This window comes from Paramisgurnus dabryanus, chromosome 20 (genome assembly GCF_030506205.2).
Source record: "Paramisgurnus dabryanus chromosome 20, PD_genome_1.1, whole genome shotgun sequence".
Lineage (NCBI taxonomy): Eukaryota > Metazoa > Chordata > Actinopteri > Cypriniformes > Cobitidae > Paramisgurnus > Paramisgurnus dabryanus.
Genome location: NC_133356.1, coordinates 33,246,828 through 33,367,078, shown reverse-complemented (window position 1 = coordinate 33,367,078; position 120,251 = coordinate 33,246,828). Strand labels below are relative to the sequence as shown.

The following is a 120,251-nucleotide window of genomic DNA, read 5'->3' as shown; positions in this document are numbered from 1 at the left end:
TAATCAAGCCCAATGGATACTGAAAACCACTTTCGAAAAATCAAGTAAAGGTCTTATTTCCCAGAAACATTTTCTTGTCAAATCTTTTTACATCCTGATAGTGATGGGTCGTTCATGAACGATTTGGTCATTTTGAACGAATCTTTTGTATGTAACGAGTCCGTTCACATGTGACAACCCATTGGGATATGCTATCTGTACCGGAAAACGAAATTAATTAGTTAATCTCGAGTCTTCGGATCCTCTGAGTTGTTCGTTCCTTTCACACATGACAATATGTCAATATATACATTTCAGTCCCTTGTGCAGGTTTCAGAGCTTATGTGACTGTCAAGAAATAATAAAATAAGCATTTTTATTTTTCATAACTTGTTAGTAATGTCATAATTGCTTGCATAAGTGGTCATTCTGGGGGAATTTGTGAAATAACACATAATTCATATATAATAATATTCAAAAGAACAAAATGACTCGAAAAAAGATTCTTCATTTTGATGAACAAGATTCAAAGATACAAATCAGAAAAATTATCAAAAATTCCCATCACTACCTGATAGCATTCCCCAAGTAAAGCAGGCTTAGGAGAGAAAGGCAAGCCAAAGTGAAGGCAAAGCTTGCTTTTTGCTTGCTTTTGCTTGAAATTGCCTTACTTGCCTTACATTTCCAAGTGATCTGTCTTGTACATCCAAATAATTTTTACAATGTAATACCTTGCCTATTTAGAGTAAAAAAAATTGATATTTGGTGTAATGCAATGTGTTTATGCAGTTATAAGTTAAAAAACTGCCTTTTTGAGACCTGTGGATTCCTATGAAGCTCTTTGTTTGAAAAAAGTGTGCTCTGATTGGCCAGCTAAACAGTGCGTTGTGATTGGCCAAATACCTCAAGCGTGTGACAGAAAGGATATGCCCCTTACCAAAACACAGCGTCTGCACGACATAACAATGGTGGCAACAATACTACAGTGAGAATAATAGATCCTCCTTCTTTCACCTTCTTTCTTTGTGTATACATTTATGCAATCATTTTAAGAAGACTATAAGCCTTTACTTTTAGAAAGAATATCTCTTTGGGTTTGAGACTGCATTCTTTATGACTTTAATAGATCTTCTATATAAGAGGTGGTGCTGTGCAAGTTCATCATCTAAAGAAAGCAGAGACCAAATGATGCTGTCTACAGTCTTTGTTAAATACTCTTGTGTTCTTGCTGCCACTGTAAACTACTATTGTAATGCTGGTTAGCATTTTAAACCTTAATGTAAAATAAAACGGATCATAATCTCTCTTTTAGAGCGGTTCAAGGTTACATTAGCAAGCATGTTACAATGATAAGACAACTGTCTTATCATTTTCCTGAGGTTACTGTGGTCAGCCAGAGCGGATGGTGGTGCTGCATCCAGAGATGTGAAGCTATTAAATGTGAAGGCCACACATCAGTCGTGACCCTAGTACAGATCTATCTGCAAATATCTTGTTTACTGTTTGGTGCTATAGGTCCAAATGGGTGTGATGTCAGCCAAATAAGTCGTCACACTAGAAGCAATAAGAATGAGATAGACTTCTTTAATATTTTTCCCACTTAGCTGCCTCTCATCTGTCTAATCTCACAGCTCAGTTACTGTATTTATCTTCTGTTTCATTGCAGCAATTATGTCAATGTGTCAGAGGAGAACTGGTCCTCTCAGTTGAGTTTGGTTTCTCTCTCCAGTTTTGTTAGCTTGCTGACTGGAAAGATACTGCTATTATATTTATAGTTTGGGTTTTATACTGTACTGTATATGGTAATATTGCTTTAAATATAATTGTCCGACTACAATCATATATAGGGGCGCTTTCCCAGACAGGTCTTATCCCAGTCCCAGACTAAAATGCTTGTTTGAGGTGCCCAAATTGAATCTTGCACTGACACATCTTAACATCAGTGCCGTTTTGTCTCAAGATGCCCACCAGTATTGTTTCATTACTTTCAAGGTATGTTTGTAAAAACTACATCAATATCCAAATATAACTAAGGCTCAGTCCAGGATTAACCTAAACCCTGTCTGGGAAACCGCCCCATAGACACTTGTTTATCTTATATTTTGACTGTTTGTACTGACATTATGTGAAGCTGCTTTGCAACAGTGCAAAATTGAGAAATGCAATACAGAAATAAATTTGAATTGAAACAATATGTTTAAATGCTTTAGTTGCACATCCATTGTAGGTAACTGCATCTTTATGTGCTGTGGCCGCCATGCCCGAGCCAGTTCACAAGGGCTGTTTCTCAAGGTCAAGGAAAGATCCTCGGAAGCCAGAACTTCGAGGATGCTACGTCACTGACATCTGTCGAAGGACTGTTCCAAGGTCGAGGATCCTCGGAATTGCAACCAAGGACTGAGTCCTTCATTCGAAAAAATATCCCATATACAGGAAAAGATGCATATGTGTATCCTTCGTGCTCTCAAATCACCCACAGTCCTATGCGCGCAGTGCCGAAATCACACCTTTTTACTGATTTAATGACGTGCACTTGCTAGCCTGTTCCATTTACATGTCCTCCAAATTCTAAAGAGGAGCCTCGTCTAGCCTTTGAATGAAGTGACTTGGAAAGACCAGTCCTGCCAAGGAAGTATCCTTGACATTGAGAAACAGCCAAGCTGTTCGCCATGCCCAAGCCAGTTCACAAGAAGGCCGCCACACCTGAGCCAGATCACAAGATAGCTGCCACACCCTAAGTCTGATCACAAGATGGACACTGCACCAGCTCTCCTAGTGAACTTTAGGACCGGGCCGCTTGTGTCGAGTCTGAGAGATACTCCACTGGTGTCAGTAACCCAGTTCCAGTGGTCTCTAGTCCTTCTGTCCCAGTGCCTTCTGGTCTATTGTGTTTCCTTTGACAGCAGTGGCTTTGTGGTGTGTGTGGTCTGCCTTTTGTTTTTAACTTCCCACAGAGGTCAAACAGAGGACGAAGGGCTTGACATTAACACTCGCCAACCCGCCAAATGCGGGTAGATTTCGGCTGTGGTGGGTAAGACATCCCCCTAGCCACTTTGTAATAATAATTAATTATTATTTGTTACATTTATATAGCGCTTTTCTGCAGCACTCAAAGCGCTTTACATATGAATGGGGGAATCTCCTCAACCACCACCAATGTGCAGCATCCTTCTGGATGATGCAACTGCAGCCATATTGCACCAGAACGCCCACCACACACCAGCTTACTAGTGGAGAGGAGACCGAGTGATATAGCCAATTACAGAGGTGGGTTGTAACGAATTACATTTACTCCGTTACATTTACTTGAGTAATTTTTTTGGGAAACTAGTACTTTTAGAGTAAATTTAAAAATGGGTACTTTTTACTCTTACTCAAGTATATTTCTAGTGAAAAAACTGTACTTTTACTTCGCTACATTCGGTGGCGTTACTGCGCTACTGTCGCATAATTAATGAATATATATTTTTTAAGTTTATATGGCTTGTTCAAAAGTCTCGCGAGACGTTAGAGAGGCTGCGTGCGTTGCGAGAGGTGGCTACGTATCACCCTTTAGCACGCGTAGATGAAAGGAGATGACTGAAGCGGAGGATGACCTATAGAAATCTATTGGAGGCAGATTACGCGTGGCCTCAAGTTCGGTCTATGTTTACACTACAAAAGGTCAAAAAGAATAGTTTCATAATGCGATGCATGCTTTGTGCATCAAAACGAACTGACATCTCAACGTAAAGGAATTCAATCTCCAACCTGAAACAACACGGGTAAGTGTGTGTCACTGTTGGCCATTTGGAATATGGGCACTTTTACCTTATTATAATACTATGTCACACACTGTCCGAGTGTTTTTGTCATGTGCGCTCTTGTACAAGCAATGAAAATTAGTCTAACCTTACAAACAACACTCACATCTACACATTTCCATATAATTTCCCCACAAAGCTAAACAAATTGAACAGCATAATGTTACGTCTTGCATTAATAATATGGAAGAACCGGGGCAAAAGTAATACGGGACGAAAGTAACAAAGCGATTTTCTCAGAGGACTGATAACATTTGCATCCCAAACAGCATCTTTACCACCCTTGACAGAGCTGACAAATTTGCGTTATTTACTCACAGTTTTCCGCGTGTAGACCCAGTAAGGTGTTTTCAACCATAAGTAAATTCCAAAAGCGGTCATTGTTTTCTTATAACGCGTTGTGTTTCTCGTTTCATCAATCTACAGGTTATTTAGTGCTCTACACATCCTGAAGTTTGACTTCAAGAGTTTTTCAAAATAAAAGTAAATCGGGTTTAAATGTGAGGAGATCCTGTCGGGACGAAAGTAACACTTACTTTTGTCCCATTTACAGTATATTATTCTAATTTAATTTAATTTTCATAGTGTTTAAACTGTTGAATTTAAGTTTGTACTGTTGGATGCTTTTGAAACATTTGATAAAACTGACATTTAAAATGAAAATGTAATTTAATTATTTTTTACAAAGATAAATTACAAAATATGTTTGCAGTTACATATTAAAGAGGTCATAGTCATGTATAATTAATAAAAACAAGTGTAACACGAAAATCTATCTTTTTTTGTTGTGTTTAAAAAGTAACACTTCACCACACTTATGTTCAAAGTGAAATTATACTAGTCATTTTACATTTGTTCAAAATTCCACCTGGTATTAATAGACCACACCTGTGAGTTACTGACCACAGTAAAATATATCTCTGTCTGAAACATTATCTTTTAAAATTAAGTTTTTCAGAAAAATTGTACTTTCGCCCCTGCTCTCCCCTACACATAACCAGACACCCAGAGGCGGTCTTACCATAGAGGCATAGGTAGGCGGCCGCCTGGGGCCCCCCACCAGCGGTCAAATTAGGGGGGCCCCCAACCAACCTAATAAATAGCCTACATAAATAAATAAAACCCTTATCATCACGAACACTTCAAAAGCATTGTAAATTGTATTAATATTCTTAAGAAATACGTTGAAACTTTGAAATAGTAGTTAAAATGTCCAGTTCATGTTCTGTCACCAAACACTTACACCCCCTTCTTTCACAATGAAATGGACTAGTCCATTACGGTGCGTGCTGCGGCGCGAAAGATAAACACAAAGTGACACGGGGACTGGGAAAGTACATGAACAGAGACTTAAAGACAAATATAAACGCGAAAATGGGGCTTTGGTAAGTCAACCGGCTAGTAATAGCCCTACATTGATAAAATGTATTTTGTGGTGAAGTAAATAATGTTACTACAGAAAAAAAACTAATGTAACCCTACAGGGCTCCAGACTGCGAGTACATAGTCGCATTTTGCGAGTATTTTCCCTGCCTATGACTATTTTTTATTAAATGTCGCACTGGCTGGACTGTGAAATTTAAATACAATTATATTAATATAATGCGCAGGCGATTACGTCGACCCGCATTCAGTCACTCGTCCTGTTGTTGCCCGCTCCCCCGCCTTTCTATCAGCTCAGGTGCATATCACCTCTGCTCTCTAAACCCGTCTCTTTTGTCCACTTTCGACCGCTTCTGCCCTGATTGTTTTGAGGGGTGGTCTATGGAGACTGCGGGCGAGAGCCTCTGCTTTCGTTTTCGGGAGAAATGACGGGTTTAAAATAACGCGAACTAATATTATGTGATGTCAGAGTCCGGTGTTGTAATTAACGCTGCTGCACAGTGTTTTTTTATGTGTATGTAAGAGCTTTCTCTGATATTTCAGCGCAGTTGATGAAATAATCTCCCCACAACCTCCACACGCTCGCAAAATGACACTAATAAAAGAGGCGGAGATCAGCTGCTTTAGATTAATCAATGAAAGCCTAAAAATAGCGCTGTACACTGCGTATTCACGCTAGAAGTCAGAAAAACGTAATACATTGTGCTCAGTACCTTAGATTACAAGTCCTGGCCAAATTATATCTTCAGAGTGCATGGAGACATTTTGTGGTGATTACAGCACAAGAATGTGATTTCTTTACTCAAGTCTGTGTTAAAGTAGCCTAAAGCTTTTACAACAAAGTAATAAAATGTTGATTGTAAGTTTAATGGTTTACAATTAGGCAAATATATGTTAAAAATAATAAGTATGGTAAAGTAAAAAAAAAAAATTTATGTTGTTAAAGTATACAATTATTTGTATTTGTAATTAAATTGTTAATGCATTAAACTTGTTTGGACTTAGGTTTTAATGAATTATTAATGCATTAAACATGTTTGGACTTAGTTTTAGTGTTTATTTTTTGTTTTTACACCACCCAGTGACTGGTGCCACCAAATTGAGGCAAGTGCAACCTCTCTCAAATGTTAGTCTGGAGCCCTGCTGATGTTATGTTGGGGATGTTTTCGTCCACTATGGGGTGCTGTTGAGTCTTAATTTGGCCACAACTTTCAGCATATGGAATGATTTTTGGTGAAAAACCTTATGTTGACACATATTTTGGGAAAATGCTTTGAACATTTTTCAAAAACTCAACAATACACTGTGGTAAAATTCACAACCCTTTTGTTATGTTTGTGAAGAAAACATCAAAGAAAACATAGTTTTAATATAAAGTGATTGTAGACTGGATTTTTTTAAACCTTTTAACACAGTCTTGGGTATGTGGAAGATTAGTAACAACATTGGCTTTGATGCATTGCTAGTTTTTGTGCAGCATCAGATTTAAATTATTTCTCCCTCATTTACTGTTTGTGGCTGTTTTTGCCCCATTGACTTATTCTCTATTGGTTTGTGTAGTGCTTCACTTTGTGTGACTTCTGCTTTCCATCTTCATTTTGGAGTAAAAAATACCTTCGCCTAGGGCCCCCAATTTGCTAAATCCGCCACTGCAGACACCTTACTTAAGTGTAGAAAATACATACGAATCAAAACTGGATTTTATTTAATTCCTTCCTAAAGAATCTATATACTTATGAAAATAAAAGAATAAAGTATGTTTTTAAAGAAACATGTATTAATATATTATAATAAATGTAGAGTTGATTTGCAAAAACAATAGTTCCATTTGAAATTCTAAAATAAGCATTTTGTCAAGCTGCTTATGTTGAGTAATTGCACTTTAATGGCAATAAAAATAATCTATTCATATAAAAACATGATAATAAACAGACACACACATTCTTTTTTGTTTACTGTTAGCTTGTTTAAAGGCAGATGCTGCCAAGATTGTGTTGTGAACTTGAAAATAAAGACACAGTTAACTGTCAATTTTTTCGGAAGTAACTGAGTGCTTGAGTAGATTTTTCATCTAATAATTTTTTACTCTTACTCAAGTAAATAATTAGATTTGATACTTTAATTTTACTTGAGTACATTTTTTGTATAGGTACTTGTACTTTTACTTGAGTACAGATTTTGGGTACTCTACCCACCTCTGGATTAGTATGAGGAATGATTAGTAGAAAGACATCCTGGGATTTTAAATGACCACAGAGAGTCAGGACCTCAGTTTAACGTCTCATCCGAAAGACGGTGCTTTTTGACAGTATAGTGTCCCCTTCAGTATACTGGGGTGTTAGGACCCACACAGACCACAGGGTGAGCATCCCCTGCTGGTCTCACTAACACCTCTACCAGCAGCAACCTGGTTTTCCCAGGTGGTCTCCCATCCAAGGACTGGCAAGCTGTCTTGGGCTACAGGGTGATATGGCTGCGGGTAAATTGAACTTTGGCAGATTCAATATGATTTTTTATTGTAGTTTTCTTAAAAATGCAAAATTATAAATAATGTGAAATGCGACACTGGGAAACTACAACTCCCAGGGCACTTCCTGCACCCAGCGCAACATACAGTAGGGGTTATTTACCAGAGAGCTTGACTGCTGATGGATTTGCGAATGCACAGGACACAGCCTGAGCGCATAAACACACACTTCGGGAAAGATAAAACAATTGCATGGAAGTGATTGAAGAGATTTAAAGTGCGTGCACACTCTCTGGGCAAGAGCGGAGAGAAATTCATTGTGTATACCTGAATGTACTCGTCCTAGTTTTGTCTGAAATCAAGGGAAACCTGCCAGTGGAGAGGTTTGCGCATCATATTAATGTATATGATATGATCTATACTGATGTAGCCTATATACCAGCTAATAAATGTAGTCTTAATTTGGGTGGAAAGTCAATCTGCATCTAATCTAACTTAAATCAAATTAATTACTCAAATTAAAGTCATTATACCAAAGTCAAGTTTAATCATATAAAATATATTTTACCTGCAACAAAACTGTGGCCAGTCAAAATGCTGAGTGGCTAGTAACTTTGGAAAACAACTAGCCACTTTGGCTGGTGAGCAAAAAAGTTAATGTCAAGCCCTGCATGCAATATATGCCTTCCTGTTTTCTGCTCATTCACCCTTTGCTCATTCAGCACAAGCATCTATGCTGTCATGTAAGGGTATCGCTCGAAGGGCTTGAAGACAGCATGGGTGAATGACACAAAGGCAAAATGTCCTTCAGGATGCATCTGTGCTGTACACGGATGAAAGCATATGACACACATTAAAGCTGCTCTTTGAAAGTGACTCTTTTAAAAGCAGATGATAGCGGACAAGCTCATTTTGTCAAGATCAAACTGACATCTGAGAATATGTGATCTCCTGTATGAGAAAAATAAAGTCGGTTAGGCGAATGATGAAAGGAAAGGACTTCTACTGTAAATGTTGGAAAATTATTAAAGCTCACGTAACACACGCTATTTCTGCATTTTTGATGTTAATCTGGAGTACCTATAGAGTAGTATGACATCCTGTATATCTCCGAAAAGTCTTTAGTTTTATCAGATTTATAAAAGAAAGATTAGCATTACCGAATCTTTCCGATAATGTGCGAAAAAATGAAGAAGGAGGAGTTATACCGCGGGAGGAGCGAGTACGAGTCATGCAACACTGTACAACACTTAACTTATGATTCACTACATGTTCGTGTCATTTATATAATATGCACGCAACTATTTCCAACATAAGACAGAAGTCTTACTTACCGCGTGCAACTTTTCATGACCCGGTTGGGAAAATCCAGCGGATCAAACACACACGCAAAACTCCGCTGCTACCCCAGATAATAAACTATATCCATTGTTTTCATAAGGCTGGATTTCTTCTCCTTACATCCAAAAACACACTTCATCTTTTTTGCCATTGTTGAGTTTTGAAATTAAACAAAGCTGAGTGGCGTGATAAGCTGTTAGCAAGCTCTAGCGTCTCCCGCTGATTGACGGGTGGGCGGGGTTTTCCGGGGGAAGTGCCCATATAAAGAAGTGATACGTATAGAAAACCCCTGAAACGTCAGTTGGACCTGTAATCGAAAAAAACTTTCCGAAACTTGTACGAACCCTGGTAAAGTGCATTCAGCACAGAAATACTCTAACATGCCCAACTGCTTTTTTGACACTTTGCCTACGTTTAGCATGAGGAAACAACTCTATAACTGCGTTAATAAGTCAGAATGCTTGAAATACCATTGAACCCCCCCCCCTTTAAAATTGCTTTTACAGTACAGCACGTACAGTCAAAATCTATAAGAAAAAGAACTACAGAGAGATTTGTGAAAAATAAAGTGCAGATATTGAAACTTCAATATAAAATTCAATATAAATCAATAATGTAATGTTTAATCAGACAGATCTGTGTCTGTGTGGGTTGGCATATGTGGTTTACGGGGAATGATGAATAGTGTATAATGACATGTTATGCTATAAACATGGTTTACGGGAAGACAGGAAGTGTCCCCATAAACTGAACAGCTAAAAAACATATTAAATGGTAGTTTTTCACAGATTAAAGACTACCAACAGTTTTTTTGTGACATTTGGGTTAGGGACTCGGGTAGGTTAGGGGAATAGAATGTAGTTTGTACATTACAAAATGCAGTGTCTCTATTGTCCCTTTAAACCACATATGCTAACGTTTGTGTGTGTGTGTGCGCGCATGTGTGCGTGTGTGTGTGTGTGTGTGTGTGTGTGTGTGTGTGTGTGTATGAGGTGTGGCTTATGCATCTGCTTTGCAAACTAAGCAATCAGTCGTGCCGATGGTCGCGTACTTTTCCGTGAGCAGACGTCGTGATCAATGAACGTGTGATACTACGTAGGCTACGTGTGAAGATACGTACGTCCGGGCCAATTTTTTTTATTATAATTATATGTTAAAAGCTGTTACACTTTTAATGACAAATAAGTTAAAATAATCAGTTGACAAATATCTTACCCAAAGGCAAATTTATTTAATAGTATAGCAACACATGGCATAAACAGTACAATCTTACAGATTCTCTTCACGTATTAAGTCACATGATGTAAATGAAAAAATGCCTTGCATAAAATCAGTGTATGGCCTCTGTTATGTGTTGTCTATAAAGTATTTATTGTCCAATTTCTTTACATAATCCATTGTTTGGCACTGACAAAACAAGGTGGATCACAGCGCCACCTTGTGGCTATTCAAAGTCAATTTATTTGTGTAGCACCATTAAACACAACAATGTTCACCAATGTGCTGTTCGGCTTACACAATAAAATTAATATAAAAATAAAAACAGTAAAAAGAATAATTTAAACCATACATCATCATCATTTAAAAACAATAAGATATCTAGATTTAAAGTATATTTACCAAATAGAGGAAAAACTTCATACCTGAAAGACATCAAAGATGTACTTACTCATTGAAGAACAATAGGGTCCTTGCACCTCGGTGCTTGGCCCCTATTAACTTGATTCAGGGGAAAAATCATTTTGTTTATAGCCTTTGTGGTTTAAGGGTCATTAACAGACATACAAATACTTTAAAGTAGGCCTACCAAATCTTACCCAAACATTACAGTAGACCTACACAACAGAAATTTGATTACTGTACTATACGTTAAACTCACTTTGCACTCCTTTTAAATCATGATTGTCATACTTATTTGTACACATTTTTACTGTATTTTACAAAACAAAAAGGCACAGTCAATGTTCCCCAAATATGTTCCTGAAGGCACACCAAACACTACATATTTTCCAGCACTTCTAACCTCATCCCAATCAACTCATCACATCTTCAGAATAATATTAAATACATTTACACAATATTAAATAATATTAAATACGAAACAACCTTTTTTCTTTTTAGGTTTCTTCTGTTTTAGACCTACCTATTTCACTACCACCTTAACCATCTTCCACTTTATATGGAAATATTGTATATATCCAGCTTTGGGTAGATTACATAAGAATTGTAATCAGTTACTAATTACAAACTACATGCCAAAATTTGTAGTCAGTAACCTAATCTGTTAGATTACACATTTTGTGTTATGTAATATGAGTACTTTTTGATTACATCTACATTTGACCTATGTTTATTTGATATCACATATTTAAGTAGGATAGTATTGTACTATTTTGACACAGCACAAAGAGCAAGAAAATATATGCCAATTTTAAACAAGACATGTTTGTAAGTGCATTTGACATGTATGCAAAAATAAACAAACATCATATCAGCCATAAAATATGTATTTAGATCAGATTTCACCACAGTTAACACCGCGTTGCAAGCACAATTTGTTAGAAAACATCAATGATGGGAATGACTCAATGAAACTTTACAATGCTTTATATACAGTATGTGAAGATTAATAGAATACACATATATTTTAAAATGTAATGTAATTTAAATACAAGTTCTTGATTTTTGGGATCTGATTACATGTACTACCCTCTATATATATACATATACTGCTCAAAAAATTAAGAAAATCATCACAGCTTTACACCAAGTCAGATAACCTTCAGGAATATCAATCAACCCCGGTACGGAAGCACAAGTGATTGTAAAACTTTATACATATTTTGGTGCAAATAAAATTGAAAACAGATACATTGGACAGGCAACAGCAAGAGTGGTTTAGGGAGGACCATTCTCAGAGGGTCTCACAGACCTCTACGTGCTATGAAACATCGAGATTAAATCTTCAGATCTATTGTCAGATGTTATGCTGGTGCAGTGCAGAGACCTCCTGATACATAATGCACCTCATTTGGCCAGAGTCTGTAGGCAGTTTCTAGACGATGAAGGCATTGATGCCATTGACTGGCCTTCACATTCTCCAGACCCTAATCCAACTGAGAACCTCTGGGATCTCATGGATCTGAAGCCATCAAGTAGCACCATATAGACAGGAGCTCACTTATGGGCTGATCCAGGTCTAGGAGGAGATATGTGCCATCAGGAGAAATTCAGTAATTCCTGTCCTAAATATGTTTATGATTTTGGCTTTCACTGACTATTGTCACACTATTTTGTTTTCACAACATTAGGCAACATATTAAAGTGAAGAGTTTATCTATAGTCTATATAAACAAACAAACAAACAAACACATTTTTAGTGTCTACTAGTGGTTTTGCAGCCCTCAAAAGTGAATGAAAACTAAACCTTTTAAATAGTAGGCCTACATAGTTTGATATTCATTCTTAATGCATGAATGTTTTATTAAGCACTTGTTTGTTTGCATCTTTTCAAACGTGGTTTAATATCTCGAATTAAGAACTCAATAAGTAAAGATGATGATAGTATTTAATATCCGGACGTTCAACCGCACGTACGTTATCCGGACGTTCAACCGCACGTACGTTATCCGGACGCAAAGTAAAAAATTATCAATTTCAATACGTCCGCCCGCGACGCCCGCGCCAAATTTAGCGCAGCTCCGACACGTGACCGTGACGTCTGACGTCTCATATCTTACGTCTGACGCCTGAATACTATGGGATTTTAGCCAGACGGCAGGCGAGCGTATACACGTTTGTTCGCTTGTCTGTTAGCTTAGTGAGTTGCAAAACTTGCACAAATCACACCTCATAGTATGTGTGTGTGTGTGCGTGCGTGCGTGCGTGCGTGCGTGCGTGCGTGCGTGCGCGCGTGCGTGTGTGTGTTTGTGTGAAGTGATGTTCTTTTCCACACCTAAAATACATCAGCTGAATGGGTGAGGATTTGTTAGCATTGTACTGCCTGTACTGAGCGGTCACAGAGGCACCTGACCCAGTGTAAGAACACACTCCATTAAAAAAGCAAACAGTCTTTTAACAGACAACCTGAAGGTGTAACACTTAAGTATCTTTCCACTTTTTCTCAGCAGGGTACACTGACGCTGGATGTTTGCTCAGCCGTCACTGATAACAATGGTCTAAAGCAGAGGTCCCCAACCACCGGGTCGCGACCCAGTACTGGGTCGTGGACAAGTTGCCACCGGGTCGCAAGAACGTCCCGAAAAAATGTGTATAATAGCCACGTAATAGTTTAATCGGGTATTTTGTACTGTAAGAGCCGACTTCAAATAACATCAATCATTTCCACTTTTGAACAGAGCCGCGCTCTCTCTCTTTTTCTCCGCCTCTCTCTCTCTCTACCAGCGCATCAGCGATCACATTGCTGTCATTAGAGTTTGAGCATACAGTACTTCTAAAACACAATCGATCAAAGAATTGTGGAGGTATGACTTTATGAATCATTTGCAAATGTACGTCGCAATGATGTACATATGCAGAGACGTTCAAATGTGTGACAGCGCAAATGACTGAAAAGTAATTATTTTATTCTTCTTTAAAACAACTTCAGAATTATCCATCGATCGTAGCACCATGATCAAAATAAACTATTAAGCTAATAATATTTTAACGGCTACACTTTTAACGTAGGTTTGAAAGGAACCTATAAACTTGTCAATCATCATTAATCATGGTAAACGTGAGTCTCCGTGCCTCTGCGTCCAGCCGCAATTCTTCTGTTATCTCTCCACCTTCACTGCATTTTTCTTCTCTTCTGTTACTTGGAATTGGGTCTCGAGCCCGACCAAGATTCGAGCTGCCTTCGAGAACAGCAAGCCAAGTTCGTTTAGGTTCCTTTAATTATTAGGACTAAATGGGCAGGCAAACTAGTAAAAACAATGAAAGTAAAAAACAATACGCCAAAATATGGTTTATATTTTATAGAAAATATACTATAGCCTAAATAAAGCAATTATTAATTTTCCTAATGCATGGTTGTTATCCTTACTTCCGTTTAAAACGTAAATTTCGAAAAGGAGGATTTTCAGCACGTTTGAACAGCAACTCAGCGACCCCAGCCCCCCCCCCACCCCGCAATCTCACCCCCCGGTCCGCAAAATTTTTTAAAGCTGAAACCGGTCCGTGGTGAAAAAAAGGTTGGGGACCCCTGGTCTAAAGGACCTCTGTCACAAATGGAAAGGGGGCTATTAGAAACGCTTCTGTTGTTAAAGAATATACTGAATAGCTCACGCTATACATGTGGAACTTGACTTAACCTCACTTTGATTAAAACCCAATATTCTGTTTTTATCTTTTACATATATCAATTAATATAATGGTACAACTATACAGCCTTACACTCACTTTACTGTGTAATAAAGTATGATTAATTAGACACCTGTCATGTTTCATGCTAATTGGCTAAATGTCACAATCATTTTTAAAACAATGCATTTTTAAAGTAAATATTACTAATATACATAATACGTAACTTTCAAAAACACAAAACTTACTTTTTTGTATGTTTAAATAGATGCTGAAGCTAACAATGTAGATGTATTCATGGGCGGAAATCCCGGGGGGGTCGGGGGGGACAGGACCCCCCCTATCTGAGGGTTGTCCCCCCTAAATTATCATTAGAATATGTGTATTGAAAATAATTTAATGATTTATAATACTTAAACTAGTTGTGTAAGAAGTGAAACAATACAAATGCAAACGGAGCAACAACAAAAAAACGTTTTAAATATTTGGATTCCCCCTCCCTTGCCTCACAGTGGTTTGGTCCACTGCCCACGCCCCTTTTACCTCACCACCACACATTCCGGTGGTAGAGAAGTGTACGGAGCCGACGCGTTAATAAGCTATATACAATACAACGTTTCCCATCACTTATCAGTTTATCCTCATATGTTTTAAAACTGGACTATTTTGACATATAAACATGAACATATTTCGTTTTCTGAGAACAGAAGCAGATAAACGATCAAGAAAACATTTTTATGCATTCATGCAGAGGTGAGGCAGAGCTGAAAGTAACAAATTACATTTACTCACCTTGCTGTAACTGAGTTTTTTGTGTACTTTTACTTTGAGTAGTTTTTAAAATCTGTACTTTACTTTTACTTAAGTATGTTTAAAGTATTGTTGGTTACTTCGCTACATGTTAAACCATATCCGTTACTGAGTAAAAATAAATAAAAAAGTAAGGTGATAAAGACGCGCCACGGTCGGATGATTGATTGATGGGCGGGGGAACGCGCAAAAAGAACCATGGAGAGGGACGAGACAGGCGCAGGCTAATGCAGACCCTCAATTCAATTCTTACGAAAGAAACCCCTGGCCATTGACGCAAAGCGATTGTTTCATTCAGGTAGGGTTCATGCTCTTGAGTACGGAGTTTGAGAATTGCCGACCGTGTTTAACCGCTAATTTGCACGATGCATTTTTAATACATGCGCATTATCTTCCGAGGTCTAGCAGCTTCGCGTCAAGTCAAACAACTTGAGAACGTCCTCGAGAATGCGCAGATCATTAGACATTGCAGAGAGAGAGAGAGCGCGAGAGAGATAGATTGAAAGACATCAGGTACACAGGTCTGGGAGCTAATAAACGTGTAAAGGATGTATAGTGTATAGCCATGGCACTCATCTCATTATATGTTCATTTATGTATATAGTTTAATAACAATGTATGTTACCAGCAATACATCAATTACAACCTTCATATAATGATTGTATTTACTAGCTGCTGACCTCATATTATTTTTGCTTCAAAAGTGCATAACTCACCTGTAAAAATCATTAAATAATTCCATAAATGTTTCTTAGTTATAAAAAGCTTTTTATTTTATTAACATTTGTTATTGCACTTTAATTGTAGAGATGTTTACAATTAAAAACATAGTTTGAGATGTATATATCCTTCCTTTGTGAACTATACTAGAAACCTCTCCCCGCTGTAAAAAAGTAACTCTTAAAATTAAAATGACTTTTTACTTGAGTAGATTTTTAGACCAGTAACTTTACTTTTACTTAAGTAAAATATTATTAAAGTAACTTTACTTTTACTTAAGTAACATATTATTAAAGTAACTTTACTATTACTTAAGTAGAAAATTGTATTACTCTTTTCACCTCTGCATTCATATGTATTAAAATTAAATTTGCGTCCGTTCATAGAGAAAGAGAAACGTTTTCTATCTGTACCCATTTCCTTGCAAGTACAATTTTGCCTGTATTATTGGTGTCCCCTTCAAAAATTGTTCTTGAAAAATTTTATGTTTATTGTCCCCCCCAACATTTAGATGAGATTTTCGCCCCTGGATGTATTAGCAACATTTACAATTTTACAGCTTTTTATATAATGCAACGTAATGGACAGAAATAGTAACATTATAGCATTTAAAACATATTTTAATCTGCTAATTTAGTCCTACCCCTAAACCTAAAGAGTTTAAAATCATGTAATGTTGGGGAAAAAAGCATAACAGGTAGACAAGTGCAATCACAAATCATTTATTTATTGCGAAATACCAAAAGTAGTTAAAATGAAAATGTTCTGCAGCTGCGGTCCTCTCTGGAGTATATGATGAAATACATAGAAATATTATAGCTATTAATCCAGCAGAACGTACATTTCCAATTTCAAAATTAAATCAACTGAAATTAGGTCAATTTCGCAAACCTACGAGGTAGCAAGCAAGAGCTAATGAGGGTTTGATATCACTGCCGTAAAGCAATGTGTCATAAAGCTTCTCGAGGCGCAATATTTGAATTCAAACTCGAGATTTGGCATTTACAGTTGCTGATGAGAACTGGGATCAAGATTGCTGGATGAAGGATTGAATTTGGATCTGTTCCTCACAATCATATGAATTTTAAAGAGGTGGATTACAGCGAATGCATAAAATTATCATCTTTTGTAAATGTATGTTGTGTTTTGGTGTAAATGTTGTTGCATAGAAGAAAACGCTTTTTGTGTGTTATAGCAAACCAACTTAATATTGCAAAATGGTTAAATGATTACAGAAATGTTATTCATTTTTTAGGGGACATATCATGACAATCTGACTTTTTCCATGTGTACGTGCTATAATTTCGTCCCCAGTGTTCTATTAACCTAGAAAATGTTAAAAGGATGACCCAGCTTGGGTAAACCATTCTGTGCAAGCATGTGTAAAAATAGGTCATTAAAATTTGGCTCCCTTTGTGATGTCAGAAGGGGGTCATGTTATAATAATACTGCCACTTAATCTGCACTATCCAACCATTGCACTGCCATTTAGTGCGGAGATCAGCTCATTAGCATTTTAAAGGACACACCCAAAAAGAGCAAATTTTTGCTCACACATGCATAGTGGCAATTTTAACACGCTATAATAAATTATTATGATATTTTGAGCTAAAACTTTACATATGTACTGTACTCTGGGGACACCAAAGGTTAATTTGACATCTTAAAAAAGTGAAACATCCTCCATAAAGTGTAATCTTGTTTAATATTGTGTAATTTTCTGAAAGTCATGAACATTTCATTTGGTAAATGAATAAACTGTCTTAAATAAGTCAGAAAATATGACTAAAAACATGTCATTAATATGAGTAAGAAAACCAATGCCCGCATTTTTAATAATTATAAATAGAAATACATACAAAGATTTACACCTGTAAACTGTTAATACGTAAATAATTAATGTATAGTCCTGTCAACATGTCAATATTATACATTTCAGTGTGTATTAAAACTTAAGTGAATGTACAACCACACTTTAAGTAAAACAGAAACGTATTCTCATGAGATCATGTTAATAAACAGCTTATAAACTTTTAATTACATGATTCAGATTACCTATTTCTTATATATCCGTATATATATCAGGAGTAGGCAACGTCGGTCCTGGAGTGCCGATGTCCTGCAGATTTTCGTTCCAATCCTTGATAAAACCTCTTCTACCTGTAGTTTAAGGTGACTCTTTAGACCTTGATTAGTTATTTCAGGTGTGCTTGATTAGAGCTGGAGCTAAACTCTGCAGGACATCGGCACTTCAGGGTATATAAGAAATAGGTTTGTATTGAATGCATGAAGACGTCTGAAATGGGAAATGTTTAAAGGGTAACCGTTACAGACTTCTATGTTTATGACAAAAAAATAGTCTGGTAAGAGACTAATACATTACACAGTTCTGCTGGGCTAAAAAGAAAGATAATTTGATTTCCATTGAGCTGAATCCTGTTGGCAAGCTCAGACCCTGATGAAAGAAACGTCTGAACGGTTCAATAACATCTCAGACTGCAGTCTTATTCAGACATCTGATCTTATAAAGAACATTTAACAGCACTCAAAACAAACCGTACATTACAGACGACCTGAGCTATTTAACCAGAAAGTTGTCTGACCAGAAATATCGAGTTTAAAAAAGGATTGCTCATTCTATTTCAAAAAGTAGGTACAAGCACAACTAAATCAATGAGAAAGCCATTAGGATTAACAAACCTGCCGAATCTCGAAACCCTCTATTGACTCTAACAAATAAATAAAAGCACAACCCAGGTGAGGGACATTTACTCATGCATGTCTGAAATAAAATAAGCTTTTCAGTGTTTTTTTGACACTAATAAATATTCACAAAATGTCTGTATCAGTGGCGAAGCTACGGGTGGACCTGGCCGGGCCTGGGCCCGCCCACTTTGAGTTGTGGCCCACCCAATCAGAAGGCCATTTTCCAGAGAAATGTGTAAATAATTTAACAAAAATAAATACTAGTACTACGAATATACGTCTTATCACACTATAATTTCATATATGTAATACAATTAAAAATATAATTAAAATATAAAATTTAAGTGCAAGTTTGCATGTTCAGTCAGTTTCGCAGTTTTCTTTTACCCTATTGGTGCACACGCTTGTCAACATGAAACGTTGAATATGATTCGTCAGTCATTGTTAGTTCCGCCTACGCGCGATTGAACTGAATTTGAAAACAGCGAGTCGCAAATCATCAAGTTTAACAACCTTTCCACGATGACATCTGCTTATGCCTGTTTACTTTTGGAGACGGAGACTATTACATCACTCATGGAAATGTTGGATTACTGAGGACATCTTTTCAAACGTCAACAAAATGAAACGAGCACGTATTACGTTGATAATGACTTCATGCTGTGTTGAAAGACCTATAACGTTACGCTCATCGATGATAAATGCTCGTCTGAGAAATGTATTTCTGCTTTTCTTTGCGCGAAGGGACATTATGATCATATTGGACTTTGTTATTATGAACCAGAAGCCCCGTCTCAGACTACAGGACATGTAATGGTGAGTTTAGACATTTTCTTAATGTTTATAGTGGTGTCACAGTTTATAGTCAGGAGTATTACTCCAATCAACTATTTAGGGGGCTGTATGATTTAATGTTGTTGGAATATTTACACTTAAATGACAACACATGCAATTTTGTATTGCGCCATGTTGTTTGATGGCCATTGTCTCATTAAATAACAATCTTTCGAACGAGTTCTTTAGTAAAATCACTACCTGTTGAATCTGTCGTAGCCTATGACGCTTTCACGTAATGCATTTTGCTGAGGAGGAATGACTTATTGTTCGGATCTACGTTCACGCAACGTAAATAACGTAAAAACTAATTCCGTTACTAATTCAGTTTATATTGAGTTCTGTGTTTTCAAGTGGATTAATAATTTGGTAGGACACTGCTCATAGACTGTATAAAACAGGGCCCCCACCTGCCCATATACTGTAGACAAGCTGGTTGGTTATTTAAGTTGTTTTATAAATTTCCCTTTGAAACATTGTGCTGCCTGCATGGCATTAAGGTAACTTGGCTTAGTTAGCGTGCACCAAAGCTTTTAAACGCGGCAGAAAACGCCTGGAGGACGCCAAATGCCAGCTGTTTTTTTCAGCCAAGCGCTTTGGTTGCTGTGATACTTGAGCTGTGAGCCGGTTGGTTGTTGTGATATTAGTCCCGCCCTTTCACCCACTGTGATTGGACGGCTGTGTGAGAACTTACATTGACAAGCTGAGCTTTTCATCCAGAGTTGAATATTTTTAGACCACAGCGCGGAAAAAATGGACAGCTGCTGGCTGTTTTGAAAAAAGCCGCACTTACATTGGGAAAAAATATACGCCGGCCATGGGCGTTAACACTCCCAATTTATGTACATTCTATGCTTTGCCCACCCTGTTTTATAAAGGCCCACCCACTTGAACATTTCTGGCTTCGCCACTGGTCTGTATTGTAATTGTTTTTTGTATTACTGCATAGTATCCAGCAAAAATACAGAACTGATTGTTTTATCTTGTTTTAACTTTTAATAAAAGGAGAGTTTTGAAAAATCTAGCTTTTGGAAAGTTTATAATGGCATAAAAGTAGTCCATTCACTATATGAATAATACAACATGATGAATATTTACTGATGATCTTCTCCTCTGTTATTAGTTAAACCAGCATGTTGTGTTTGGTTCTGATGTACACAAACCTAAGGCATGTAATGAAACCAGGGTCGTGAAATGTTGGTGGGGTGAAAGGTGATGACAATTTGCTTAAGTTATGGCTTAATGGGATTGTTGTGATGTGATATTTATATAAATACTAAGTCTACATGCTCATGTATTATACTGTATAAGTATATGATATGGGTGGTGGGGGCCCACATCTATATTTATCGGGAGAACAGAATTCCCTATCTATGGTCCTGAATGAAACACATTAAGGGCCAGATTTACTAAACGGGGCAAATTTAACGTGAGAGTGCAACTTTAAAAAAAGCACTGATGGGAGTGGTAATATTTACATTTACATTTAGATATTTAGCAGACGCTTTTGTCCAAAGTGACTTAAAAAAGATTAGGAGACAGTAAAAGTGATGTTTCATAGGGAGGATTTAATGTACAAAAAAGTTTTGTATTTTTGAAAGTGGTGCATTATTACTGCATATTAACAGTAAGACCAGGCTGGACTAAATGGTTTCCAAAAATTTAAGGGACCAAAAATAGTTTTTCTATGACCTTTTAACAGTCTTCAGTCTTAAGAGTATGCTGTAACCGTGCTTTAATTGGAGGTTGACAAACCTTTTGCGATCCACAGACATTTGCGCTGCACTGTACTTAGGCTTGAAACTACTATGCTTGGCTTGTAATTAGTAAGGACTGCTCTAATTTTACAGCACTTTGTATAGTGACAATAATGAATCTTGAAACAATATAACATCACAGGTAAAATCACATGGGTTTGAAATAGGGATGCTTAACGATTAATTGCGATTAATCGTTAGCAGAATAAACGTTTTTGTTTACATCATATATGTGTGTGAACTGTGTATAAAAACTTTGTATAAATAAATGTACAAACATGCATGTATATGTTTTAGAAATGTTTACATGTGTATATACATTTGTATATTTATGTATAATTTATATTATATATAAATATAAATACTTAATATATAAAAAAAAATTCTTAAAATTATACATGAATGTGTTCATATTTATATATTTATACATATTTGTTATACACAGTTTACACACATATGTGATGTAAACAAAAACTTTTATTCTGCTAACGATTAATCGCAATTAATTGTTTAGCATCCCTAGTTTGAAACAACAAGAGGGTGATTGAATAACAAAAAAATGCATTTAATTTGATTGACACGGGTGAGCCTGAAAGGTCTGCATCACCTAAATCAACACAATTTGACTGTAAAGCGTTTGCTATCCATGCATTACACTCATGTGTGGGTTATGTTTGTAAAGTCAAGCGGTGTATGTGTGACTCAATTCTTTCCACTGGATTCTTTTCCTCTAATTACTCCTATTGAAGTAAGCTGAAAAATTAAATATCAGTCACGGCCGTGAACACATGATTCAGACTCAGCATTTAATTGCTTTACTTAGCCTTGTTCTTCTTGCTGTGCTTAATTGGTTGTCATGACAAACCTCACACGCAGCACTAAAGGAGGGAAATTAAAAAAGCCACCATGGCAAAGCAAGATTAGGATGCTGAGACGTGCCACATTGACCAACCAGTGCCACGGTCCTGATGATGTTTTTGTACACTTGAAATATTGTGTTTTGTATGTTTAAAGCAGCAGTAGCTGTGGTTGTGAACATTCATCACAGCCGGACCACCGGTTTTCTGTTACTAAGCCGTACATTATGAAACCAAACATCTGGATTTAAGTACATACTTATGTTCTCCAAGTTGTATTTAGAGGTCAACATTGAATCAAGATGACCCTTTATCTGCAATGATGGAAATTTAGTCCTGAAGTGCGATGGGTTGTCCTGGGATGCAGGGGCTAAAGCAAAAACACAAATATCCAAGCCCAAACTTGGACACATTGTTGAAAACATTGTTGAAATTACTAATAAGGTATATGCCATTGCCATTAACCTTTGACAGGCTCAAAAGTATGGGTTATTTGAAAGTTACTTTCTAAAATATGGGGCAAACACATGTAACATATATCCTTTTACTCTTATAAGTAAAAGTTGCTGCATGACCTTGTACAGTATGTCTGTCTGTCAACACTATTATTATGGAGCTCAAACAGAAACATGAATTTAAAAGATTGTAGCTCGATTCACTGAGAAGAAAAAAGCCCTTTGACCACACAAAGTTACTGATAAATATAAAACACAGCTGTTGTTGTTAAGATGTGCCATTAAACAGTGTGGTTGTTGAAAAGTGGAAATAAAAGTACAATAATACATTTTCTGGAGAAACATATTAATATATTCATGATTTACATTACATTTAGTGCAATAAAATAAATACACTAGACTCAGCCAGATACTTCATGTCTGCTTTGTTTGCTGTTGTTTTCATATCATATTATAACTAACACAGAATGGTATTGTTGGGACCTCCAATATCTTGTTTTATACTAATTTACCAATCAGTGTCGAATTGAAAGTCTCCTCTATAAACATCATAGAGAAAGAAAGAAAGATGGACAGCTATTTCAATGAAATAACCTCAAGAGAAATGAACGACACATGTGCTGCTAATGCAACCATTCCAGTTATAATTCAGAAAGTAACTTACAAAAAGAAAACCTACATGAAAGTGGAAAGCCATTATTTTTAATCTTACTTTAACAACACAGCAGTTTTAGTTTAATTAATGTGTGGCTTTTTATAAAACAATCATTATCCAACTAATCCTAAAAATTAATTGGATTTCATGCTATTCCTACTTCAATTGTTGTGCCCTTTATGTGTTGTAAGAGAGTGGAGAGGTTTTATGTGACCATAATATATTTTTACTGAAGGATTATTCATGTATATTAATATACAAATAATTTTTGTCCACAACATAATTTTAAATATTTAAGCATATGTTTTCAGATTAAAAGATATTTAAGATCATGAGAAATATTTTAATCAAGTGTTTCTAAACGTTTGAATGGTAATTTGATGGATGAAAAATCTTCTATTCTGTTTAGCAAGTGCTGATCCGTGATGTCACCACTTGTGCGTGGGGCCATCTGAGTCAATCTGAAAATCTCTACAGGACCGCAACAGACATGGACAGTATTTCAATTAAATGTATTTTAAATATGTATTTAATTACTTTAGTGTGTTTTGTAATTTGTATTTTGCAGGTATGGCAAAAATAAAATGTAGTTTGTAACAAAATAATTTGAGGGAGTGTATTTAGTGTCACGGTGGGTAAATACACTGCTCTCTCTGTGTCTCGTGTATGGTGTTTACTCACCTGTGATGTCATGTGCTCGTTATCCCGATTCCCTTCACCTGTGTTGATTGTCTCACTCCAGCTGCTCATCATTACAGACTCTCCATATAAACTCACTCTGCTCTCTGTTCCTCGTCAGATCCTCACTCTTTGTTTGGCCTCCGTGTCTCTTTGGATTGTTTGTACAGCGTGTGTGGATTGTTTTCGTGTCGTCTTCGTGTTGGATGTTCCGGTCTCTGTTCCAGGATTATATTCCACTTCAGACCTACACCACCAACGACCATCACAACCACCATCACCCGCTTTACCACCGTAGTCCTTCGAGCACCATTACCATCATCTGGACATTGTGTTTGTTTAAGTCCCTGTGTTTGTCTGCATCTTATAAATAAACCTGTGTTATTTTCCTGCATCTGCTTCCAGCGTGTTCTATCGTTACAGAAGGATCTGACCAGAAATGGAAGCAGCGGGAAATCACTCCCCATCTCCTCTCGAAGAGTTTCTCCAGCGGGCGGTTCAGAGGATGGACCGTCAGGACAAGGTTATAGAGGAGATGGGTCGAGCAGTCCAAGTAATGGTGACGAAGGTGTCCGAGCTGGCCCTACAACAACAACAACAACAACTACCGCCCACTGCGCCTCCCACACCCCCAGCTACATCTTCTTCACCAGAGGGCACCTCCCAGTCGGAGCCCAGACTTCCTATCCCCGACAAATATGCGGGTGAGCCGAATTTTTGCCGTACATTCTTATCTCACTGTTCTCTCCATTTTGCATTACAACCCAGAACTTTTTCCAACGAACAAACCAAGGTGGCATTCGTGCTTTCGCTGCTGACTGGGAAGGCTGCCCTCTGGGGGACGGCGGTGTGGGAGAACCGTGACGACTGCTGTTCTTCGTTCTCCGCCCTATCCGATGAGATGAAGAGGGTGTTTGATCGCTCCGTCGCCGGGAAGGAAGCCGCGAGACGCCTCTCAGAGCTCCGTCAGGAGGAGAGGACAGTCTCTGACTACGCGATCGAATTTCGCACCCTGGCGGCGGAGTGTAGGTGGAACGAAGAAGCGCAGTGGGATCATTTCCTGCATGGGCTGGCTGACCGCATCCAACAAGAAATTCATGTGGTGGATCTACCCACGTCCCTGAATGCTCTCGTCGACCTGGCCATAAGGGTCGACGCCCGACTCAGCCAAGCAGCACGCCGGAGAGCTACCACGCCGTTACCCGTAAGACTGGATCATCTCCAGACCAGCCACAGCGGTGCGGTCAGCCCCTCCAACGATCTCGAGCCCATGCAGGTGGGTCGAGCTCGGCTTTCCCGGGAGGAGAAGCTCCGGCGGAGGTCCCTTGGATTGTGCCTATACTGCGGTAAAGCCGGGCACCAGATCCATCAGTGCCCGGTAAAAGACCAAGCCCGATAGTAAATCTGAGGCTACTATCGGGCGGGATCTCCTCCATGAAGACCTCATCGACATCTACGCTCCTCCCGGTGAAACTACGGTGGTCCACTCATTCTCACGACTGTCACGCACTTTTGGATTCGGGAGCTGAGGGGAGTTTCATCGATCACGCCACTGCACGTAAGCTTCAGATACCACTCACACAGCTTACTCACCAGATTGCCCCGTTCGCACTTAATGGACACAAGCTTCCCACCATCACCCACATCACGGAACCTGTCTCCCTCATCACATCGGGCAATCACCACGAGAACATTTCATTCTACGTCACAGACTCCCCTCTCTCACCCATCGTTCTTGGACACACCTGGCTTCACCAACACAACCCGAAGATCGACTGGCGTCTTGGGACTGTTATCAGCTGGAGTGAGGGGTGTCACAAGTCTTGTCTTTTGTCTGCGTGTCTAACTGTTTCTGAGTCTGTGTTTCAGGGGGAAGCAGTGGATTTATCTAACGTGCCCGCAGAGTACCATGACCTGAAGGAGGTGTTTAGTAAGTCGCGGGCTGATTCTCTACCTCCTCACCGTCCCTATGACTGTGCTATAGAGTTACTTCCCGGTACTTTTCCGCCTAAAGGCAAGTTATACTCTTTATCTGTTCCTGAGATGAAGGCCATGGAGAAATACATTTCTGATTCTCTAGCAACGGGGTTCATTCGTCCTTCCTCTTCTCCAGCGGGGGCGGGGTTCTTTTTTGTGGGGAAGAAGGATGGATCCTTGCGACCTTGCATTGATTACCGAGGGTTGAACAACATTACGGTAAAGAATACGTATCCTTTGCCGTTAATGTCTTCAGCTTTCGAGAGGTTGCAAGGAGCATCCGTCTTCACTAAATTGGACTTACGTAATGCTTATCATTTGGTCCGCATCAGGGAGGGGGATGAATGGAAGACTGCTTTTAACACCCCTCGTGGCCATTTTGAGTACTGCGTCATGCCTTTCGGATTGACGAACTCGCCAGCGGTCTTCCAAGCACTCGTTAATGACGTGTTGCGAGACATGATAGTTCAGTTCATATATGTCTACCTGGATGACATATTGATTTTTTCGTCGTCTCTCCAGGAACATGTGCAACACGTACGACGAGTGCTTCTGCGGTTGCTAGAGAATGGGCTTTTTGTCAAGGCGGAAAAATGCGTTTTTCATGCACAGTCTGTTTCTTTTTTAGGGCACATCATTTCGACTGAGGGTGTCCGCATGGATCCTGATAAGGTTAAGGCTGTGGTGAATTGGCCATCCCCAGATTCTCGCAAGGCCCTGCAGAGATTTCTGGGGTTCGCCAATTTTTATAGGCGTTTCATTCGCAATTTCAGCCAACTAGCCGCTCCTCTGACTGCCTTGACCTCCCCTAGTACTGCATTCAGGTGGTCAGACGCAGCCGAGGCTGCGTTTGCCAAAATCAAGAGCTGCTTCGTTTCAGCTCCCATTCTCGTGTCCCCTGATCGCACACGCCAGTTCATAGTGGAGGTCGATGCATCAGAGGTGGGGGTAGGAGCAGTGCTTTCCCAGCGCACACCCTCAGACGGAAAGGTTCATCCCTGCGCGTTTTTGTCTCATCGGTTATCTCCGGCGGAAAGTAATTATGACATTGGTAACAGAGAGTTATTGGCAGTCAAACTGGCTTTGGAGGAATGGCGTCACTGGTTAGAAGGTTCGGGTGTACCTTTTATCGTTTGGACCGACCACAAGAACCTCGAATACATTAAAACTGCCAAAAGACTTAACTCCAGGCAGGCTCGGTGGGCTTTATTTTTCGGACGTTTCGATTTTACTCTTTCATACCGTCCGGGTTCCAAAAACATCAAACCCGATGCTTTGTCTCGACTTTTTGAGCGTTCCGATCGCACTTCTACTCCCGAGCGTATTTTACCGGAGACTCTATTCATCTCCGCGCTCACATGGGAGGTCGAATCGAAGGTTTTGACAGCCTTAGAAGGGGTAACGCCCCCGTCTCGTTGCCCACCGAACCGCTTATTTGTGCCGGAGAAGTTACGGTCCAACGTAATCCAGTGGGGTCATTGTTCCAAGGTAGCTTGTCATCCAGGGGTGAGTCGCACTAAGTTTTTAGTCAAACAACGATTCTGGTGGCCAGGTATGGCTCGTGACATTCACGATTTTGTTTTGGCTTGCTCGGTGTGTGCCACTGGTAAGACTTCGAATCGCCCTCCTGACGGGTTACTTTTACCGCTGCCAGTCCCTTCGAGACCCTGGTCCCACATTGCGCTAGATTTTATTACCGCCCTCCCACCCTCCCAGGGGAATACGGTGATTTTAACCGTAGTGGACCGGTTCTCGAAGGCGACTCATTTCATCCCCTTGCCCAAATTACCATCAGCCAAGGAGACAGCGGTTACTGTCGTAGACCACGTCTTCCGGTTACATGGCCTTCCGACAGACGTGGTCTCCGACAGGGGTCCCCAATTTGTGTCCAAATTTTGGAGAGAATTTTGTAAGTTGTTAGGAGCGACTGTTAGTCTGTCCTCCGGGTTTCATCCCCAGAGCAATGGTCAGACCGAGCGAGCCAACCAAGATGTTGAAAGAGTGTTACGATGTTTGGCCTCCAAGAATCCTTCGTCCTGGAGCCAACATCTCTCTATGGTGGAGTACGCACACAATTCGTTGCCAGTGTCATCTACGGGCCTATCTCCGTTTGAATGTAGTCTAGGTTACCAGCCACCTAATTTTCCCAGTATGGAATCCGAGATTGCGGTTCCCTCCGCTCACGCCTATGTCCAGAGGTGTCACCGCACCTGGACTAGAGCTCGTGAAGCTCTACTCCGGGTGGGGGCGCGCACCAAGGCTAAAGCCGATCGCCACCGGTCTAAGCCTCCCGTATACGTCGTCGGTCAAAAAGTGTGGCTTTCTACTCAGAACATTCCGATGCGTTCCGTCTCGAACAAACTTGCTCCCAAATTTATTGGCCCATTCGCTGTTGCCAAGATTATTAACCCGGTAACAGTTCGCCTTAACCTCCCTCCTGCGTACAGGAGAATTCATCCTGCGTTTCACATTTCTAAAATTAAACCAGTTTTTCGTTCACAACTTAACCCGCCAGTCCCGGTTCCCCCCCCCGCCTCGTCTCGTAGCAGGGGAACCCACCTATTCGGTGAATCGTATTCTGGACTCTAGGCGGAGGGGACGCGGATTTCAGTACTTGGTGGACTGGGAAGGTTACGGTCCGGAGGAGAGAAGTTGGGTACCTGCTCGGGACATACTGGATCACTCCCTTATTGATGATTACCATCAACAGGTACAGCAGGCTAGGAACGTCAGGTGACGTCCTAGGGGAGGGGGTACTGTCACGGTGGGTAAATACACTGCTCTCTCTGTGTCTCGTGTATGGTGTTTACTCACCTGTGATGTCATGTGCTCGTTATCCCGATTCCCTTCACCTGTGTTGATTGTCTCACTCCAGCTGCTCATCATTACAGACTCTCCATATAAACTCACTCTGCTCTCTGTTCCTCGTCAGATCCTCACTCTTTGTTTGGCCTCCGTGTCTCTTTGGATTGTTTGTACAGCGTGTGTGGATTGTTTTCGTGTCGTCTTCGTGTTGGATGTTCCGGTCTCTGTTCCAGGATTATATTCCACTTCAGACCTACACCACCAACGACCATCACAACCACCATCACCCGCTTTACCACCGTAGTCCTTCGAGCACCATTACCATCATCTGGACATTGTGTTTGTTTAAGTCCCTGTGTTTGTCTGCATCTTATAAATAAACCTGTGTTATTTTCCTGCATCTGCTTCCAGCGTGTTCTATCGTTACATTTAGAGTATTTCAAATACTTAAATACTTCAAAAATCACCATATGCTTATCACCATAATGACTTCCATATTTTCGGTCCGATGTTGGCAATGTCCAGATTAGATGCATGAAAATCATGTGACATCCTGTAGACTGAGTTTTGAACACAGGAGAAGAAGTGGCGCTACTTCTCTTAAAAAACGGCATTAAAGTGTTTTGTGAAAAATCTACACACACATATTGCACACTGAACAGCGTTATAGAGAAAATAATTGTGCCTTAGGAGATCAATGCACTCTGTTGATCATAAAAGGACATCATACCTACCTGTTATGAAACCTATGTTTGTCTGATCAGGGCCCGGTTCCCCGATAACGTTCACTCTTAGCGTGCTAAGAAGACTCAAAAAGATATATCTTACCAAAGTTGTTTATGTTCCTAAGTGTGTTCCCCGAAGTGTCTCTTAGGAAGCTTCTTAACACGCTGCCTCTAAGTTCGACGTACAATGGCGCTGTCCCAAGTGAAGGTGCTGAATTATTTGCGATCGATCACTCAGGGATCGATTTTCCACTTCACGCGAAAGTGCATTACGACGTTAAGAAAGACAACATGTTATATACAAATGGAACATTACTCAAATTATTCCAGTCACATTTATTTTAACATAGTTTAAGTTATCCGTAAAATATTGACTATTAATTAAATGATCAAATTGTCAGTAATACGGGTAGACGAACCGGGTATCCCTCGCTATTTATACACCCTCATTATCACGTTGTGCCACTTGTGCCGCTTCTTGACATGGGTTTTGACTTTTAAAAAATATGTAATACACTTTTATACGAATGTTAAGGTATTTAACAATCAAAATTGATTGGCAAGCAGCTGCAGTATTTCTGTTTAATGCGGTATTGCTTACAATTAATGTTTTCAATAAAAAGCAACCTAGTTAGATAAAGAATATGGTCTGAGAAGATCTAGCAGCTCCATAATGAGTTGTCTTGGAAGGTGATTTTTTTATTTAGCCATGTCAGGCAAAATGTCAAAAGGTTTAAGGGTTGACGAATAAAAAAATTGGCATGGACTAAACAGTTACGCACCCGGCCCCGGTGTTGTGTGGAAGTCTGTTCCCCCTATGTTTCCCTTTAGTGTAGTGTTTTTATAGCATTTTATCACATTATACATTATTTTATATACATTGAAAGTTTTAATGGCTACTGAGATGTATATGTGTGCATTTATGTAATGTATCTTGACTGTTCTTGATTGTAAGTCAATTATTTTTACAGTATGAATCATATTATATGTATAATATATATTTATTATGTTTGGAAACTTAACAGTTTTAAAACAAACAGTAGAGAAAAAAGAAAAGAAAAAGACAGGCTATATGTTAAAAGACATAAAACTGTCAAATATGAAATATTTAATAAATTGTATAATAGAATACATTATATTATTGCTTTTTAGTATAACCAATTGAAATCTTTCATCTTTCTAAATAAATTATAAATGTAACGTGATGAAAATGCTATAAACATAGAGGGAACAGACTTCAATGAGGAACAAACACCGGCGCCGTCTTTGATTCATTAGTTCTGATACCAAATAAAGTCAACTGCATAAATAGTCCTGTATCCATTGCAAACATATTTTATTATAAGTCTTAAAAATGTCCATAACATAAAATCATTGTCAGCATACCATAGTTTGACTTGTACTGCGCTGCGCTGATTTCTAAAGACTGCGGCGATAGCGTTTTGCGCAAAAAAACACGCTAAGAGAGAGCTTACGAATGGTCCAGACCAACCTTACGAAAGTGTGACTTACAGAAGATATACTTAGCGTACGAACGTTTTGGGAATCGTGCCATAGAGTTAAGAGAGAGGTTAAGGAATAGGTTAAGAACTACTTAGCGATAAGAAAGTTTTGGGGAACCGGGCCCATGTTGGTCTGTTGTAACTCCACTGAAATCTCCATGCTAAGCAAGTGTTCACAACATCCATCTGTTTTTAAATGTTTTTAAATGTATTACATATAATAAATATTGATATTCTGTCAGATTTTGTATAAAATAAGCATCAATCCTATTGTTTTTCAATAATTGCGCAGAAATATTATTGTGGGAGTATTTTTGTATTTTCAAAATACTAATTTTTCACATCAGTATTTTGTATTTTATTTTGTTACATTTCATTAGACAGTATTTGTAGTTTGTAACAAAATAGTTTTTGATGTATTTGTGCCCACCTCTGGACCTCAGCTTTTATGTAAGATCTCACAGGTGCAGGAGTTGTAAAGTACATATGAAATGTGTTCACACTATCCCTTTAACTGCCCAGGTTTCATATTCATAGCTGTGAATGATCAGAAATGTATATTTCTCAGCAAATAGTACATTATGACTACAGAAATCGATGATCTGAAAACATTAGCTTAGCTTTTCTACTTTTTTCAACCGTATGGTCAAGCACGTTTTTAAAAAAATTATTTAAAACAAACAAAAGTTTTTTTATTGCATCAAGTAACATAATTTTGTAAAGTTAGGGCTCTTACAGTGTGTCAAAAAATGTATTTGCAAAATTTCCTCCAAAACAGTTCACAATGATTTCTTTGTCTCTGACATCCATCTAAGAAGTAATGTTGTGAAAAGTGCTGTTGATTGACTGATATCTAGTGGATTTTTTGGCATAACATACCTCAAGCACATGGTAGAGAGAGATCAGTCGGTTTATACTCCTCTCAATAAAATACATTGACTAAAAATGTGCTCAACCATTTGGTTGAGAGGAACGTAAAGGGCTATGCACGCGGCTTTACAATGACCCATCAGACCCAAATTGTGTTGCTGTCAATTGGACGTTCCTGTATTGGTCTCTTTTGGCCTTTAATGCACGTAACAGAGGTACGAACAAACCCACATTTATGTGCCTGACAATGCTTGTGTTTCTCTCTCTCTCTCTCTCTCTCTCTCTCTCTCACACTCACACACACACACACACACACACACACACACACACACACACACACACAGAGAACAGAGCCCACATGTTTATTTTGGCAAAAGCTAACAATGTGTGACTTAATGAAACGGAAGAAATTATTTCACCAACAAAACTGCTTGTAATGACCTCACCTTGACGACTGTGATGTTTTGTATTGGTGGAGGACAGCAGCTAAGTGGCCAAATGGCACGCTCTCGGAAGTACTGATGCCTGCCATTACCTGTTTCTGGGTCATTTCTCTGAAGGGGGAAAGCAATGACCATACTGCATTTAGGCCATGATGTGTCCTCAGACGTGTTAGTAGCTATGGTGATGACCATAACATAGTAATGGGGAAAGGATTTCATCAGGTGAAAGTAATATTGTTTTTCAAAATAACATCCATCATATGTACCAATAACTCCTGTACTTCTGTGTGTTGTATTTTCGTAAAAAAATTATAATTTTTTGCGCATTGAATTACTGATACATTACAGAATTACTTAAAGAGTAACTAAACCCTAAACCAACTTTTTTTAGTTAATGATCTGTAAGAATGATGCTTTATTAGTGCTTTTCATTGATTTTAGTAATTTTTTTGACATTTGGATATAAAGTGTTTCAATACTACAATATATGGCGTAAAAACGTCTGATTGCTGCCCTCTTCAGGTTGAACGGTGGCTACTGCAGTTGAATTTTCCCATTGGATGTTGGGTCCAAAAAATGACTCGTGATGTAAGCAGGTTCAAGATCACCACGCCCTTGTTACGATCTCACTACACACTTGATACGAGCTTAGTTCGTCCCCTCTATCTTCGTTGGGATCTGCCCACTTTTCTTGCATTTTTCAAATATTGCCAGTGGGTGGAGTCAGGCTCTGACCAGGGGTTTAGTTACTCTTTAAGGAATTATATACTATTGAGTATGTTAAAACATTGTTATAATGCATATATTAAAGGTAGGTATTCAGTGAAGTCATATTATTTTTGCTTCAAAAGTGAATACATCACCTGTAAAACTCATTAACAATTCCATAAATGTTTCTTAGTTATAAAAAAGCTTTTTTTTTATGAACTTTTTGTTATTGCACTTTAAATGTAAAGATCCTCCACCTCTCCCAGGTGTAAAAAATTTACTTTTACTCTGAGTAAAGTTAAAATGACTTACTTTTTACTTTTACTTGAGTAGATTTTTAGACCAGTAACTTTACTTTTACTTAAGTAAAATATTATTATAACTACTTTTACTGAGGTAGAATATTTATTACTCTTTCCACCTCTGTTTGTTGCAAAAACCCCACCATTTGCTCAGCTTGGGGTGACGCTTCTCCTGATCTATTATCTCCGGATGTACTGGCTTTCATACTGCAACAGTTATGTTGGGGTTTTTTTTTGGCATATGGTTTGTTTTGGGGTTCTATTTTATTTTCTAGTCGCTGCTCTCCCCGCTCTGTCTATGCATGCACACGGATGGGTGTGTGGAATTTTTGCCCAGAACCATACTGCCAACACTAACCGTATGCATATCATTTAATAAATCTTCATTTGACAAAGTGTTCCTGACTGAACTCATTGTTCTAAGTGTTAGACTGTTACAATATTAAGTCAATTCCTCACAAAATTTCCTGTTATGATTTTAGTTTACACAGCTAATAGACCAGAAAATCATGGAAGTAGCATCCCAGCAAGCAAAAAACGAGACTGAAAGGACTGCAAACTATAGACGCAAAATAGTCCTGCTTTGAGAAACCTTGAAGAAAACTTGGAGATGTTATGATATTCCATAATGTAAGAAAATGTAAGAATGTTCTAAAGGTAAACGTATTGTCTCTTGGCTATGGTTAAACGTCTATTAGATTTTCACTGGCAGGGTAAAAGTTTTGGCTTGTTTTAGCCAAAATTGCTTGCTGGGATGGTAGCATCATTTGTGATATATAAAAAACATATATGAAGAGATATCTCTTCCGTACAGTAATATTTAGTGTATCATGTTTAATGTTTTTGCTGTCTTGGATATTTTGCTATGTATTGACTGTCACAACAACAAAGCACTGCTAACAGAAATCGCTATATGCATTTTCACGATTAAATAAGTGAATTGTCCTCTCACAATATTTGAAGTTTTGCCAAAATGTGTTTTATTTTTTATTTCCTGTCGCTCAGATGCATTTCGGTATTGTGGTTTTATTCTTTTGTGTTTCTGTTTTGTTGTGTGGGCCAATATAAATTATTTTGTAAATTTATTTGTATTGTGCTTTTCCAAGTTTCTAGGACAGCTTTACAAAAGGACACAATGTAGAATACACATAAAACAACAATTCAGAAAATGTTATATACCATAGATTCATTTATAGTCCAAGGCTGTCGTCGTCTTCTGTGTAAGGGCCGGTGTCATTTTCTATATGTGTTGGGTCATCTGACAAAGCCAGGATATGTTGTTAATTGTTCTTTTTGTGCATTTTGCCGGTAGACGAGATTTTGACGCCTGCACAGCTTTTGGTGTAAACACAGCATTAAGCTTTCAAATTGCTCTCGCGACACAGTAATGTCAATTGCCAATCGTTCTGTGCAGCGCCGCATAAAATTAGGAGAAACGTGGCCCCCTAGTGGTTCGAGGGGCACTGCACACACATATTATAAGAATGCTTAGACTTAAAATCCTGTTTGGTCATTAACGGCACATTCACACGGGGCGAAAGCGTTAATGCTTGACGGAAGGCTTGTCTGAAGCGTGGCCAACAGCCAATCACAGTGGCCGCAGCACATGCTCCGGTCTTCCATAAACGTAATTGACAGGCTCTGCCTAGGTTATTTGCATAAGGCAATCTGATTGGCTTATGCTCGCGTTGCCGCTTGAAAAGTTGAGAAATGTTCAACTTCTGCCGCGAGTAACGGCAGTGATGCGGCACTGACGGATCCACAATTCAGTTCGCCAACGCTTGACGTCACCCATTAAAAGTGAATGGGAGGCCCTTTCACAGTTTAGGTGCCAGGTGGGAATAAGCTTAACCCCCTTTTGTGGATTTTGCTTTTCCAGGAACTAATAAAAGTTCTAGTTGTGTGATCTTAAGAAGCATTTTGGGTTAGCGTAGAAGTTTTGTTAAATACATACTGTAGGAACGAAACCGTTTAGGGGTTTACAAGTGAGTAGCAATATTTTGTAATTGATACAGAATTTAATTAGTGACCTGTGTAAAGATGCTGAAATTTGGGTTATATGATCAAACATGCATGACCCGGTGAGAACTCTAGCAGCTGCGTTTTGCATTAATTGTAGCGTGGAGGCCGGACAACCACCCAGAATTACAATAATCTAATTTAGACATCATAAAGGCATGAACAAGCTTCTCTGTATCAGAGACAGATAATATGTTTCACAGCTTGTTTCTAAGGTGGAAGAAGGCTGTTTTTGTGACATGTGAGATATGATTTTCAAAAGAAAGAGTTCTGTCTAATATAATGTCCAAGTCTTTACTGTATTTGCAGAGTTGACATTACATCCTTTTATTTGCAAATTGAACTCTCCTTGGTCCTATAAGAAGTATCATTATCTTATCTGAATTTAAAAGTAGGAAGTTACTGGTCATGAAGTGCTTTATGTCTTGTACGCATTCAGCCAATTTGGATAGTTTAGAGGTTTCATCTGGTCTTGATGAGATATATGAGTATCGTCTGCATAGCAGTGGAAGCTAATCCAATGGATTTTAATAATATTTTCAAGGGCCAGCATGAGCATGTATAATGAAAATAGGAAAGGCCCTAATACAGATCCTTGTGGTAACCCATATTTTACTTAGATTAGCTTTGATGATTTCCCATTTATATAAGCCAGGGGTGCCCAACCCTGTTCCTGGAGGGCTACTGTCCTGCAGATTTTAGCTCCAACCCCAATCAAACACAGCTGAAGCAGCTAATCAAGGTGTTCAGGGATGCTTGATAATTACAGACAGGTGTGTTGGAGCTGGGTTGGAAGTGAAGTCTGCAGGACGGTAGCCCTGGGTTGGGCACCCATGATATTGTCTAAACAAAATGATAATCTGATCTGAAAACCATCAGATAGGTATGATCTGAAACATTCAAAATTCCAGTGTAAATTTCCAATCGGCCTTAAAGTATGGTATGGTCTATAACAGTGGTCACCAACAACCTGATTGCGATTGACCAGTCGATGTTTGAGACTTCCCCTGTAGATCCCGCAAGTAAGAGAAAAAATAAGTTGGTCCAGTCCCAGACCATCGGGATCACAGAGACAATTCCCAGCAGCCTGGCGACTAATTTGTCCTGCTGCCAGTCAGCCACTTTATTGCTTTTATGTACCAAAGTCATATTTTCCAATTTCAGCATTCAATAGAAATGTCATTAATCAGTTTCACTTCATTATGCATGCGAGCAGAGCATTCGGGTGTACAACTAGTGTGCAGTATTCTGGCCACATTGCGAATGTTAAGTTTTAATTTTGAGAAAGTATCTCACTGCTGGTGCATGTTTTCCCCTCATTTTGAAACACTGAAAGTGAAAACTATAAATATTATGAGTTTGAAAATTTGGATCAATGCATTTTATGTACAGTAATTCAAATATAATTAGCCTAAATAAAACGCCCCAAGTTGGAGGTTCAGTGACTGTCAAGAGTGTGTGTGGCAACGTTACCATTCAGCAACTTTATCTGTCTTTATCTGTTTACTATATCATTCATTCATATCTGCATCTATATTTGTTTAAATCTGCCTCCTCCTGGTCTGTGTAACCCTGACACACAATTGCACAGACGCAAGCTTTTCTACTATTTAAGACACATACGGTAGATTTGAAATCTGTTTTTAATTTCCTAGTTTGTAGTGTGAATTGGATTTTGCTTATTTCAGGAATTTGATTGTAAATCATTGGCCGATTTTTAACACAGCTGATTGTTTTGTCCAATATTTACCCAGCATGGGTTAAAAACAACCAATAATTTTTAGTGTGTTTGATCTTGACTGACTGCTTTTTGAGTATTTTTTAACCTACAATCAATAGAAAACTTAAACAACAGTCTGGTGAATAGCATATTTACATCAGGCAGACGGAAATGGATTCACATGCTTTCTGATCAAATTCATATTGATTTTCTTTCTGAGCTCCTCGTTTGTGGACTATTGAAATTGAAGGAGCACAGCTGCTGCCTTCATTTCAAACACACACACACACAAACACACACACAGGTCTAGCCATCACTCTGTGCTCCAGAAAACACACCCCTCCGTATCCATGGAAACCCTCCGATGCTGATCCTGTCTGACTGATGATCGACTTTAAAGGGTTGAAGGAGATGTGACATGCTGTGATGGGATATTGGGTAAATAAACTCAGACACACGGACACACACCGCTATAAGACCCAGAAAGCGAACAGCATATACATGAATTTCAGATGACGTCAACCGCGTATGTCACTCACTTCTTAAAATCATCTGCCGTTACTTGAGTACCTGATTCGGCAAGATCGATTTGTCAGTCTATGTGTTTCTGTACTTTGTTTTACATCAAAATATTCAATCATCAATCATAAACTTTGCATTATTTGAAAGCTAAAACACTCAAGATTCATGTTCTGAGCTTGTTTTTGCCATCAATACACTGGAGTGAAAAGGGTTAACTAAAATGCAGACAGACCGCATATTAATATAAATGTCGGTACTCACATACCTTGCCAAATGCTTCTGATCATTTCTGACATATCCAAAAAAAACTTCAGTGTACATTGCAACCTAAGGGTCCAGTCTTCAAAATGCATCCCACATTTTAATCCAAAACAACAAAAAATAGGGAAAAATCCCGCACGATCCTCATTTGTTTACATGCACGCTTACGATCATGTTTCACGATCACTGAAAATGCATCTCTTTCTGCTTCATTAAACTGTTCCGATAAATATTCCGCATTATTTTCTGTTTTGTCCAATCAGATAAGGTTTGAGAACTTAAAATGTCCTTGAAGCGCACATTGGGTAAGCGAGGTGTCATTTTGCGCACTTTCGCTTTTGTTTAGATGAAACCAAAATGAAGCCAGCCATTGCCTATCCAGCAAAGTTTTGATTGATGGCTCACAAAATGATTACAAGGATTCAACTTTCCTCAGTAAAATGTACTTCTGCGCAAATCTGCACTTACACATGCAGAGACATGCGAGCACACTCTGCACACCCGAATGTTTTGTTTTGGTAGCATAGCAGCCGGCTAGCCTCTCACAGAGCTGCTGAGAAACATCTCCAAAGGATAAATATAATCTCCATTGTGGATCATCGACTGCAGATGACTTTTTTTGTTTTGGGAGTGTTTTGGAAAAAGTGATTTGCACGATTGAGGTGCTGTATAAAAATGAAATTGTGTCGCAGAGTTGCACCGGACTGTCAAGCTGCGCTCGGATAAAGTAAGTTTGTATTGTTATGTTCATCATATATTTAAAAATTTTTCATGTTAGTTGTTTTTTATTATAAGAATAACAGTGGAGATGACTAAAACATGAGACACATGTGCTTGTTTTTCAATGACATGACATTTAAATCCATCATATTTATGGTTATATGAATCTGATTCATAGAAAATACAGACTAAAAACAAGAAAATAAGATATGTGGCGAAAATATGCTGTAAATCGTAGCAAGCTAGCTATAGACAGTACTCCGTATGTACTCAAGATGGCGGCTGGAATGCCGTATAAGGTCACATGACTGATAATCATGTATACACTGTTAACGATTTCCCTGTATTTTTACAGTACGGTACTGGCAGCACGGTTGCCAGTAAGTTACTGTATTTTGGTTCTACAGTACTGTACTGTAATCCAGTTTTACAGTACACAAACTAGTACCGTATAGTTACAAAGCAGTACTGTACTGTAATTTTACAATAATAGCCTATTTTTACAGTAATTTACTGTAATGTCTATATTGACCCATAAATACTATTTATTACTTATTACAGTTAATACAATAATGTATTATAGCTAGATATTTAGGTTTAAATCTATAGTTATTAATATAGTAAAAAAAATGCTATCATTGACATGACATTATGAATTAAAAGGCAATCCAAGCAATGTTTATATCAAAAATTTTATTAAAAAAACATGTAATTGAAACAATCATTTAAAACAAGATAAACAATAATAAACAAGTAAAATAAAATAAAATATTATAAAGTATAAACAAGTTTGGAGGCCCCTGCTGTAATATATTTAACTCTGGCAAATAGAACACTGGTCCATAGTTTGAAGTTTTCAGTTTAAAGTCCATCATTGACTAAAAGGTAACATTTCACTGTGGTAAAAAGAACACTGTTCCATAGTTTGAAGTTTTAAGTCCATCATCAACTAAAAGGTAACATTTAACTGTGGTAAAAAGAACACTGCCCATCATTTTAAATATTCTATTTGAATTTTATTGAACACTAAAAATAAATGCATTAAACTGTGGCAGACAGACACTGGCCTTTGGTTTGAAGTCGCACATTCAAACTCTATCAGGGACTGCATGAAGCTGTTCACATGGGGGTTAATGGCCACAGCTTTTCTCTGCACCAAGTTCCTTGTCTTTTTGCTTGCTCCTTGTGTGGATGTGCACTTTTTCCCATCTTTGGGATTAATTCTGTCCAGAAACCTGTTAGAAATATCATAAACATTAAGTCAACAAATATAAGATAGAAAAAGATTCTTAAAAAACACCTAAACTCAGCCCTGAATTTACCCCTATTCTGAAACCTTTTGCTCTTATTCTAATGTTCCACACCTAATTACATTAAAATACAGAAGATTCACTTACCTCTGAACAAACTCTTTCCTCAATGGACAGCATCCACATGGATCCTGTCATGATTGAATGTCCTGAACAGAAAGTACAATTGTTACTGATTTGGATACAATATTTTATTCTGTGTGGGTGTGTGTGGTCGTGTGACAGTGTTGCGTGTGGGAATTGTGTATGAGTGTATACATGGGTATTTAAAGAAACTGTAGTGGTAAAGTGTAAACTTACCGAACAATGTGCTTGGTGTGTGTCTGGTGTCACCCGTGTGCCTCCACATCTGCCTTAACTCCTGAAAAGTGCAAGGACACTCATGTAAACTACAAATAAAAAGTGATCAGCCACATTCCTGTGTACTTTTACATGTGACGTAAAAGCATTTAATATTGCAGTCGAAAAAATACATGACTAGTAACGTGTAACTGTACATCCTGTACTTGCCTGGTTCCTTTAAAGATGATCCATCTTACTCAATCCAGCTTACAAGCAATGGTAAGACTGTAAAAAATACAAATGTTACAAAATCTGTTAGCCATAGAAATAAGTAGACTTTTTTACAGTCTATGGTTATATATAAATGTGGTCAATACTTACAGAAAACATATAAACCACAGAGCAAAGTGGAGCAAACTGTAACGTTAGAGCTGTAAAAAAAAGATATGATGTGTTACTGGCTGACATTGAAAGCATTCTGTTTAATATGATGCATACCAGTGGCATAAGATTTTCAGAAAAGTAACTAAATAAGTCAAATGTAACTTTTGTCAGAATTGGGTTTTTATTAAATTATTATTCTAACATCTTGTCTACAGAAAATCTCTGAAAATATATTTAGTGAGGAAATAGCGATTTATAGTGACAAGGTAACAAGCCTGCCTCTTTAATGTTTCACCCGGACAGGCGGCGGTGTAACACACTATTTCACGCAAAGTTTTTTTTTTTACAAAGTTGCTCACTTTAAGGATTAACATGATCGCCGCAATTTGAGCAATCCTGTTGATGCCAGTGTCCTACACGATGTTATAATGGACTGTTTTACATCCAGAGATGAAGGATCAGATGACAGACGAGAAGAAGGTACCTGTCATGCTATTACGTAAATGCGGAGCCCATCCTCCTTTTGTGCATTGATTTGAGGTGTTTTGGAAACTTATATTGCATGTAATACATCTGAAGTGGTGTAAATAATATGCCATACAAAATGTATCGGACAACTTATTGGGCGTGTAAAACGCTTTAAAGAAAATATGCTTTGGTTTTGCTAATATACCGTAATGATAACAATAAGCGCGCAGCAATCATCTGATAATAAGATGAGCCCAGGTCTGAACGATATTTGGCCGCAGTTACAACTGCAATGCATATATCCAGTTAAATATGAGGTTTCTTGGTTTCACTTCTGTTGAGGAGTTGATTACTACGGTCTGTGTTGAATATTAAGTTTACGGCGTGTCGAGTCCTGTCTGTTTATGTTGATATTCTTATATCCAACTTTTCATATTTGAAAAAGACGCAAATACAGATTAATGTGAATATGAATATGAAACTGTGCTTTTTCACGTGCACAGCTAACGTTAATCTACGAGTCAGCCTTGCCAAACAGTCGAACTTAATACTTCTCTCTACCGCTAACTGAACAGATAAAACACCGAGATAAACGACCATATGCTGGGACCGCAAGACTGCGCTGGCGGGTGGTCTTTGTCCATTTTGTTAAAAATAGTTTCATTGTTACCACACTTTCAACAAATATAAACTCACCAAAACCGTCATAATTTAGTTAAAACAACCCTATATTCATTAATAAAGGTGTAAAGCGAGTTAAAGCAGCGGTAGGCATCTGTGTAATGTTAGCTTACTTTCTGAGGGAGATTAAAACTTTGTTGGCGACCATTTTCTCTCTCATTGCACGTTTAAAACAATATGACAAACTATTGACAAAATTCTTCTACTAAAAATTTAGTTTTCATGAAACAGAAAATATACCAAACTCACCGAACTGACAGAAATCAATCGTCCTCCTTCTTCAGCTGCAGCCAAGAGTTGTGCTCTCTCTCCCTCTGTGTGATTTGACTCGTGCGCACTTTCTCTGATTATTGCAAGTACACCTGGCACATTACAGCAATGGCTACAGCAAGGTTACATCAAGACCAAAATATACTGTAAAATTTTCCCGCTCAAACAAATTTACCCAGAATGCACTATGAACTGCAGTACTTTACTGTAATGTACACATACAGTATAGTACTGTGGATTTTTACAGTACAGTGCTGCTAAATCTACAGCGACATCTAACAGTGTAGTTCACATTTCAGAGGAATAACTGTGCATTCAGACCGCCACCGGCGAGAGCGTCAATAAAAGCTATGGCTGGCCTGGCAACGACGCTAAAGAAAAGGTGTAGTGGACGCTCTGACGCTCGAATGCATTCTCTGAACTCCTCTCAGGCGGAGGTTTCCGCCTTCCGATTGGTTGCCGGTGAACATTTCCGCCTTCCGATTGGTTCCCGCCGAACCGCGTCATATCTCATTACCATAAAGTTGAGCTGATTTCAACTCTCCTCGACGCTCACGCTGTACATGACGCGCCGCGCCCCTGCTCGCCTGAGCTCGCCGCCGGCTCTCATTGAAAATGAATGACTTCCGGCCACTTTGACGCTCTCGCCGGAAGCACAGTTAGTCAAAGATAAAAAGAAGCAGAAAATCATTCTAAATGCAAGGAAAATATCATGGTAAATGAAATAGGTTTAGGCTCTGTTTAGTGTTATTTATGTTGTTTTGTTGTAAAGGTAAAGGTAATCATTGTTTGCTTTGGTAAACATGGACTCAACACACTATTGTTTTGAAGACCCATATCAAAAATGCATTTTGCTGAATATGTGGTGAAGCAAGTCCATTAAATGATAGAAACAGTCATGAAGTTTTTTAATACTCTTATTTTATAATATGCATTGGAATCCTCCATGAAAACCAAGTTAAAGGCACTCTAAGCGAATCTGTGTGACATCCCTTCCTGTTGACGTTTGAACTGTTGTCAAACAAAACGAAGCGTAGCTTACTCCTCCCCTCCCCCTCCCTTCCGTGCTTTCTGAAAAAGTCATGAACACGCCCAATCCCAAATCCTTCTTGTCGTTTATTGGCTGGAACACTTTGTTATGTTTTGTGGTGGTAGGTTTGACCACTTTGTTTTTGATGCAGTTTGTGGAGCCTGGGCCATCTACAGAGACCGCGTTTTTTACAGTGTGTTCAGAGGACAGGCAGCTAGAAGATAGTGAGGAGATGTTTACTGTATGAAACAAAAAAATGTTTTATGGCCTAAAACAAGTGAATTCACTTAGAGCACCTTTAAATAAATGTAATTATTTGTGTACAGTCTACATGAGCATTATACTGTAAGTTAAGTGAACTGATGTAATATTTTTTTAGTAAAGAAGGTTGAGTAAAAATAATGACCTATTTCTGGTTTTTTGGACATGTCCTTTAGAGCAGTGGGTCCTAACGTTATTCCTGGAGGCCCACTGCCCTGCACATTTTGTATGTCTCTTTTATCTGACATACTCAGTTCAGTTCATGGAGATCCCTTCTAATGAGCTGATGATTTGAATCAGGTGTGTTAAATAAGGGAGACATACAAAACATGCAGGGCAGTGGGCCTCCAGGAATAACGTTAAGAACCCCTGCTTTAGAGACATCAGTGACATCGCAGCATGACTGGAAAAGTCTTTCCCCGCCATTAATAGAAAATGCTTTCCTGCCAATGACGCTTCCCTCATGAGTTTTTACTGCAACCTATTTTTCTGCTATTATCCACTAGGCGGCGCTCTTACCCAACTTATAAAACACTGAAGTATCCACTGATCCAAAAACATTAAAAACTTTTTTGATCATCGTTCTGAATCTGGGGCCGTATTCACAAAGCATTTTATCTTATCACTAAGAGTACTCCTAAATCGCACTAAAAGATTTTAGCTAGGAGTTTTCTCTTAAAAGTTATTCACAACGCCTTTCAGACCTACTTTTAGTAAGGAAAAATGATTACTCCTAAACTAAGAGTGAGTCTTCGTTGCTACGGATGACGTCAGTTCTCATGCACGAGCTGCCTCGCAATGACCACGGTGATTGGTTGTTAGATGACAGCTGTCATGCGGAACATAACACAGACGCACCAAATCATGGAATTACAATATTGAAATATGTCTGTGTCCTATACAAAATAATAATAGTAATGCCATCGAAATGCATATATAAAAGAAAAGTCGTAAATTTAATTAAATTAAATCAAGGTAGCCTAATACAAATGAAAACCGCCAATTGCCTAATAATAAAAAACGACATTGCATTAACACTTGCTTGATTAATGTACATCCTATTAGCCTAAATAGACTACTTAAAACAAGGAAATGTTGCCCATATTAAAGAAGCCTGCCTAATAACGTAATAAATAAATGATGGTGGATTATGAACTCGCCAAAACGAAAAAGAAAGCCCAAATGGATGCAGGATCAGTTACTGCTGCTGGCCCAGTTGGTGCTGGAAAAAAGACACGTAATAAAAGGGAAATTCGGCACTGAGATATCAAGCAAAACTAAGCGTGACACATGCGAGAAAGTGATGCGCGGGTCAATGTAGGCCCTACAAAACAACTGGCACCCGACCAACGTTTTCAACTAACCCGCCCGCTCCCTGGCCCGCATTTTTTTTTAAGTAGTAATTGTTTAATAGTTAATTGCCATCTTTATTTCAAACGACCCGACGGAACGCGACCCGAATATCATAAAAAATATTTTTGGATGACTCGTAACCGCGGGTGACCGCATGCATCCGCTCATTTCGGATCAACCCGCGCATCACTGGGGAGAAGATTTGTTGCAGATCAATGCAGCATTCCCGCTTATGTCGCGGACCCCGGACGAATGCGAGAGGCGGTGGTATGCATTACAATCGCAGTAGAGGGTTTAGATTGCAGCCTTTAAACAGACTAGCATGGCAACAGGTATGCCTATAATATTAAATATTTAATTTCATTATTGTTTCATGTAATTCTAAAAAACTTCCTGCTTGTCATGAATGTAATGAATTAAGAAACAAATGTCATAAACAATATGCTTACATTAAAGTGTGCTTTTAAGTGTTATGTGCAATGCTTTTGAGTTGGTGAAACTGTCCATGTAAAGGAGGATCAGCACCTAAGGCATTTTAAGATCCTTTGTGAATAGGTCTTAGTGAGTTAGGAGTCCTCTCGACTTCTTTTAAGCTGTCCCAGACTTAGGTGCTACTTTTAGGGCTAAAATGCTTCGTGAATTACTTTTAGTGAAAAAAATTAGGAGTCCTAAAGTTAGGAGTGACACGCCCATTATTTTTAGCAGTTGCTCCTAAATTCGGCAGTTATGAGCTACTTTTAGCCTTAAAATTCTTTGTGAATACGGCCCCTGGGGCCGTATTCACAAAGAATTTTAAGGCTAAAAGTAGCTCCTAACTGGCGAATTTAGGAGCAACTCCTAAAAATAATGGGCGTGTCACTCCTAAATTTAGGACTCCTAATTTTTTTCACTAAGAGTAATTCACAAAGCATTTTAGCCCTAAAAGTAGCACCTAAGTCTGGGACAGCTTAAAAGAAGTCGAGAGGACTCCTAACTCACTAAGACCTATTCACAAAAGATCTTAAAATGTCTTAGGTGCTGATCCTCCTTAACATGGACAGTTTCACCAACTCAAAAGCATTGCACATAGGCTACTTAAAAGCACACTTTAATGTAATCATATTGTTTATAACATTTGTTTCATAATTCATTCATGACAAGCAGGAAGTTTTTTAGAATTACATGAAACAATAATGATATTAAATATTAAATATTATAGGCATACCTGTTGCCATGCTAGTCTGTTTAAAGGCTGCAATCTCAACCCTCTACTGCGATTATAATGCATATACCACCGCCTCTCGCATTCGTCCGGGGTCCGCGACATAAGCGGGAATGCTGCATTGATCTGCAACAAATCCTCTCCCCAGTGATGCGCGGGTTGATCCGAAATGAGCGGATGCATGCGGCACCCGCGGTCACGAGTCATCCAAAATATTTTTTATGATATTCGGGTCGCGTTCGGTCGGGTTGTTTGAAATAAAGATGGCAATTAACTATTAAACAATTACTACTTGCAAAAAAAATGCTGGCCAGGGAGCGGGTCGGGTACACTATTTATTTTTTATTTTTTGCGGTCCGAGTTGCGAGCGGGTTAGTTGAAAACGTTGGTCGGGAGCCAGTTGTTTTGTACATTGACCCGCGCATCACTTTCTCGCATGTCTCACGCTTAGTTTTGCTTGATATCTCAGTGCCGAATTTCCCTTTTATTACGTTTCTTTTGTCCAGCACCAACTGGGCCAGTAGCAGTAACTGATCCTGCATCCATTTGGGCTTTCTTTTTCGTTTTGGCGAGTTTCACCATCATTTATTTATTACATTAGGCAGGCTTCTTTAATATGGGCAACATTTCCTTGCTTTAAGTAGTCTATTTAGGCTAATAGGATGTACATTAATCAAGCAAGTGTTCATGTAATGTCGTTTTATTATTAGGCAATTGGCGGTTTTCATTTGTATTAGGCTTGATTTAATTTAATTTAATTCACGACTTTTCTTTTATATGTGCATTTCGATGGCATTACTATAATTATTATTTTGTATAGGACACAGACATATTTCGATGTTGTAATTCCATGATTTGGTGCGTCTGTGTTATGTTCCGCGTGACAGCCCTGTCATCTAACAACCAATCACCGTGGTCATTGCGAGGCAGCTCGTGCATGAGAATTGACGTCATCCGTAGCAACGAAGACTCACTCTTAGTTTAGGAGTTATCATTTTTCCTTACTAAAAGTAGGTCTGAAAGGCGTTGTGAATAACTTTTAAGAGAAAACTCCTAGCTAAAATCTTTTAGTGCGATTTAGGAGTACTCTTAGTGATAAGATAAAATGCTTTGTGAATACGGCCCCTGATCTCTAACTTTTTACTCAACATTTTGTATTTTTGAAGAAACCTGAGAGGTGATAAAAAGAGAACAAATGTAGATTTGATGAAACTTTTTTGTTTTGTTTGTTTAAAAGCAAAGGGTCTGTTCTTTAATATGATATATTTATATGTTTATAGAAGACAATTTTCTGGAAGGCATTAAACGTTTGTGAAAATCATAAAAAAGATGGCAACAAAAAAAAAACGCTGGCGGGGAAATAATTAATCAACATGGAGGAAAAATATATCAATGTATTCCAGTATTAGGTCTCTCAATTTAAATGAGTAAGGAAATGTCAGACCACATATATCTATCCCGGAGGAGAGACTATGCTTTTGCATTCATCTGTGTGCCAAAACAAGAGCTTATGAATCACATGGAGATGTCCCTTGGCACGATAACATCAACAACCTGAAAAGTTATTGCTGTTATAAACCACTTCACCATGTTTACTCCTCTGACATCATGTCTGTCTGTATTTACACATTTGCATTAGATGAAAATAGAAAGCAGGAAAAACACAACTAATGTTTATTTGTCAGGTGGGATACCAGATAATACAAGTTTTCTTCATCCTTATTCTTATGTTATTGCTTTCTTGTGGTTGGTTTTTAATATTTAATAATGCTGTGAATATTTAAATATTCACAGCATTATTGTTTGGCCCCATCCTTGAGTCTGTGCTACATCTGTAGGGTTCAACTACTAAAATATATTTTTTGAAATCCTGCCTGTTGCTTTGCATGGACAAAATCATTGTCATTGGACAAACTGTATTCCACATACAAAACATTAAATAAGGTTTTAATGTATACCCAATGCTATCTCACATTTTTATGCACGTATTTTACCAGGTGGCTAATTTATTTAATTTGTAAGACCACATTTGTACATTTTTGAATGATTTGTCTTGATCCTGTGACGCTGGAGTTAGTGGCAGGTTTTTGCTATTGTGTTTTTTATGATAATCATGGGGCCAGATGTTCAAAAAGTTTAATATGGATAAAAATGATTCAGATTTGAAAATCCTATGTTTTGCTATCCAGGATCAGGTAAACCATCTCACTTTTGTCCTGGTTTTTCAAAGCAAAATTGAATTGCATCACCCTGATCCACACTTTTTCAGATGAGCAAATCTGGATTAAATGGGATCACATGTTAATGCTGACTATTAGCTGTAAGAAACAGCAGGTAGTTTGGTTTGTATGGGGTCACTAAGTGTTTTTACTTGAAGAGACAATAAAACAACACAACTTTCCCTTACTTTTTATTTGTTCTTCTGGCCCCAAAAAAAACAAATATAGATGCAAACACATTAAAATATTAATTTTAAGTCATAAAGAGGCTAAATATCCAGTAGTTTACATTTGTAGAAATGCCGATTGTTAAAACCTTTGACTGTTTGGTTTCTGATGATTGTGATTTTAATGAATACACTGCAAAAAATGACTTTCTTACTTAGTATTTTTGTCTTGTTTTCAGTAGAAATATCTAAAAATTCTTAAATTAAGATGCTTTTTCTTGACGAGCAAAATTACCTTAGTAAATAAGTCTAGTTTTAAGACAAATAATATACAATTTAAGTGAAATTGTCCTTAAAACAAGCAAAATGATCTGCCAATGGGGTGAGAAAAAAAATTGTGAAATAAGATTTCTTTTTTCTTAAACACTTAATTCAAGTAAAATTTTCTCACCCCATTTGCAGATATTTTTGCTTGTTTTAAGCAAAAATTCACTTAAATTGTATATTTTTTGTCTAAAAACTATAGTTTTTACATCTTGATTTAAGAATTTTTAGATATTTCTACTGAAAACAAGACAAAAATACTAAGCAAGAAAGTATTTTTTTTGCAGTGTATACTGTACAGTGCCAAATAAAGTTAAGGATTACTTTTGTTAAAATTAATGTTAAATATTTTGGTCTGCTATTGTCTGCTGTATGAGGGATTTATGGACTTTCTTTCTTGACTTTAAGGTTTAAATGGTTGCCCAAGGTTATACTTTGAATACTTTATTATTATGAGGATTAAACTGAACAAAATTTCAACAAACAAATGAATTTATAAATATTACATAATAGTAATGTTGTATTGTAGAGTGTAGGTTTATAAGTTTTAGTAACATTTTATTCGAAGTTTTATTACATTTTTGTTCCTAAAATCCACCTTTCTGATGGAATCAGAATAATCCTACTTTTTGGGATCAAGCAAATCCCAATCTTACTAAAATGTTCTTTTGAACAACATAAAGTGACCATTTGATCCAGATCAAAACCTAGATTGGATTTTGTGATCCAATCCAAATTCAGAATCCATTTATTTGTTTTGAAGAACCCATTATGAAATTTTGATCTAATCCACTAGCAGAAATCCAAATGAATTACTTTTGAACAACTGGCCTCATATGTTTATGCATGATTAACTTCACATGAATTAGCTAACTTTTAAAATATGTACAAATTCTCGTAAGATCAAGCTGGAATACCACATTGCTTTAAATAATGAATGGCTTGACAGTGGAACATAGAAATTTCTTTTAAAAGAGCAAATTACATTTGGTAATATCCAGTAATGTCACTATTGGAGAAATAAGAGAGAGAGAGAGAGATTAAGCAGAATCAGTGGAGAGAGAGGAAGCTCTTCAAGGTAATTATATTTAATTTTCTGCTATTAAACATCTTTAGAATGAACAGAGTACATTGCAGATATAAATACAGCACTGCCCTCTGCTGTACAGTACACTGTAGTTCATTTCCAGCATACTTCAAATACAGACTGACAGTACAGAGTTAAAAAAATAGAAATCGTGTAAGAAGAAATAAGAACAGAAGCTTAAAAACTAAAGGCTGAATGGGTTTACATAATGCCAAAATTAAGTGAGCAGTTTAAATACAGAATAACTCAAGAAGACATCCACATAGCCTAAAAGTACATACAGTATAGCACCCTCTATACAAATATTTAGATGTATTTTTGAGGTTTACTTAACCAGTACTTAAGAAAATCTCATTTTATCACATAATACACTTTTAATATTCTCAAATTATTTAAAAGCACATTCTCAATCAGAATTTCAGAAACTAGTTTCTACATTCATACTGTATGTGGGATAACATATGTTTGTGTTCTTTTTTGTATTTTGACAAATGATGACATATTCATTAAATAAAGAAAAGGATCATATAACAGCATGCTGTCTCTAAGCGCAGACAAAGTCCATGTCCTAAACACAGAGAAAAAACAATGATGAGTGCATTTTCTGGAAAAAGTCTAACAATTGGTATATTTTATGTTTTTCACACTTACTGTAGTTGGGATCTCAACTGGTTTCTTCTCAAATATGTGGGTCTCATTTACATAGTTACTGGGAAAATATCCAAGGACACCCATCTGGTCAACATAGCGTTCACCGTAAACCTACAAAGAAAGAAGCTGCCATGATTTCTATTTGTGTTGATCAACAAAGGAACCAAACATGCCATTCTAATGATATGTTTAAAGTATAAAATAAGAAATGTTTATGCAGACACGCACACTACCGAACCAGAAGACTCCAGATCCCTCTACTGGTTTGAGTTTAGAATACACATAGATCATCTGACCTCTTCTCAAGTTTATGTATCTGCAGTCTGAAGCTGTGTAGTCATCTAAAGCTTTGGCTACTGAAATCACATCTGCATTAAACACACAAATATATCTTAGAAACGTGACATTATAAACTATTACATTAAAACAATACCAAATCAAAACTATCAAATCATTGGTATCAAAATCATTTCAGAAATTAACATTTTTAAAAGAGTTTTGTTTGAGAGAAAACATGCACACATGAAACTCAACTGAATCATTTTAGTCACTGATATATAATCCTTCTGTTAACTAATCTCTTCTTTAAGCTGTTTATTATAACCAGAATGCTGCTTTCATACAGAATATATATAATATAATGTCTTCAGCATATTACTGTTCTACTTTGTAATTGTTTTGTCTGTGTGAATTTATCATAAATAGTGTGAACTTACATGAACAATCCATGTCTGCACAAACCTTTACTTTTGACAGTTTCTCCACTGGAAGAGCTTTTCCCATTTGACATCCAAAACCGCCAAAACAAATCAAAAGGAAAATCCGGCCACTTAATTTGTCCATTTTTGACTATAAAGGAAAACTTGCTTCTTACTTTTCCTCAGCAGCTGAGATGTTGACTGTGAGATGTTGAAGGAGTCCAGCTGCACATTCTAGCTTCAGTGGAAAACAAGACTTGTTTTGATTAACTCTGTTTCCTGACTCAAAAATACTCTCTTGATATAAATAAATAAAATCTTTCTAATATATAAAATTTAAAATACATTTTTAAAAAATCAGATACAGTATGTCTAAAATGTTAATTTCCTCATTGCGTAAAAATGGAAAACTTCATAAGCATCATCTTGCTGAATAGCAAACATACAGTGGGTAAGTTGTTCACTCATAAATAATGTTTTATTAAAACAATAAAAACCTTGCTGGGAAAGTAAGCAGATAAATAATGTCTGTCATGTCCTGAGGCCAGAGGGTGGTGCTATAACTAAAAATTGGCATGTTCGCATGTTCATGTAACCCACAGTTCAAATAGAACCATAAATAATATTAGTGATATAAATAATATATATAATAATATATAATATAATAAATAAATAGCAATAAATACATAAGTCATTTAGAAACAACACAATATATTAAAATATTTTGATTTTGTAAAGGTTTCAATTCTTTTAATGATGTTGAACCATCCCTTTAGTTTAATATCACTCTGCCCCTTTAAGACACTTTCACAGTTATGCACGAGCTGTTTTGTTTTGTTTTGTTTTTTTAACATAAACGGCAGACGCTAACGGAAAATCGATAAGATACACACGGAATCCAGACACCTTAAACTAAACTTCAAAATTAAGCTTATTTAACACTTTTAATATTTTGTTCATCAAGAGTCATCCCTATAATATCTATGCGGTGGTTTTGAGGAGTGTTTTGAAGACGGTTTTGGTGAGTTTCACTGTGTTTTAATGTGTATTGAGTTCAATATATTACAGTGTAACAAGTTATCGGTGTACAATCTATGTGTATCAGCTTATGAATGTTTAATGTAAAAAAGGGAAAGTGTATGTAATATTAAGATTATTCCCTTACACTTTGAGAGTTTATTGATTTATTTGTGTTTTGAGAAACGGTTTTACAAGTTTGTTGATGTTACCATGGTGACAGTCAGTAGCGAGAGGAATCGCAATCCTCCGTTATCAGTGTTAAACATGAGAATAAGCAGTTGTTACTGTTGAGATAATTTATTTTATTTATTTATTTGACATTTTCTTTATGGCCTGCTGTGCAGGCCAGGTTTTTTTCCCCTACACGGAAAATTTTGTGGACAGCTCGACGACAGATCGGACTTTTGGATAATCAGCGTATTGCGAGACAGCATACGAACGAACAGATACTTCAACTGGATACCAGATGGCGAGCCAACCCAAGGATCTCTAACCTGCAAGAACTGAAACACCACACTTTGATCGCTTATACGGTTTGACCTGAAAAAAGTGAACCACTGAGCTATATTCTTTTGATCACATAGGATATTGACTTTTGAACACATCGAATTGGACTCTGAAATTGCAACACAATAATTTAGATTTATTGAATAGAGAAATTTGTGAATAGGTGAATGCATGAATGTAAATTGGTTGATGTATTGTATTTTTTTCCATTTATGTTTTTCTGTTAAAGTGAGACTCCTTACATTTTACCTGCAAAAAAAAAAGAGTTAGACCCTCTAAAGTGAAACAATCACACTAACATAAGCACACTAAAATACTTACCTGTTCCCATAAAGAAAGAAGAGTTAACTCAAAAGAAAACTAGAAACAAATAGCTTAAAAATAGTTAAAGCAACTGTTCTAAAAGAGCTGATTAAAATTTAATAGACCGGTCTAAGAACAAAACTAACCAGAATAAACCCATACTTAAACCAGTTAAATCCATTTAAACTTATTTAAATAAGAAAAGATTAAATATAAAGGATTTAAAATTATTTATTATACATATCGTACTGTAAATATTTATTGATTATTTATTGACATACATCTTTTACTATAAATATTTATTGATTATTTATTGATCTACATTGATTATTTATTGACACATCTTTTACTGTAAATATTTATTGATTATTTATTGATCTACATTTTGTGGGGTAAATATTTATCAATATATTTATTGAATCATTTATATTGATACATTTATTTAATTATTCTATTTATCTTACTAACTTACCTATTCCATTTTTATTTCTGTTCAGTAAACTGCCAATTAATTTATATAAGTTTTCATGTCTCATGTGTCTTTTCTAATACAACATACACCACTCAACGAACCTAGATTTGGTCCAGTAGCATAGTTATTACGATTGCAGTGACATAAGTGCTACATTCAGGTTAGGACTCTTATCAGTCATGTGAAGTTTGGGGCAGACTGAAAACTGCATGCTTGAATGAGAACAATTTCCTGTTTCGTACATTGATAACATCTAATCTGTTAATTTAATGTGCCAATTAGATCAATTAAGAATGGGGAAAATACAGTGTTAAATTTTTTTAGCGGGTTTAACGCACCCAATTAAGTTTTTTGTGTGCTGAAATGCATGCTCAACATGTCAAGGCTTCAGATCAGGGCCGGATCTAGATATTTGGAGGCCCTAGACAAAATTTATGTTGGAGGCCCCTTACACCTCTCTAATTTTTAGAATAATGTGATAAAGTGTTTTTTTTACCCTATAAGAAATCATTTTAGCACTACAGTAATTAAACATGTTATCCCCATTTATTTTTCTGTTTTATCAAGTTAAGAAATTGATTAAATTTATGTTAAACTTTTGCAAAACCACATGTGCAGGTCAAATTTGTTGTTGTTGTGGATGCAGTAATTTATTTGAAACACCACCTTTTGGGAAAACACAGGATAACAGTTTTGTTTCTCCAAAGTGTAAAATTAAAAAGACAACACTACATTGCAAAAACCCTAACTGTAAAAAATTACAGATGAACATCTCCTAGAAAACTTTTATTATTTTTAATCATGGGTATGAAGAGGAATTCCCCTCTTACTGAATCAAAGTATACAGTATAAAGTTATCTATAAGACTATGGATATATTCATATGTATTTCAACATCTTTTTATACCTTAAAAATCCATACAAATCAGCTGCCGCTGGAATTAAACAGACAAACTACTAAGCAGAGCAATTTAATATATATATATATATATATATATATATATATATATATATATATATATATATATATATATATATATATATTTTCAATAAATATACATCATGTTTTCATGATTTGAAAACCAAAATAAAGTATAGAGGACTTACAAGATATACAAACAGTTTACTTTAGGTAATGCCAGTTTTGTTTGCTGTTTAAATACAAACATTTTTTAATTGACTATTTTGAGTCAGCAGCGCTCACATTTGATCTGTCCTGAAATGACATTGATACACAGACAAAGCTAAGTTTATTTTTAAAATCCATTATTTTAAAATACCTGCATCATGTGCCGAACTGTTTTTGCATGCCGCTTTTGCTAAGCAGGAGACAAAGGACATGATAGCCGCTTTCAGCGTCACTCAAAGTCGGTCAGCTGCAGAGATTTGAATGTTGTTCATCTAGGCTTCTTTACGAACCCACCTTAAAAGTTTATTTGTTGCTGTCAGTAGTGACTGACAGACTAGCGCAAATGGATTTAGCAGTTATGGAGGCCCCCCTCCAAGCTTGAGGCCCTAGGCCTTTGCCTACTCTGCCTATAGGTAGCGCCGGCCCTGCTTCAGATAGCGCCCAAATGCTATATGAGTTTATGCTTGAATGGACATATTCAACAAAAATGATCCAAAAAGTAAAGTGATTATAAGATTAATAACCAACAGTAGAATAGTTGGAGAGCAAAATGTCTGATCATATTGCCTACTGTAACAACCTCCACAAATTAGACTAGGACTACTTGCTTTGTAAACCTTACCCCAACCTTAGGCTACACATGTTTATCAACAAACTCAACCCGTTTTCACAAGGTTACTGCATTGTAATGATCAAATTAAGAATAAATAACCCTTACACTAATGTAAAGTTCAAAAATGTTTATTACAGACATCTTTTGTGACAAGGTTCCACTTTGACAGTGAACAGTGGTGCATTGAAAACAGGATATTTCCCCCTTCGGAGGGCACTTCAAAGTGAAAACCATCATGGCGGCCATTTTGAAGGGTGAAGTGCTTAAAACTGGCCACTTCAAAAATTACGAATTTCGAAGGGTACAACTCATTGTCACTTCGCTCCCCTATATTCTTTGCGCAAATATGTTCTTATAAATAAATATCTTGATATCTAAACAAATTCTTAGCCTAATAAAATGGAAAAAAAATTATGAATTGCTTATAACGTTACAAATAAAATATGAAAGTAAGTCACCTCCATTGGTCATGGTGTCACCAAAGTTAGCTCAAAACAAACTAAAGTAAAGAAACACTGCAAGTCTGTGCATATATGCATTCATTTATAGAGAGATGATTAAATACAGAGAAAGTTACTGCCTGGTACATCCAGAAAGATGAGGCCATCTAAGCAAAAATGTATTATTAATGTATTAAAAATGTATATTATTTATCAAAGGGCATATAAGGATATAAATTGTAAACATTTCTAGCCTATATGAAATGCCAATTGTCATCATTTCCTACCAAATACCATCCATGAGCAGTTTGCTCATCCCAAACTTTTGATAATTTATTTGTACAGTACTTATTTTACTTACTTCATATTGTAATAATAATCAAAATTATTTTATTTATGATCAGGCCTTAAAATATGATTTATGTGTTTTTTTTATGTGATGGTGGCACCAGCCAAAACCATGCATGTACTCTCAGAGCATGGTGCGAATGAATCGTGCCAGGGTTCATAACAAAACACAGTTGTGTTTTTAAAATACTACATTTTACTACAAGCAAAACTGAGTGTTGTTTAACCCAGCATGGCTTCAGTTGTGTCTGTGCTACATAGGCATAACCAATTTTATGCAAATCGAACAAAAGTTGTAGGAGTTTAAAAAAGTTTTTTTCCCCAGAAATTAAAAATATCTGATTATTTATATGATGGATATTAAAACAGAGTTATATGCTTTGTTTGGTGCAAGCCACGGATTCCATTGATGTTAATGGACAGTTTAAACAAATGTAATCACTTTAGCGGCACCGTGTGGGCGATAGAGGCAATGACTTTGTGACGTAGGCTGATGGGGTGCTACAGTCATCTCTGCTTTACCGTTTGGTCTGCACGGTCAGATTTAGGGCAGAAAAAAATATTAATGATAATAAAATCCTAACAAAACAACAAATGAATTCCTGTAGGGTCCTATAGAGTTATCGAATCATCGGTGCGAGGGGACCAAAAACATTCGTATTCGTAGAGATGTATTTTGATTCCTCTGATTGCATAGGGGTGGCGCTGTTGTTGTCACTCTTACTAAACTTTAGTTTTATTTGCTGCCACACTTTAAACGATTTTAAATGCTTAACTGACACACTTCAAATGAATAAAAAATATATCAGCAGTGAACATAATAGATTCAGTAAAATGAAAAACAAGAAAGATATACCAACTACAATCAACTACATTTAGAGAAAGGTTTAACTGTTTTGTGTTTTAAAGAATAGAACAATACAATACAATATAATAAAAACATACAATATTTATTTATTTATTTATTTATTTACTTTTCTTTATTATTTAGTTTATTTATTTAGTTTTATTTATTTAATACTTTATTACTTACAAATGTATAGTTGATTATTGGGACTTACATAATGAAACTGATGTAATACAAGCGCAATTTGCTGCTTCTGTGATGTAGTCACACATTACATGGGGATTGCAATAGATTCGACAGGCCGTTTCTCAATCCGAAGGCTGCAGCCTACGCAGGACTCATACAGTATATGCTCCTGCATACGTCATCAAGCCTGTTTTTTCTCAAGTTAACTGAGCATTACATTCGCAAGTCATATTACGCTTTACGATTAACTAAGATTAATAGTCAACTTTATAATCGCTAATAATTTTAAATAATTAGTATTGATGACGTATGGAGCCTACATATGCGACCTCCGCTGCTGCAGGCTTCGAATTGAGAAACTTTGACATTCTTTAAATCATACACCATTTACATACGACGCACGATCTTAATTTTTAAGATCTTATAATTTCTTACCTGAAATTTACTTTAATGTTTATGATAATTATTGATTTTTTTGTTGTTGTTGCGGTTATTCTCATTTTGCGGTCAGAGAGCGTCTAAATAATTTTAATAATAATAATAATATAAACAGACATTTTAATTTAACAACACTTAAAATTTAGGCAAGATGTTAACAAAATCTGTGAGCCTTTTGGGCTGATGTCATTGCTTGAAAGTTTGCGTGGCGCACTTCCGCCAACTCAAACCGGAAGTTGTGTTGTTTTGTTTTCGAGCGGGTTGGGGGGGTTGAGCCCTGCCGGCTCGAGCTTGTCTCTCAGTATGTATATATAATGATCGAACGAATGCGATAGTGATATAAACATACTTTAGTTTATAAGAAAGTTTTTTTTTATTGAAGGGTTAAACAGGGATGGACACGCGTGTGTCGGATCTGTTTGGGTCCAGCTCTCAGGGGGCAGGAGGGCTCGCCGGTAGAAAAGCCTCAAAACATGGTAAAAAGTGTAAAAACCGTTCAGGTCGACATCCTAAAGGCAGCAATAATCCACCGTATCTACCTCCAGAGGTGAGAGACAAACAGATAAAACTTTAATGTCTGTTCAGTTTCTTATGTAAGGTTACTGACTGCTCGTGTTTATTTTTATACACACATCGACTGTATCCTCGGTTACGGTCATTCAATATGAGCACCTATATATAAAGCACAATGTCTTTTATGGCACTTCAGTAGTCTTAAAAAGTGACAGATGGTTTACAAAAGTAACTTAGTTTTTAGTTTATATATCATGTCAGCTTGATGTGTGTCAGGCTTTTTTACAGCAGTATGTTACATTAAGAGCAAAAGGAAAACAGTAATGAAGGCCAAAACATTTCTTAATGTACAGGAAAGTCTCTTTTTTTAAAGTTATTTAAGTTAAACATGTATAGATTGTAAATATGTAGTTTAAACAGATGTCCTAGTAAATGTAAATATTGTAAATATTAGAAACATGAATGGTTTGCAGATGATATATATTTTAAGTCAGTAAGCAGTATCAAGTTAAACAGCTCTGTTTGTCTTGTCTGACTTTATTTCACTTAATTCAATAAAACATTGATTTCAAATGACTGATTTTTAAATGACCCATCAGATTCATTGTCTTTAAACCGGTTTAACTCCGCCTTTCATACAGTACTGATGTAGACTGGACTGAAGTTTTTGTGTTTGTCAATACTGAACTGTGAAGCTTTTGAGCTCTAATCTCTCTCTCTCTCTCTCTCTCTCTCTCTCTCTCTCTCTCTCTCTCTCTCTCTCTCTCTCTCTCTCTCTCTCTCTCTCTCTCTCTCTCTCTCTCTCTCTCTCTCTCTCTCTCTCTCTCTCTCTCTCTCTCTTTTTTTTGTTTCAGTCTGAAGAGGGAAACATTGAATACAAGGTAAAACTCACTACAGGCAGACATCTGCATAAATCATTTTGCGTATAAAAGCATTGTTTATTCGGCCATTAATGTTAAATGATAACTTCATATTCTTTATCATTATACAGTTTTTCAACACTTATTACAAGCATTTAAGCTAGGGATGCTAAACAATTAATCGCGATTAATCGTTAGCAGAATAAAAGTTTTAGTTTACATCACATATGTGTGTAAACTGTGTATAATAAATATGTATATATATAAATATGAACACATTCATGTATAATTTTAAGATTTTTTTTTATATATTAAGTATTTATATTTATATATAATATAAATTATACATAAATATACAAATGTATATACACATGTAAACATTTCTAAAACATATACATGCATGTGTGTACATTTATTTATACAAATTTATTATACACAGTTCACACACATATATGATGTAAACAAAAACGTTTATTCTGCTAACGATTAATCGCGATTAATTGTTTAGCATCCCTAATTTAAGCATAGGCTTTTAAATTCAAGGGTTTGTAACATTTTACTTATTTCATGACAATTGATAACTTTAAACTCTTAACTGGCGCAGGCCTTTTTGCATCTAATCTAGGATTTGTTTTAAAGAAGACACTTTAAAGTTTTTCACGAAGTGAAATAAAAAAATGTTTTAGCAGTTTACATTTGTTGTAATAAATAAAAATAATGCAATCAAGTATATATTTTATACATAAAATCCTAAAAATGAAAATGTAAAAAACTTAATGCCAGAAATGCTTTAAAATTTAAGCCAGAAGTCTCAAGTAGTTGTGATCCAAATTCCAAGTAAAAAATCACAAAAAAATTAAGATTTGTGTCACATTTTTAGTCATTTTACCAACAACGGCAACTAGGTGTCAATGGTTTGCTGCATACTCTTGTCACAAATTAATAAATTACTTTCACTGCATTATCATTACTGCTAAAAGGTTTAAAATGTTGAAAACTTAATTCTTAGAGCTTTGTCAAGCTTGTTTAGGTTAAGAATAGAGTATTAATACTATACATATGCAAAAACAAATTGGGTCCACCTCTGGCCTCTTGACGTTTTAGAAACTGACTCTTGCTATGTCATAGTTTTCCCAAAATGGTGGTGAAATATGAAAACTACTCTCTTAGAGCGTTCATTTATAGTTTGTCATGATTAGATAAGAATTCACATGCAAAACACTGAAGTAAACGTAGGCGTCCCGCTAGCGGGACAGTGAGATTTACAGGATATACTTTTTTTTTTTTTTTAGGCACACTCTTTTCATAAATGAATCAATTACTCTCCCTACATTATTTATTTTATAAAACAGTTGAAATATTTATTCTGTACCTTTCTAATGATATTGGGGCGGTTTCCAGGACAGGGATTAGACTAGTCCTAGACTAAAATAAATTTAAGAGCTGTCCAAACTGAAAAACAACTTGCACTGACATATCTTAAAATACACCAGTGCTCTTTGTTTTTCCTCAAAATGCACACAAGTAATGTTTTAGTGAGGCATGTTTGTTCAAACTAGTTATATTTCCTAATTAAACTAAGGCCTTGTCCTGGTTTAAGCTAATCTCTGTTCCGGGAAACCACCCCATATAGTTTGTTGTGATAGATTAAAATTTACATGCAAAATATTGAAGAAAACTCAGGTGTGCCGCTCAAGAGACAGCACAAGTTTGAATATAGTAAAATGTACAACATAAAAATAGGATCAAATATATAATACTCTACAGATAAAAGCATACATTTGTAAAACATTTGATACACATATAGACTATCCAGAGATCATCATCATTGACCGGCTGATGTAAGAGCTCGGCCACACCTCTGTTAATGTACATGGCTATAAATAAACAACAACCTGTTTAGCCAGCACTTAACCAACTTACACATTGAACAAACATCACAGACAATTTGTCAATTAAACTGAACAGTGGTGCCTTTAATGGACATAGACTCATCACATGAACACTCCCATCATTAGAGCATTAAACCTGTTAATAATACTGATGACCACTTAACATAGTCACTTAACATAGCCCCTTTATTGTTTTATGTTTTGGACTTAGCTAAAGCTGGTGAACCCTACACAGTATCGTTTTGAGCATCTGGCCACACAGATGAAGTGGAGATTACAGGAAGGTAAAGGAGAAGCTGTCTATCAGATCGGTGTAGAGGACAATGGCCTGCTGGTGGGTCTGTCAGAGGAAGATATGAAAGCCTCGCTTAAAACACTCCGCAAGATGGCTGACAAGTATGAACATTAACACGCCATTCATTGTGCATACAAATATCAACATGATGTATCCTATAAATATTAGTCAAGTGTTTCTATATTATGGTTATATTTAATTTAGACAGAACAAGAATGTAAATCATCTTAAATGAGGATAATGAGAACAATCTTTAAATTGAAAGGTCAAGATGCTCTAAAGTAATGTGGGCAGTTCAGTAGATGATATGTTAGTCTATTGCTGCTCTTAATGTTTTATGCATGTTAAGTGTTTTTGTCAGGTCAGGATTGTGTTCATTTGTTTGTGTTGTCTGTGATGTGTTCAGGGTGGGTGCTGACATCACAGTCCTCAGAGAGAGGGAGGTCGATTATGACTCGGACGAGACGCATAAAATAGCTGAAGTCCTTGTAAGAAAAGTACCTGATGATCAGCAGGTAAACATGACACGCACAATGTGATGCCCTCCGAAACATTTTCGAGATGGATTTAAATCCGATTGCTCAAACCACAAGGTGGTCTGGAAAGAAGATGGGATTAATATCCATTTAGCCAAGATGCATTTTATGTGGATGATTGAAAATGGAAAAGTTTTAGCAAATCCGATAACTATCTTAACTAGGGATGCACCGAATCCTATTCGCATCCTTATTCCATTAACACAGTAAAACACATTAATAAAGTAAACAACGTCCACAGCAGTGTATTGTTCATTTAATTTAATTTTGACTGTAAAAAAAGGATAGGCAACATTATGCCAGGATGACAAGTGGAAAAAAATATTTTGACAATTACCATAAGCCTATGCATAATGAAAGCAAGTTCACGTACGCGAAATGTGAACCGCCCCTAAGGCTCACCGAAAGAAAAAGCTTATCTCCACGTCAGCACCCGATGTATGTAATCAACGGCCTCGTGACCTCGACCGGCGTAGTGCAAGCCTAGGGTTCGGTTCGGTGGAAAAAAAATCTAGGATTCGGCTGAACCCAGACCCCGTCAAAAAGCCCAGTATTCGGCTGAATCCGAATGCTGGATTCGGTGCATTCCTAATCTAAATGCATGAGGTGACCAGGTGTAAAAAATGTTATTTGTGTCATACTCATTTATTGCATTGTCTGAATGTGTGTTATGCACTGCAGTAAAAGATCTGGTGTTTCTTTTAGCATATGCAGCATTTATTACTTTTACCATAGTAAAAGGCTGGTGTAAAAATGTCTTAAATGTAGAAGCTGTATAAAGTATTTTCCAGTTTTGTGAACTGAACTGACTTGACACCTTTTATTTGATCCATCTACAGTTTTTGGACCTGCGGGTAGCTGTGCTGGGTAATGTGGACTCGGGTAAATCCACTCTTCTCGGTGTACTTACACAAGGAGAGCTGGATAATGGCAGAGGCCGAGCACGCCTTAACCTCTTCAGACACCTTCACGAAATCCAGACGGGAAGAACCTCTAGTATCAGCATTGAGATTCTGGGCTTTGACAGCAAAGGAGAGGTGAGGTTTATATCCTTTTAAGGTTATTTAAATGATAATAAAATACTTCTTTACGAAAGGCTCAAGAAAATAAACAAACGCAGATTCAAAATAAATCAATAGCTTAACAAGAATATCTTGATCTAATTTCACATGTATGTTCACTTTTATGTAGGGCTGCATGATCAATCGAAAATGTATTGTTATTGTAATAACAGTATATGCGATATGGATATCGCTGAGAGTTTTAATAACTTACATTTATTTTATGTGTCTAAGTAAGTCTTATACTGTTATACTAATGGCTAGACCACCTAGCGGCTCAAAGCAGACGAGCGAGGAAAACTACATTGATGAACTTAACATAAAAAACTGTCTAAAAAGTTGTTTTTCGCCTGAATTAGGTTTAATTGCATCAGAAGAATGTTTTTCCTGTTTATTTCACTATGATAATTGCATATCTAAATGATAAAAAGCTAATAAAGAAAACTCATTCCTCTAAGGAAATGATACATCGAAGAAAAAAAATGTTATAGCGGCATTCAACAGTAGAATAACATATTGCAGTACAGCAGTGATGAACGACGTGATTAAACTTTTGGTGTCTGACCTCACCACAGGTTGTGAACTACAGCGAGTCCCGAACGGCGGAGGAGATCTGCGAGAGCGCCTCAAAAATGATCACCTTCATTGACCTGGCAGGCCACCACAAATATCTGAAGACCACCATCTTCGGCTTAACCAGCTACTGTCCAGACTTTGCCATGCTTGTCGTCAGTGCTAACACTGGTATCGGTAAGCACTGGTGGCGTGTTTGAGATTGTTTATACAGTTAAATGGTCATTTGCCTGCTTTCTTTAAGCCGTTTCTCTTTAGGATATACAGTAGAGAGCCAGTGAATAAACCTGATAGAGTTCAATTCGGTTGGTTTGTTATTGTTATGGTACAGTAAATCAGCTGTCCTCTCGGCTAATAATATATGATCTTATGTAAGTCTTAGACACCACCCACTGTTTTATGTCATCCACACCCTGAAATATCACAGGACTCGGGTCAGCGATCAGGTCTGGAATGAAACCTAAGCTATGTCTGATTCTGTCTGAGCTCTACAGCAAAACCACAGCCTGTGATCAGACACAACTGTCATTTGATCAATGCTCATTTGTTGGATCAAATGTAGAGATTACTGGATACACTGTGAGGATAAACGCATCCTCCAAATGTGAATATGTTAAATTCTCCTATTTGCGCCTAACATACAGAAAGCTATTAATCAGCCTGTAGCTTAAATACCATCAGGGCTTTATGTGCTATTGTGCAGCAGGTCATCTCAAACAGTAAACCTGGTTAGAGCTCCCAGTAAACCATATCATTTTTATTACCAGCACAATTTAGTTATAATGATATATATTTCTTGCTTAACATTTGAGATTGCATCTACACCACTGTCCATCTTTGTTGTGTTCTTGTAACATTCACCCGAGTGCCATTATGTGTTTTGGTTGGGGGAAGAAGTGTGCCAGAAATAGAAGATATAGATATAGAGTGGCTCACACACATCTTTAAAAGAGGAACACGATGCCCCGATGCCAAAACTTTGACACCAGCTTAACATGAGGTCTGCTTGACTTGTAGTTTTTCCATACGCAAATCCATGCAAACACAGACCTAGCCGATCCACCAATCATTAACCTCAAATAATGGATGGACTTTAGACAGAGACTTCACTTTATGTCTCATCGTGTGTGACGTCTGGATGTGACCCGAGCTGCTCATTTTCATACCGTGAATGTGTGAATCAGCTGATGTGGGAGGGGTATATGTGAGGTTTAGAAACGAATGTCAACACTGTGAAACTCAACACCTGACCTGCTAATGTTCATCACACACTTACATAACCCTGGCCCAGAACTTGATTGGAGTTTTATCTTACTTAAAATTGTAATATACTGTCACTGGCTATTATTTACATGCACAATTTTGTCAATCCGACTGAATGTAATACCATTGAAGGCTAGGACAATATAGTTTACATGGGTGATTCTCACGAAAACTTGTGAAATGTAAAAATTGCTTAAATTTACTTTTTTCCCACCAGACATTGAAAAACAAAGTCTGGAGTAAATGGGAACATTAATTTAAACACTTTTACTTATCATTTAACACGTTTTGTAACATAATTTAAAAAATTAGTCCTAAAAAATCTCATTACCGCAACAGTCAGAAAACATCAACTGACATATTTTATAAAATGACATGACAAACCTGAAAGAACATAATTTGGAGATTCTGCACATGCATTTAAAATCAAAGTATTATGCTTCTATTAATTAAATTAACATTTAATAAGCATCTGTTGCGGTAATGATAATCAAAATGTCGTGTAAGCATTCTGACAAGACAATATTTCAAATTAACTGTAAAAAAAAATGATCTTACCTGGTAGCCATCTTGAAGTAACTGGTCCATGTGCTTGGTCACTCAAAATCAAACTTTATTAAAATTCTGTATGTGTGCTTAAACTGTTCTCAAAAAGTGTTGCGGAGGATGAGAACATCAGGCATGGACACATCATTTTCCTAATTTTTCTTCATTATTATTATACATGAATATTCAGTAAATATTTTTTCTGTCATCTAAAGTAGTCTAGCAAAACATCCATTTATTTTTTTTCTTAATATTTTTGTGTTGATTTGATTAAATTACAACATAACACATGTTCAAACACAGCCGGACACATTGCGGTAATGAGAATTTCAGCAGAAAACGAGATAAAATTGACAAATTATAAATTCTTATGTTGAAATCACACATTGTGCAAGGTAGAACACAGTATTGTGTTAATTCTGATGCTTTTTAATATTACTATATTACACATTTTATAGCTAAAATCATTAGTGCCGTGGTGTTTCAATGGTTTCGTGAGAATCACCCACATGCACCCTAAACACTGCAATCTGATTAAAATGTACATTCTATATAATCCCAATCAAACGTCTGTTTTAGAATACATGCTTCGAAGGTCACAGCCTTTGAATTGGGACACAGCTTTTGGCTCCTAGATTTTCTCTCTTTTCGCTTTTGTTAGGGAGTTGTTGAGTAGTTTTTCCCTCTTTTCCTAGCGGGTACGACAAGAGAGCACTTGGGTCTGGCCATGGCGTTGAAGGTGCCCATTTTCATTGTCATCAGTAAAGTGGACCTGTGCACTAAGAGCACGGTTGAGCGTACAGTCCGGCAGCTAGAACGCATCCTCAAACAGCCCGGATGCAACAAGGTGCCCATGCTGGTGTCTACTACAGATGACGCCGTCACTGCCGCCCAAAAGTTCGCACAGTCGCCCAGGTACACACCTTATACTCCTAACGCTACACTTAAAACAAGCCAAAGTGAACGTTTCGATAACAAAAGATCAGAAGAGAGAAAATAGCAACTGATGTGTTTTGACTGATGTGTTTGACTTTACAGCATCACACCGATCTTTACTCTGTCCTGTGTATCGGGTGAGAGTCTGGATTTATTGAAGGTCTTCTTTAACATCCTACCTCCATTGAGCAACAGCAAGGAACAAGAAGAACTCATGCAGCAGCTCACTGAGTTTCAGGTACAGTTTTTCATGCCAATCCATCCAAACCACTTTCATCTGAAGAACACAAGATGATTTATTCTGAAAACATACAAGATTAGTTCTCACCCAAACAAGTTGGATATGCTTGACGTGGTCCCTGTATACTTTCATTGAACAGATTCTGTGTTCTGTGAGTCATACGGGTTTGAAATGACAACAAGGATGTGTACATTTTTATTACTGCTTTAATGTGCATTTTGTGACCCTTCAGATTGATGAGATCTATACAGTTCCAGATGTTGGGACAGTAGTCGGTGGAACTCTTTACAGGTCTGTCCTCCTCTACCATAGTAACGGTGTTCAAAACCAGTTGTCATTGGTGTTTAATCGCTCCGTTTCCATACAGTGGGATCTGCCGGGAGGGCGAGCAGCTGGTGGTGGGACCCACCGATGATGGCAAGTTTCGGGAGTTGACGGTGTGCAGCATTCAGAGGAATCGCTCTGGATGTCGAGTGCTCAGGGCTGGCCAGGCAGCTACATTGGCATTGGGGGATTTCGAGCGTTCTCTGTTACGAAAGGTTAGGATTGACTAACGAACTAGCACTTGCATCTAAAGATGATTCTGAATACTATTGAATGACTTATTTACATCACCCTCTCTGAAGATACTTTATGGGTAAATGGGTCACTTTTTGGTTGGTGTCTTTTGCAGGGTATGGTGATGGTTAGTCCAGAGATGAACCCCACTATCTGCTGGCAGTTTGAGGCAGAAATCATTTTACTGTTTCATGCTAAAACCTTCCATAAGGGCTTCCAGGTGACCGTCCACGTGGGCAACATTAGACAGACGGCTACAGTTGAGGCTTTACAAGGAAAAGTGAGTTTTTAATCTATTCGTCTTTTTCAATAGATAGGGAACTGCATACAGATTAGATTTCTGTAACGAATCTTGTTTTCAGGATGAGCTCCGGACAGGTGAGAAAGCTGTGGTACGATTCAAGTTCATCAAACACCCAGAGTACTTGAAGGTGGGCGCCAAGCTGCTTTTCAGAGAGGGAGTTACCAAAGGCATCGGACAGGTCACTAAGCTACAGCCGGCGTCCGAGTACCAGCACAGCTCTTGATGCAAACAAATGCAAAATCCCTGCAGTCATCCACTGATCTATCTTTCTCCTCATCCTTCACTGTTCATTCTTGTTTTCCCTCTTCCATTTATTTTCACTTTTTCAAGCCTTTTAAGTCTTGAGATTTCATCAGTGTGTTGGTCCTCTTAAGTCTAAACACAGTTTTAAATCATAACTGATGACCTTGCACACATATGTCTTTTAAATGTGATTCTCTTAACTCCAAATGAGCAGTTTTTAACATCCAAACACTGTCCGATAAAAAAGCTTGTTTGTGGGCAACATTTTAAAGACGGTAGTCCTTAAGCATTCATTATTTAGTAACCAAAGGAAAGGACAGATGTGAATATAGCAAAGCTGCCAAAGACACTGAATGTTTTGGTAGTAGTTTTTATAGTTTATAGCTGATGTCAATGAAGAATTATTTATTGTCAAGGCAGCTAGTCAACAGAGTTTTATATCTCCACCTTACTTGCAAACTCTGCTCTACCAAATCTCCACATTGCCTTTTATTGCAAGTCGGTGATAATGGGCAATAATGTTAATATGAACGTACTGTCTTACCACCAAGTGTTCTTTCACCGTTGCTTCTGGGACAGAATGTAGTATGGTTTACTCAAGTGCTTTAGTAGCTCAGGAATGACTGATGTAGTTCTTATAACCAGTTAACTAGTCAACTCCAGATTTTGGAGTAGTAGTAGTAGTAGATTGCACAAACCTTCAGGATACTTTCTTTTATTCAAACATGCATACCTGTTATGCAAAGAAATCGTTTATATTTCTACGCTGTTGATTTCGTTTCGGGCTTTAAGCGTTTCTTTTCTTGGCTCACTGGTTTTAGATCGTTCGAGTGACTATTGCAGAGACTGAATTTTGAGTTTGTTTTATTGCACCACAAAGTTTCAGATTTATTTAAGAGTTGATTTGGTGCTAACACTGTTAGATTTAAACCTTTTAAAGTGTAGATGTTGAAAGAGTTTTGTTTAGCTAGTTCTTGCTTAAAACCGTCTTATTACCACTGCATGGTTGTTTATATCAAAGTCTCATTATTGAATAGCATATCAAGACACTTTGTGCCTGTGTGAGTGTGTAATATTCACTTTTCTGAAGTTTCTGAAATATCACTGTTTTGTCTTTCCTGTGCAATTTTAAAGAAAAGAAAAAACGATGTATTTGACATTGAATATATAAGAGACAACTGATTCTGTTTTAATTCAATTCCAATGATTTTTTTCTTATGCATTTTTCAATGCCTGTTACTTTTCTGGTTGCTAGATGTTTCTTCAAAAATATTTTTTTAATATTTTAGCCTTTTCTGGTAAATTTATGTACGTTTGTTTGTATATTATGGTGTACAAAATTAAAATCTTTATTATATTCACGATTGATGAATTCATGTTTCATTAGCTTGTATACCTGATTGTTTCACACGGTCTTGGAATGGATGTAAACTGTGAAATATTGTAAGACATGGCAATCTTAAACAAAAAAATCCAGATGGATTAACTTTTGCCATACCATACTAGTGAAAAAAATAATGGAAATAATTTTCGGTAAGATATTGATAAACCTAGTCCTTAAATAAAGGAGGTTTTATATTAGTTTGTTTAAAGTTCATTGCTGTTAATAAGTCCTTTTATAAACAATTTTGCTAATAATAGATCATTACTAATCAATTCCGAAATATATGACTGACCATTAGCATAATCTTATGATTTTGGTCATTAAATCTTCATTGCACTCCGTGAAATGTGCGAGTTGCTTTAAATTGAGTTTCAGGAAGTGATATTTATATCTATCATCTATGAGAAACAGTTTGCATCTGTCAACAACACTCACAACAGTATATCTGCTTACTACTGAAGACTCAAACACTCATCATTTTACATCATGACATTTCTCAGTAAATATATAAAAGTTTAAAAATGTACATTGCTATTGATGTCCTTGGATAAACCAAACAAGTATCCGTTTATCCACTAGGAGAAATGGGAATATGTATCGAGCTAAATGCTGAAAACATAAAGTTCTTGCATTTGATCTGTAGTTCAACATTTTGTTTTTCTAAATGTCATTCATGGTTATTGCTAGCATACATTTAAAATACATTGCTGTGTTTCTTCATGTTGTATATTCTGCCCTCTAGTGAAATGATATGAACAATGCATTGAAGGCGTACAATTTTAGCCTGATTTGAACAAACCTCTTTACTTTATGAAACATTTTATTACAGATATTACAGTATTTCATTAACAACTGCAGGAATATGTTTAATATCTCAGCACTTTTTGTCTTCTCAGGATTTATCATTTATTTCTGGTGCCTTTAAAAGGACTTTACAATTCTACTATGAAAGACAGCTAAATCCTTAATTAATATTTGCCAACATATTTTCCTTTTGAATGTTGATTACTAAACTAATAGCAGCGCCTTATGTTAAAATACTTACCCAAATCATAGTTCATTACTGGATGAGCCACAATTTTATGATTGACAAGTGAGTGTGGTATGAATAATGGTCATAATTGTGTTTTTGACCAGCCTTCTTAATTCCAGATAGATGACGTTATATCAAGTTATCAATTTTCTTTTTTCAGCACATGGACATTTAGGAAAAGTGCTCATGTGACTCATCTGTTAGAACTTGATTAAATGAAATGCAGCATTAAAACTTCATGTGTGATTTATTCTGATCAGTGAATTCAGGATGAATGTTAAGCAAATGATTATTTTCATATAGTTACAAAATTTGCACAAATAAAACATGTTTTTCACAATGACAGTGGGCTGGGTCTGTCATATACACCCATACATACAACAACGTGATGTCATGATCAAATGATGCACTTAAAGAATAATTTAATGAAATATACACATTCCAATAACCTCATTTTAACTACTTGACCACTTTACGCAGCTCAGCCAAAACAAAGATGGCCAAAGTGAGGAGCGCCACGGATCCAGACTGATGTGTGGCCGCCAGCGATGTGGGAACATAACACAACAGTGTAGTGATGCCAAGGACCACCTGACAACAAATTACATGACCACCGTTACCTCAGTGAAGATCTAGATTGCATTAGCTAGTGACAAACTGACTTTCTGGCGTATAGTAGTTTAACCTTTGTATACTTTTTACTTTTAGCTGCCTAAAAAAAACAAAAGCTCCAGTGGATTAATACATCTTTTGAAATGAAATGATATAGGTGTATACACTGCTTAACTGACAAGCAAACCAAATTTTTTCAAGTAACTGCCACACTAATGTGTTTCTGGTTAATAAGTTAAAACTATTAGCATCTGGAATGACATGCAGGTGAGTAAATGACGAGAGAATTTTCATGTTTGCGTGATCATACAATAACTACAAGGGCTGTATTGTTTTATGTCAAAATATTTATGTAAAAATGCTTTTTACCTGTGTGTAGGCCATGGCAGTGAGACATCCGATGGCAATCTTTGTCCTCCTGGGTAAATACATCCGTCTGGAGAAGAGGTAAAGTCCTGTGATGGCTGCCAATGATGAGATGCCCTGCAGAAACACAAAACACTATCAAATCTCTCTAACACACTAATGTATTTCAGAGGATGTGTACGGTTCTTACCAGACAACGGTGATCAAACTGGACTGTTGTGGGATTTTCAAACACATTTTTGATGGTTGGGGAGAAAGCCAACAGATCGTCAGGGATCCAGCGCTCGCCCATTTTTGGGAAGGAGTTATACACTAAACCTGCATCCAGTCCAGCCACAAACGCACCTGTAACCATAACACATTGATTTTCTTACTTCACATTCATATTGTTACACATTTTCTGTATTATATACAATAAGTTTGAATTGAATGATTTTATTTAAAATAACTTTTTTATTACACTTTTAAATGGGTTAATTATTTTGCATTGCAGGGCCTAATACAATTGCATTTAATAAAAAGTTTATTTCTACTTTCCATTCACTGAACCTGATCCCTTTTCATCTGCTTTGATAGCTAGACATATCAGCATTATTGTGTTTTTCTCGAACACAGAAAGTGAAGACTTGATGTTTATTGATGCTATTTGGTTTTGATGTTGTATTTTTTTCTGTATGTTAATTTATTGTCTTTATAACTAAAGTAATACAAAATTCTTAAATTCATTTGATGAAATATACATTGTGACTGAAGACACCAAATGTAAACAAATGATCACACTTTCACATTTTAGATGAAGAGTAAACTCATTATAACTGTGATTGTAAGACAGATGTGAAGTATATCATAGTTTTTTATACCTGAGAGAGCTGTGAGGAAGACCAGAGCTCCGGTACCTTTAGCAAACCTCCTGAGCTGAAGCAAACTCCGGCTCTCTGGAAGCTGCAGAAGATAAGAAGATCTGTGTTAGGACATTAAGACATCATAAAACATCCTTACTCATAATAGACGAGTGATACCTTGTTAGGAGGCAGCAGGAGCGTAAGTCCTGTCCAGAGACTGGCACAATACAGCAGAAGAGCTGAACCCAGATGAGCTGACAGTCTGTACTGACTAACACGAGGGACGTCGTATGATTCTGGCTTTTCCTCCAGTCCACTCTTCACCATATACCAGCCGAGAAGACCCTAAACATGAGCTGATATTAGCTGATAGTCATTTAGCTAGTGACACATAAAGCGTGGGAACATAACTCCTCTAATCACGTGATGGACAGAGCAGAGTTACAAAAGAAAGAAATAACACAGCATTTAAATGTAATACTGTTGGTCTGCAATGATAACAATATCTTAAATGTTACTTGTCTTCAGCTGGATTTAATGGGATAGTTCGGCCAAAAATGATATTAAACCCATGATTTCCTCACCCCCAAGCTGTCCGAGTTGCATATGTCCATCGTTTTTCAGACAAACACATTTTCAGATATTTTAGAAAATGTTTTAGATCTTTCAGTTGATTAAATGTAATGTTACGAGGTCCACCCATAGTCCACGACCTTCAAGTCCAAAAAAAGTGCGTCCATCCTTCACAAATTAAATCCAAACAGCTCCAGGATGATAAACAAAGGTCTTCTGAGGGTAATCCGCGTGGTGTTGTTGTTGAAATATCCATATTTAAAACTTTATTAACGTAAATAACTACCTTCCGGTAGCGCCGCCATCTTAGTCGCGTCCGCATTCAGGATGAGACCTTACGCAGCCTACGGAGGCTACTCTGCTGCTGCTCTGTGCCCCCGCCCTCCGAATTTGTCATACGTCACTAAGAAAAGTGCGTACACTACGCTAATACTCTCTCATGAATACTGAGGAGTCTAGGATGGCGGCGCTACCGGAAGGTATTTATTTTCGTTAATAAAGTTTTAAATATGGATATTTCTACAACAACACCGCGCGGATTACCCTCAGAAGACCTTTGTTTATCCTCCTGGAGCTGTTTGGATTTATTTACACTAATTGAAAAGAACGTTCAAATCTATTTTTTTAAATGTTGTAATAAAAAAGCTGCTCTGCCAAACTGTTGCTATAAAATTAGAAGTACACGATTCTTTAGAAGATATGCGCTACAGCATTAGGATTTGTGCTTACTGATATGAAGTAGTCAAACCTCTTCATCAGAAGTGGGCATCTCAAAACTTTTGTCCATATAGTGTATGTCTACAGATGTATGACTAAACGGCATGCGATGCACTGAACACCTTACCTGAAACACGACGAAGCCACAAAGGCCCAAAACACGAGTTTTCATCGAGCGGTTGAAGTATCCTCTTCTCCAGAAATATACAGTAGGAAGAATGTATGCTAATCCCACCAGTCGACCCCACATACGATGACCCCACTCCATGTAGAAGATAAACTTAAACTCTGTCAGCGTCATGTCATGATTCATGCTGATAATAAGAGACATCAGATTGTAATAGCAAATTCGATGTAACCAAACACTGCATTACATCCTGTAGTTTAATAACATGTAGTTTATTTGAATTTTCTTTATTTAACCAAATAGTATATCTCTTTTTTAAGGGAGAAATTGTCTAAATGTGCCTACAACACAACTAATATAACAGAGATTACAATCCCACAGACAACTACATTTACAGTTAGTACTGCTACTGTAATATATACTGGCTGACTATGACTATGACAATTCAGTTCACATACAGTAGAGTATAAAGTGAGGAGAAATGTACTTACATTTTAAACTCTGGGAACTGTTTATATTTGGAGAACTCATCTTCCCATTCTGCTTGAGTGCGAGGTGGCTTCATCTCCTTTACTAAATGCCAATCAACCATAGAAAGTCCAGACTCTGTTAACCTAAGACGTGTTATGAGTTAGTCTGACTTGATTAAAACAACAGTAACAGCACATGTGCAGTATAAATCAACCCAATGAGTTAAAACATTGTTTCTTTGGTTTCTCTTTATGCTTAGTCATCATACAAATCAAATGTCGCGTATGAAATCTAATCTACAGTTTATTACAGGGCAAAGCAGTAGTTTTTATGGAAAAGCTATAATTATACAAAGCATTCTTAGCATCAAATTGTTTAAAGGGGACCTTTTTCTATGTTTAAGTGCTATAATTGGGTCCCCAATGCTTCTATCAACCTTGAAAATGTGAAAAATCAACCCAGTAACCTTGGTAAGTTTTGGGAAACCATTCACTGCAAGCAAGTGAAAAAATAGGTCATTGAAATTTGGCTCCCCTTGTGATGTCAGAAAAGGAGCTTATTATAATAATACTGCCCCTTAATCTGCACTATCCAACCACAGCACTGCCATTTAGCGCAGAGATCAGCTCATTTGCATTAAAAGGACACACCCAAAACGGCACATTTTTGCTCACACCTACATGTACAAAGTGGCAACTTGAACATGTTATAATAAATTATCTATATGGTGTTTTGAGCTAAAACTTCACATATGTACTCTGGGTACACCAAAGACTTATTTACATATTAAAAAAGTCTTGTGAAATGTCCCCTTTAAAGGTACAGTGTGTGATTTCTTAGAAGGATCTCTTGACAGAAATGCAAAATAATATACAAAACTATCATAAAATTAAACAAAATGATCAGAGGTGTATAAAGAGTTATGTTTTTAATCACCTTAGAATGAGACATTTTATCTACATACTGAGGGTCCCCTTAGATGGAATTCGCCATTTTGAGCCATTTGTTTCTACAAAAGCCCTTAATGGACAAACTTTTTTTACTAAGTTGTCTCCGAAGATGACACGCTTGTCCGGTGGCAGCTACTGTAGCTTCTCTATGCGTTTCAAAAGCGAGGGGTGAGCAGTGGACTGAGCCATTGGTTGCAATTCGCAACATCACCACTAGATGCAGCTAAAACTTACACACTGCACCTTTAAATAAGAAAGCATGTGTTCATTTTTTACCCATTGTTTTGTGTTATCCTATTTAACATATTATGTGTCATTTTGTGTTAAAATAAATAAAAGTGATAACACAAGATGTGTTGTTCCAATAATGATGGGACAACACATTTATGTGCCTTAAGTTCTAGAAACAAAATGCATTGTTTTAACACAACTGTTTTAAGAGTGTACCTAATAACTAGTCAATAATGAAAATTTGTGGTAATAAGCACTTATTAGTTAAAGAAGAACCTCACCAATAATTAGTCATGTTAAATTTTGCGCAGTAAATTATGCAATACAAAGCAAATGTTGTTTTTGTTTGTTTTTACCTAGTCACACCTCCCAGAATGACAGCGCCCAGAACCAAACCACTGCATCCCACTAACCAGCGGCCGACCACTCGATCTGTTCTTGCATTAGGGATTGATACAGTTGTTTTACTGATGTTTGCAGTTCCACCTTTGGTGACCACTGTGGTCTGTCCTCTCCTCAGCATCCATTGTGTCAAAGGGATTTGCTGTAAATATATTCATATTTAATATTCACTTATCCTCAGGAGCCATGGGGATTATATTTCTGTTGCCGTTTGGACCTTCAAAGACAAAGTACCCGACTTGTATATAAATCTCTGAGAACCAGACAATTTAAAAGATTTCAACTATAAACCTTATTTAATTAACATCAAATGTTTTCTTCTGTAAACTAATGCTTTAAAGTGAATAAACAATAAAGCATTTATTTTAAATGTCATTTATTTAATTGGGGTCTTTAACTGAATCCATGCTTATCATTTTAAATCTGCATATTTGAATGAATAAAATTAAAAATAAATTAATGAGCTGTTGGAAGATATGGCTAATATTAGATGCATTATAAAATTACTGTACTTATTCTGTTTAACATTTTAATTGTGTAAAATGTTTATAATATTTTATAATTTTGTTCTGCAATATATTTTAATGTAAGAATGAGTAGTTTAGGTCACATTTATTTAATAATATATTTATTTTTATATTCTCATTAGGACACAGACTCTGACGTCATACACTGACAAATATCACACAGCACTGACACTAATGAAAAACATATTTATTGCTACTTTAATCAACGGCATTAATATTCAAGCGTCTTACTTTAATTTTTGGAAAGCTCCTCCCTGCAGTATAACACCCGTTAGACAAGATCAGTCTGAGTGCAGGTAACATCGTGATCGTAACCTTTATAAGATAAAATGATGGTTAAACTCCTCATGCATCCACCATGATAACTTACATGAACACCACGCTCAACTCTGACCCATGACGTCACGCGTCACTGCGACCAATCACTGCGTTTACTTCCCACGTGCTTGTCCCTCCTGAGAGTTCATTGGATTACAGTGCGTTTGGTTCTCTGCTTTAGACCAATCAGAAGCGGGAAATCGGAAGCAGTGTGAGATTCGAAACTATGGTTCAATAGAATCGTTGGTTTTACAAAATGATTCACTTAAACAGAGCTTTCGATAAGCCGCACAAGGAACTAGTGATGGGAGAAATGAAGCTTTTCGAAGCTTCAAATCAATTGAACCAATTGCTTCGAAAAAAAGCAGATATGTCCAAAAATTTTACACTTTTTTTTACAAAATAATAGCAAGATTTGTATTAAAATATGTTTTAAAAATTATTGAACCTAATTAAGACATAGTTAAAAGTGTATTATGTGTTTTTAGTTTTATTTAGGGCAAACAAATCATTAAAACTAACTAGCATTTTAATTATGCACATTTTTGTCATTAAATCTGTCTATAAACAAAATGGCAATGTTATTAGTCAGAAGGATAGATGTTTTATGAACTTGCATAATAAAACGAGAAGGGTATTCCTGCACAACTGGAAGCTGCAGTTTTAGGACCCCAGTTCTATGACCGCAGTTCTATGACCCTACGTTTTTGTGACAGCGCCAACTACCGAACTGGATGAATAAAACTGACCCGAGTTCACCTAAACATATTAGACACTGCTCATGTGATCAACTCCCCCTAGTGGTGAACCATTGGATTTTCGAAACGTTTCGAAACAGTTATGACGTAATAAAGCCTCGTTTGCTAAAATCACGTGACTTGGGCCAGTTTAAAACACGCTCCGAACCACTGATTTGAAACAAATGATTCGTAAATGTTTCGAAGCCTCACGAAGCAGTGCTTCGAAAACGATTCACTACAAGGAAGACTTCCAATACGCATTTCATTCAGTTGTTAAATAGACATCTAATTTCAAAGAGTATTTAACGCCGTTGGAGTTTCTAATGCTATTTAGAATTTCCTTCTAAAATCATTGTGGGCTACAATATCCTGAAAACACTGTCCCAAACATCTTCAGGAAATGGAAATGTTTGCTTCGTATACAAGTGAGATTAATTGGAGTACAGTTTAGGGTTTCTTAATTGCTTTTAAATTATATTATCATTTTCAATGGAAACAAACTTTGGATGAGTCTGTTTATACGACATTTATAATAAAACTGACAAGATCGTAAAAATTTCGTTTGACACACGTTCCGAATCATCGACTCGAGCAAAAGATTCATTCTAGCAAAATATTCACAGATTCCTTGTAAAGCTGCGCAGAACGATCGACATATGACATCAAAGTGTTGCGAGAGTGTCTCGAATGCACATCTCTCGCGGTATTTTGATGTCATAGGCCGACCGGTCTGCCCAGCGCCAGATGAAGTCGCAAACAAGAGCGTTTCGAATCAGTCCAGTGTCTGTCTTCAGTCGATGGACGATTTCGCGTCTCAGCAAGGTAACACAACTTGAATAACTGACACGTTAATGATGAGCGATATCTGTTTCACATTGTGACTCACCAGCACACGAGCATATTTAATGTTATTAGTCATGTTTACCATGAACGCAGAGTTTAAGAAGTCGGTCTAGTATCGCGTTAACAAATAAACACGGTTGTCAGTTTGATATGATTGACAGTGGAATTAGTTGCTTGGTGGGGACTGTTGAATTATTCAAATTCATATTTTATTATAAAATATTAGTCTTTTCGTCCTATTCCGATATTCCATTAGATATATTTTGAATGACTTTCTTTATATGTAATGTAAGCTTCAAAGGGGGAAATGAATGGCTGCAATGTTCTATGATTCACACCGTTTTTTGTTTGTTTGTTTTGTTTTTCATTTCTTTAAGTTCTAGTGCAAGTTGAGAGTGTAAATGATCTTTTAGTGTGCTATGTTATTGACTCTATCTTTCTCTCTCTCAGATGTTGGATGGCTTCCTGATGGAGAGTTGTGTGGACTCGGTCGAGTCAGCCATAAATGCAGAAAGAGGAGGTACAGTTTAATGCACGTTCTTCAGTATCCTCGATATCAGAACGAGCAGTGGTACCCAAACTGAGGCGTGCGAGATGGTGCCAGGGGGTGGCAGTTTTATGACATTTTATAAAATACATTATCATACATTCTGTAAAATCAAAGCTAAAAAAAGCTTCTAACCAATAGCATAAAATTTTATAATTAAAAAAATCACATAACACACGCAGTTTTTGCTAAACTCATGTAGGAATACACTGAATGTTCAGCAACAGAAATTATTCTGCTGAAAATAACGAACAAGGCCAAATAAATTTTACAGAACAATGAGGTCTTTAATGGCGCAGTCGGATAGTAACCACCGCAGAGTGAAAAATAACAAATGCAAAAAACATGTTGGTGAAAACATTTTAAAGGGGCCATGTCACACGACTTTTTTTAAGACGTTAAGAGTACACATATGAAGCTCAAAATACCATATAGGTTATTATAGCATGTTAAAATTGACACTTTGTAGGTGCGAACAAAAATGTGCCGGTGTGGGTGTTATTTTAAAATGCAAATGAGCGGATGAAATTCAAACACTGCTTGCAATGATGGTGGTTTGTTGCGATAGGCTTTATGGCCAGCTGCACTCCTTCCTGAACTTCAGCCAGCTTCTTGTTTCCTGATGCCATTATTGGACAAACTGATTAATCCAGATGTGCCTGACCTCAGTGGTCACAAACAAACTGATTAATCCAGGTGTGCCTGACCTCAGTAGTCACAACAACAATAATCAGACACACCTGGATTAATCAGTTTGTCCAATAATGGCAGACAGGAAACAAGAAGCTGGCTGAAGTTCAGGAAGTAGTGCAGCTGGGCAAAAAGCCTATTGAAACTAAATTGTGCTGTGAATAATTTTCTCTCTCTCTTTCTCTCTGCACTAAATGGCTGCGCCGTGGTTGTATAGTGCAGATTAAGTGGCGGTATTATTAAAAGAAGATCTCCTTGTGACATCATAAGGAGAGCCAAATTTCAATGACCTAATTTTTCACGTGGTTGCAGAGAATGGTTTACCAAAACTAAGTTACTGGGTTGATCTTTTCATACTTTCTAGGTTGATAGAAGCACTGGGAACACAATTATAGCACGGAAAAAGTCAGATTTTCATGCCATGGCCCCTTTAAAGTGTCAGAAAAAAGACAAAAAAACATAAAGCACTACACGTTTTATTTATCATTTAAAATCAAGACATCCTGAACACCATGCAGCCTAAACGGGAAAGACACGGCGGCGCTGATCCTGAATTTCTGCTGAATGCACAAGCATGGAGAAAGGGAGACTTTAACTCTTCATCTTATGTCATAGATTGACATAGAGCATCAGCAGTATGTTATAAAAACTTCCTTAAATCAGTAAAGTCCTACAATGACAAACATGCTTATATTAAACAAGAAATAAAACCTTTATTAACAATAAGCTTTTTGTTAGACCACTTTGTTGAGTGCGTTTTTCTCTGTCATCTCCTGTCAATCTTTTTGCCGTCTTTCACTCTCTCTTTTTGCTAGCGCTTGACCGTGCACGCAGGTGCGCTTCCGCTGCTCAAAATACAGTGCTATATAAGCGTTTCTTAGGGCAGAGTAATGAATAGGTTATTTGCATTTTGCGCGGGAATAGGAGATCGGATTAATATCTGTTTAGCCAAGACTCATTTATGTGGTCGAATGTAAATGAAACAGTTTTAACAAGTCTGAACTATCTGATCAGAGAAGTGACCAGGTGTAAAAGGCCCTATAATGATTGCTGGAATGTAAAAAGAAAATTCATTGTTAAATAATGTAAAATAAATGTAGTAAAAGATGTAACTTTAATGGTGAGAAAATTGGCAAAATAATTTGAAAAAAACATTTATTAGGCCTTTGGCTGAGTTGTTCATTTTGTCAGGGAAACATTTTCTCTGCGTTCCCCAGTTTGAGAAGTGAACCACTGACTTAAAGCCACAATATTTAAGATTTTTGTAATAAATTATTCAAAAACTTCTTGCATTGTGTTATACATTTCATGAAATCGTGATTTTGCCTAACCCAATCATGCTATGTTATTTTTCCCATATCGCCCACCCCTACGCTATTGTCAGTTTCCGCTTGTAGAACTCTAGCACTCAGCAATTCATTTCGATGGCATGAAATAATGTGAGCAAACCGAGGGGCAACCTTCTGATCTCTCTGATGAAGCCAATACAGAAGTGACTTAAACTGCAATTCATCGACTGGCCACTAGAGTCTGGCTCCAAAAGGGAATCAATTCCTATAGACCACCAAGTTAAAAATGCACAACTTTACAGTAGAAAATAATATGTTTACAGCCTGGTACAAAAAGTGTTTTGGTCTGTATAGCTAATTTTGCCCTTCATGACAACTGTGAGGGGGTGAAATTGTTTTGTAACTCATCCGTTTAAATGATATTAAGCCTTAAAGTTCTGCATAACTAAGGGCGTGGCCACTTGAGTGACGGTTGAACAGCCACTGCTGTCACTAGAATCGAGCTAGGTAGGCGTGGTTTCAGAAACCAGCCACCTCAGCTTCACCCATGTCCCGCCTCTTTACCCATTTAAGTGATTCGCGGTGACGCGCGGCCAAGATTGCGACAGCAGGCGACGCCTACTTTAAGCTTCAAAAACGGTCTTCACAAACCAATAGGTGACGTCACGGACACTACGTCCATTTTTTTTTACTGTCTATGGATCAAACGTACAGGTAATAAAAAATGTATTCATTATCTCATCAGTGAAGTATACGTGTATTCCATACGTCTCTGGATGATGAAAACAACATCTCCCATCGCTCCACTCTCCTTCAAAACACCAATAACCTTTGCCTTTGTTTTAAAAAGCGACCTCTGGTGGCACAATCCTACACATTGTTCTTTGTGCGTATGTAACATGCTACTACATATTTTTGCTAGATATTAAATTATAAAATGTGTTCTTCTGGCATATAAAAATCACATCTGTATAGCCTATATCAGATGCATAGCACTTAATATATACTGTGAATCAGTACATGTTTATTGGATGGTTGTAGTTTTTAATGGAAAGATCATGTGTTTAATCTGCAGGTTCTGGACGTATTGAGCTCTGCTCTAACTTACTGGAGGGAGGAACAACGCCCAGCACAGGTCAGTACACACACACACACTGATACTTTATTATAACATTATCTGTGCAGTACTCTGGCATGAAAAAGTTTTTCATATAGAATTTAGTGAGAATGATACTAATAATTAGATCTTTTCTACCTTAACGTTTACAAGTGTAGACACAGTACAGAAGAGATGTACTGATACTACAATTATGAGCTTATAACAGTATCTAATTATTTTTTACAACATCTGCCAACACTAATAGTTAGGTGGTGTATTTTTTTAATGCTTTTTTATACATTTTGTTATATCTTTTGCGCACTGATGGAAATGGCCCCAAACTATGCATGTGCTCTGAGTGCATGGTCACGATGAACCAAACCTAATTTCATAAAAATGCCAATTGTATTTGTAAACTATTTTGGACAAAATTCAAAACAGCAGACAAAGTAACATTGGATTCCATAGTCCACACAGCCCAATATGGCTGAAGATTGAGTTTCATTTATAGTCTGATGTTTTCAGTTGTTTTGTTCTGCTTTCAGGTCTTTTGCAGATCGTCAAAGAGAATGTAAAGATTCCAGTTTATGTTATGATTCGACCCCGTGGCGGGGACTTCTTGTACTCAGACTGGGAGGTAGAGGTGATGAAGAAAGACATCGATCAGATGAAGAGACACGGGGCAGATGGGCTAGTATTTGGAGCGCTGACAGAAGATGGACGTGTGGACTCTGAGCTTTGCATGGAACTTCTGGGTAAAGTTTGTCTGCTTCTTTCTAAGACTAAATCTTTAACCAAGTCCTGAGGGTACTGAAGCAGGATTTCAGTAGCTGCTTGGCATTGTTCAGTTGTCCCTTAAATGGGGAGATATTTAACTCCTTATTAACAAGATGTTGAGTCAGTCTCAAGTGTCCCAAGAATGTCTCTGTGAAGTCTCAGCTCTAAATGCACCACTGATCATTTATTATACCATGCTTTAAATGCGGGAGCAAAACATGCTTTTTTGTCCCTGCGAACTTTCAGAGAAGTTCTGTTAGCATAGGTCTGAATCCTGCCAAGGAAGAAACCTTAGGCTGCATCTGAAATTGCATAATGTGACAGTAGGTACTGTATTAGGGTGTTTTCACATATAGTTCATTTTAAAAGAACCAAACCCAGTTCACTTAAAGTGAACCAGAAAGGAACTAGCCGAATGTGACCTCAGTCCTTTTGGTGTTCACATAGTGGACTCAAAAGAGGACCCAGTTCTTTTTTTAGTCCTCTTCGGTACTAAGGTGATCTCAGACCCTTTCTTGTTCACATCACAACTAACAACATAAGAACTTCTGTGCAGCAGTTGATTTTGATACAATGTCAAAACCACACGCGAAACAGACCGGGTTCTTATTGATTTCACTTATCAAAAAGAAATCGAACCACAAAAGAACCCAAAAGCAAACCGTACTCAGACCACCTCCAGACGTGGTCTGAGTTCGGTTCGCTTTTACATCCTTTTATAGTTGGGTCTAAGATCACTTGTTTTTTTCACATATACACCCTGAACTGCCCTGAGGGCTAGGTGTGAAAACACCCTTAGATGAAGTACCTACTCATGGACTGCTAAAACAGTAGGTACTATATAGTATGAATATGGATAGTATGAATGAATTCAGATGTACATCGTCCACCATGTTCACATCACGTGACATACGACATCATAACAACAAGTTAGTCGTTAACTGGAATGACATTAAACAAGCGCAGTTTAACCACAAGGGACAGCTGTATAATATATGGATTTGCATATGAATAGGGCAGCTTACTGCCTTTGGGCATTTTTTAATTAAACAACGCCCTTCTATTTTCTTTTTCATTTAATAACTCCTCTCCAAAGTGTACATCAAATGCCAGAAGTAGTAGGTAGAAGATGGTATGGCGTTAAATAAATAAAGAAAGAAGTTGTAGGTCATCCGGGTACTTTTCGCTCACTGTTTTGAATTTGGACATACTACTCACCTCGCCTACTGCCTTTCGCCTACTATATAGTTTGGAAGTAGGCGGTATCGGCCGTCTTACTATTTCTTTCTGTTTTGTTTCTGTCTGTATTGTTCTGAACTTTTTATGCTATTGAAACCTTATGATGAATTACTCATATTATATATGTCTTTTGTATTTTAAAGTGGAATAAAGTGTCTGCTAAATATTAATAAATGTAAGACAACATACAGACTAGACATATTAAACATATGTGGTTTTGCACATCTCAAATGTAAAATCAACAAGTTTTTTTTGTATGTCTACAGCGACTTCTCGACCTCTACCAGTTACATTTCACAGAGGTAAAGTGAATAAAATGTATCTTTTAATTGAATATCCTTAATATGTATGTATATTGTAAAGTACATTTTGATGCACTCTTTATTTTAAAGTCCCCCTGTGGTTAAAATCAAGATTGGGGCTCTTTTTTTTCCTGATGCATTATATGGAAAATATGAAGAGTTTGGTTCCAAAACGCGATAAACGCCATAAAAAATAATGAGTTACTGCCAAAATCAGTATTATATCAGGTCAGTATTTAAAAGTAAATTCTTAATTTTTTTTCAATTCAATTTTATTTATATAGCGCTTTTCACAATTGTTAATTGTTGCAAAGCAGCTTTACATGAGTAGATGTAGAGGAGAACATTGAAAATCAATAGATAGTATAAGAAGTAGAATATAGCGGCTAAGGATAAAAAACCGTGTAAGCGAGCATATTAATAATGTAACGTATACAGTAAAGTGCTAAGTTAAGCCAAAGTTGTCTGACTCTCCCTGGGACTAAAAAAAACCCCCTAGGAGAAAACCCAATGGGAAAAAATCCTAGAAGGACAAAAAACCCTAGGGAGAAATTAATATTTATATTTATAATACAACCCCAAAACAGAAAAAGTTGGGACACTGTAGAAATTGTAAGTAAAAAAGGAATGGAATAATTTACAAATCTCATAAACTTATATTTTATTCACAGTAGAATATAGATAACATATCAAATGTTGAAAGTAAGATATTTTGAAATGTCATGCCAAATATTGGCTCATTTTGGATTTCATGAGAGCTACACATTCCAAAAAAAGTTGGGACAGGTAGCAATAAGAGGCCAGAAAATGTAAATGTACATATAAGGAACAGTTGAAAGACCAATTTGCAACTTATTAGGTCAATTGGCAACATGACTGGGTATAAAAAGAGCCTCTCAGAGTGGCAGTGTCTCTAAGAGGTCAAGATGGGCAGAGAATCACCAATTCCCCAAATGCTGCAGCGAAAAATAGTTTTCTGAGTTTCTAAGAGAAAAATTGCAATGAGATTGAAGTTATCATCATCTACAGTGCATAATATCATTCAAAGATTCAGAGAATCGGGAACAATCTCTGTGCGTAAGGGTCAGGACCGGAAAACCATACTTGATGCCCGTGATCTTCGGGCTCTTAGACGGCACTGCATCACATACAGGAATGCTACTGTAATGGAAATCATAACATGGGCTCTGGAATACTTCCAGAAAACATTGTCAGTGAACACAATCCACCGTGTCATTCGCTGTTGCCAGCTAAAACTCTATAGGTCAAAAAAGAAGCCATATCTAAACATGATCCAGAAGCGCAGGCGTTTTCCCTGGGCGAGGCTCATTTAAAATGGACTTTGGCAAAGTGGAAAACTGTTCTGTGGTCCAACGAATCCAAATTTGAAGTTCTTTTTGAAAAACTGGGATGCCATTTCATCCGGACTAAAGAGGACAATGACAACCCAAGTTGTTATTAGCGCTCTTTTCAGAAGCCTGCATCTCTGATGGTTTGGGGTTGCATGAGCGTGTGTGGCATGGTCAGCTTACACATCTGGAAAGGCACCATCAATGCTGAAAGGTTTATCCAAGTTCTAGATACATATGATCCCATTCAGACGTCGTCTCTTTCAGGGAAGACCTTGCATTTTCCAACATGACAATGCCAGACCACATAGTGCATCAATTACAACATCAAGACTGCGTAGAAGAAGGATCTGAGTACTGAAATGGCCAGCCGGCTAGTCCAGATCTTTCACCCAAAGAAAACATTTGGTGCATCATAAAGAGGAAGATGCGACAAAGAAGACCTAAGACAGTTGAGCAACTAGAAGTCTGTATTAGACAAGAATAGGACAACATTCCTATTCCTAAACATTGGTCCTCCTCCAGTTGTTCCTTGTATGTACATTTAACTTTTCTGGCCTCTTATTGCTACCTGTCCCAACTTTTTTTGGAATGTGTAGCTCTCATGAAATCCAAAATGAGCCAATATTTGGCATGACATTTCAAAATATCTCACTTTCAACATTTGATACGTTATCTATATTCTACTGTGAATAAAATATAAGTTTATGATATTTGTAAATTATTCCATTCCTTTTTTACACACAATTTCTACAGTGTCCCAACTTTTTCTGTTTTGGGGTTGTATATAGACACGGTAGGGATAGGAAGCGTGTAAGACTAGACATATTAGATGCGCTGTGATGCATATTAAGACTAGACATATTAGATGCATATTAGATTTTACGCAAAATACAATAACCGCCGTGTTATTCTGTCATCTTTTCTCCCTTTTTTCCCAAAACGCAATAAACGCCACTCCTCCTTTTCTACAGAATGCAATAAATCCGCTCCACAAATTACAGCGCACCATTCACGCAATGTAAACAAACAATGGCGGTGCGTTGAGTACACAGAGTCCTAGTTTTCCTCATCTACTTTGTACTTCGTGATCAACAAACAAACAAAAACAAAATAATACTTTAATAGCAATGATAAACCTGTGGTGGTTTTTGTGACATGAAAGAAACGTAAGCCATCAACATCTAATAATTTACGCGAGAGGCACTCAGGAGACGGAAAAATGCCGGCTGCTTGTTCCCCCGACAGCATCAAGCTCTCTCGTGCTAATACATTGACCCCTCAGGGGATCTTATAAAAACTTTTATGTTACGCAAAGCCAACTTAAATTGAGCAGGACCAAACATTTTACAGCTGATCGCAGTCAAAAAAGTTCAGGAACGACTTCCCAAGTATAACGGCGCAGCAATGATAGTGTTCTTAATATGACAAAGAAAGTGTTTTGATTAATGACATTAATGTTTATTTTTTTAATCGGTGTGTACAACTGTTCAACTAAATGAATATAACATGGCAAAGATGAATGCATATTTATATATTGATTCAAATGATTTATAACAAGTTGTCATGGATTTATTGCATTTTGTGGAAAAAATAATCAGTTTTTATAATAAATCTTTGAAAATCAAATTATGGATTAGAATTTTTTTATGTTTTTATAAGCTAAAGATGCTATGTGAAAGTTTGTAACAGAAAACAGTGGTTTTCATCTTGTCACTTTCTTGGTACAGAAAACACATTTTTACCCAAATTAGTCAAAATGGATTTATTGCGTTTTGGAACAAAACTCTTCATGTTGTTCCTTACTTGCTGACGATACCAAATTTAACCAGACATTTTCTGCTTTAGCATTTTACTTTTTCAGACAATACAGCCCCTCCAGAAATGGATTTAAGTTTCAAATATTCTGTTTTGTTTTGTTTTAAACAGAAAGGGTTCTGATTAAATGTATCATTAAGGAGTAGATCAGCAGAATTGAAATCAGAACCAGCATCTGCAAATTTTTCAACCTTACATAAAAAATGTAAATATCCTGAAATGTAATCATATTGTACTTTCTGTCTTTCATTACAGCATTTGATATGGTCCATGATCCAGTGGTTGCCCTGGAAGCGCTGGTCTCTCTGGGCTTTGAGAGGATTCTGACCAGTGGTTGTGACAGCTCTGCACTGGAAGGTTTACCTGTCATTAAACGACTAGTGGAACAGGTAAGACACTCGCTCTTAGAAGATCAGATGAAATTATTTTATATTCAAATTTAGTTTCACTATACACGTGAATCAAGACATCAGACAGCATTTTAGTACAGGCTGTTTAAGAATATAAGATCTGTTCCTACATAACTTTTGGGCGTGGATTTTAAGGCAGCATTCTATCTGTCCTATTTGGATTAGTAAACACCAGAAAGAATTGTGACAAGCATTGATAAGAATACAGATAATAAATATTTTCTGTAAGCTTTAATACTCAAAGTAATGATTCAAATACAGCATCATGACAATCGGGACAATTTTGCATTAATTATCGCTGACGTATCGACTGCGATATGGCTCAGCTTGTCAGTGAACTACGGCTCTGTGTAATAAATGCCGCTCCATCTGAAAGCAGCTGATGGTGATTTTTACTAATAATCAAGGAACCATCATTACGGACGAGATCTGCATGATAGCGCATGCGATTTATCCTGTAGCCATAACATTTATTAACAATACAATACACTACAGCAAACATTTACAATACTGGACAAAGCACTGGGAACAGGAGACGAGGAGCAGGTGCAGGAGAGTAAGGGATTCTGGGAACTGGAGTTCCTAGGGAGATGATGGGGAAAAACAATGGGAAAGCAGGCAGACATACTGGGTTTCTGACAATTACCTGACAAAGAGCTGTGTAACAAAACTGGAAAAAGGCCTGAACTAAATGATAAAATTATTAACACTGTTTCTTTCTCTTTACATTAATAGGCAAAAGGCAGAATAATCATAATGCCAGGTATGTTTCTATAAAGATTTTAACGATAAAAGTTTTTTGTTTACATCAAATCATCCTACATAATGTAAAAGACATATCTTAACTGGATATCTTTAATATTGACTAAGATCAAACCTAAATTTTTATTTCACATATGGCAAAATTTACCAGTGACTGACAGATCTGATGATTGACAGACAGGGTTGTTGTGTTTCTGTTGTGCAGGTGGTGGAATCACCGAACGAAATCTTCAGAGGATTCTTGAAGGTTCTGGAGCACAAGAGTTTCACTGTTCAGCTCGATCCAGTAAGGACTCCACTATGAAATATAGGTGAGATAATAAAGAAAAGCTGAGTTGTTTTTGTGAAAGATTTCATCTGTACGGGCCAGAGTTTTATTAAATTTGTGCCGTTTCTGGTTTCTTCTCCAGAAATGCAACTGTGAGAATGGGAGGCGCTCTCTGTGTACCAGAATATGAAGTAAAAGTGACAGATGTGACTAAAGTGCGTACGCTGAATGCCATTGCGAAGAACACTCTCTAGGATATCCTTTAAGAATCTCTTTTATTTATTTCTTAACAAAATCAATGTCCTGTAGACTGTCCTGGTTATACTTTTGTATATATACACTAGGTATTTTCATGCCAGAAAGGTTTTGTAAGAACTGGAAATGAGATTCTGTTTATACAAAATATTCTCTGTCAAAGTCAACAGCGCTGCTTAATTGTTTTGCTACTTTTGACATTGTCAGCAGGTGTGTAATAAAATCTCCCTGTACCTATGAGCCACTGTGCTATTCTTTGATATTTGTGTCCCGCTTACCCCATTTATTAAATTCTTTTATTTAGTGTATTTTTTATTGTTGCTGTCCATCTACCAGAGGGTATACACAAAAGGTATACACACAGTGTTTGGTATTGAATGACAGTGTATAGGCCCACATACTGTATGGATGGGGTCTGACTAGACCAATGTTGGATTGTAGTGGTGGGCCGCCACTTGGTTCAAGTGCTGATTTTTTTGACCCAGTCCAGCCCTGCTTCAATTGATTCAACATCTCGACAGAAGCCTAAAGGAGCACATGTCACACCTCTCCACATCATTGGCTACCAGTCGCCGTCTGAACTTACGGCAATTCTCAAAGTATTGCTTTCCTGTGACAACTCTCTTTGCTATTTTTTCCTTGCTTTTTAAGTCACTTTGGAAAAAGAGCATCTGCTAAATGTACATGGAATAGCACTTAGAAGAAAAAAATGATATACATTACAGTAAGAATTTGCAATGAACGTCTGTATAAAAAGCGCAGAGAAATTCACTCTGAATGACAAAAAATTAAAACCTAGACATGTTGCACACTTCTGTACACCCGCCGCTACAGTAAACATTAATACAAAATAAAACACCTGCTATTACATGAAGACTCTTCTTTATGCTGTATGTATTTGTATATGATGGGTTTATATACAGTTCTGTTCTGTATATATATTTTTGAATGTGGAATTAACTGATGTTAGGTATTTCCTTTTTTTGAGACTTGCTTTTCAATAGCCGGCCAGTAGAAATGCTGTTGTGGGGGCACACACAAATCATGATTGAAACCCATTATGGTAAATATTTACTAAACCCACCATGAATAACCCAGTGTGAGGAAGAAATGAAGAAGTGGCCTGATATATCATATGAAGATATTTTCAATTCTTTTGTGTTGTTGTCCAGAGTTGACTATAAAAGCACAGAGGCATACCATACCAGCCCCTATATTGTGAGTTTCTTCATCACAGCATTTTTTAATTGACTGTTATAATGGTAGCACTTTATTTTACAGTACGTGTACTTACAGTGTACATATATGGTAAATAAGTTGTACTTACCGACAAATGTGTGGTACTTACTTTTAGGTATCTACATGGTAAGTAATTGGTATCATTACTGTACTTACCAGTAGTACATACTTGGTAGTTAAAATGTAACTCTAGATAAGTACTGGGTAATAACATATACATACGTATAGTGTAGGTATACTGTAACTAACTAGAAACACTACTGTACTTACAAATGAATGTACAATATAAGTATTTAGTATTTACATGCAAGTTAGGGTAAATGACAGGTATTTAAAGTGTACATATATGATAACTAATATCAAACACTACTGTACTTACAAATTGTATATACATGATAAGTGTATGGTACCTGTAGGTCATAAATAAATGACCGGCACATATGGTGTACAGTATGTATACTGTAACTAACAAGAAACACTACTGTACTTACAAATAGTATATACATGATAAGTGTGTTGTACCTGTAGGCCAGTGTAAGTTAATGAAAGGCATATATGGTGTATGTATGTATACTGTAACTAACTAGAAACCTACTGTACAATGGTCGATGCTATATCTTAGGTGGTAGGTCCTATATAATAACTGTGTAAAAAGCAACACTTTATTTTACAGTCCTGTTTCCATGTAGTTACCATGGACGTACTAGTGAATGTACCCAGTAGTTAATACGTATGATAGTCAATGGTTGGATTTGCTTCACAGTGACATGTATATGATGCTATATCTTAGGTGGTAGGTCCTATATAATAACTGTGTAAAAAGCAAAACTTTATTTTACAGTCCTGTATCCATGCAGGTACCATGGATGTACTAGTGAATGTACCCAGTAGTTAATGCGTATTATAGTCAATGGTTGGGTTTGCCTCACAGTGACATGTATATGATGCTATATCTTAGGTGGTAGGTCCTATATAATAACTGTGTAAAAAGCAACACTTTATTTTACAGTCCTGTTTCCATGTAGTTACCATGGATGTACTAGTGAATGTACCCAGTAGTTAATGCATATTATAGTCAATGGTTGGATTTGCTTCACAGTGACATGTATATGATGCTATATCTTAGGTGGTAGGTCCTATATAATAACTGTGTAAAAAGCAACACTTTATTTTACAGTCCTGTTTCCATGTAGTTACCATGGATGTACTAGTGAATGTACCCAGTAGTTAATGCATATTATAGTCAATGGTTGGATTTGCTTCACAGTGACATGTATATGATGCTATATCTTAGGTGGTAGGTCTTATGTAATAACTGTGTAAAAAGCAACACTTTATTTTACAGTCCTGTTTCCATGTAGTTACCATGGACGTACTAGTGAATGTACCCAGTAGTTAATACGTATTATAGTCAATGGTTGGATTTGCTTCACAGTGACATGTATATGATGCTATATCTTAGGTGGTAGGTCCTATATAATAACTGTGTAAAAAGCAACACTTTATTTTACAGTCCTGTTTCCATGTAGTTACCATGGATGTACTAGTGAATGTACCCAGTAGTTAATGCATACGGTTATTTAATGCTTGGTTTAAAGGACAAAGATACTGAGTACCAAAATGGCACATCAGTAATGTTTGTTCTTATCATATAGGTATGGTATAAGTATAACTTACATTTACCTGCAGGTACAACACACTTATCATGTATATACAATTTGTAAGTACAGTAGTGTTTCTAGTTAGTTACAGTATACATACATACACCATATATGCCTTTCATTAACTTACACTGGCCTACAGGTACAACACACTTATCATGTATATACTATTTGTAAGTACAGTAGTGTTTCTTGTTAGTTACAGTATACATACTGTACACCATATGTGCCGGTCATTTATTTATGACCTACAGGTACCATACACTTATCATGTATATACAATTTGTAAGTACAGTAGTGTTTGATATTAGTTATCATATATGTACACTTTAAATACCTGTCATTTACCCTAACTTGCATGTAAATACTAAATACTTATATTGTACATTCATTTGTAAGTACAGTAGTGTTTCTAGTTAGTTACAGTATACCTACACTATACGTATGTATATGTTATTACCCAGTACTTATCTAGAGTTACATTTTAACTACCAAGTATGTACTACTGGTAAGTACAGTAATGATACCAATTACTTACCATGTAGATACCTAAAAGTAAGTACCACACATTTGTCGGTAAGTACAACTTATTTACCATATATGTACACTGTAAGTACACGTACTGTAAAATAAAGTGCTACCGTTGCGATGATGTTTCTGATTCTGAATGAGTTTCTGGTGACACAGCAAGCTATTCACTTGAATGTGGTGCCTTTTCCTAATCATATTAAACAATTACATTTATTCTGTATTGTTTTTTTGTTTTATGTAAAATAATATTGCATTGCTTCTTATGCACTATAGAGGGAGACATGAGCAGGGAAATTATTTGCTTAATTATTTAAAACATTACAAAAATATGCTTTTAACATTAAGAACTATTATAAACATTCATTAATAAGCTGTTTGTGTCATAAATGTACTTTATTTTATTTGAAAAAAAATAACTTTTTTGTAATAATATATAATAGCAGAATAAATAAATCAGCATTTTTTTATCAGCATAATATTAGTTGTTTTTGAACAGTTACTGTATTTATTGTTCACTTGCAGTTGCAATAAAAAGTTTTTACTGGATGTATAAGCATGTTTTGGAGCTAAAGTCCTACACAGGATTAGATTGCTCTTCCTAGTATGGAGCGTTCATAAAAATGTGTGTACTCTTTAATTGTTTAAACAAAACAGAGAAATGCAAAACTTTTACTTTATTGCAACAACACAATCCATGTCAACAAACACATCATAATACAGAAAAAAAATAAGATGATATTTCTGATGCCCTTCCATAAAGCACCATAAAAAAGTTTTGCTCCTGTTGGCAAGAAAACTGCTTTAATAGAAAAAATACAGACAGCAAACGTCATATGAAGAATGAAGGAAAGCTATGTTCACAGTGCGGTGTTATCTTTGACTGAGATTCCAGCATCTTTAGCCATTGAATAAAAATGTCCATTTGGTTTGCTAAGCAATGCATTGGGCGAATCAAACTCCACTATTTTTCCTGAATCCAGGACCATCACCCTGAAAACAGAAGAGAAAGAAGTTAAGTTTTCAATTCTAATATAAAATTTAGTTTAATTGACTCGACGCTAATTATATATTAGTATAACTAGTACTAATATAACTGGTACTAAAATTTTAAAATAATGTGTGTGTATGAAGAGTTTGTTTTTAAAATGTGTGCTATCATGTTTTTTATTGTGCTACTTGGCTGTATGTTTTTAGTTATAAAGGCTTAAATTAAAACAAATTAAATAGTTTATTAATTTTTCAGAAATCTCGAGTTATTTATCTGGTTTGTGCAAACTGTGTTTTAAATGTTATAATTTAAAGCACAGCTTGCCCAAATTCACACGTATAAAAATCATTCTTTTCATATAATTATCATTAATAATTTATGCAATAGTTGTTATAAAGACAATGGTTTGCCGTTTTTTGTAAGTATCCATTTTTGAATATCAGTTCAGTTTAGATTTTTATAATTGTTTATCTTTATGCGATAGTAATCCATCTGCCAGACATGAGACTCGAACCAATGACACTAGGTTTACAAACCCAACACTATAACCATTAGACCAAAACTGGAAACTCATAAGAGGATCTTATGAAGTAATTTATGTATTTACTGTCGGTTATACTATGTATATGTAAAGTATTTTATTTGCTATTATAACCACAAGTGTGATGTACAAATAATCAAAAATAAAACAAGAAGGCGGGGTTAAGACACTGGACAAGAAAGTAAAGGCTCTTGAAAATAACACCAACACTTGAAAGACAATTAAAGTTTTAAATGATCCACTTAAACACAAAGCACATTCAACACCAAGTTATTGTGGTCTTGTAACAAAGAAAATGTTACATTTATATTTTTCAAATAAACTTTTTTGAGGTTAAGTTGATGAAAAAAAAACAATGGCAATTTTCATCTATACTACATGTGTTACAAACCCTTACCCAGCGTTTTAACACTATCAAGACACTTATAGGTCACAATGACCTCTTGAATGAGTCTATAGACAGAAATATATCATCAAACAATGAATCACTCACCGTGAGCTGTCGAGGATGGTGTTGAGACGATGTGCGATTGTAAGTACAGTGCAGTGGGCAAACTCTTTCCGGATGGTGCTCTGAATGAGATCGTCTGTCTCCAGATCTACAGCTGCTGTCGCTTCATCCAGGATGAGTATACGAGACTTCCTGAGCAGAGCCCGGGCCAAACACAACAGCTGTCTCTGACCAAGACTATTGAAAACAAATCAGAAACTATAAAGATCTGGAAATGATTTAATAAAATGTCATTAGTTATTTAAATCATTACTCAATACACAAAGTCAGTAGATCTGGACTGTATAACATTATATTATCTTGCATTAACTAAATTCTGAATGTCATTCATTCATATAATGACCATTAATATTGAATATTTTCCTGTTTTATTGGCCATGACTATAAGCAGTTTTTTTACCAATAGACGATAGTGTGAAAAAAATGTGTTTATTGACCGATGCCCATTATTATCATCTCTACAAATGATACATTAGTTCTCTTTCACATCATTTTGCACTTAAATGACAAACTGATACAAAATGATAGTGTCAAAATGGCAGTATAAACACAGAAAAGAAAGACTGTCTCTCATTAACCACACGTCTGACCACGTAATCAGTTTCACTGCGCCTGTGTGTATGTGTCTGTACATTTTTGAAAAATATAATTTTGTTTCTTCATCTGAGAAGTTTTGAAATTCTGACTCAAAAGCAGAGACATCTACATATATCTACAGTATAACATGTTTGGCATAGTCAATGATCTACAGTATCAAACAGTCAACCATTCATTCAGGATGTATTTGATATAAAAGGATTTGAAGATAGTATTTGTTTCACACACTGTATTGATTTTTACATTTTTCATATAGTTGGAAAGTAGGCTTATTCAGATGCAGGGTTTTATTTTTTCTTTATCCAGTATTGTGGTATACAGCACTTTTCATACTATTGCATACAAACTCTTTGGATAAAAGCATCTACTACATGCCTAAGTGTAAATGTGTTATTTGATGTTTAGCTCCAATCTCCGGGTCACAAGCACAATGTAGATGACTAAGTGACAAACATTCAGTCTGTGTTTTTTACAGTAAACCCACCTTAAATTCTCTCCCCCTTCTGCAACCTCATGTTCAAGTCTTGATGGTAAACTCGTAACAAAATCCTTCAGATGAGCCAACTCCAAAACCCTCCAAATCTCCTCATCCCTGAACTTCTCAAACGGATCCAGATTCATGCGCAGAGTTCCTGAGAAAAGCACCGGGTCCTGTAAAGATGATATTACTATTATTCATATTCATTTTGTTTTACTCAATAAGATTATTTTTTATATTTTCTGGATGTTTGAAATGAAACTGTAATATAATCTGTGTATATACTGTACAGTGTAATGTCATTTTCAGTATTCAAAACTCGCCCTCAAAAGACCAAAAGTCCACACATCAACTGTAGAAGATTTTGTTGGTTTATTTACATTAAATGTTTGTTAGAGATGCTGACCCTGTACTATAAAATGAGATATAAAGACAGTGCCTTACCTTAGTTAGCTATAGTACAAACACTGTGTTTACTAAGTGCTTACAGATAAAACATGTGTCTGCATTATTTGCTAGTTTCTTGTCTCTTGTCCTCTACATGACCTTCACCCAAAAATTGAACATCATAACTTGGACATAACTGCATGTTACCAAATGTTATTAGCAGAGCTGGGTAGTAACTGATTACTACGATTACTATTTTGTTGTTACAGATTCCTTTACATCGAATAAGTTGAATATTACTTTCTTATTTTCCTTTAGTTTTTCATTTTTTTATAATCTTACAAAAGCTTTTATAAGCCAACTGACGTGTTATATATGTGTATTCTGTTAAAGGCACCTGAGACCAACATGCTCAGCATCTCATATGACGATACCAAAGGAAAACCGGAGCCGTAGACTGCAACCATCACGGTCTGTAGCACTTCAACAGTGTTTTAAGAATGACAGAGACAAACTTGACTCTGATCTGACCTGAAGCATTACCTTATCTCCACTTGTCTAAATAAAAATGATGGCGGTATGTGCACTGTAAAAAATCTGCTGTAATTATGCAGCTGGTTGCCAGTAACTTACTGTAGAAGATAAAGACTAAAAATGTTTCATGTTCTTGTAATTTTGAACAAACTGTTGCCAGTAAATAACATAAATGTAAAATCTACAGTAAGTTACTGGCAGCTAGTTGCCAGTAATACTGTATTTTCTACAGAATTTTTTCACAGTGTGCCTACAGTACTGTATTTATACTTGTGTCCTTCACACACCTGAGGAATGATGGTAAGTCTGCTTCTGAGATCATGGAGTCCCAAGGTAGAAATATCAATACCATCAATGAGGATTCGCCCATTTGCGGCCTCAATAATGCGAAATAAACAGTTGGTCAGACTAGATTTGCCTGCACCGGTCCGTCCAACAATACCGATCTGGGGCAAAATGAAAAGAAACATTAGCAGAATAATCAAGAATGAAAGAAACTATCAGGATCTGTTTGATCTCTTCACCTTCTCAGTGCTTTCAATGTCACATGTTATTCCATGAAGAATGAGATCCAGTTCAGGCCGGTATCGAACCTTATAGTTTTCAAAAGAAATCTTTCCAGCCGTAGGCCAACCGTCAGGAGGACGATGCTCTGTAATCCACCGAGCCTGGAGATGATATTCGATAGTATCGTATCACAGTTATCATATTTCTGAAGTATGAAGTCATGGTCTTTTTCAATCATCTATTTTTCTTTAAGGTGACTTGCCATTAATACCACATACTAAGATCCAACCATCAGAAAACTGATGGAAGATTATAAGTTTGTACATGCAGATCTTGTCATTTTTAAATCAAGCTAATAAATAAAGATTGGAGAGGGGTAATTTAAAAAAAAAAAACTTTAAAAACATTAAGAAAACACTTTTTAGATTTTAGAACAAAAATACTCATGAGTTATAAAACTTGGCAATTTAAGTAAACTACATGATGAGCTCAGATGCAAAAGCCGCTAAACGCCACCTGAATCAAAAGTGAGAATGATATTAATCGAATGCTTTTGCCACATATTATACGTTCATCAAATAATTTTACTTCAAATCTGTATAATCCCGGCCTCCGGCTATTCAGAAATCAGGCCATTCGGAAAGACGATTGTGAAATGACCGTGACTCACATTCAAACTTGGGTCCGTTGTGAGTACTTGGACCTGAATACGACCTGATTGTGACCATCACAATTATCACAGCACAATTTGCAATGTTTCTAGTTGCATCTTTATTCATTTGGCAACTGTTTATTGTTGTGTCTTATCTAAAGAAGTAGATTTTTTTAGAAGCAGAAGTTTTTGCACTTAGAGCGTTTTGCTGCGAAATACACTGAAATGTATTAAACACCAAAGAAATCCAAGCATAAGAGCCTGATAAAAATGCTCATTTATAAGAAAACCTGTGAGATGCACTTAAAGGGTTTTGCATTGAACTCTTTACATGTTTATCAAAGTTCACCAAGCATGCAGATTATAAAAGCTGTACCTCATTTTCGACCTCTGTGTACTCGTTCACTCTCTCAACAGCAACAATATTGGTTTCCAGTTCTGATGTCATTCTCACTAACCAGTTTAACGTCTGAGTCACCTAAAGAAAATAGGTGGCACATAGAAACACATTATTGCAGAAATGTTTAAGAAAAATGAAAAGATTATGTAAATGTCACCGAAAAGAAAAAAAAAATACATTTAAGGCATAGGAGATGGACAGTCCAACCAGTCCGCTGTCCAAAGTGTCACGAGAGATGACAGCGAATAATGCGGCGAAAAACACCACCAGATTCCCCAGGGACTCCAAGCGTATGGCCAACCACCTGAAACCAACAAACATCAGGTGATGATAAGACAAAAACAATGTCTTCATACAAACCTTAATACTGAAGAAAAAATCTCACCTATTTGAAACAATCCAAGGATAGACACTTTTCAGATTCTCATCAATGATAACTTGGTTTTGCTTTAGGAAACGATCCTGGTGCCTGTATGCCCTGATCACAGAGAGACCTGATACTGTTTCTCCAAAGTGTGAGTATATGGGTGATCGAGACACTGAGTCCAGTCGTCTGAGCTGTCTGGATGTGGCAACGTAGAACCTCTGAAACACAGCAAACAAAACACATAAACCTTAGTCAGACATTAGCAGACAATAGCTGATATTTTGTATTTATTTATGTATTAAGATAACAAAGCAGAATGTAAGTATTTTTGAGGGCTGTGAGAGATGTCCCATATATACAGTATTTATACATATAGACAGCCTAGTTATCTTTTGGTTTCTGTATTACCTGCACAAAGTAGTAGATGACAGCGATGGGAACCACAACTGCAGTGAAAAGTGGAGTAGCCAGACAGATGACAAACACGGTTGCTACAACTCCAATAAGACAAAGAATCCAGGATTTGAAGGACATGGGGATCAATTCATCCACTGTAAATATATCCTGAAAAAAATGACATATCAACATTTATGGATCATTTTAGATTATGATTGAATTTTCCATTAGCTAATTTTGATTCTGGGAAGTACAGAATGTTAATAAACTTGTTATATTATTTTATTTACAGTGTTATTATGAGTAATAATAATTACAGCAAAGACAATAACAACAGCATCGCTCAGTAATAACTGACTTAACATTGCATTTAACTGCATACAAGATCATTTGAAAACATAACTGGTTATCTGTACACATGCAGACAGACATCACATCTCGCTGTTTCTTCAGCATGCTAGCAACATACATGCAATTTTTTCATGTTGTTTCCAGTACAAAATCATGTCTTAAGAGCCCTATAATCTGTGTCTAGTGGTCTCTGAACACAAAAACGTGTTTCGTGTAAGATCAATTAATGTGCATTTATTGTTGAATTTGATACAAAAAAAATATGTATTTGCATATTGCATTTAGGCAGCAGGTGTTTCACTGGTATGTACCATAAAATTCCTTATAACAGAATTAGCGTACATGTCAGGCTGTTGATTTGACATGTCAAAACCTTGTTAAGACTGTTTTTTGTTTGTTTTGTTTAAAGCAAGACTCATGCTGATTTCACTTGATGTTTTGCGTTGAAATATTGAAACGCACAGGTATACCTTAGCAAAACGGTTGACTACGCGTCCTGAAGGTGTGGTATCAAAAAATACCATGGGTGCCCTCAGAATATTAGAGAGCAGACGTGTGTGTAGAATCCTGGATGCAGCAATGGATCCATTAGCTAGGAGTATAGTGGCTACAAACACCAGGAAACCTAACAAAAACATGCCAGCAGTCAGTCACTGAGGAAAATTCATGTTACTGACAGAAATTTTCAGCATTTTAACACACTGTGAAACAAAACCTACAATAAGGCATTTCAGACTAGATCTGCTCATGGTACTGGTACGTAAACAAACATGGTTTAAATAGCATTTATCTGACCGATTCCGATTTGTAACTGTGAATAAGTTCTGTATGGAGTGCCACAGGGCTTAGTGCTAGGTCCTCTTCCTTTTATCATTTACAGTACATGCTACCCCCTGAGAGCTAAAATTATAAGACACAGAGTCAATTTTCACTGCTATGCTGATTATAATCAGCTGTATATTTCTTCAAAGCCAGACGAAACACATCAACTCACCAAAATGACAAAATGCATACAGTAGCTGATTTTAAAACTGGATGACTAGCAATTGCCTGCTACTAAATTCAGACACACCAGAAGACTTAATTATCAAACAAAAAACTTCCAAATCGACTTTATCTTGCTAATGACATATAAGGCCCTGAATGTTTCAGCTCTGCAGTACCTGAGCAAGCTCGTATCTCATTATATTTTGCTACGGTCTCAAAACTCTGGCCAGCTGATAATACCTAGAATTTCAAAAGCGTGTGTGGTAGATTGTTTTTCTATCTGGAACCTAATATTTGAACAATTTTAATATCTGGCTTGTCAGGGCAAATATGTTTAATTTCAATTTTCTGATTACTAACAATCTTTCAAACAAATTATGTAATAAAAACTCTTGATTTTGTACCACTCGCGATGCTCACAACCTGAAGAATCAGCCGTTCTAACATTGTCACGCAGACTGATATGTACTTTGCATATGCGGCAGCCTCCTTCCCTCTCAGCTGGCTCATTACTTAAAGTAGCCATCCGAGCCGTGTGCTTAATTTCCAAACATATTCATCTCACTTTACGACTTAAAATAGTCTAAAAACTCTACATATTAACAAGTTAACAGTTTACATTAGATAAAGTATATAGTACGTTCTATATATTCAAGTGGATTGTTATTTTGGTGTTCAATGTTATAGTTGTCCCCATATTCATAGCAGATCTACACCAAGACTTTTAGTAAGTTACCTGATTTGTTCTATGTGACATTATATAAATTTTTTACCAAAAAAATGCACTGTTCATCAAATGTCATTCATTTCAAACAATTCATTGTAATGATAAAAATGTAACTCAGAAAATGTAACTAATCTTTGGCTCAGGTACCTTGTGCTAATCCCAGGGCTCCAAAGACACCTATTCTAGTGTCTCTTACACTATTCGGGTAGGTTGTGTTCTCATACTTTATAGCATCATTGGTCCAGTCACTTAGCCACAGATTTTGACCAATTGCAGCCACATTTTGAACAATATAGATCAGGAGACTCCAGCAGGTATAACCCCAGCCTATAGCCCTCAGATACTGAAGATATACCGAAAACTTTACCTAAAAAACAACAGATTAGTAAGACAAATGTACAACAAAACACAGAGCAGAGTCACAGAACACAATAAAGTTAGATTCTATATACTTTTCCCGTCTCCATTGCTTCTTTCTCAATCAGACGCTGGCCCTTCTTGTCACTTGAGTCTTTTCCACGTTTAATTGAGCCGTTTTTCCTCAGTTTAATACTAAAGACAAAAAAAATCGGTCAATTTTTGCGATTCAGTCATGGGGGCACAAAGACCAAGGGTCCGAACACGTAGATATAAAGCATGCTGTGAATATTCTAAAGACAATTCTGCCAAAGGCATACATTTTGAGAGTGAGATGTTGAAAAAAATTGCTTGATAGGTGGTGACAGTCACACCTCATTTTACAATGTCATACGCAACACAACTCTTTTTTAATGCCAGCTAAATGGCACTTAACTTTAAAGGCCACATATTATGCAAAATCCACTTTTACGATTTTTTTATTTTCAAATCCTCGTTAAACCAAAGCAGACTCATGCGTCATGCTGCTTTGATTCTTTGTTAATGTGACATCACACTGATAAAGCGCTGCCTACAGCCACTGCATGACTGGTTAAGCTTTTCTAAATTAAGGAATCAATTAAGCCCAAATGTGGCCTTTTTGGACATGCTATAACTAATGATCCGGTGGGTTATTTTGAACTGAAACTTATTCACAGACCCATTCTAGGCACATCTGAGACATATATTACATCTTGTAAAAATGGGCATAATATGTGTCCTTTAAAACTGCTTGCACAAATGACCTACAGTGTTGGGTTGCTTTATATAGGATGCCGGATAGGCTCAATATATGTGTTAGAATCATAATGTGTGTCTTGTCTTTTTTTAATTGACAGGTGATTAATAAATGAGAGATGAATGTACCTTCCATAATTCTTAGTGTGCCGCTGACTGTGACGTAAGCTGCTTTGTCTTTTCATTGTGATTGAGACGACGTCCTCAGGAGATTCATCAGGCTGTGGCTCCAGACTCTCAGGAACTGTAGTACACTCTTCAAACTCTTCAGTCTCCTGAGCTGAAATGTACAATCATTATTCAATAACATTTATATTGTGGGTTGACTTCATATTACAACATACTGCAAAGCTTTCTACACTAATAAATAAACATTGTAATAAATTCTTCAGAACTGCGCCAATTTAGGTTTTATGTAGGGATCATTTTGATAATTTGTGGGATCTTATTTTTTGTTATTGTGCATGCTGAGTCGTGAGAATTTGGACTAGAGGACAAACCTTGATTCGCATCATGTTTGTTGCTTTCTTCTTTTGCATAAGTTTCCAAGAATTCAGAAAACGCCCCTTTGCTGGCTCGGAGACTGTTGTATGATCCTACTTCAGAAGCAACTCCATCCACCAGCACAACAATCTCATCCACATAGGGTAAGAAACTCACTCCATGTGTTACCAGAATACGAGTCTATAAAAAACAACAAACAACAATAAAATAATGCTGAACTTGAAGCTGTAATCTGTAACAAACATGTTCAAAACTCTCTCCATACTTTACCATACACTGATTCACAAAGGTAAGCATTATAATTGATAGCCAATGATTAATAACTTAAGTGTCCAGGGGTCTCATTTATAAAGCGTGCATACGCACAAAACAGGGCTGGAAACGTGTGGATGCCAGATCCCACGCAAAGGTTGTGATCTACATATAATGGGAGAATGGGCCTGAAGGGTGGGATCTGAGGATGATTCATCTACGCACACTTGCAGGTGATCTATGATTTATAAATGGAACATTGCTTTGTTTTATAAGTCTTAATATTTTTTGGCATATGCCATTTTTGGCTTTTGTGTGTATGTAGACTTTTTGTAAGGATCCTACACACAGTTTTATAAACGAGACCCCAGGTGTTTTTTTCATGGGAAAAAGTATGAAAAGTCAAATCTTTGGGTGATTACATCACATCCATAAACAGCAAGAAGAGGAGCCGGTATGTTTTCCGGATGGGGAAGTTTGTACGTAGCTTGTTTATACAGTTGCACAGAGTTTAAATTTGTCGTCTAGATGATGGTGTTTAATCTGTAAAGTTTTAAGGGACGATCATCTGGAGAACGTCATGTAAACCTCAAAATGTATTATGTTCTTACATCATCTGCTGTTAGTTAATATCAGCAGGGCTTTTAAACATCTAAACGGGATTAAATACTGACACAGAGATGAGTTTATCCTTTAAACAGGTAAGACATCAATATTGCAACATTTACGTTTACATTTAGTCACAACAAACCTGACAGATATATTACTTGTTCAGATGACATTTTTTTTTAGATACTGTATATGACTTTTAGGATGTACGTCTAAAGGGGCAGTCGAATGTTTTTCTGAAGTTACTGGGAATTTTTGGCTTCATCCATTTTTGCTTTTCTTAAGAAGCAGTTTTGTACTGGTCCCATATCTCCATGTGATATGAAGTCACAGGTCAGAATTGACCAGAAATGTGAATTATCTTTGCACGAGCTTACATGCATATAATTGGAAGATAATGGAATGAAAAGTGTAGTATGATGACAGATCCATATAGAGAAACACACATACAGAAAATGTATCCGCAAATTTTAAAGTTTAAACAGAGATGGTTTTAGCAAGACCAAACCAAATGTTTCAAAAGCAACCCGACAGTACAAACTTCAATTGTTGATAATACTTTGAACAGTTTGAACACTAAAAGTAACAAATAACCATCCCAACATAAACTGACATTTAAACCAGATTTATTTAAAAGTCAAACTTCACGATAGTACTAAATAACCTGTAGATTGATCAGTATACTCAAATGAAACTATAAACACAACGTGTTATCAGAAACATTTTTGGGAATTTACTTATCAGGCTTGAAAAACGCTTTCTGGACCTACATGCACAAAACGGTGACGAAATAACGCGATATTTGTCAGCTTTGTCAAGGGTTGCGTGCTAAAGAAGCTGTCATAGTTTGAAATGCAAATGTAATCAGGGCTCGGAGAATATCGCTTTGTTACTTTTGTTGAACAATAGACTGTCAACAAAGTAATTTGTTATACTTTTGTATAGTAAAAGTTGACTGTTATTCCTTGAGAAGTAAACTACAGTAATTTCTATTTTACTTTGCAATTGAACTGTTGATGTGTTTCCACTGCCCTGATGTCATAATGATAGTATTACGAAATATATAAATTCAGATAGGACAGCATTGAAGGCCTAGGTGTGAAATACACGTCCCGTCACTGATGTTTTACCTTATCTTTGAGTATTCCTTTTGGTCCAATCACTTTGTCGAACAAATGTTTTCCCACGTGTGAATCAACAGCAGACAGCGGATCATCCATCAGGTACACGTCAGATGAGCTGTAAGCAGCCCTGGCCAGACTCACTCGCTGTTTCTGTCCACCGCTCAGATTGATGCCCTGTGACACACAGCATGAAAGACTTTGTTTGATCGGTGGTTATATTTTAAAGGTGAAGCCAGAGTGTAATGTAAATATATTACATCATCACAAGTAGCGGCAGCACAGTTCAGCTATGACACTGAGAATTGAAAGTGGTCAATCTTGCAGCAGAAGTGAACTTTGAAGTACATACAGAACTGTCCGGTGTGTCATATTTACTTGCAGCACTCATTGAGCCCTGATGTCATTCATACATTTATCAGCGAGCTGATATGTGTCACCTGTGTTTATTTTAAAGCCAACACTGCTACTGGTAAGTGTGATAAACAACAGTAAGACATCATCCATTATGAGAGGCTTCACCTTTTCTCCAATCTCAGTCTGATCTCCTCCAGCCAGGAGATCCAGGTCAGGTCGCAGTGCACACGCGTCCACCACCGCCTGGTAGCGATCCTCATTCAGCTCAGAGCCGAACAGTATGTTGTCTTGAAGAGTTGCGTTCTGGATCCACGCCTGCTGTGGCACGTACGCTATAGATCCCTGAGTGAAGACAAGACACATCAGTGACACAAGATATAGACACCAGTATATATATATATATATATATATATATATATATATATATATATATATATATATATATCAGACAAGGCCTGTTTGATTACCTTGATATTAATGGAACCCTTAATGTTGTGCATTTCTCCCAGCAGAGCCGATATCAGCGATGTCTTTCCTGAGCCCACGGCCCCGACCACAGCCACCAGTTTACCCTCTTTAATGTCCAGAGAAATGCTGAAATATAAACAATGAATCATATGTCTCAAATATTAGCAGAGTCAAAACCTACAGCGCCACCTGAAGACAGTTATTGCTAAATGTTTAAAGATGCCACGTTTAATAATGACATGCTGAATATTAAATCTGTTGTTAAACGTACTTTTTTAGGACTGGATTTGATTCCCTGTCCCAAGAATACGTGATGTCAGAAATGCTCACAGCAGCATCTAAAATCATAAAAATCTCATTATTGTTTGGGACGATTCATACTTATTAACAAAAAGAATACAACAGTACTTATAAGAAATGATTTAACTCACCATATGTGCTGTCACGTGAAACCGCATTTAGGTCCAGATCATCACCACTAAGAAATTTCTCCAGTCTTTTATTAGATACACTGGTCTAAACAAATAGAGAACAGAAGGCACACATTTTTTTTTTTCAAAACAAATTTAAGTGTAGTTTTCAATTTTCTCCCCATTTATACACTTGTTGCACTTAACCATTTCCCCATCAGCATTTTTTTTAAAGTTGCCTGCCAGACCCTCTGCTATTAAACAGAGAAACAAAGTAAACAACAGAGTTTTCTATGTTTTTTAATAAGTTAGCTTCAGTGTTTTATAAGTTTGGTAAGAGCGCCACCTGGTGGATAATAGCGGAATTATGGATTACCGTAAAAACTCGTCAGGGAAGCGTCATTTGGTAGGGAAACATTTTCTCTTAATTAGCAAAATAACTCGTCAATGGCGGGGAAAGAGTTAAATGTTTTAAAGGGACACTCCACTTTTTTAAAAAATATGCTCATTTTCCAACTCCCCTAGAGTTAAACATTTGATTTTTACGGTTTTGAAATCCATTCAGCTGATCTCTCGGTCAATCTCTACGTAGCAGCTGAAAATAGTCCCCTTAGTATCTTCAAATAGCAGGGGATTATATTCGGTTGCTGCATAATATCATTGTGTAGCCTGGGTGCCAGCCGATCTTAGCCCCGCCCACAACATTTTGAGGACGGGAAGATCGGTCTGGGGTTTCTGCGTTGAGGAGCTGCTATGCTAGTCCCAAAGCTGGTCGAACCAATCAAATTGTGAGGGCGGACTTTATACGATGATGGACAGATGATCAACAGTAACGTAATGAACCGCGTCACCAAAGAGCGTGTGTGTTGAATGGCTGCCGCTGTAGAGTTCAGATGTGTGGATTCTGACATTGAGTCTGTTCTAAAAGATATCGACAGAGCATTGACTTTTAAAGAGGAACAGAGAAACGTGAGCAAGGCATTTGTTGATGTTTTTGCCGTCCTTCCTACGGGATTCGGAAAAAGTTGGTCGCAACTGAAATGGGTAACGTTATCACGGCGATGCAACTCGGCGTGCATGACGAGATGGATATAATTAACGGTCGTTGCCAGCTTTTTTTCGGAAGCCCAGAATCGTGGTTGCTGAATAAGTGGAGTGACATGCTAGGCTCCAATATTTTCCTAGATATCAGCCTAGAAAATCGCAACTTTTAATTTTCTGTCGGTCTTAGTACACGATGTAACTACAGAAGAGTCAAGTTTTAAATAGGAAAAATATCCAAACTCTTTGGTAATTTTTGAGCGCGATGCTAATGGTCTAATCAGATTCAATTAATTATGCTAAGCTATGCTAAAAGTGCTAGCGCCAGACCTGGAGATCGGCTGAATGGATTCCAAAACGGTAAGAATCAAATGTTTAACTCTAGGGGAGCTGGAAAATGAGCATATTTTCAAAAAAAGTGGAGTGTCCCTTTAAGTTTAACCCAATTTTATTCCAACTTTCTTGACAAGTGATGAGTTCTATATATTATAAAAGTAAAGTTAATTTATTCAACTAAGTGCAACATAAAATTTTTACACAGTGTATCAGAAAGCATTTGAATATCTTTGTCAGTCATGTTGGTTTAAAGCCTTTAATCTGTAGTTACTGTACCTGAACCATTATAGAAATCAGTTGTGGAAGCATGACCAGTGGAAAGCGCAGGATATTAAAAAGGGAAATGGAGGTAAAAGCTTTCTCTGCATCTAAGATGTTGCTAGGACTCACAGCCACAAATACACCAAATGTCGCCAGAGACACCTACAGACACAATATAACACACACAACCATAAGACCATTAAAAAAAAAACATAAAAAGTGATATTTTAGGCTTACTTTTGTTAAGACATAGTCAACACTATAAAGTTTTAATTGATTGAAAGTGGTGTCAATGAGGGCCAAAATAATATGAATAATATGCCGTTATTAAAATGCGTATTCATAAACTCATATTATACTTACAACTTTCTTCTCAATCAATTAAAAAAACACCCACTATATAATTAACTCTATAATTTATCTCATAATTTCTTATTTCTAAACTGGATATACAGTTCAAAAGTTACGAATGTAAATATAAGTGTAAATTTGAACCATAAACAGCATTAGGAAGATTGAAAATCCAAACTATGGCATGATATTAAGTTTAGACAACTTTCTAATTGTGTGCAGTGCTGTGGTTCTGGGGACGTTGCATCAGCTGGGCGTACACCCGGTCTTAAAGGCACACTTCACCCATTAGCATTAAGCTTTGTATAGTTAGAACCACAGTCATGTTTTTGAATGGTTGTGCATCATTTCCTCAGTTGCCGCTGAGACAGGAGTAATACAGATTTCAGTGTTGCACTTCCTTCTTTCAATGATGTAAAAATCATAATTTTGCATCATTGAAAGAAGGAAGTCCAATATCTTTGTTGAGGGGGTGAGACTACAAACACCCCTTTTCTCGGTCAAATAGGCACCAAACTCTAAATGTATGTACAAATATGACACACTTTCAATAAAGATTAATGGTTCAACGGGTGAAATGCTCCTTTAAGACTACCTGGCATCTGTAAATGTGAGTTTGTAACCATAGGGATGCGAATGACGTCTAAACTGTCAACATGGTTTACCACTTATGCATTGGCACGCATCGTCTATGGTGCTGAGCATAGCTGCACCCGGTCGTAGCATTAGATGGTGCAATAGTCTGGTACATAGTGCTTACACCCAACTGTTTTATGTCTAGCTGGTGCAACCGGCCCCAGATGTCTAACAGAATATTGAACACAACACCTCTGTGCCACACAGACTCATTGGATTTAAATACCTCTGCCTATATTTCTGCATAACCTAAAATATCTTTCTGCATCTTTCAGTTGGAGTGTCCATTAGAGGCGATATAAGTTCTAAATTCTATGGCACCTTTAAGGAAAAGTACTTTGGTTGTGTGTTTTGTTCTTTCTCTTTAAAATCATTTATAGTATAGCGTATATAAAACATTCATTTACTTACAATAGCTGGAGCGCTCGCAAATATAAAGGTGGAGATAGAAGAGATGTAAGCAAATGATTTCATGACCTTCAGCTCTTTCTCTCGTACTCCCTGAATCTGATCTTCAAAAGACGGCTCCCATGCATAAAACTTCAGAATCTGTCACAGAAATTCAACTACATTAACCCTGCATTTGTCTCAATAGTCAGTAGAAATAATAACATGGCAGTGCACCCATTCATTGTCAAGAGTCAAATAAATACAGGGAGGAAGAAGAAGTTTGTGAGTAACCTGATGTCAGGAAAAATTTCTTTTTTTAAAAAGTAATCATAGAGGAGAAGATAAGTCTCCAATTTTTTATTGACTAAATTGAACATCAGAAAAAGATATGAGGCATAACCTAGAAAAGCTACTTACTTTAATTCCATTCAGTATGTCATTGACAATTTTCATGCGCTTGTCTTTAAACTTCATGTTTTTCACCTGAAAAGAGAGATTTGTACTCAGTGATGGAGTAAATGATATTTAACACCCTATATTATTTTGATAACACTTTACAATAAGGTTCATTAGTTAACATTAGTTAATGTATTAACTAACATGAACAAACAATGAGCAAAACATGTGTTACAGTCTTTATTAATCTTTATTAATAGTGCGGAATAGTTAATGGAAATAAAGCTGTTCATTGTTTGTTCATGTTAGTTCACAGTGCATTAACTAACGTTTACAAGATTTTAATAAAGTATTAGTAATTGTTGAAATTAACATTAACAAAGATGAATAAATCCTGTTTAAGTGCAGTTATTTCTTTTAATTTTATTGAGCATGGAGTTTTTCAGATTTCTTAACCTTAAGCCCTTATGCCTTTATTTTGTAGGAAAACTGAAGGAAGTTCAATATGCATGCATAGACCCCAAATTTCACAGACAAGGCTTAAGTCGTAGACTACAACTCATGTTTGAGCTCTCTCAACTGATAATAACTCGCACAGACAGATCTTAAACCGTCTCTCTTTATCATGTTGATACATTCAGCCTTCAGCAATAACTCTAAAACTAAGAATCCTGTGAAAATTGCAAATTGTGGATAAATCACCTGTAAGTTCTTTGACTTAGTCGCCAACCAGCCATTAATAGGCACCATCAGCACCATGACCAACAGACCGGCTAAAGACGAGGCACCCAGTTCAAACCAAAGGAAAGTTACGGCCAAAATGATCTGCAGTGGACATGACCATAGCAAATGGATAAAGTTTGTGACGTCATTAAATCTTTGGGCGTCCGCTGACATCAAGTTGACGATCTCTCCGACAGTAGACTCTTTTTTAGAGTCATTGGACACGACTAATGCCTGAAAAGAAACAGTAAAACAAAAACACAGGTGGACTTATTTTCTTGTTAGAAGCACTCATAAAATGCAAAGGCTTTATTTTTAGGCATTTAATTGAAATGAGAGTCAGCTATTATACAAGGTAACAGTAAAATATTGATACAAATACCTTCTTGTAAACAGCGCCCATAATTGCTGTGCGTACTTTCATTCCCAAGACAAAACATTGCTGGAAATACTGTTGTAGAAATATAGATTGTAAAAACGCCACCAGCAGAAGGAGAACGGCGTACAAATAGCCATTCCACGCATCCATGGATTTATCCTGAGTGAATGTTACCATTGCCCTGTGAATAACAATATACAGTTTTTACAATACTGGAGATTCACAAACAACATAACTGTGCCAAAGACAGACAGACGGATGACAGAAAGAACCAGAATTAAATGCCAGTTATTTCAATTCAAAAATGTGATAGACTAGAAAAAGGGCGACTTACTTGAGAAGTTGTGGGCTTACAAATGCTAGAAGATCTTGCAGCAATTTAAAGATGGCGGACTCCAGAAGCACACCTTTAAATGTTTTACCAATGGTGGGAACAAGCCAGGAACGTGGATAAAGTGATTTAGATGCCTTTTTTTCCTTCTTACTTTGTTTCTTGTTTTTACTTTTGCTTTCTCCGGTCTCCTCCTAATAGATGACACAGACATAGCACATATAGAGATAATGAAAAAGAGAAAAAAATACATGCATTTAGCCAAAGTTTTCATTACCGATCGATGACGTTTGCACACTGATATTTTCGCACGTTAAGAAATAAAAAGGACATTGCGTTGTTTGAATTTAAACACTGCCTCCGAAACGTGTTGTCCATCATAAAAATTGGATTTGTTTTAACATCCGCAGTAAGCATTTTCAGAGGTGGTGGACAATTCAGATTGAGGAACAGCTTGAAACAGAATCGAAGTTAATGATATTAAAACAAATGGTGCATTAAAGATTACTAGAGTACTGTAGTCAAGTTAACTTAATTCGCAGTGAATAGTGCTAATATGTTATAAAGACTCCATTTGTATTGTGTTATTAATTCATATGCATTGGACAAGGTTTGTGTGCATGACAAATTTTTAGTACAACAAATACAAAAAAACGCATACAAAAACGGATTTCAGTGTGCAAGGGTCTCGAGTCAATCAGTATCCACTGACTGATCTCTTAACTATGGGTAAAAATAATCTCACCATAACTAAAAAATCCTGACTAATTCCATTGGCTAAGCCATTATGATGATCTTTTTCCTTTTTTTTCTGTTTTTTCTTCTGCAGGACTTTTTTAGCTTTTTTCAGCTCTTGGTTCATAATCTCCTCAAACTCCTGACAGATTTGCTGAGTGGTGTCATTTTCATTAAGATCCCACAGGTCTTCCTGGATCAGAGGCTTCTTATAACCGTTATAGACCATGCTGGAAAAAAATATATATAAAAATATGAATATGAATAAATATACAGGGACACAATACACACCTGCAGCACTTCTGCGTTTTACAAAAGCAAAATGTTTCACTGCTATTCTAAGAGTAGATAAATAAAAGTAAACCCTTTACAGTTTCGTATGTCGTCTGACTCTTATCTGTCTGACTATAAATGACTGAGTGTTTTATGTTGTTTCCTGTGGTAAAAATCCAAGTGATCGCATACACACACACACACACACACAAACAAACAAATGGGCCTAATTTATAAAGCGTGCATAAGCATACAGTAGATTTGATGGTTGAGTGTGCGTACGCAAAAATTCAAAGTTACATATATTACATATTATAAAATATGAATATAAACGTTAACATCCTATTGCTGCAGGTTTTTGGAAATTATAAGCTATCCTTGCTGCTTGAAAAGTATTTAAACATTGACACCTAACCCTTTTATATGTCAATGACATTAATTAGGCATATTTTAAAGGCAGTGATCTGAAACTGCTCAGCTGCGCACAATTTCAAGATCATTTGTGATTTATAGATTTCACGTGTTTTCTGTGCGTACGTTCATTTTGTGAATCATGCGTATATGCTTTTGAGAAATTATCGTAAGATCAAATTTAGGGTGGTTTCTACCAATATATTAAAAACATCACAGGCTGTTCATATTCAAAATATAATAATGCATGCAGTCAACATAGAGAACGTTACACTGAGTCATTTGTTCAATCAGCGCGGGTCGACCTGACCACCATCCACCATGGTGCTATGCGAAAGTTAATAGTAATACATTGAATTTTATATTCAGGCTAGTTAAATTCACAGGCTACTAAATGTTTCTGCCCCTTATTCATGGCTCTACAGAACGACATGAGCGGCAGAGTTTTGTCCAGATAAAGAAGTATGCAGGATAACAACAGTCAAGTGTTGCTTTACAAGAACCGCTAATACAAATCAGCATTAGTTTAAATCAGTTAACCGTATGTTGGCTTTCATGAGCAAATATAATAAGCTTAAGTCAAACAACATAGTGACTTCTTCAAACAAATACCTGTATATAAGTTTAAGACAAACAACCGTATGTTGACTTTTCTAAACCAACACAATAAAAACAATAATACAAAGTTAAAATCAAACAACAGTTTGTTGGCTTTCTCAAACAAACACAATAAGCTTAAGTCTATCAATGATATGTTGATTTTCTGATGCCAACATGTGGGTATATTCATTTGTCTATTTGTACAGAAAATGTGTTATAATAAAGCATTCAAAAGCACAAGTAGGATTCATATTCACCTGTTGAACCAGTTAAAAGTGATTCTACTGAGAAATGTTGCTGTACTTTCAGGATTCTGCAAACAAAGAGAATAAATCGTTGGTTGGTTAGAAGCAAAGATCTTGGAAACATTCACCATCTGCTACACCAGATACAACTTTTGATTTTAAATACTGTATGTAGTCATTGTTGAAATGACCATGAATTAAGATTAGTAAGTATTATTATTAACTGTTAAGGTAGTTCAATTAAAAGTTTTCAGCTCAGGTTCTCTGTACCTTTTTTCTACGTTTTTGAAGTTCAGGTGAAATGTCGGCAATGGCTGATAAAACCAAAGAGATCAGCTTCAGTCCAAAGCTGATGTAGAACAGACAGAAGCGAGGAAGATCAGCAATTTCCTCCTGAGGAGCAATATAACATTAGTTGAGTAAAACAAAGGAGTTTGGAGCTGTGTAGATGCGTGTAGCATCAGCAGCAATACCTGACTCAGAGCGTCTCTCAGCAAACTCTGAAACTGGAAGATTTCACAAACCACCTCAAGAACCCAAAACAAGAAGAGGCTTCTGGAGTCCACGGCCGTCACTCTGTGCCGCAGAGACTCTTGGCACAAAATCACGATTATCTACACACAAACACCAACAATTCAACATTTCATGTCCATTAACAAGATGTCTACAGATAGACAGTCTATTCTGCATGCTTACGTGAATGACAACAAAGATGATTTGTTAATGAACGTACCCATGATACAGCAAAGAGAACAGGGTTTGCGTAAAACACTGCTGGATGTGTTGTTGAATTACTTGACGGCCCATAATCTTGAGCAAGCGTGATGGCGAGCTCCGCTATCGCTCCCAGAAACAGCAGGCCAACCACAATCTTACAAGACAAACACAAGAGAGTTAAGATAGGAGCACATACCAAGTGTAGCAGGTGCATCTCAAATCTTTATTTCATGGTTAACTCTAAAAAAACAAACGGTGCTATATAGCACCAAAACAATTGCTTTGGATCGTAACGATAGAAGAACCATTTTAGTGCCATATAGCACCGGTGAAGAACCAGTGAAGCACCAGTGAAGCACCAGTGAAGCACCAGTGAAGCACCAGTGTAGAACCATATAGGGGCCATATAGCACCACATATGGTTCTACATAGCACTATATGGTTCTACACAGGTGCTTCACTGGTGCTTCACTGGTTCTTCACCGGTGCTACATGGCACTAAAAATGGTTCTTCTATCGTTACGATCCAAAGCAACTGTTTTGGTGCTATATAGCACCGTTTGTTTTATAGAGTGTTGGTAAAAACAACTTGTTAAAGCAGAATATTTGATTCTGATTGGTCTATGGTGACAGTCTTCTGACAATCCACAAATCTGCCAATTGCTTCAAGCTTCTAAAGTAGTATAACTTTAGTTCAATATTGGCTTGCTTTTCACTTGAAAGTCATTAAAGGAATAAGAAATATACAAATATACAAAAAAAAATATAAAGTCACATCAATAACTGCACAGTGTGTGTACAGATAATGAGGATATGGTGAAAACTCTATTTAAAGGTCTTGCCAGGAGGTCCAAGGAGTAAACACTTTTTGTTTGGGATAGGTGAGGTCTTTAACGGGGATACTGGTCACTGTCTGCAGATGTTTACAAGGATGTTTATGGTGTTTAAATGATCCTCTCTCTCTAATGTAAACATCTTATAGCTGTTTAAAAATATTTTATATCTTAGGCTTTATCGAGGCAATGTTAAAGTTTGCTTAAACACTTTTGTCATCTAGCTTTTGTAAATTATTTAATTGATTATTAGTCATTTATATATATTATGCACTATAATATAATATATTTTTGCCTATGGGCATTCCTTTCCTGTGTTTACCTGCCTAATATTTACAGTGGGGTTTTCATAGTGCCATTTAATAGCCTTGTCTTTTCTTGTCTGCGTCACAATGATATTACAGACCAACAAAAAGTGTCTGATATCTTACATACACATATGCTATTGTGTAACTTTGTACTGTTGATAAAGAAAAATACCATACAGAATTATGCTATTTCGATCATGTAGTCATTAATAAATCCAGACGTCTGTAGCAGTAAACTCTTGTTATGTTAATATCATGGCTAAGGATTTTGATGTCTTGTTTGCAAACAATCACATCAGAAATTCTAATAGATTTTCAATTTATTCAATTCAATTTATATAGCGCTTTACAGCTTTACATTAAAAGATGGAGTGTTTGTAGGATTTTATGGTTATTAATGAAACTGCATTGGTTTTAAGGGTTTCTACTGGTAATGTGTTGGGTTCTATTGGTGTGATGTTATCTGTTGAATGGGAACCATTAAATCCTATTGGGAAAGACCCACACTATTTATCAGACTTCTACTTGGATGCTGGTATACGCTTTTGCCTGTGATATCAAATTCATATATAGATTTTTTTTAAATGTATTTGATAAAATTGCAATTTTTCTAGTTTTACATCGGCTGTACCAAACGGAAAGTTTACCAACCTACTCATTACATTAAAGTGGCTAGTTTTCAGTATTTAAGAGAAATTATTGCAGTTGTACTACCTTGATATTTAAGAACATCCAAATTGCTGGACAAAAGTTTTTCAATTATCCTAACATCCCATCAACTAGTGATATTTGTGAAATGTGTTTATACACTCTAAAATGGCTGGGTTATTTTTGACCCATAATGGGTAATTATTGAACAGAACACATCACTGGGTTAAAAATGACCCAATGTTGGGTTGTTGTTATGCAACCAAGGGGAGTAATAACCCAGCATTGGGTCAATTTTAATCCAGTGATGTGTTCTGTTCAATATTTATCCATTATGGGTCAAAAATAACCCAGCCATTTTTAGAGTGTAGGAAAGGGTTTGAACTTAACATTATGCCAGAGTATCTTATTCAGAATTTTGAATAATTTAAACACCATTTTTTAAGAGTTGACTTTTGAACTGCTAATTTGTATGGACAGTTGCCCCTTTAAAATGCTTTAAAATTAATTCATTTTAAAATACTGTATATTTTAAAAATACAAAAAATGTTTTTTAACAGGTTTGCAAAAATGAAACATGATTCGACAAATAAAGCAAAGTAACTTTGAGTTTACCTGCTTGCAGATGTAAAGTTTTGAGGCAGGACTTATTGTAGACTTCTTAAAGAGATGAAGCAATTCCCACGGAGCACAAAGCCAAAGAAAACCTAGCGGAATCCAGACCAGCACAGTCCACTGGACACACGCCGGCAGATCAGGATCCGGACGCTGCAGGTAGGAGTCATTCTGATGCCCATACACACACATTCCAGAGAAACACACAGACTCAGTAATGCGACTCAAGTTAACATTCAAGATCTGTTAACTGAATACAAGTCCTGTCTCCGTCCTGTGACGATCACAGATCATATGGCTGATGATTTTACTGCTGACTCTACAAGAGACTGATGAAATGAAACTGGTTTCTAGTTATAAACGGTCAATTCTCAGGCAGTTGTCTTTGCATATTTGCACAGTTTTGAGCGCCCCCTTGTCGCCCAAAAAGCAAAGAGAGACTATAACCGCCAGATTTAGGCTAATGACCTGCATGAGTAGCTGGGCTACTATTAAGTTATTTCTCCATCATCTTATAATAGCCTACACATCACGGAGAAACAAAGCCAAAAACACCTGTATTAAATGTAGTAGCCTAACCCAGCTAAATGTCTTATGGTATTATTTCATTTCTGATAGTTACACAACTAATTTGTTGATAGTATTACATTAGACAACAGCTCAAACAATGCACGTCAATAAATATTACATTTCATGTTGCGTTTTTATCCATCATTTATCTAATCAAATTTTTCCACTAGGCTACTGTAGTAATTTTCTATTTAATATTTATTAAAACTGGTTATTTTTTAAAAACATAATACCTCAGCATCACGCATTGTATTTAGATAACACATTGTATTTTATAAAAATATTGTAAAAAATACTCAATGACTTCAAGACACGATATTTATTAATTAAACTAATATTTACTGACAGATAAATAAACATTTAATGTTAACAGATCTTGCCACTGTAGCTTAGTCGCCTTTCAGTTTTATGACACAACACTCAATGTTAGCTACTAACATCCTATTCACTAAAATAGCTGTATTTATTCTCACATATTTAAGTTATTAAATGAAGAAAGAAAGAAGAGAAATCGCTAAAATAATGTTAGTTTGTAAAAAGTAAACTTAAACTGTTATAATATTTAATAATATTTGATCATATGTATATGAATAATTGTAACTGAAACTGCAATATCATAAACTCTCAGAAAGGTATAAAAGTTGTCACTGGCACAGTATCTTTCAAAAGTACGTTTTGGTACCTAAAAGCTACATATAAGGTACACTCCAGCAAACACAGAACGTTCCCCTAACGTTTAAAAAAACACTTATTTTTTGTTATTTTCTTTGTTTTTGGAACCATAAACTAACATTCTCATAATGTAACAGGGTGGTTATTTTTAAATAACCTAAAAATAATTTGTACATAACCTTCTCTTATAGGTTTTTTGGGTGGGGTGGGGTGGAGAAGTGAAATTAAATATATAATATTAATTATAATATATTAATTTTAATGATAATATAATATAATTAAACCAATTATTCATTTAGTGCACACTTCTGATTAGCATTAGTTTTTGGTTTCCAGATCGTTGTTTTACATTGTTCAAATACAAATAACCACTTTGTGTAACGACTTCTTCTAACATTAGCACAATTTTCTTATTTTTTGGCTTAAAAATTAAAAACAAATTGCACTTTATATTTTATGCAATACAACTTTGTTGAGTATGAATGTTAAAAACTATTACTTTGCACAAAATAGAGGAGACAAAAATGTGTCTTTTGATACTTTAGTTGACGTGCTATGTTAAGCAAACCCTGAGATTTAGCCAACATTAGCACACATGTCAGTTTGGGGCAGGTTGTCTTAATGACTTTAGGGCAAGTCGTCACATGCTTTTAACACTGAAAATAGTTAACTTCAGGTTATTCTAAACCCAGAGTTATTCTAAACACCAGGTTAACGCAAACCTAGGTTATCTGTTTCACGTTTCTCAATGTTTGTACTTAACCAGAGGGTAAAGAGATAACCCTGGGTATTTTCGTAATCTGACGTTTCACGCTGTGCATTCCTAAACCCCCTGCTCATACACCTGTCTGTAAAAAGCAACCCTGAACACCTTGATGAGCTGCTTCAGCTGTGTTAAATTGGGGTCATAACATTCTAGCCCTGCTTCATTTCACACTGTCTGGCACCGCAATGCCACAAAAGCAGGGTTAGTAGGGTTTCTTAACCCTGGGTTAATTTCAGGGATAACCCCACTTCTGAGTTACAAGTCTGAACCTAGGGGTTAAAAGAAGGGTTTAAAACAAAGATAACCCAGGGTTAAGCGCAGTGTGAAAAGCCCTAGAGTTAATATTTCCGATTCTGTTTGGAATTTAAAAAATAAAATCAATAATCACAATTAAGAAGTTGTGTTCTTCTTTACCTATAATCAATACAATACAACTTCAAGATATGAAAATGTAATGTAAAGACATACCATTGTTATGTATAGTGCTCAGTAAATGTTAGACAGCGGGAAAAGAGTGACAACTTACCCCGCTCTTATTTATTAGAAGAACCGTTTTAAAAGGTACCGTCCAGTGACAAAAACGTAAAACTTTTTTCTGAGATTGTAGGCAGGAGATTTTAGTATAAAGAGCGTAGGTTAGGGGTGAGCAGGACAAACACTAATTCAGGGTTAACTGTAACAAATAGTTACACAGGATCAAATGAGTTGTGTTTGCTGTGTCTCTCACTGTGTCCCTTTGTACCAGTCGATAATAGAAGTATGGTTAACCCCACCAAAACTTGCACCTCGGCTAATATTTATGAGAATTGTAGATTCTAGAAAAACAAACTTTAACCCCCAGTTTCACAGGCAAGACTAAGGGTAGTCCAAGACTTAAACAAATGCTGTCTAAACTGAAAATAACGTGCACTGACAGTTCTTAACAACATATGCCAGTGCCATTGATTTGTCTTAATATACACATCAGTAACATGTTTTTCTAAAGCATATTTATAAAAATTGTTAAACTTCTTAATTTACCTAAGGGCTAGTCCTGACTTTAGCTAAGCCTTGTCTGTGAAACCGGGCTTAAGTGTTCATTTGTAGCAGAGATATGATTAAAAAAAATTATAATGAGGCCAAATGCATTTGGTTGTGTCCAGCTCTCCCCTACATTATGATTTGTCTTGTCATCGCTCTTGCTGTTAATATTGACCATTTTGCTAGAGGGAAAAGTCATACATGTTTGTTTTTAGGTTTTTATGTAGTACTGTGTTCATTCACAATAATCAGAGAGGCAACCTCAATATGTTATCATTTATAAGACAGAAACAAGACTCAACATAACAGCACTCACCCAAAACACAGAGCCACAGTATTTCTCTAAAGCAGCTGACATGTTTCTTCCATCACACCTGACCAGTAGAAAACAGAGCTGATCGATTTCACCACAGAACAGAGTCTTAAAGATATAAGACTGATTTTTTGTGAGACGTCTTCGACTCCGTCCGTCTGAATCTCAGCTGAGTGACTGACAGTGTTGTCTCTTTAAAGACACTCTCCTGTCTGCTGTTACAGAATATCCACATAAAACTGAGTTCAACCTTTTCCCCACTCATCCGACAAAAAGCGGCCCGGCATGAGATAACTCCACCGTTTTCATTACTCACTATAGACTAAAGTCCATATGATCTATAATGGTTTGCATGTGAAGAGGGGGAGGACACGCAGTAGGAATGTCATGCTGTTTTTTGTCTTTGTAAGTTTAGGGGCTTTAGGTGGGGTTTCCTCTTGCTAACTAAACACAGTAATGCAGAATTTCCTGATACAGTTCAATGCACTAACTTCACATCTTCACAGTTAGAAGTGAAAGCAAAACATAACAAATCATAAAAGTTACTTAAATAAAACATATTTTTAAATAAAAAAACATATTTATCAAAGAATGTACAAATCCTCAATAGTGAAGCTATATGTTCAGAGAAGTGTTTAAATATTGAAATATTGCTTAAAATAATTGACTGTGATGATTTCTAGGAAGTCTTGTACTGTCTATGAAGTAACTGTGCAATAAATCAGTAATGGGATTAAGTTGAATATCAATCATTTCTGTTTCCCAGAACACCACACACTGCACACTTTCATTCACTTAAAGCTGATAGGACACAAGATTGTTCATAAACACTTGTTATGAGATCAGAGATATATAACAGACGTATAAAGTCATTGCATATGCCTTAAGCAGCAGCATTTTTACATTCATGAAGATGGGAGCTTCATTACAGTATTATTTCCACATCATAACCTTCTGCCCACTGATAATGTTTACAGTTAATCATTACATAAGCGTGATAATATAACAGTGTGTACTGTGAGTCACTGCAGATACGAGAACACATCAGCATGACAGGCAAAATGAGAGTTACGCAGCATTTTTCTTCATAATTGATTCGCTGATGAGCAATCAAATCTTTTAGTTTTAAAGACTTAAATCACTTGCTGGCTCAAGTGCTGCATATCTGCTAGGAATAAACTAAAATACTGTTCAAATAATGAGGCGGTCTATGTGTTAATAGGCATTATAATTGTAAGTATCTTATTGTTAATATAATTTTTAAACAAACAAAACACAAACACACACACAATCAAACAACTCCCACACTCCCTGCCCTGTGTATGTACAAAGGCGAATGGACACAGGTCAGATTCATGAGGAAACCATCAGGTGCTGACATGAATGTAATGTAAGAGGATTTTATTTTGACAGACATGATAATTATTAATATATTTAATATAAATTCATAATAATTATTAATGTTTACAATATTATTTAATCTGTCATATTTCTTGCCAACCATCCTTGGGTTTATGAAATGCCCTACTGTATATAAATAATAATATTATTATTTTTATTATTGCTGCTGTTGTTATTATTATTATTATTATTATTATCATGGCTGTTCTTGTTTATTATTATTATTATTATTATAATTACTATTATTGTTGTTATTGTTATTATTATTGATGTTATTTTTATTATTATTATTATTATTATTATTATTATTGCTGTTATTAATATTAATATAAGTATTATTATTAATCATATTATTATTATTAATATTATTATTATTATTATTATTATTATTATTATTGCTACTGTTATTATTATTATTATTATCATGGCTGTTCTTGTTTATTATTATTATTATTATTATTATTACTATTATTGTTGTTGTTATTGTTATTATTATTGCTGTTATTTTTAATATTATTATTATTATTATTATTATTGCTGTTATTAATATTAATATTATTATTATTGATGATGATGACGACCCTTGAGTGATTAATGACTTGTTGGTGTTTTTTATAGTTACCTTTATTTTACCAGGAAGTCTCATTGAGTTTAATTCTCTTTTACAAGCAAGATCTGGTCAAGGTAGCAGCCATAGAGTAAGACAATACAATTTTTCAGTAGTACAATACAATACAGTTTACAATACAATTATACACTAAAACTGAAAATTAAAACATAGTGTCATCTCAACTAAAA

The 120,251-nt window shown here is 36.5% G+C and overlaps 5 protein-coding genes and 1 long non-coding RNA gene across 6 annotated transcripts; 2 read left to right on the top strand and 4 right to left on the bottom strand.

The window, feature by feature from the left end:
• Positions 1-39,358: 39,358 nt before the first annotated feature.
• LOC135769724 (uncharacterized) lies at positions 39,359-41,998 on the bottom strand. The gene is made up of 6 exons (XR_010542490.2): positions 41,698-41,998; positions 40,297-40,346; positions 40,144-40,200; positions 39,934-39,994; positions 39,721-39,782; positions 39,359-39,558 (listed from the first exon to the last, which is right to left on the bottom strand). It is a non-coding gene; the product is annotated as an uncharacterized lncRNA (long non-coding RNA).
• A 7,361-nt stretch (positions 41,999-49,359) lies between these two features.
• On the bottom strand, positions 49,360-51,239 carry LOC135730316 (otoraplin-like). The gene is made up of 5 exons (XM_065248203.2): positions 51,156-51,239; positions 50,728-50,947; positions 50,240-50,379; positions 50,012-50,122; positions 49,360-49,928 (listed from the first exon to the last, which is right to left on the bottom strand). The coding sequence occupies exons 2-5, from the start codon at positions 50,852-50,854 to the stop codon at positions 49,905-49,907; spliced, it is 402 nt and encodes a 133-aa protein (XP_065104275.2). The 5' UTR covers positions 50,855-50,947; positions 51,156-51,239; the 3' UTR covers positions 49,360-49,904.
• A 6,010-nt stretch (positions 51,240-57,249) lies between these two features.
• gtpbp2a (GTP binding protein 2a) lies at positions 57,250-68,200 on the top strand. The gene is made up of 12 exons (XM_073812810.1): positions 57,250-57,558; positions 58,379-58,405; positions 60,488-60,672; positions 60,978-61,086; positions 61,947-62,144; positions 62,744-62,918; positions 65,246-65,465; positions 65,589-65,724; positions 65,960-66,018; positions 66,095-66,266; positions 66,401-66,565; positions 66,648-68,200. The coding sequence occupies exons 1-12, from the start codon at positions 57,406-57,408 to the stop codon at positions 66,810-66,812; spliced, it is 1,764 nt and encodes a 587-aa protein (XP_073668911.1). The 5' UTR covers positions 57,250-57,405; the 3' UTR covers positions 66,813-68,200.
• An 801-nt stretch (positions 68,201-69,001) lies between these two features.
• Positions 69,002-75,474, bottom strand: cox15 (cytochrome c oxidase assembly homolog 15 (yeast)). Its single transcript, XM_065249695.2, has 9 exons — positions 75,299-75,474; positions 74,495-74,682; positions 72,978-73,100; positions 72,487-72,673; positions 71,247-71,414; positions 71,088-71,169; positions 70,418-70,572; positions 70,231-70,344; positions 69,002-69,840 (listed from the first exon to the last, which is right to left on the bottom strand). Exons 1-9 carry the CDS (start codon positions 75,368-75,370, stop codon positions 69,709-69,711), a joined length of 1,221 nt encoding a protein of 406 aa, XP_065105767.1. The 5' UTR covers positions 75,371-75,474; the 3' UTR covers positions 69,002-69,708.
• A 1,380-nt stretch (positions 75,475-76,854) lies between these two features.
• Positions 76,855-88,237, top strand: cutc (cutC copper transporter homolog (E. coli)). Its single transcript, XM_065249699.1, has 9 exons — positions 76,855-76,947; positions 77,419-77,488; positions 80,570-80,629; positions 81,139-81,348; positions 82,876-82,911; positions 86,334-86,467; positions 87,224-87,251; positions 87,456-87,561; positions 87,661-88,237. The coding sequence occupies exons 1-9, from the start codon at positions 76,870-76,872 to the stop codon at positions 87,770-87,772; spliced, it is 834 nt and encodes a 277-aa protein (XP_065105771.1). The 5' UTR covers positions 76,855-76,869; the 3' UTR covers positions 87,773-88,237.
• A 3,626-nt stretch (positions 88,238-91,863) lies between these two features.
• abcc2 (ATP-binding cassette, sub-family C (CFTR/MRP), member 2) lies at positions 91,864-118,388 on the bottom strand. The gene is made up of 32 exons (XM_065249703.2): positions 118,056-118,388; positions 114,712-114,882; positions 112,324-112,461; positions 112,064-112,204; positions 111,861-111,983; positions 111,603-111,658; positions 110,072-110,291; positions 109,330-109,520; positions 108,999-109,176; positions 108,596-108,850; positions 107,915-107,980; positions 107,519-107,656; positions 106,136-106,282; positions 104,504-104,588; positions 104,344-104,410; positions 104,072-104,198; positions 103,770-103,946; positions 103,257-103,424; positions 101,262-101,445; positions 100,891-101,041; positions 100,080-100,179; positions 99,775-99,994; positions 98,384-98,538; positions 97,575-97,730; positions 97,185-97,384; positions 96,977-97,103; positions 96,776-96,877; positions 95,765-95,908; positions 95,528-95,686; positions 94,326-94,492; positions 93,227-93,421; positions 91,864-92,194 (listed from the first exon to the last, which is right to left on the bottom strand). The coding sequence occupies exons 1-32, from the start codon at positions 118,095-118,097 to the stop codon at positions 92,062-92,064; spliced, it is 4,683 nt and encodes a 1,560-aa protein (XP_065105775.1). The 5' UTR covers positions 118,098-118,388; the 3' UTR covers positions 91,864-92,061.
• Between the last annotated feature and the right edge of the window lie 1,863 nt (positions 118,389-120,251).

What these genes read in the sequence shown, in the direction of transcription:
- cutc (XM_065249699.1), top strand. Translation starts at nt 76,870, where the DNA reads ATGAAGTCGCAAACAAGAGCGTTTCGAATCAGTCCAGTGTCTGTCTTC. An exon ending in ACCAGTTACATTTCACAGAG is followed by an intron (nt 82,912 to 86,333) that starts GTAAAGTGAATA and finishes CTTTCATTACAG; the next exon opens with CATTTGATATGGTCCATGAT. An exon ending in TTAAACGACTAGTGGAACAG is followed by an intron (nt 86,468 to 87,223) that starts GTAAGACACTCG and finishes TTACATTAATAG; the next exon opens with GCAAAAGGCAGAATAATCAT.
- abcc2 (XM_065249703.2), bottom strand. Translation starts at nt 118,097, where the DNA reads ATGTCAGCTGCTTTAGAGAAATACTGTGGCTCTGTGTTTTGG. An exon ending in GTCAGGATTTTTTAGTTATG is followed by an intron (nt 109,521 to 110,071) that starts GTGAGATTATTT and finishes GTCATCTATTAG; the next exon opens with GAGGAGACCGGAGAAAGCAA. An exon ending in CCTTGGATTGTTTCAAATAG is followed by an intron (nt 97,104 to 97,184) that starts GTGAGATTTTTT and finishes TGTTGGTTTCAG; the next exon opens with GTGGTTGGCCATACGCTTGG.
- LOC135730316 (XM_065248203.2), bottom strand. Translation starts at nt 50,854, where the DNA reads ATGGACAAATTAAGTGGCCGGATTTTCCTTTTGATTTGTTTTGGCGGT. An exon ending in GAGTCTTCTGGTTCGGTAGT is followed by an intron (nt 50,123 to 50,239) that starts GTGCGTGTCTGC and finishes CTTTCTTTGTAG; the next exon opens with GTTTACGGTGAACGCTATGT. An exon ending in CAGTTGAGATCCCAACTACA is followed by an intron (nt 49,929 to 50,011) that starts GTAAGTGTGAAA and finishes CTCTGTGTTTAG; the next exon opens with GACATGGACTTTGTCTGCGC.
- gtpbp2a (XM_073812810.1), top strand. Translation starts at nt 57,406, where the DNA reads ATGGACACGCGTGTGTCGGATCTGTTTGGGTCCAGCTCTCAGGGGGCA. An exon ending in AAGTACCTGATGATCAGCAG is followed by an intron (nt 61,087 to 61,946) that starts GTAAACATGACA and finishes ATCCATCTACAG; the next exon opens with TTTTTGGACCTGCGGGTAGC. An exon ending in AAGTTCGCACAGTCGCCCAG is followed by an intron (nt 65,466 to 65,588) that starts GTACACACCTTA and finishes TTGACTTTACAG; the next exon opens with CATCACACCGATCTTTACTC.
- cox15 (XM_065249695.2), bottom strand. Translation starts at nt 75,370, where the DNA reads ATGTTACCTGCACTCAGACTGATCTTGTCTAACGGGTGTTATACTGCA. An exon ending in GGAGCTTTCCAAAAATTAAA is followed by an intron (nt 74,683 to 75,298) that starts GTAAGACGCTTG and finishes ATATATTTACAG; the next exon opens with CAAATCCCTTTGACACAATG. An exon ending in CTGCCATGGCCTACACACAG is followed by an intron (nt 69,841 to 70,230) that starts GTAAAAAGCATT and finishes ATTTGTTGTCAG; the next exon opens with GTGGTCCTTGGCATCACTAC.